This window comes from Miniopterus schreibersii (assembly GCF_964146895.1).
Source record: "Miniopterus schreibersii genome assembly, chromosome: 2".
Classification (NCBI taxonomy): domain Eukaryota; kingdom Metazoa; phylum Chordata; class Mammalia; order Chiroptera; family Miniopteridae; genus Miniopterus; species Miniopterus schreibersii.
This window is the reverse complement of record NC_138102.1, coordinates 178,893,140-179,033,797: the sequence shown is the minus strand read 5'-3', so window position 1 is coordinate 179,033,797 and position 140,658 is coordinate 178,893,140. Positions and strand designations below refer to the sequence as shown.

The 140,658-nt window shown below is 51.7% G+C and overlaps 4 protein-coding genes across 9 annotated transcripts; all 4 read right to left on the bottom strand.

The window, feature by feature from the left end:
- Positions 1-4,599: 4,599 nt before the first annotated feature.
- MCM5 (minichromosome maintenance complex component 5) lies at positions 4,600-22,550 on the bottom strand. Its single transcript, XM_081128543.1, has 17 exons — positions 22,483-22,550; positions 22,032-22,206; positions 20,404-20,530; positions 20,196-20,324; positions 19,278-19,450; positions 17,189-17,344; positions 15,101-15,267; positions 14,434-14,605; positions 13,524-13,635; positions 12,082-12,225; positions 11,674-11,739; positions 11,279-11,455; positions 10,516-10,628; positions 8,865-8,993; positions 7,717-7,859; positions 5,842-5,969; positions 4,600-4,929 (listed from the first exon to the last, which is right to left on the bottom strand). Exons 2-17 carry the CDS (start codon positions 22,196-22,198, stop codon positions 4,828-4,830), a joined length of 2,205 nt encoding a protein of 734 aa, XP_080984669.1. The 5' UTR covers positions 22,199-22,206; positions 22,483-22,550; the 3' UTR covers positions 4,600-4,827.
- Positions 22,551-25,755: 3,205 nt separating this feature from the next.
- On the bottom strand, positions 25,756-32,379 carry HMOX1 (heme oxygenase 1). Of its 2 annotated transcripts, none has more exons than XM_081128939.1 (5): positions 32,236-32,379; positions 30,505-30,625; positions 28,715-29,206; positions 27,357-27,456; positions 25,756-26,290 (listed from the first exon to the last, which is right to left on the bottom strand). In XM_081128939.1, exons 1-5 carry the CDS (start codon positions 32,256-32,258, stop codon positions 26,160-26,162), a joined length of 867 nt encoding a protein of 288 aa, XP_080985065.1. In that variant the 5' UTR covers positions 32,259-32,379; the 3' UTR covers positions 25,756-26,159. The 2 variants fall into 2 exon arrangements, with proteins under 2 accessions (XP_080985065.1, XP_080985064.1); XM_081128938.1 differs by lacking the exon at positions 32,236-32,379 and adding an exon at positions 31,832-31,884.
- Positions 32,380-57,491: 25,112 nt separating this feature from the next.
- Positions 57,492-97,716, bottom strand: TOM1 (target of myb1 membrane trafficking protein). Its single transcript, XM_081128306.1, has 15 exons — positions 97,430-97,716; positions 80,534-80,618; positions 78,472-78,550; positions 77,351-77,500; positions 76,931-77,065; positions 76,663-76,809; positions 73,783-73,899; positions 70,898-71,031; positions 69,039-69,072; positions 68,580-68,676; positions 67,770-67,890; positions 63,876-63,951; positions 59,378-59,437; positions 58,469-58,508; positions 57,492-58,381 (listed from the first exon to the last, which is right to left on the bottom strand). Exons 1-15 carry the CDS (start codon positions 97,479-97,481, stop codon positions 58,227-58,229), a joined length of 1,482 nt encoding a protein of 493 aa, XP_080984432.1. The 5' UTR covers positions 97,482-97,716; the 3' UTR covers positions 57,492-58,226.
- Positions 97,717-103,171: 5,455 nt separating this feature from the next.
- On the bottom strand, positions 103,172-129,537 carry HMGXB4 (HMG-box containing 4). Of its 5 annotated transcripts, none has more exons than XM_081128301.1 (11): positions 129,453-129,527; positions 125,052-125,150; positions 124,266-124,414; positions 123,943-124,018; positions 121,898-122,838; positions 110,736-110,817; positions 109,809-109,873; positions 108,747-108,852; positions 107,882-108,051; positions 103,815-103,937; positions 103,172-103,318 (listed from the first exon to the last, which is right to left on the bottom strand). In XM_081128301.1, exons 2-11 carry the CDS (start codon positions 125,080-125,082, stop codon positions 103,274-103,276), a joined length of 1,788 nt encoding a protein of 595 aa, XP_080984427.1. In that variant the 5' UTR covers positions 125,083-125,150; positions 129,453-129,527; the 3' UTR covers positions 103,172-103,273. The 5 variants fall into 5 exon arrangements, with proteins under 5 accessions (XP_080984427.1, XP_080984428.1, XP_080984430.1 ...); XM_081128302.1 differs by lacking the exon at positions 129,453-129,527 and adding an exon at positions 127,626-127,668; XM_081128304.1 differs by lacking the exon at positions 125,052-125,150 and having other exon boundaries at positions 129,453-129,537.
- Positions 129,538-140,658: the final 11,121 nt, after the last annotated feature.

Sequence of the window (140,658 nt, the reverse complement as noted above, 5' to 3'; positions counted from 1 at the left end):
GGTCCCTGCTCAGGAGGAAGGGAGCTGGAAGAATCGTGTACTAGTCCTGAAAGGTTTCCACAGAGAAGTGCATGTTGCTTGGCTCCTATTTCGTTGGCCAGAGCCTGGAACATGACTAGCTCAAGGGGCAGGGATGTGCACTCTTTAGTGGGCCCGGAAAAGCAGAAAGTGTGCGCGAAGGCAGAAAGTACTGGGTTAACTGGTTCAGTCACGGAGTGTCTGTTCTGAGCTGAGCGCTGGGAATAAATACAAAATTCAGCAGAGCCCTGTCTTCCCAGAGCTCACCTTCTGATGGGAAACAGAGAAACGGAAGAAAACTACACCCAGCGAAACTGGAGTTCCGACGGGAGAGGGGCGCTCGGAGCGGCCTCTGACCTGGCCCGGGAAAGCTGGGAAGGCTTCAGAAAAAGATGTCCACGCTGAGGAAGGCTGGGTGCAGGGGCCTCTGCCCGCCCAGGTAGAGAGCAGGAAGATCTGGCATCTGGCAAAACTTTTGTCTAAACAAAGTCAGTGGTGAATGCCGAGCCTGGAGGATTCTTCAGGCTGAGTCTGGCCTGCTGGGTCTCAGCCAGGGAGTTTCTAGGTTGCCAGGGTAGGGGCCAGGGGCCCTCTGGGAAGCCACTGAGAGAGCCTGAGAATGGCTGCTGCTGTACCTGCTGCTCTGGCGCCCCCTCGTGGACACTGTCCTCCTCACACCCCTGGGAGAACAGGAGGGCCCACTTTTATTTAAAAATCTGATTGAGTTAAAAAAAAAAACACACAAAAAACCATGGCTGTGGACAAGAGGCCAACTGGTTGCTTTGGGGCCCCCAATATACAGCATTTATTGTCAGCAGCTCTGGAGAGGCACCAACTGCTGAGCGGGTGCCTAGTGCCCACACTGAGTGAAGTACTCTACCTGCGTTTTCACCACATCCTCCCAAACCTCGCCCCATCTGCAGGATCATTATCCTCGTAAAATCTAGGGAAACAGAGGGCCAGGGAGGTAACAAACCTAACTCAGGACACAGCCAGAAGTGGCAGCACTAGGATTCAGCCGTGGGACCTCACCCCTCACTCTAAGGATAAGTAATCTTATCTTCCATTTGAGTGCTGGCCCTGCCTCATTCCAGAGTCAGACTTCCAGGCTCCATGCCTAATAGCTGTGTGACATATCAAACAGCCTCTCCGAGCCTGTTTCCGTATCTGTGAAATGGGTAGGGCTTTTGCAAAGTTAATATGGAAAATCCTGCATCCCAGGAACCTCCATCCCAGGTAAACCAGGAGAGTTGGATACCGTAAAAATAGGGGAAAAGGAAACCCACCTTATAGAGTTGTGATCACCCTTGAACCGAATGCATGAAAAGTGCCCACTAGCCCTGCTTTTTTATTTACAAACAGTTAACGCGTGCCCCGAATTTTGAGCTCATTTTGAAATGTTTTCTTATAACTTTAATATTAGCACACACATGGAACAATTACTGCTGTGCCAGGCAGTCCCATGTGCTTTAGAAACACGAACCCATGTCTTCCTCACATCCCTACATGGTATGATCCCCACTGTACAGATGAGGAAATTAAGGCTCAGACAGGTGTAGTAAGGGCCCAAGGTCATGACTAGAAGGTGGCAAAGCTGGGATTTGAACCCTGGCCATCTGGCTCTCGGTCCATGCTCTTATGCTTTATTGCCTCATACTCTGAGAAATGCTTATTTTTTATCTATATATTACCAAAAGTTGTCTTAGAAACCATTGTAATGTACTCTTTGGCTAGACCATGTTTTAAAACAAACATCTGCCTTTGTTCATCTAGACTTGAAGCCTCCATTACATCACCAATTGTCAAATAAATATAAAACTGACACATTCATGTTTAAATATCTATGTGGAAAATCATCATTACAGCATCCAAAAATACACAGATGTCTTCTTTCATGAGCTGATACTTAGAAGGCTGGTCTTTTGCATTTTTTAAATTCAGTATTTTTTGTGGTTGTTTCTTAGAGTGGGCTTTAGGCTGCTACTTGCAAGCACTTCTCTGCAGTAACACATTTCAAGTGTGGACCGTCTTCATTTCCAATAAATAAAACCCAAGCCGATGTCCCCTTCACTACGTTTCCCACAGTTTGCCAGTGGCCCAAATGGACACGTAAACAATATGTGACTGAGGACAATTAAAACCATTTAAGTTTTGGAACTAATGGGTAGAGGGACTAAGTCACACACAAGCTCATTCAATCTCTCCACTCGAGCTCTGCCTCCTGGATTTGGGGCTGGAGATGGGGGTACAGGGTAGCTCCAAATGGGAACAGAAGACAAGACCCGCAGAAGCCCGGGGGTGAGTAGGGGCACTGGGCGCCAGGAGAGGCCCTGAATCATGGAGGGTAGGAACGGTGAGAACTGAGGATGTGGTTGTGAGGTACAGAAGAATCCCGGCCTTCCTATGAACATCTCCTTTGCCAGGCCCAACTGATGCTTGACTTCTGTCACCTCAATTAACCCTCAAAGTCACTCCAGGAGAGAAGGGCTAATGCTATCCCGTTTTTACAGATGAGGAACAGGAGGAAGAAAGATTAAACAACTTGCCAGGAAGAGGAATGTATGTGTCCACAGAACAGCATGTGGCAGGCGAGGGGAGGGATGTCACTAAGGCTCTGGGCCCAACCCCAATGTAACTCCCAGTCTGAGTACTCCCCTCTCCGGACATGAGGTGACTTTTGTGAGAAAGCAGAGAAAACATAGATGCACCCAGCTGGACAGGCAGCAGGGACAATGGCCTAGAGAAGTAGACCTCAGATGGAGAGCTGAAAGGACCCACCAATGACCCAAGAGAGGGGCAGACTGCCCTAGAGACATCCGTGAGATGCCTGCAAGGCCTCGCACTGGCAGGTGTCTCCCCAAAAGCTAGGCTGGTGAGAAGCAGCACTCTGCTCACCTCCCTTCCTGCTCTTCACTCAGTCTTTCTGGAAGCTCAGTGGGTTTCCCCCAATGCCCAAGAATTTTCCAGGCCCCAGGCCTTTCTGCCTGCTGCTCCCTCTGTGGGGATGGAGGGATGGCCTCTGAGCTCCCCCATGGGAATGTTGCAGTACAAGTTCTAAGCACACCTGCCCCTATGAGCCCCACGCCCTGCCCCCACCAGCCCCAACCAAGCTAGTGGCTCCTCCTTTGGTCCCTCCACAATGTCCCTGCCAGTAGTGCCATCTACCCTGGGGGACAGTGACTGTGCCCAGGCAGCCTTCCTCCTGAGCACCACTGCGTGATTAAGTGCATCCCACTTTACAGATGCGGATGATGGGGTGACAACCATCAAAGGCGACCCAGGAGAGCGCACTCCCTGGAGAAAGATCCCTCTCCATCTCCAAGAAATGCAACCCACAGCTGCATGGTTAGAAGCTCACGCCCCGAACAAGGAACAGAGGATCGGGTCTGCAAAAGATGCGGCCCACGCTCACGAGTCTCCACCTGAACAAGATGAAAGAAGAGGAACCAAAAATGCTTGCACACTCTCAGGAGGCTCACCATCCGAACAAGGACAAGACGCTGCTGAGAAAGTTCCCAAAGAAGAAATGGGCTTTGAACACGAGTGAGTCAGAGGAAATGGACTTAGCTCCTCTCATCTCTCCACTTCCCTGAAAGGTGTAGTCATGGAGCTCTCAGCAGCTAGAATTACTGTTCAAAAATACTTGTGATTCAACAATGACCACGCTGGACTGAGGCATCATTTTCCTGTTTTTAGAAAGACCAAAAACTTGACTTTTCAGTTCTTCATAACTGTCTTCATTTCTACTTGGTGGTTAAACATTTTATCTAATAATTTATTAGAATAAAATGTTTAAAATATATTTCTAAGTTCCTGTTTTGCTTGAGGCTTTATATTACTAAATGCATTTTAAATATAAAATATTTTACTTCATTGGTTTTTAATTTTATGATTTTTAGCTTTTTAAAATAAAATCATACTCATATTGGTATCTCAGTATCAGGCAATTAATGAGCACTGTTTGTGTTCTCTAATATTGCTGTTACTAGTGCTTTCTTCCACTCAAACCTCACAACTTAGGGTGATGAATCCCATGACCTCCAGTTTACTGATCATACACTCAGACACAGAAGTCAAAGTGCTTTACCCAAGGCCACACAGCACATGGGGGGCCCCTGGCAGAGAACCCATCCACAGAATTCTAGCACCTCCTTTTACCTCCTTTGAAGGCCCGATGGGTATCCACGTCCCTGAACACTAAATGCCACATCTCACCGCACACTCAGGTCTACCTTCTGAGGCACTTCACCAACAGTAGCTCATTTATCCCAACACAACCAGTGTCATCCCCATTACAGACTAGGAGACCGAGGCATAGAAACATTGGGTGAATCCAGCTAGTCTGACTGCAAAACCGTATCACCTGCCCAACCACAAAGCTGCTCAGAACAGCTGAGGCTGGTCAAGCTTACCTACTTTACAGAGACTTACACACACACTGGACACTGCTGGACTGTCACCAGGGCCAGCAAGAAACTGGTTTTATCATTCCCAAGAGCAACTGAGGACCCGGAACACAAAAGTAAGAGCCTCGCCCAGAAGCCCAAGTGGCAGATGCAGGTCAGAAACCCAGAAGAAGCCTCTGTGTATCTAAATACAAGTCTTTATTATTTCACTGAACTCCAAAAGCACACTTCTGGACCTGTCCAGCTGATGCCCAGAGGCAACAGGGCAGCTCCTTCCTCAGGGGCAGGGGCCCCTCTGTCCAGGGGCAGAGAGGAGCTTGAAGGAAGTTTAAGAAGATGGCCGTGGGGAGGCAGAGGTGACAGCGACATTCTGGTTGTGGGATGTGCAGGAGGTGGCGCAGGCTCACTTGAGGCGGTAGAGGACCTTGCGCTGCATGCGGTGCTGGATCTCGCCCCGCCGCAGCATGAGCTGCAAGACCTTGTGGATGGCGTGCTCTGGGTATTTCTGTGGACACAAGGCTGGATGCAGGAGCCTGCTTCCTGAGGGGACCCCACGACACCCACCAACCTGCCCACTGGGCTCCCATGCATTGCCTGCTCACAGGGAACTTCCCATCACACCCCATCTTGATCAAAGAAGGGCTCACACTTCCTGAGCACCTACCGTGCACCAGGGACTGTTCAAAGTCTTCACAAACATAACTGGCTCCATCACCACAACAGCCCTGTGCAGGTGGTACTATAATCATCCCCTCTTTACAGGGGAGGAAACTGAGGCACAGAGAAGCTCAGTCATTTGCTCAGTCACACAGCAAGTAAATGGTGGATACGGGACTTAAATCGAGTCTATCTAACTCTAAAACCCAAGGTGTTTCTATCTCCCAACCTCTCTAAGCCTTGGTATGCTCACCTACAGAATAGATGTGATACTACCTCCTCTATAAAACTGCTCTAAGGATCAGAATGAGATGCTGTACATGAAAGAGGAGCGGAGACCAGAAATTAGGATTGTTCCTGAGGTTTAAGGTGGTGACACGTTCTCCATAACATCTGAAAAGCCAGCTCCTCTCTATGGGGTCAAGGGCACTGTCCCAGTGAGCTGGGAGGCTCACCCCCCTGGCTCTGCCTGTCCTCACTCCAGGCAATGGAGGGAAGGAGTAGATGGGAAGAGCTTGGGGAAGACTGAGTGCCATTCCACCAGAACCCTAGCCACCTGTCCTCTCCCAATGAAACAAAAAAATGGCCCAGTCCCAAGGGGAGGAATAATGGGAACAGATCTGGGACAAGGAACAGTTGCCCCACAGCTTGTCTGCTGGGCAACAGGACACAGGTATTGGGGAGCAGGAAATGGGCCATGGCAGCTACCCGGAGACCTCTTGCACCCTCCCCATCCCTGCCGGCCCCAGGGAAGGCCCACCTGCTTGGTGAAGTCCTGGATAATGCTGTGCTCCGACACCTGGGAGCCAATGGCAAAGCGGCGCTTGAGCTGCTTCTCGATGCGGCTCAGCATCTCCTGGTCCTCCTGGCTGGTGAAGCCCTCCACTCCTGTGGGCAGAAAGGAGACGGGTGGGTGGGCCAGGGTGCTGGGGAGGCTTGGAGAGATGGAGGCCTCTATCCCAAGGAAGAACGGCTGGAGGCAGACCCAGAAGAGAAAATGAGAAGAAGAGGAATAGAGTGCCAGGGAAGTGAGAGCCCGACTGAGGAAACATCCAAAGAGACCTGAAGTCAAGGGACAAGGCTAACGTGTCAGGAAGGAAGCTCCAGGCAGAGGCAACGGCAGGGGCAAAGGCATGAGGTAGGAACATGCCTGACTGGTTCAAAACCCAGTGCAGGGGCCAGAGTGGTAACCAGGGGCCAGGTCCTGTGGGGCCCTGGAGGCCTTGGCACAGGTTCAGTTTTTATTCTGGTGGGAGAAGCAGCCACTGGAGGCTCTGAGGACAGGCACAGGCTGGCTTTTGAGAGAAAGTTGGTAACACATGGATGCATCCAGCTGGATAAACAGCAGGGACAATGGCCTAGAGAAGTAGACCTTAGATGGAGAGCTGGAGGGGAACCACCAGTGACCCAGGAGAGGGCAGGCTGCCCTGGAGACATCTGTGCAGGGCCCTGGGTGCAGAAGGCTCATGGTTTCCATCTACTGCTGCAGAGACCCTGTTTCAGCTAAGGAGAGGGTGGGGTTACAGTCAGGGAAGCCACTGACAGGGAATTCACAGCTCAGAGTTAAAATGAGTCTGCAAGGCAAACTCCTACAAAAACTGCAATTCCCAACTCAAATTCGCTGCCCCAAATCACACCTGTCCTCTGTGCACTCAGCATCCCAGAAAACCCTCCATTAGCAACTGTCTGGTGTGACAGGAAGCCCCTTAGGGCAGAGACTTAGTCTTCACCAAGGGGGCAGGAGAAGAGACCAGGCATCACCTACCACCCCTCCCACCTTCCCTGGCACCAGCCACACTGGATCTTGAACATGCCAAGCCTGCTCCCTCCTTGGGTTCTTGGCACTCTGTCTTCCCTTTACCAGGAGCACTCGTCCCCTAGGGAGCCACATTTCCTCACTTTACACCACCAGTCCTTGCTCAATGTCACCTCCTCAGAGGCCTCCCCATCCCTCTCCCACACACCTGGCCTGCTGGGACTCTCCCCTTTGCACTTTCATTACCTGAACTTGATCTGTTTGCCACTTTGCTCTCTGTCTTTCCCCACTTGGAATGAGAGCCCCTTGCACAAGGCAGGGACTTAAGAGATCTGCTGGCTCTTAGACTCCTAGCACCAGGAAGTTCCTGGCAAATACTAAACACAATGAAGTATCTGCCGGTGAGAGAATGAATTTACCTGAGAGCCTGGCATGTGATCAGTGCCCCGGAGAGGCCTGCAGAAAGGCCCACCCTTAGCAGGCAGTATGACTTTGGACAGTGTGGCCTAGGCCGGCCTAGGCGCAGAGAGACTTGTGTTCTAGCCAAGCGGCGGCCTTGGGCACCCTGAGAAGACTTGAGAGTCAGTTTTTCATCTAAGACGGGAAGGACGCAGTGGCCAGCCTGGCTTCCAGGGGCCAGCTGTAAGTAAAACGAGGGAAAGAGCTTTACAGGGTGCTGACTATTGTTCTTGACCAATGACAAAACTACCATTTCTAACGAACTGGCTCCAGAGGACTGGGTTCATGGGTCTGGGGAGAAGCTGCTTCTCCCCACCTGAAAGGAAAAATGGCCAGAGGGAGAAAACAGAAAGGAAGCAAATGCAGGAAAGCAACAAACACTTGGGCCTCCAGCATGCTACCCAGCCCACATCTGCTCACCTGACAGGGTGCCCGACAAGGCAGCATCCAGCGTGGACACCTGGAAGAGCCTCAGGGCCTCCTCCACGTCCGCCTCCGTGGCGAAGGGCTGCAGCTTCATCTTGCTGAGGGCCTCAGCAATGCGCACAATGGCCTCCAGCTGCCTGTGTGGGGGCAACGGGACAGCAGGGTGGCCTGAGCCCATCTCCCCTCTCTGCACATCCTGGCACCAAGGCAGTACTTCCCAAGGTAGTATGACGGCAGGGGAGACTGCTGGCTGTCCCACGACCTGTTATGACCGCTCTTCCTTTCCTCCTCAGTAAGGGAACCCCAACTTTTATTCCGGCACATGACACCCCACTAAGACATTTCCCAGCCTCTCTTGCATCTAGGTGTGGCCAATGAGTTGTAAGCCCAAACATTTTGTGGGGATTTTAGAAAGTATCCTTAAAAGGTGGGCCCGTCTTTCCCTTCCTCTCCCATCGCCTGGAATGCAGAGGTGATGGCTGAAGCTCCAGCAGCCATGTTGGACTATGACGTTAAAGGTGAGTCTGAGGGAACCCAGGTTGCTGATGACTCTGAGGAACCATCACAACAATCCCAGACTACCTACCCCTCAGATATTTTCACCTACAAGGAAAATAAATTTCCAATTTACGTAAGCAGCTTTTCTTGAATCTTCCATTACATACAACCAAATCCGCTAACTAATGAGTGCTGAAGGAAGGATTCAAACTAGGTAGGTCCCAGCTCTTAATCACTGTGCTCTACTGTATAAACTCACATGAAAGAAGAGAGTTAGGAACTAAGAAAACTGAGGTCCAGAGAAGGAAAACAATTTCCCTGCAGTCACACAGTGGGCTAGAGGTGAGGACCTAGGTCTCTTGACTCCCAGGCCTGGGCCTTCCCTCACCCTCGGGCTTCCCTGCAAGGCGGGAAGCCAGATGGATTTCAGAAAAGAAGGTTCTAGGTTTTCCTGACCTTAAGGAAACCAAGAAACGCAGATAATCAGGGAGACCACTGTTAACACTCCAAAAGGGGCCCCCTGCCTGCCCAGCAGGCCTTACTGAGGGCCTGTGCTGTGAGGTTAGCGATGGCCCAGAGCCGCTCGCCCAGCATACCCTGCCTGTGAAGTGAGGCCTGTGCACCCAGCCCCGCCCGCTGCTCACCGCACAGTGATGGGGATGCTAGAGCGGCGTTCGCTGTCCCTCTCGTGCTGACGGGCCCCGCTCCGCATGAGGATGTAACGGTTCTTCAGCTTCTCTGCGGCCTCTGCTGAAAGCCGGGGGCCACACTTCCTGCAGAAGGGTAAGGAGGGGCTGCCATGAGACCAGAAAGGAAACTTGGGGCACCCTCCCTGCCCCCAGCCAGCTTAAATCATGTGCTTTCCCCCAGCAGGGGGAAAATCATGTGCTTTCCTCCACCCTCGGGTGCATCATTTGGACGAGATTTAAGTAAAATATGGGCTATGGACAGGTGTCACAGATCAACACTGGGAGAAAATAGGTGCCTTTGTCGGAAAACAGGTAAAGGAAAGCCAGGCCCGTCTGCAGGGGGTGAAGACCGCCCCTCCATACTGCTGGATGACATGTGGCTCTTGTCATGAAGGGGGGGTTGCCTCATCCACAGTACAGAACCATGGGCCCACAGGACGGTAGGCTCTCAGCAGTCCTCGACCCAATTTCTCTACCACCCAACACATCTGAGAAAGTGATACACAATGATGCTCACAAGAGACTTGGCAGTGACTGCTATCCAGGAACAGGGAGCACATCACTCTCTCAGGGGGGAGGGGGGGCGGCACAGGATCTACCCGAGTCCTATCCCCGCCCACCCCCACAGGTCAACTGGCAGTCACTGATTTAGGGGAAGCCTTAGGTCACCTAATCCAACCCTCATCCTGAGGATCAGGAGACCAAGGCCAGAGGCAGGGAGTCAGCTCCCCAAGGTCATGAGGAGCTCGGAACTGTGAAGACCCAGAAATCACTGGGCACTACACCACCCCTCACCCCAGAGGTGGTGAGTTAGGGACCCACCCGACTAGCATTTCACCTCCCATGGAAGGGGCACTCAAAGATTCCTCCACCCTCGGGTATTACTGCCAGCCAATGAAAGACAACCGAGCTGCATATCAAGAACCTTGCCATAGTGGCTAAAAGCATAATCTCTGGAGCAGGTACCTGGGTTCAAATCCTGGTTCCACTACCTCCTACCTGTGACTTTAGACAAGTCACTTCACCTTTCTTTGTCCCAGCTTCCTTATCTACAAAACGGGATAATAATATACCAGTTTCATAGGTTTGCGGGAGGGCTAAATTTCAGTTGTCCATAAAATACTGAGAAGAACACCGGGCAGGGAACAATTACCCTACTACATTTGATTACTGTTACTGACAGTCTATGAGAATAACAAAGTTGCAACTGCCATTTACTGAGAGTTTACTTGGCGCAGGGCTGTGCCAAGCACAAACTCATTGTCTTGTGCAATCCTTATAAACACCAACCTGGAGAGAGCAAGGCTCAGAGGTCAAATGACTTGCCCGAGGTCACAGAGTGGGGTCCGGCACTACCAGAGCCTGTGTCCAAAATGACCACACTGCCTTGCCTTCCTGAATGTCCATCAAGGGGGTGTCTTTGAGACCATCTAAATCCTACACCCTCATTTTGGAGATGGGGAAACTGAGGCAGACAGCCACTGAGTGACCTGTGTAAGGTCAGAAAGGAGTAGAGCAGATTCAGCAGAGCTAAAACTCAAAGAACAGCATCATCTCAGGCATCCTTCATGAGGGGCAGGCCCAGGGACCAGCATCTAGTACTCACGTTCGGCAGTAGGAGATGAACTTCTTCAGCGTGGTCAGGTCAACCTCGCCCTCCACAGCCTGGGTCTGCGTGAGTGCACTCACGTGCAGAGTGATGACGTGTTTGGCCAGCATCTAGCAGGCAGAGGGGACTCTGGGTCAGCCAGCAGGCCCTCTGGAGCCTGTCTCTCAACAGGGGTCGAGCAGACAGGGAGGGAACTTGTAGAGCTATAACCAATGGAAAATGGGAGGCCTCCTCTTTCTCTGGGGCTGTCGGCTGCTAAGACAAAATCCTGGAGCTGCCAGGGCCTCCTCTATCACCAGAGGGAGCAGCTGCCAGAGAACAAGCCTCTCCCAAGGAGGCAGCAGAGCTGTAAAGACAGAAGGAGCCGAGGACACCAAGGCCTAGACCTAACAGGCCTCAAAACTCTGGGCTTGTCCATTCCATAAACTACTAAGTTCCTTTAGAAATTTATACACCAGAACTGGGTGGGGTTCTATCACTTGCGCCCAAATGTCAACTCCCCATCTCACATGCAAGGGACTGAGGCCCAGGGGAAGTGATTTGCCCCCAATTACACAGCCTCTCACTCACAAGAGAGGCAGAACTCTGCACCCTAGTTCAATGGTCTCTGCAACCCCTAAGTGCCACCTCCTTGGCTACCCACTTATGGGCCTTATCTGATGGTCAGGGCTTTAGCCAAGTTTCTTGTTCACCCTCCCCCAGAACCGTGGGCCTCAAGCCAAGCCCAGTGCACCCAGTGCACCCTGTGGCCCTGACTCACCACATCCCTTTCCTCATTGTGCTCGTCCTTGACAATGAAGATCATGTCAAAGCGGGACAAGATGGTGGGCATGAAGTCAATGTTGTCCTCCCCCTTCGTCTCATCCCAGCGGCCGAACACTGAGTTGGCAGCAGCCAGGACGGAGCAGCGGGAGTTGAGGGTAGTGGTGATCCCGGCCTGAGAGGGAAGAGTGAAAAGGAGATGACAGATCAGAGATGAGGACCCCAGACACGGCTCTCAAGCCTGAACACATGGACCTGCGATTCTAGGCCTGCTGCTGCTGCTGCTGGCAGAGACCTGAATAGAAAGGACTCAGCCCAGCACTCAGAGCACCAGGGGCCTGGCCAGGCCACACTGGACCTCGCCGAGTAGGCTTGCCAGGGAGGACCACACACCTTGGCGATAGAGATGGTCTGCTGCTCCATGGCCTCATGGATTGCCACTCGGTCATCTTCTCGCATCTGCACAGAGGAGAGAAGAGTCCATCAGACCAGGTGAGGGGTGGGGGAGCAGTACCAGCAGGAAAGCAACAGCACAACTACTCCCCAGTCCCAGCTTCATGCCAGGCCAATGGCAGGAACTGGGTCACCTCTCATCCCAGTGACAACTGTCCAGATGTGAAAAGATGCTGGGAGAGGTCAAGCTACTTCCCAGTTACCCTGTAGTGACAGGCAGGAGACTGGATATAAGTTTCCAAATCAGAGGTGGTTTCTGCTGTCCAGGCACAGAAGGCCACACCCCCTGCCCTGAGATGACTAGGTGCCACCCACCTTTCGGCCACTACTTCACCCTGTCAGCCTCACCTTGTCAAACTCATCGATACAGACGACCCCGCCATCAGCCAGGACCATGGCTCCGCCCTCCATGATGAAGTTCCGGGACGAAGGGTCCCTAATCACGGAGGCTGTCAGGCCCGCTGCGCTGCTGCCTTTCCCGGATGTATACACCTGGGGAAGGGTCATGGGAGGAGGTGTCAGGGCCCAACACGGCTCCATGCTCTGACCCCACTAAGTCAAGGGGACCAGAGAGCCGTGGTTCACCCAAGGTCACACATCACAGCTGGCTAGAGCACAGAATAGAACTCAAGGAGCCTCCCTCTGGATGAGGACTCCGCCCTGGCCCGTCTGGCCTGGAGGTTCGCCCCCACTGGATAATTCACACCCATTACGCTCCTGAGCCCCGCCACAGCAGTCCTTAGGGGCCCTGCTCACAGAGGAGCACAGTGAGGCCCAGAGGAGAGGACTGTCACTTCCACATAGCCTCACAGCTGGGACAGGCTTCTCACTCCCAGGAAAAAGCTTCCCCTACCCCAAATCCCATGCCATCCCATGTCACATGCTGTCACTGAGCCCTTGAGACGGGCTTAACTGTAAAATACATATAAATTTTAAACTTCGTGCTAAAAAAGGAATGTAAAGTATCTCCTTAGTATTTTTTTAACATTAAGCTACATGTTGAAATATTTTAAATATCCTGGATTAAACAGAGTATTGTTATGATTAATTTCACTTGTTTCTTTCACTTCCTAATGTGCCTACTAGAACATCTAAAATCCCACACGTGGCTCACATTTGTAGTTCACACTCACTTCTACTGGGCAGTCCTGGCACGAGCACTTGTCACACACAATTCCTACCTCTATCTAGAGACCAGACCTCCCACCTATACACTCTGTCACATTGAACCCGGCAGGTATCCTTGCCCCACCCGATCTCCAGACACGTTCCTCACTGCGGAGGCCCTGGCTTACTGGGCGCTTGTGTTCAAATCCCTGTGCTCGCCCTTACTAGCAGGACACTTAGCTATGCTGTGCCCATTTCCTCGACCACAGGACGGGGCAGTCCCTACTGCAGAGCTGAGGTGCGCGCTGGGCAAGTAAATATATGTAAAGCACTACAAGCAGTGCCTGGCCCTTGACTTTAGCCATAACTATTATCAGTGTTATGCTTTAGACGATGGATAAGCTGAGGCTCAGGGAGCTTAGGTGACTTGCTCAAGGTCCATAGCCAATGACTAGCCAGGCTGAAACCCAAACCCCATCCTGCCTCTCAGCCGGCGCTCTGCTGTCCACCCCAAAACTACACCCACCTATTGATTTCCTTCCTCCTCTCCTGCTGTGCCACCTGACCACAACCAAGGGGAGTAAGGAAGAAATTCCAGGTCATCCTGCCCACCAAGAAGAAATTCTGGGTCAGCCTTCCTCCCTGCAGGGGCAGCCAAGGAGAGCAGGTCATCCGGCACTCACCCCAATGGGAGAACATTTCTCCACAAACTTCAGCAGCTGGGACTTGGCCGTCCCCGGGTCCCCCAGCATCAGCAGGTTGATGTCTCCTCGGCGAGTGAGCCCGTCAGGGAGCCTAGGGGAGGATATGCAGGTGGGCAGGGCAAAAACTCACGGAGGGCCAGGCCTCAGAATGGACGCCACGGCAGGCTAGCGGTCAGCCCCCGAACTATCACGAGCCTCAGAGCAAGCGGGGAGGCAGGGGCTCTGGGCTGAGACCACAATCACAACCCCGTGTCCCCTAGCCTCGCTGGTGGTAACTTGCCTCTATGCTTGGTCTCTACGCTTCAATTCCCTCATCTATAAAATAGGCACGATCGTTGCTTTCTCAGTTATGGTGAGGACTGACTGGGTTTCAGACACATAAAAGCACTTAGAAAAAAGCCTAGTGCATGGTAATTCAGTAGATGGTAGTTGCTAGTCATATTATTTTCAGACCTCTATTACTTCATAGTTTCAAAGGACACATGACGCCCTGTGTTAGGTTTTCACCTGTTGTATCCATGTGGAAGCATGGGTTCAGAGAGATAGTATCTCTCACCCAAGGTCACACAGCAAATAAGCAGCACAGCAGAAATTTAATCCCTGGTCTCCAAACTGCAAACCCAGAGCTCTCCCCGCCAGGTCTGTACCCGCCAGGTCTCCCACAATCCACCCCTTAGCCAGGGATGGGGATGGAGTCTCTCTGGAGGGATCATGATTAGTCTCCAGCCAGCCAACAAGGAGCCTGGAAACTGGGGCATGTGCCCAAGTAGCAAGCAGGGCTGAGTCCTGGGAAAACGAAAAGAGCATTCGTGTCCGGACCATCTGGCAGCTGTCATCCCATGAGCCAAGTCACTGTCCCCTCCAAGACTTGGGGAGCCTAGATCCCCACCTTTTCCGGGAACCACCAAAGAGCAGGCAGGCAATGGCCTTCTTCATGTCGGTGCCCCCAAAGATGGAGGGAGCGATGCTCTTGGAGATGACCTCATAGACATTAGGGAGGGCGGCCAGGCGCCGGAACTCCTCCTCTTCCTGCGGGGTCACGGCCCCGGCAAAGCTGCGGCCTGGGTAGGGAAGGGAGGGAGGGTGCATGAGAGCTGTGAGGGAGAACCAGCTCCACCCCACCATTCGGCCTGGTGCCAGCTCAGGGCTTCTCAGAGGGGAGAGTCCCCAGGGTCAGGACAGCACAAGTGTCAGCACAAAGACAGAGGCCCCTGTTCTCCCCCTTTGGTGTGGGCCTGTGTGTTCCAGGGTCCAGTGAGAGAAGGGAAGAGTGGAGGGAGTCAGAGGAGCCAGAGGGCCAGATCGTGGAGGCCTCTGGGGACTCCTGGGAAGTCCTCCATCTTGCGGAGTGGGCTGGGGTGCTTCTCAGCTAAGGAATGACATGGTGTCTTTTGGTTATGACAGCACCACTTACCCTGAGCGCTATGCGGAACAGAGTGTAGGGGCGAGAGCAGGGAGTAAGCCCAACAGTAATTCAGGAGAGACAACGTGGGCTCGGCTCAGGACGCAGCACAATCTTTTGGCAGGGCCAGGCCAGGGCCCCAAAGCCAACTCACCAGAGCCATCCGTGTCCACCTGGATGCCCAGGACACGGATGTAGGAGCTCCGAATGCCCACGCCCACCCTGTCTCGACCCTTGCTGGAGGTCAGGCCAAACTTCTTAATGGAGTAGATGCCCATGATGGTGACTCTGTTCCCAGGGACAACCTTGTCACACAGGTACCTGAGAAGATGGGGAGGAAGGGGAAAAACAGATGAGAGCCTGGTGGAGATAGTGTCCTGACTCTATGTACCTCATCACTCGGTCCACTTTAGCATTTCTACCAGAGGCCTCACAACTCAAGCTGGTTCCAGACCTCTCCACCCCACAGGCCCAGAAAATGGGTCTCTCTCCCCCTCATCACAGCCCATCCTGGGCTTGGATGACAGCTGCTTGGAGGACAATGCTGACGATTCTTGCCCATGGTGAGGGCCCGAGCCTTCCGATGCCTTCACAAGCTCATCTGTTATGCTGCTTGGGGTCAGAGGGGAAGTGCTAGCCCACCCCAAGCCATCAGAAGCCCCATCTCAAAGTATATGATGGTCTAACCACTAGGCTGTACACCTGAAAATAATACAAAATAATATTGAGACTGTTGGTGGGTGTGGAGGAACTGAACAAAAAAAAAGAACTCATGGACACAGTGTGGTGATTGCGGGGCAGGGGGGGAGGTGAGAGCATATGGGGGAATAAATGGTGATAAAAAAAAAAAAATAAAATAATGATATTAAATGTAAACTGTAATTGAAGAAAATCTAAAAAGTAAAATTAAAATTAGAAAATGAAAAGAGAAGCCGCACCTCCATCTCTCTGCTGTACGCCTCATCACAGGGCTCCCCGTAGCCGCTTCAGGGAAGCCTTCCTCATGCCCTCCCAAGCACCCTGCAAGGGCTACTCCCCACTTCTGCCTCGTCATGGCTCCATGAGTTCAACCAAGTCATTTCGCCTCTGGTTCATTTCCTCTTTTGAAAAATAAGACGTTGAAACAAGGAAGTCTCTGAGTCCCTCCAGCCAGTGTGGCATGGAAGAAACACTGGGACATGTATCTGCACACTGCCACTCAGTAGCGGTGTGACTTTAAAGAAGTCACTGCAACTCTCTGAGCCTGAGGGATGATAACCCCTGATCTGACCTACCCCAGGGACTGTGGGATCAGTGAGGCAAGAGATACAGATACAGAAGTGCTTTATACACCAGAAGAGTCACAGCCTAGGAAGGACTGTCATCGTCACTGTTAACGTTCCATGAGAGGATTCTATGACTCCTCTTCCTATGTCCCACTTGAGCTTTGTGGATCAGACCTGCTTGGACAAAATCTATATATAACGAATACTTAGTTTGTAGGAGAAACGGTGCTCAACATTTGACATGCATTTCCCAGTTTAAATCTCCCAGCAGCCTGATGAGAGATTAAGGACTGTCGCACTTGATCCCCATTTTACTGACGAAGAAACTGAGGCTCAGCAAGTTCATGCAACTTGCTCAAGAGTCTGACTTCTACACATTCTACTGCCACTGAAGCAGCTAATGAAACCTGTAGGTCTGCTCCCCAGAAAAGCTTACACGCACAGAACACCTGTGAATGCCAGGGTGTGCAGCCCCGGGTAAGAACCCTAGTCACCATCTCCAAGCCTTATGCCCCTGTTACCGTGAGGGACCAGGCCCCAGCTCGGCACTCTCTTCCTCTTTCCAATCACTCAACAAAATCCAAGGAAGGATCTTAACAGCAAGGCGGGGGCAGCAGCAGGGTGTCAGGCTGAGATGAGGCCCTCCCAGCTGCTAGTTATCTAGCTCTGTCACCTGGAGCCTCCCAGCATTGAGGGCTGGAGAGATTCTCCCAGGAAGAACACAGGCTCAAAGGTCCTCCATGCACTAAGTCAGTTACATGTCCTCAGTCTGCAAAATGGGGACTGACATGCCCCTGCAGGTGATGGGAAGATGAGAGGAAACTACAGGATGTACCAGGCACAGGGCAAGAGTCCCCTAACCAGCCATCCTCTCCCCCTCCCTCACCCACCATGCTGGATAGTCCACACCCAGCACCAGTTTAGGGACACAGCCAGTGACATCTGACCTCGTGGATGCCCACACCCAGCCAGCTCACCTGTCGCAGTAGAGCTGCATGTGCCTGGGCATCTCACCGTGAGGCACTGCATCAGGCAGCTCCTGCAGCTTCAGAGTCTGGAAGTCCACGCACTTACATTTGTCAGGCATGATGAAATACGGGTCCAGTGGGCACCTGGGGCGCCCAGCCTGATCCCTGATGGGGGAAGAAAGCAGAGTCACCAGATCTATCCTGAGAACCCAGAGCCCATCCTAGGAGTCAGCAACAAGGCATGGCCAGCAGCAAATCAAGGGTCTCCACGATAAGGCACAGAAAGGCCCTAAAAGGGTGGCTCTGTGGGGGACCGCATACTGGAGTAGGAGTGAGGAGACCAACTCCAGGCCAGGCTCTTCCATGAACTTGCTGGGAGACAGACAAGTCACACTCCCAGTCCTCTCACAGGGTCTCAGTGTCCCCACAGGCAGAGAGGGGCCAGACTGCCAATGACCTCACTAAACTCCGCTCAAATCCCAGGATCCCTGAGGGTATGGGCACCTGGAGACCATTCTCAGGGTCTAAGCCTCTATATACCCCTATCTAATGAAATCACATAACTACTGTAGCAATATTATAGTAAAACACCTATGTGCAGGGCACTATTCTAGGTGCCAAGGACACAGCAGTGAACAAAAAGTCCCTGCTCTTATGGAGCTCGGGTTCTAGTCAGGGAACACTGAAAACAAACCGGCAAGTAAATACATAACAGAGTGACAGGCAGCACAGGCACTTGAGCAGGCGGGTAGGAGAAAGAAGGACTGAGTATGTGTGCACCAAGAGTAAGACAAAGGACAGGGCGGCACCTCTGTGAGGTGACATCTAAGGGAAAAGATGAAGAAGTGAGGCCATGGGCTGTGGAGGCTGGAGGAAAGGATATGCTGGGCAGAGGAAACAGCAAGTTCAGGGGCCCTGCTACTTATAGTCCAGGAACAGGAGGGACGCAGCAAGGCTGGGACGAGAGAGGAGGGAGGCTGGGCAGAGCTGGAAACAGACCATGAGGGCCATGTGGGACACACTGGGCCTTGACTTTGGTAAGACAGTAATGACTGAATCACCTGCAGTATAAGGGTCACCTGGCTGTTGGCTAGAGAATAGACTGGGGGACGAGGGAGGACACGGGATTCAGGGAGCAGGTTTCTGCAAAGTTCCAGGTAAAGGATGAAAACAACATGGAAGCACGTGCCAAAGGTGGTAGGAACAGTCAGATTCTCTACATACAAACTTCAAGGCAGAGCCAAAAGGACTTCCTGATTGTTTGGATGCAAAATGGAAAGAAACATTATGAGACCAAGGACTTGGGCCTGAATACCTAAAATAGTAGTGTCTCTACGTTGGGGTAGGAAGACAGGGGCTGTGGAATGGCAGATGTGGGGATGGGATGGAATCAGTTCAGTGTGAGACATGGGTCAAGTTCAAATGTGCACTGCCCATTAGACATCCTTGGAGAGGAAGCTCTGGCAGGTGGCTGTACTTGAGACTGAAGGTCAGTGAAATACTCATGCGTGTCCTCTGCACATGGACGATATTTAAAGTCCAAGACCACCTAGGGAGTGAGTGCGGAGAAGAAAGGTGGCTGAGCCCTGTCTGGGGCACTGTAACTTAGGTCCGGAAGCTGAGGGCAACCAGCACAGAGGCCAAGAGCAGCCAGGAAGAGAGGGTAGAGCCTTTAGATCAGGGGTCAGCAAACATTTTCTGTAAGGGCCCAGACAATAAGGGTTTTCAGTTTTGTGGACCAAAAAGTCACACACTCTGCATCTGCAGTACAAATGTGGTCATAGGCTGTGTTCTTGGGGCCTCCGGATCTGGCCCAGCAAGCCATAGTTTGCTTCAGAAGACTCCAGATAGACGGCTCTGAACCTTTCCCTCCCAACCCTGTGTTCCCCACACAGGTTGTCCAGGCATCCTGGTGCAGACAGAACTCACCAATGCAAAGGGATATGGTGTAGAACCCTGAGCCCCGGGGCGTCAGCTCTGTGCCTCCCCCACTGGGCATCCCCTGCCCCGGCCCCTCCCTGCTGCAGTGTCCCCATCCTTCCCATCTCCACTCAGGTCGCCTCCTCACAGCCCTGGAGGCCGTTCAAGGTCCACTCACGTGTTGCACTTCCTGGGCAGGGCATAGCCCTCCAGGCCTGGGCGCATGGCGATGTTGGTGAGGGTGTTGCGGCAGCTGCGGCACTGGATGGAGATGCGGGTGGCCTTGGCGCGGACCCCGGATGCTGAGATGATGATGCCGGGGATCTTTACCAAGTGTGACATCATGTCTGACTGCAACAGAACCATTGGAAAGTGGTTGGCTAAAGGGAGCCAGGTATACCTGAGATTATGCATGAAAATCTGTCTTTTAATGCAGACTGAAATATTTAGAAATAAAAAGCCATGTCTGTAACTTACTTTAAAAATAGTTTAGCCAAAAAAAGTAATAACAATAATGAGAGAGAAAGAAAGCATATTAGGCAAAATGTTAACCACTGTTAAATTTATAGGTGAAGGTATATGGGATTTATTATACTATCCTACTTTTTTGTGTTTACTATTTTATAATAAGAAACCAAAAAACAAGAAAAGTTTCATCATTTTTTTTCCCCATTCCAGTAGTTTTCCTGGGACAGACAGGTAGGTTACAGGTTCATGTTGATGCCCTTCCCCCCAATGCCTGGAGATGGAGAGGGAAGAAACACAGAACGGAGGCCAGCTCCCCTTTGGTAACTGAGGCCAGAGTCACAGTGCCTGCCATGGCCCAGGGGTATACTGGAACTACTGAAACAACCAGAAACCATGTTTTTTTGGAAAATAATGTACAAAGCTGCAGGTATCCTGGCACTCCAGAATTTCAGAGTTGGAAAGGATTGGGGGTTGCTTTGCCCGCACGAGGAGCTCAGTAAACACTTATCCAATGAGTTAATTCGGTCCAGGATCACAGAGCTGGCAACCAGACGCGCCTGCCTCTGAAGCCCCCCTGCACCACGCAGCTGCCACTGCCACCTTCCACCTGGCCTCTAAGCAAACCCACCTTCAGGCTACGAATGCTGGATGGGCTGGCGTCCGACTTGAGCATGACCTGGATGTCCTGGAGCACCTCCTCACCAGCGGGCCGTGGCCGAGTCACCTCATCGGCCACCTCCTTGGCAGCTTCCTCCAGCTGGAGGAGGAAGGGAATGGGCTGTTAGTGCCTGGAGCAGGGCCAGCCCTAGGGGATGCGGGGACAGGGTCCCACTCACCAGCTGCAAATGCTCGGTAGGCTGCTTATACAAGAAGTCGGCCAGGTCTTCATCAAAGCTGGCAAGGTCCTCCATCTCCACCTCGATCCAGTACTCTCCCAGGTTGTAATGCCGTTTGAGTTCATCCCTGGAGTGGGCAGGTAGCAGGGTGAAGGTGGGGAAGGGTGCAGAGGAGAGGAAACCAACACTGGCTGAGGTGAACTGCACCCTGAATGTGCCCTCACCATTGCCGACACTACTCTATCACTTCTCTTCCCAAACACACATCAAATTCTAGGTGGTTCCGGTACTTAACCCTGCAGAGGCTCCCACTGCTGGCAGAGGCATCCTCCAAAGAAAGCTCCATGGAAAGGATGTGTCGACCCTCAGACAGGATTCTGCACACAGGTCAGTCTGGGAGGCTCTCACTGCAAACCCGTTCTTTCATTTCAGGACTCCTTGGAGCCTTTAACTCTCTCAGGAAACTAATAAGGACATACCTCAGAACCTGGAGACAGAAGGCAGCAGACACCATGTCTGTCTTGTCAACCACCAGACTAACTCTTTGTACAGAGCATCCCCTGGGACTATTGTCCCAAAATACACTTGGGGACCACAGACCTACACAGAGCCTGCTCCGCGCCTCATCTCAGGCCTTGTCCCCTTCCCCCTTATGCCTGGGAGCCAGCCTGGCCCGAGATCCCCTTGCACTAACAGGCCACCCCATACCCCTGCTCATGCAACTGCTATGTAGAATGCACAACTCTTCTGTCAGCTCAGGGGTCACCTTGAACTTCAGCTCCTCTGGAAGCCTCCCCTAACTCCTCTTTTACATTCCTTTGAGGAGACTCTCACCTTGTAATTATTTGTTGGTCTCTATGCCTCACTCCCACCTACTTCTTTATTACAAGTACTATGGGTCTTTTCATGTTTGTATCTCAGTGACTAGCACAGTGCCAGGCACAGAGATGGTCAATGTCAGCTGGTGCATGAATAAATAAATGGAGGCAGGAATCACTATGCCCATTTTACCGATAAAGAAACTGAGGACCAGAGAGACTGTTACTTGGAAGTCACTCCAACAGAGCCTGGACCTGCAAACTCATGTTCTCTGCATTGGAAGGGCCTGCGATGACTTGGTACAATATCACAGGTTGTACAACGACCAGGCGCAGGGACCCTGCCCTGCTCCTTCAGTGCTGCATCCCTGCACCTGGAGCAGTGCCTGGCATGCAGCAGGTGCACAATCAATAGAGGTTACACCGCTGGAATGAATGAACAAGTGAAATAAATCCTAACTCCCATCTTCACTAACTGCACCCAGAGTGCTTGAATTCCTGCAGTACTTCTGACCTTACATGGGAAGACAGTAAGAAAACACAGGTAGGGGAACTGGAAAAAGAACCAAAGGGCCCAAGTGGCTCTAGCTGGGGTACTCAAAAGTCAACTTCAGGTATGAAATATGCACAACTAAATCCCATCCGGCGCTGGGAGTCTGAGGAAGCACCGCTGGGACCGAATCCGTAGAATGGGACAGGCTCCTTCACCTCCTGCCAGTCCCCCCAAGGCTCTGAATGGAGACGTGCGCCCAGCCCTCCAGCAGGGAGTCCGCAGGTGCCTCTCCCCTCCGGCCCCGCTCCAGCCCGCACCTGTATTTGAAGGTGAAGCCGGTGCGGTCGGTGCCCACTCGGTACTGCCGCAGGAACTCCTTGAAGCGCCTCTGCAGCTGCGATTTGCGGGCCTTGCCCTCATCGGCCGCGGTGTCCCCCCCGAAGCTGTCGCTGTAGAAAACGCCGGGGTCGTCGAAGCCTGACATGACTGCACCTGGCGCGGGGACGAGGCGATGGAGCCGACTGCGGGCGGCGCGCGGCCTCCCCTCCGCCCCGACGTCGGCGGCCTCCGCGCCGCACGCGGGGCGAGAGTGTCCCGGCTCCCACAGCGGGTGGGGGAACCCTGGCTCCCCCTCCCGGCTCCGGGCCGGACCTCGGTCCTCCCAGGACAAACCCCCGCCCACGCTTACTGCGCCCCCAGAGGCAGACGCCTGCCGACCCCCGTGGGGCGGGCTCCCGGGTCCCCACTCCCCAGTCCCGCCGGCCTCACCTCTCTGCCTGCACCCCACGGACCTGGAGAGACCAGCACCCCCAAGCTCCGCCGCCGAGTTTCGCGGGAAAAACGAGACGCAGCGTTCGGACGCCGCGGCCGCTGCGTCCCCATTGGCTCGCCTGCGCTCCGCGGCCAGCGATTGGGCCGTTCTGAGCCCTCTAGCCCCTCCTCCTGCGCAGGCATCCCAAGAGGATTGGCTTCGGGGCTCATGACGTCAGGTTTCCGGGCCTTTTTCCGGGCTCCATTTTGTGCGTCAGGCAATTTGGCGCGAAATTTCTGAAAGGGGACAGGCGGGGAGGGGCGGGCCGAGCGCAAAGATGGCGGAGAGGCGGGCTTTCGGGCCGGCAGGCGGCGGCGCTGTGCCGAGGGCTCTGCGGTCCACTGCTCTCAAGAGCCTCGTGGGAAAGTGACCCCTTTCAGAGCCACGGGGTGATAGAACCAAGGGTTCGGAAGGGAGCGGTCTCAGTACACACTTGCCTGGTGCGAGCCGCCGCCCCCCAGTGGCTGGGGGGCCCCTGCACCCCTGCTCCCCCGGGTCACGCTCTTCCAAAAGGTGGAGCGTCGTCAGACCTCAGTCACCTCTGGTCTTAATGCATCTGGGACTCGATGCTTCCATAGACCCAAATGGTATCTTTTTCATTTAAGCCTGTAAAGTATCGGGGCGCGCTTAAAACTGGTGAAAATTCCAGATCATAGTCCCAACCTAGCTTGGAAAATAGGAAGATCTGGCAAAAACCGCCGCAGGCCCGGGCGGCGACAAGGGCGGCACAGGCGCCCCCCTTTTCCCCTCCCGTCCCCCGGCACGAACTGGGAAGAACTTTTTACTCTCTTGGCCACGTTCGCGCGAACATTTACGGGGAGTGTTTAAAACGTGTTATTACAGTGTCTAAAAATTACACCGGATGAGTCCGAACCCGGCTTTTCTCACCGATAGCTCACGTGGGAGCGGACACGCACGTCCCACTCCCGGCGAGGCGCTTAGTTCCCGCAACGCGCCGGCGCCGGTTCCCGGCCGCGCTCCGGACTGCAGTCCCCGCGGCTGCCCGCCGGCCCCGCCCACCCCGCCGGCCCCGCCCACCCCGCCGGCCCCGCCCACCCCGCCGGGCCCGCCCACCCCGCCGGCCCCGCCCACCCCGCCGGTCCCGCCCACCCCGCCGGTCCCGCCCACCCCGCGCCCGCCCCGCCCTCCCCGCCCCGACGGCCCAGCCCGGCCGCTGCCCGGAGACCTGGACGCCGGGTTTCGGGGATCCCTACTCTGCGTGTCCCCGGCCAGACGAGAAGTCCTGGGCTCTCGTCTTCTCCAAGGAAAGATTTTGACCGAGACAGCGGAGAAAGCAGCAGTTCATTGGCCGCTGCAGAAATGCGCTTAGGCCGGTGACACGAGGACGCGCTGGGCTGCCCGGCCCACTGGCGGGTCAGCGAGAGGGGGCCTTGGGGACAGGCCCAGGGGTCAGCCCCCCCCAGGAGCTGCCCATTGCTCCCCCTAGTTGCAAGTCTCAGGGGGTGGCTTAGAGGCTCGGGGACACCTGCCTGTGGGGGACGGAGCGGGGAAGGGAGCGGCCCCGGTGTGTTCCCTGGGGGAGAGCCCGGGACCTTCCTTTTCAGGGGCTTCAAAGGCTGGGCGCTCAGGGGAGGCCTTAGGGGCACAGCATTAGAATATTCATGAGCTTTATGCCCACTGACCAAAATGAGATTTTTTTTTCCCCTCTTAATTAGTCCGTCCTTGGGTGTGGTTGGCAAATGGCACTAATTGGATTCCTGCTGTCTGTCTTCCGGAGTGGGGCGATTTAAACTATTTAGCCTCTGGTTGGGGAGGAGAAGTGCAAACCATTTACTCTTCAGTGTCCTTGGTTTGGGGAAAGACAGGATTTACTAGGTGGACACAAACTGCTTGTTTAACTGTCTCAGTTTCCCTATTCTGCTTGTCCTGGAATTTTCCTAGCTTATTGTTCTGTAACATTGGCACGCGAAGTCTCCTAAACAAACAGCGGCTACTGGGCCTGGTTGCACTTTGGAATCTCCTCCCGCAGCTCCTTGTAAACAAGATTCCAGACTCCAGCCCCAGGTTTCCAAAATCAGAACCTCCCAGGGTGTGGCACAGGATTCCCCAGGGGAGATTACGATGCCACCGTTCACAGACTGTGTTTGCACACTGCCGGACCCTCCCATCCGCTGTGGGAGGTAGGTGTAATGTTCTCATTTTGCCAGTAAACCAAAGGAGACTTGAAGTGACTTGTCCAAGGTTCCAGACTTCAGGATGAAGCCAGGACTAGGGACAAAGGACCTCCTGACTCCCAGTCCTCACGTACTAGTCTAAGGAAGCACCTTGTCCCCTGTGCTCCCAAATACACCGTTGGCAAAGGGCCCTCCCTGTCCCACACTGGGAGGCTGCATTTTTAACATTCCAGTGGCTTTTGTGACTTAGGAAAAGACTAGGGCTATGGATGGAGCTGGACAGCCCTGCTTTAAATCCTTCCTAACCCTCAGGGCATGGCAGCACTCCTCACAGATTTGCTGTGAGAATTAAACGAGATGACAAAGGTGAGGGGACTTGAAGTACAAGAATCACTTAGCAAAAGAACACAGAACCCTGACCACCCTTGTTTCCTAATAGGGGCGGATGTACAATGCTGCCTTTTACAAGCATCTCATTTGCTCAAGACAGGCAGGTGAGGTAGGTCTCTCTGTATTCATGTTTCAGGTAACAGAACTGAGCCCTCAAGAGAGGTTAATAACTAATGTTAAGGGCAGAGCTATGAAGCAGAGTAGCAGGGGCTTCAACCCAGGAATCTCCCCCTGGTCCCTAAGACTCACGTTATAGGATTCAAGTTTTATCCCAGAACCTGCTCATTCCAGCCTAACAGGGAGACTCCATCCTTAGTCAAGGTGAGTCTCACCACATAGATTTCACCACAAAGACTCGCCCAACAACTGCTTAAAGCTCACCCCCCAACACTATTCTCAGAAAACATCCAAACCAGCCCACACCTTCATCCCTTCCCCTCACCACTCAAGAAAAAAGAGGAAAAGGTCAGTTCCCCAAGGCTCACAGAACCCAAGGAAAACATGTCAAGTTACTATCAGGCAATGCAGTTTATTATTTCACCGAAAAGTTAGAAACCAAGGCCACAGTGCTGTTAAATACCTCCCCCAGCACCCCCCCCCCCCAAGCCCACCCCAACCCTGCTATAAAAACAGAACACAACAAAATACCACGGGCTGAGCTAGAACAAAAAGTGGTTCCAACAAAAACAAGACAAACACAAGACACAACATCTTGGCACATTTATATGAAAAATGCCATGGCCCCTGGGGAAGCGGTCATGGCACATCAACAAGGAGACCGCGAACCCAGGTGCTTGGAGGTTCAGAATGGTTGCTACTTCTGGCCACATCTTCTTGGCTCTGTTGCAGGAATGGGTGAGGGGAGTGTTGAGTGCCCAGCAGGACTCCACGTCCCACTCTGGAAGTTCAGGTCCTTGGCTGGACGGGCTTTGGGTTGGGAAGGCGCCACAGACTCTTTCTTGCCAGAGAGAGAGAGGGATGGGGGGGAGGGGATGGGGTGGAGCTGACATCCGCCCAAGGGAAGGAAGCCAGCCAAGGGATTTCCCTCTCTAGAAAGAGGGCCCTCCACTGGACAGAGTCCATGGCTCCAGGAGCCAACACATGTGCATTCACATAGCATAAAGCCCCATGGCAACTGTTGCCACCAGAAAACTGAGTGTGAGGACCCATCGGATGAGTGGTGTCTGGGAGGAGACACTGCACTGGGACTTCCCTCTGGGAGTCTCCGGGGGAGTTAAGTCTGAAAGAGAAAGGGGGTCAATGTCAGCAGCAGGTAGACAGAGGTAGAATGTCTGACTTTACAGAAAAACACAGCAGAGAGGAGTCAGCAGTCTCTAATAGTCCTGCTCAAGGCCAAAATTCTGCTAGAACACAAACAGGTGGCCCTCTAGCCACTACTTGAATACCTCCAAAGACAGGGAGCTTACTACTTCTCCAGCTGTCTATTCTTCCCCTTTCAGCCAGCCCACATTGTGAGACCATGCCCTCCAGGGGTGCTCCAGGGGACCACACTTTGAGAACTGGTGCATTAAGGCAAAGTCACCTCATCCCACCAGGCAGCTAATCCCATCAGTACTGGCCATATTCCAACGCTGCCAGGCACCATACCAACAGAGGGGTCCACGTGGTCCTGGCACACGTGGGAAAGCCACAGGGCAGGTATGTTAGAGTGGTACCAAGCAGGCAGTGAGCTTCACCTCCCCACTCGCCCCCATTCCCAAAGCCACATTCCTGCTCATAGGTGCCAGGCTTTGAGGGTCCCCTCTGTGGAGCACTTTGGTCTTTCTGGAAGTTTCCCTGATACTCCTTCAGCACAGCCACAGCCTCAGTACCTTTCTGAGGCACATGAGGGAGGGACTAACACGCAACAAGACCCAGAGGTCACGTCTTCCTGGCATCCCATGGCAGGGTAACAGCTAGAAATGGTCCCAGATTCCCTGTCTCATGTCAGGGGTCTCTGCTCAGGAATTAGTAAAGGGCCCCAAAAGAACCCAAATCAAGGAGGAAGGCTTGGCCCCCGACTTCCGAGGGTCCTCTGGGTGCAAGTCTCCACTTCTGAGCCAATGAACTAGAAGTAACTCAACTGCCCTTGGTTTCAGAGATGGGGAAACTGAGGGAGGGAGAGGTTACACGGCTTGCCCAGAGTCTCCCACTGAAGGCTGACCTCATGCCCTTTGGCCTGCGCAACACTTCTCATTTAAAACATTCAGAAGACAGAGGAGTCAAGAGATACTAAAGCCAGACAGCTGGGCCACGCGCCCCTCCATCGGAGCCCAGAGGAGCTGCTGCTCCCAGGAAGCCCTCACCTTGCGTCCTGCTGCCAGCCCGTCGGCGAAGCCCTGGAGTCTGCGAGGGGCTCTGGTCCTCAGCTTTCCGGGACAGCAGCTCCTGCAACTCCTCAAACAGCTGAAAGACAGAAGACACACACGCCTGTCTCAGTGAAGGATGGCGCTAGCCCAGCTGACGGGGGATCCGCAATCTTGTTATGAAATATTCAGGGCATAACAAAACCCCTAAGAAAAATACTGTCTGCGTACCTTTCCTCCAGCTTAAGAGATGTTACAAGTGCATTGGACTCGCCTGCCTGCTCTTCCCCAAATGCTCCCCAGTAACAGCCCTCCTGGGTTAGGGCTCACTGTCACCATTCATGCCCTTCTGTCCCTCTGCAGAGCACCGTTTCACGAGTGGGACCGAGTCTATGCAGCCGTCTGCGGCCTGCTTTCCTCACCTCTTTGTGAGCAACCCCTGGGAAAGCATGTTCCATGGTATTTGTGAGCCGGGGTTTGCGACAAGGAAGCGCAGATCCTAAGGGTTAAGTGCCCAGACCAAGGCTAACCCAAGGGTCACGGGGCAAGGGCCAGCCCTCCAACGGGGCTCTGGCTCCCAATCCTGTCCTTCTTCGATGCCTCTCTGAGAGACATGGATTTTATTGGAGGATCCACCAACCAGGTTTGGTTTGTTGTTTAGGGGTCTTCAAGGGAGGGGTGCTGCTCAGTGACTAGTGCTGGGAGCAGGGACCAGAAGTCTGTGAGCCAGAAGCCCAGTCCTCATAGCACCCCCAAGCGCGGGGAGAGCACCAGGATTCTACAACATCCAGGTTAGAAGGAACCTCACCCCCCACTCAAACACCCTCCCCCCAGCTCTGCCCAAGAACTCCTCCTTCCAGGCCTTCCTCAAAGCCCACTTGCCCCTGGACTTGAGGCCCTTGGGGAAAGATGTATCCCACCTTCCTGGCTGGGCGGAGAGGCCCCAGAGCAGAGGCCACATCTGTGGCACCTATAACTGCTGCAGGGCCAACGTGACCACACACAAGTGCACACACAGCTTGAGTGTTGTCATAGAGCATTGTCACAGAGTGCTACAACTGTGATGCTATGCCCCGCTATGGGGACTTTATTGGTATAAATTCAACCCTCATGACTCTAAGAGGTAGGTACAATAATATACTCATTTTACAGATGGGGAAACTGAGGTACAGAGAAATTAGGGATTTACCTAAGATCGCCCAGCTACTAAGTGGCAGAACTGGAACCCTGGTTCCAGTGTCCCGTGACCCTCCGCCACCCCCCCACCTTCCCCACTCCCCAATAAAAAAGAAATGTCCCTTGGAGGAGCAGCTGGCCTCCACCGGAGGCGGTGTCTACCCTGGGCTGCCGACCCTCACCTGAATGTTGAGCAGGAACGAGGTCTTGGCCTCTTCGATGACCTTCTGCCTGACCTCAGGGGTCATCTCCAGAGTGTTCATGCGGGAACGGTACAGCTGCTTGAACTTGGTGGCACTGGCAATGTTGGGGAAGGTGAAGAAGGCCAGGCCCTCGCCGGAGCTAGGCAGGTCCAAGGCCTTCTGCGCAATCTTCTTGAGGACCTGACCCCCAGACAGGTCCCCCAGGTAGCGGGTGTAGGCGTGGGCCACCAGCAGCTCAGGCTCCCTGCGCCCCACCTCTTGGAGTTGCTGCACATAGCGCCGGGTGGCCTGGGTGTAGGGGATGACCTCCTGCCAGCGGGGCCCGTACCAGAAGGTCAAGTCCTGCTCCAGGGCAGCCCTGCGGTGCAGCTCTTCAGGGAAATACACCGGGGCATAGACTGGGTTCTCCTTGTTGCGCTCAATCTCTTCCTCCAGGGCCTTGTAGATGTGGAACAGGGAGGCCATCACCAGCTGAAAACACCAGAGCGAGCAGGTCAGGCTGCAGCCTCACTGAAGAACCCCCGTCCAGCCTTCGCTGCTGCCTTCACAGCAGCCCTCATCCCCCCCAGGCTGGGCTCCCACCTCCTGCCAGCCCCTCCAACCCTCCCCACACAGCGGCCAGAGGGCGTCACACGAGAAAAACTTGACTACACTTTCTGAGCTAAAGTCCTTCAACACCACTGGGTAAACACATGGCTAACCTAATCCTCATAAAAACCCACCAGAGTTGCTATCCCCATTTTACAGAAAAGCAAACTAAGGCTCAGAAAGGGTGTGAGATGTTGAGGTTCCGCAACTAGTAAGAAATGAAACTGGAGTCAAGCCCAGGCGTTCCCAGGAAGCCAACATGGCTCTGGAGCAAGGGAATGCCCAAGTGAAAATGCTAACAAGAGACACACAGGTGCCTCTGGCCTTTGAAGTCCCGGTGACTGGCTGCAGGGGCCCATTCTACCTCCTAGAGGCCCACTCTGAACCCACCACCTGGAGCACCTCTCAGGCTGGAAGTGGGGTAGGCCCAGATTGCAAAAGGGAGGGGTGTCAAGAGTGGCAGGATAAAGCTCCCCGCCCCCCCTGTCCAGCCTGCACTAGCCCTCCCTCATGCTGATGTTTTTTTAACACTAGGCACTTGTCTGGTTCTTTGTCAAGTGCTTCCCTTCTATTTGCATGAATTTCACAACCACGCTGGGAAAGAGCAAAGTCAGTGTCTAGCTTAAAGGGAGTGCTTAAGAAAAGCCTGCTGTGAAAATCTCACTTCACAGGCGAAGGAAAGTTGCCTTAGGGAGGCCAGAGGAAGTGTCCACCATCTTACTGTTAAGAAATGATTGAGCCGGGGCTGGAACCCCTACTCCCCCTTGCCCTCAGAGGCAGATCAGAATTAAGTTAGGCGCATAAGCTCTGAAATGAGACCAGCCTTGGCTTGACTACGGCCTTCCCCATTTACTCACTGGCTGTGACCTTGTTAGTTACCTACCCTCTTTGAGCCTTCCCTATCTCATGTTCCTTTTCAGGATTGAGGCACCAGATACCAAGTGTGTAAAGCACACAGCTTGGAATAGTTGCTCAGTTGATGGCACCTACGAATTTGCTGTGTGACCTTGGGTAAGTCACCTCCCCTCTCTGAGCCTCAATGTCATCATCTATAAAATGATTCTCTCAGACATTCCCATCTGCTCCCTCAGCATCCCTGGCCCCAGTCCTCACTGAACCACTTGGGTATGACACCTACACCTGTCACCCTCCACCAGGGCTGGTCCCACCAGGCCACATACCTTAAAGCCTTCTCGAGTCACCTGGCCCTTCTGAAAGTTCCTCATGAACTCAGCATTCTCTGCCTGGGTGTGCACCTCCTTGGTGGCTTCCTTCAGGGCCTCTGACAAATCCTGGGGCATGCTGCAGGAGGAGGGGAGAGAAGGTGAATAAGGGGGCAGCTATGAGCAGGGTTCTTCCAGAGGCTGAACCTCGGAGGGCTCGCAGGCCTGCAAAAGATTTTGGTTTAATTAAGCTTCTCCGCAGAAATAAGTCCAGCTTCCCATCTAATATACAGACCACGTTCCTAACGCCGTAACATGCAGGGCCATTGCCCTGACAGGGTAGCTCAGTTGGTAAGAGCATCATCCGGATAAGCCAAGGTTGTGAGTTCGATGCTTGGTCAGGGCACATACAAGGATCAACCAATGAATGCATCGATAAGTGGAACAACAAATCGATGTTTGATGTTTCTCTCCCCACCCCTTCTTCTCTCTCGAAAATCAATAAAGAAATTGTAAAATTGTAAAATATAGATATATGCAAGCCCATCAGCACTCTTCAGTCATTAAAAGACATTGTACTCTGGTCCCCCAAACCAAGGGGAAAATCCTGGCACCAGTTATTCTAATAAGGCGAGGAGGCAGCACAGCCCAGGAAGCAGCAGAGGGCAGGGTAGGCATTCATACTCAACCTCTAATTGCTCTGATGGGCTTTCAGACCCAAGATTTAATTAATTTTGTTGAGGTTTCAGGTACAAATCTCATGACCCCCTATGACATACTCATTATAAAAGCATTTAGGTTAAAACGCCCGAGGAAAGCTGTGCTAACGAGAGAGTCTCAGAAGAAGGGAAGGCGCCCGACTGGGACGTGGCCAGATAACCAAAGTTCAAATCCCGGCTCTGACACCTGCTGGCTGAGCGACCGTGGGCCTGCTGCTTGTCCTGATCTGTAAAATGGGGACACAGTAGCCACAGGGATGTCTTGACAGCCGGCGAGAGGTGGACTTGGCCACGAGAGGGCTCTGGTGAAAGAACCACACACCCCAGGCTCGGGCGAGGGGAGGGACCCTAGATTAGGAGGGACCCTAGATAACGCAGAGGGCACCTCGAGGCGCCCTCAAAAGTGCACCAAAGCGACACTCCCATGGGTCACCCACGTCCCGAGCCAGGGAGCCAGGCACCTAAGTCACCTTTCCTTCCTCTAAACAGCACGTGGTACCGGCAGGATCGGCACCCAGCCCCTCCTCACTCCCAAGCTCGGGGACGGTGGCTTCGCGGCTGCCCGGCGGGTCGGGAGGCAGGTCCCGCGCCCCGCGCCCCCCGCGCTCCCCGCGCCCCCCGCTTGCCTGCCGGGCTGCGGGCGCTCCATCTGCCCGGCGGGTCGGGAGGCAGGTCCCGCGCCCCCCACGCCCTGCGCCCCGCGCCCCCCGCTTGCCTGCCGGGCTGCGGGCGCTCCATCTGCCCGGCGGGTCGGGAGGCAGGTCCCGCGCCCCCCGCGCCCCCCACGCCCTGCGCCCCGCGCCCCGCGCCCCCCGCTTGCCTGCCGGGCTGCGGGCGCTCCATCTGCCCCGCGGGTCGGGAGGCAGGTCCCGCGCCCCCCGCGCCCCCCACGCCCTGCGCCCCGCGCCCCGCGCCCCCCGCTTGCCTGCCGGGCTGCGGGCGCTCCATCTGCCCCGCGGGTCGGGAGGCAGGTCCCGCGCCCCCCGCGCCCCCCACGCCCTGCGCCCCGCGCCCCGCGCCCCCCGCTTGCCTGCCGGGCTGCGGGCGCTCCATCTGGCGGGCGGAAGGCTCGCTGCGCTGGCTCCGGGAGGCTGCGGCGCCTGGACGCGGGCAGAGGGCGGCGGGCGAGTGACGGTGCCCGGCCGGGTCGCGCGGTCCATTTATCCCCGGGGCGGGTCACGTGGCCGCCGCCCGACAGCTGATCCCAACTTTCTGGCGCGACGTCGCCGCAGCGCCCCGCCCGCGGCCCGGCGGCGGGGGCGGAGGGGAAGCGGTCACATGAGCCTCGGAAAACAAAGCCTTCCCGAACGGGACGTGGAAAGAAAAAAAAAAGCTGTTCTGGAAATCTGGGCAGCTGTGTGTGGTTTGGTCCCTGCCAAACCCCAGCCCCCCAGCCCCAGGGATGGGCCTTGAGGCGCCCCAGGGGGCTGAGGGTTCGGAGAGCTGGGAGGAAGGCTCCTCGGAGGTGGGGCTGGTGGGCAGCAGGAGAGCCTTCAGTGACCGAGGGCGCCTGGCTCCGGCCCAGGCTCGCTGCCCATTGCACCTGGAAGCCGCCCCCCACCCGCGTGGCTGGAGCAGACACCCCTCACCCCCAACCCCAGGGCAGAGGAGGCCTCCGAGCTGGTCTCGCTCTCTCCTCTGCCCCACTGTTGAGCGTGCAGCCTTCCCCCTGCTAACTCAGCTCCCTGACTTCCCCTTCCCTGTCCTGGAGCAACAGGAATGACCCCAGTGGTCTCCTCCTGTGATCAGCTAGGTAAGGGCCCCTCCAAGGATTCCACAACCTAATCCCCAGGACCTGTGAATATGTTACCTTCCCGGGGTGAAAGGGGTTTTGCCGATGTGAGTAAATGAAAGATTTTGCGATGGGGAGATTATCCTGGATTAACCAGGTGAGCCCAATGTAATCATTGTAAATCCTTACAAGAGGGAGGCTGCAGGGTTACAGATACAGAAAGGGATGTGACAAGGGAAGCAGAGGGGGGACAGAGAGAGACTAGAAGACGCTCTGCTGCTGGCTTTGAAGGTGGAGCTAGGGGCCGCCAGCCAAGGACAGCAGGCAGCCTCAGAAGCTAGAGAAGGCGAGGAAGCGGGTTCTCCTTAGAACTCCAGAAGGAATGCAGCCCTGCCAACCTAGGACTTCTGACCTCCGGAGAATAAATTTGTGTTTTTAGCCACATTACTGTCTGTGTCCACGGGCTATACATAGATGCTCTTTAGCTAATCCCTTCACCTTCCTTTATCCAGTCCCCCCACCTGCCTCCCCTCTGACTGCTGTCAGTCCATCCCATGGATCCATGCCTCTGGTTCTATTTTGTTCATTAGATTCCAAGTATTAGTGAAATCATATGGTGTTTGTCTTTCTCTGACTGGCTTATTTTGCTTAGCATAGTCATCTCCAGGGCCACCCGAGCTATTGGAAAGGATAAAAGTTCCTTCTTTTTCACAGCTGCATAGTATTCCATGGTGTAAATGTACCACAGCTTTGTTATCTACTCGTCTACTGACGGGCACTTGGGCTGTTTCCAGATCTTGGCTGTTGTAAATAACGATGCAATGGGCCAGTTTTTTGGGGTTTTTAAATGAGCACTGATGATACAAAGTTGAAGAGGCTAGAAGCCCACCTTGACAGAGCATGTGTGCTCAGGATCCTAATGAAGGATGTCTGGACAGGGGGCACCGAAGACAAAGGTGGGTGGGAAACTGGAAAGAAACACTGAGGTCTATTCTGAGCCAGCATTCTCCCAAGCATAACCTCACCCAAACAGGAGGTGGGAGTTTGTGGCGGGCAGAGTCATGGCCGCCCCAGAGCTATCCATGTGCTAATACCTGGAACCCATGAATATGTTATATTAACATTGAGTAAGTTAATTAGACTTTGCAGATGAATTCAAGGTTACAGATTTTAAAATAGGGAGGACATCCTGGATTTTCTGGGTGGGCCAATCACATGAGTCCTTAAAAGTACAGAACCTTCCTTGGCAGAGGGAGAAGAGACGTGGCAGGAGAAGTCAAAGAGATGGCGAGTGTGAGGACTCCGTGACTGCGGTGTTAAATCAGAGTCAGGTCAGGGTGGCTCTCAGGCTGGGAGATGTGAGAGGAGCACTGTTTTGGGCAGCAGGGAAAAGGCCCCCCAAATCAAGGACAAATCAAGGCCCCCCAGGTGAGACAAATGTGGCGGTAGTGTGGAGGTCAGTGTGGCTGGAGCAGAGAGAGGGAGAAGGCAGGTGGGAGAAGAGAGCAGGGGGAGATGGGACAGAGCCCACAGGTCCTGCAGGCTGTGGCAAGGACCTTCTGTGAGTAGGGGAGACTGCAGGGCTTGGAAGAAAGGAGTGATTGGATATTGCTTCAGTTTTGCTGGGATCAACGGTGAGACTGGACTGAAGAAGGCCAAGGGCGGGCGGCTACCTGCTGCACTGATCCAGGGGAGAGAGGATGGTGGCTGGGACAGGATGGGGTCAGAAGCGGCCTGGGATAGCCATAAGCTAAAGGCAGAGGCATCAAGAATTTCAGGATAGGGTGTGGGGTGGGAGAGAGAACTGCAGTCACGGATAACTCCAAAGTTTTGCGTTCAGCCAACCGGGAAGACAGAATTGGCAGTTTATTGCCCGATGGGGGGAAGGAAGCTCAGCAGCTCAGTGCTGGACAAATCAGTTTTGAGATGTACGGGAGGGGGCTTTGCAAACAATGTGATAAATAGGAGGCTTTTGTCCCTTTTCTAGAAGTTTCACTTCCTCCTGCCCACTTGAAGCTACCCTTTCACCCACAGCCCAGAGGCGGGCGGAGGAAGCAGCTGGTGACTCAGCGGAATCCGCCTCTTTGTCTCCAGAGTCCCCCCTCCCAACCGTGACACAGCAGAAATGCAGCTGCACGTGGGCACGGAGGAAATCTCGACTCAGCACTTCGCAGGCACTGACTGCTGTGTGGAAAACAGAAGTGGCTGGGGCTGCAGGGAGGGGCCGGACCTGTGGCTTCCAAGGCTCTGATAGGGAAAAGCAGAGGCGCGGCCCCACTAAGGCTGGGCGCACGGGGCAGTCTCTTGACTCAGCTGGATGGTCTCCCAAGAGAATAGAGAGACCCCCCCCCCTCCTGAGTATCTTCAAGCAGGGAGCACCCCTAATAAATAAGGTTACACAGGGTTTCCTGACCCCACCCATGCGGCACACAGTGCCTTTGGGCGGACCCACGACAGACGACCACCAGAGTTTGTGTTTGAGTTTTGGAGCCTTTATGAGCTGGCCAGCGGCTACAGTTGCGGCGTCTCACCCATGTAAGAGCCGAACTGCAGCCCCGACCCTCAGTTCTCCCCTCACTTTATGCTCAGTAACCACAAAGGCACTGCAGTAAAGGGGTTTCCAATAATTTGTCAGGCTGTCAGCTTTTGGTACAGGAAACAAGGGGGGACCTTGAGCAACACAAAAGGAACGATTTAAACACAATGTCTTACAATGAGTAATGGGGTTATGCTTGGCCAGAGTGTGACTGGTTTGTTCTTTCTATGGGAGCTTGGGGGGGGGGGGCAGTAATTATTGGGCTAGCTTGTCGGGCCTTGTCCCGTACAGTAGGGATCTTGTTCTACCTTTACTGTTAGTTCCTTAGGTATATTGTTCTGGCCATGGTGGCCAGAACAGGCCCCCAATGTCGAAGTGCAGCCTGGAGAGCCCAAGGCAGACAAACAAATCAGAAAACAGCCTCCCAGACTGAACACTGACTTTCTGGGTGGTAAGTAAGGTTGAAACCCCACGACAAACAGAGAAAATGTTCGCCACACATGTAACAGACAGAAGTGAACATTCCTAATAAAAGAGCTCCCAAAAGAAGTAAGACAAACAGTCACCAGGAAAGATTAACTAACATTTAATACTGGGTGCTGATCATGAGCCTCCTGGGAGGGCTGGGAGCCAATTAAGTGTAGAAGAAGCTGGCTGATGGAACACCTTTCCATTCTTTATCTCCTCTTGCCTGCAATTTTGCAGATAAGGCAACCGAGGTGACTGCACCACACCTCTGGCCAATAGCCTTCAGTAGCTCCCCATTGCTCTTGGGATAAAGTGCAAGCTCTTTAGCCTGGCACATCTTGCCCTCTGCCCTGGGCCCTCACCACCTTACCAGCAGGAGGATGTCACCCCACTCCCTCCTTTACACCATATGTGCCAGTCTCTGAAATACAACTATTGAGGGGTACAGCCCTCTTGGACCTTTGCTCAGGTGGTTCCTCCTGCCTAGAATGCCCTCTCTCGTCCCTTTGCCAGGCTAGTTATCTTTCATTACCCAGCCTAGGAAAGGATTATGGACCTCAATGAAAGAGCTAAACCTATAAAGTTTATTCTATAGAATAAATCATAAAGGAAAAGCTTAGTGATCTTAGATTTGGCAAAGATTTCACAAATACAACATGAAAAGCATAAAATGATGGAGGGGGGAATCAACCAATGGGACTTTACATATTAAAAAAACACCAAAAACAACACCTTTTTTTTGCCCGGCCGGGCATGGCTCAGTGGTTGAGCATCAACCTAGGATCCAGGCGATCAGGGTTCGATTCCTGGTCAGGGCACATGCCCGGGTTGTGGGCTTGATCAATGACTCTCTCAGCATTGATGTTTCTCTCTCTCTCCCTCTCCCTTCCTCTCTGAAATCAATAAAGATATATATAAAAAAAAACCAAACACCTTTTTTTGCTCTTCAAAAGACAGTGTTATGAAAAAAGCGGCAAGCCAGAGACTAGGAGAAAATATTTGCAAACATGTCCAACAAAGGACTTGTCTCTACACTATGTAAAGAACTTGCATAATTCAATAATAAGGTGGCAAATAAATGAATTAAAAAATGGGTAAAAAGTTTTTGAGCAATAATTCACCAGAGAAGACACATATATGGATAACTAAGCTCATGAAGAGATGTTCAAGTTCATAGGTCCTCAGGAAAATGCAAATTAAAACCACAATGAGATACCGCTACACACCTGTTCAAATGGCTAACATTAAAAAGACTCTTGTCCTGGCCTGGCAGCTTAGTTGGTTAGAGCACCGTCCCAGTACACCAGGGTTTCAGGTTCAATCCCGTCAGGGCACATACAGGAATCAACCAATGGATGCACGGATGGAACAATCAATGCTTCTCTCTTCTCCTCCCTCTCTCCCTCTCTCCCCCTTCCTCTCTCTAAAAATCAATAATAATTAGGAAAAAAAGACTGTCTATTCCTACTGTTGAGATAGAGGAACTGGAACCTCACCGCTGGTGAAAACATAAAATGATGCTGTAGGGGGTCAGCACATGCCACCCCCAAATATGCTGCTGACAATTGTGAAACAGCCAATGCCAATGTGGCTCTAGCTTCCCCCTCATTTGCCCAGAAGCAGGCTTAGGTTCTTAATCACCTGCGACAACTCGAGATGCTGATCAGCCCAGAGATGGCACCCAGAGGGTCCACAGAACAAACCTTCCCCAATCAACCCTTCTCTCCCTTCCGTTTCCCGTGTTTCCCCTGCCACAGCCGGCTCCCTTCTTTGTCTCGTCACTTCCCTGCAAACGCATTGTCCTTTGTTAAGGTGCTACATACGCCCCAGTTCTAACCACCCCTTTTAGTTACTCATCACTGAGTTTCTCCCATGTGTATGTGGCTGCCCGCGTTCATAAACTGTTTCTCTCATTAACTTGTCTTTCGTCAGTTTGATTTCTAGGGCCCGGCTGGAGAACCCAGGAGGGCGGAGGGAAAAGGGTTTTTTCCTTCCCCTACAGTACAGCCACTTTGGAAAACCATTTGGTCATTTCTCACGAGGCAAACGCACACCTGCCATACAACCCAGCCACTCCACTCGTGGGTGTTTGTTTACCTACGAGGAATGAAGGCACCTGTCCCCACAAAGACTTGTACTTGAATGGTCACAGTGGCTTGATCTGTAATAGCCCCAAACTGTAAACAAACCACATGTCTGTCAGCAGGTGAATGGATGAGCATGTTGTGGTATAACCTACGCTGGATACTCGGCAATAAAAAGGATTATAAACCAGTGATCCACACATGGATGAATCTCTAAATAATTATGCTGAGTAAAAAAAGCTAGACCCCCCCCCAAAAAAAAGATGCTTACTGTCTACTTACATTAATATAAAATTATATATAAGCTGTACATAGAATTATATAAAATTCTAGAACATCTAATCAGACCAGTGGTTACCTGTAAGGTGGTGGGGGCTGGGGGATTACAAAGGACCCTGAGGACACTTTGGGGAGTGGTGAAAAGTTCCTTATCTTGATTGTGGAGAAGGTTTCACAGGTGTACTTACTCAAACTCATCAAATTACACACTTTAAACAGGTAAAGTTTTTGCATGTCAATTATATCTTTTTTTCATAATTTTAAAAAATTTTATTTTTCCATTCATTGACCTTAGAGAGAGAGAGAAACATCGATCTGCCATTCCACTCCTCCACGCATTCATTGGTTGGCTCCTGCATGCACCCCGGCCAGGGATCGAACCTGCAACCTTGGAGCATCTGGATGACGCTCCAATCAACTGAGTCACACTGGCCAGGGCTCAACTATATGTTAATAAAGCTGTGAAACAGACTCAGCCTAGACTTTCCCGATGTTTGCCCCTTCACATTAGGGGGCCCTCCCCTGAGCTCCCTGTGCCCCAGGTGCTCCCACCTGGAAGATGAGCCCCATGAGGGCAGCAAGGACCAGGTGGGGTTCACCTTCCTGTGCCCAGAGCCTGGCACAAGGCAGCCAGTCCCTACATATTTAATGAACGAGGCTTAGCAGAGTTAAATTCCCCGCCTATGGTCACACAGCTCACCTGGGACTCAAGGTCAGGTGCATCCGCCTCTAAAACACACTTATGTTCCACAACAATCAGCTGTCCAGAGCCCCTGAGCCTGAGGCCAAGAGGGGGTGTAGAAAAAGCAACATCTTTCTCCAGCGCCGTCCAGCCTCCACTAGCGCAGGTCCAGCGACGGCAGACGTATGGCCAGGCCAGGGGGCAGTCCCAGTTTGGAGCTCAGATTGTTAGGGTGGCCTGGCCGACGTGGAGCCCGACTGTGGCCCCAGGACCTGGTTCAGCCAGACCAAGACACTTCAGGTAGTGTGGACTGACCGAAGCAACGAACTCAGCTGTGTGCACATCTGGTATCCATGACTTACCCGTGTGAACTTTAACCCCTCTCAGCTTTTTTTCCCCCTTCTCATCTGATAAAATCAGCTCAAGGGGATGTGTTGAGGATTCAATCAGTTTATATCTGTAAGAAGCTCAGAACAGGGCCTGACAGAGAAGCCTCCGCGAGCCTTGGCTGTCAGGTGTGGTCAGAGCATGGAGCCCGGTTCCCTTTCAGGATTCTGCCAGAGCCTTTTCTTATCTAGGAATTTCTGGATGGTTCTGGGTAGGGTGGGGTCACTAACATCTGGAAAACCTTGCTCTCATCTGGGAGTTTTGAATCTCAGGTACCTCATCTTTATATATTTTTTCTCCTTAAAAAGTAAACTTCTTTGAAATAATTTCCAATGACCAGGGAAGCTGCAAGAATAAAAAGTACAGAGGATTCCTGTACATTGTCACCTAGATCCACCAGTTAGTATTTTGTCATATTTGTTTGATCACTCATTCACTCTCTCCATTAGATATATATATATATATGTAAGTTGCAGACACCGTGTCCCTTTGCCCCCACGTTCTTTAGCAGAGTAGTCCCGCACAGCCGTCAACATCAGGAAATGTGGCCGCCATGCCCATTCCTCATATAAGCCTACATTCGCCGTTCGCCGGTCGCCCACGGGTTCCAGCCCAGATCCTGCCCTGCATTTCCTGCTCTTGCTTCTTTGATCTCGGCAGCCAGTGCTTCACGATCCTGTCGTTTGGGGAAAGTTCAGGCCGGCTGTCTGGCCGTAGTCCCTGCGTTTGAGTAGATCCCCCCCTCTAATTGGGATCCCAATGCCCACCTCACCCTGCTCTACGATTTAATGAAGCCCCCTGGCCCGTGGGAGGCTACTGAGAAGTAATCGTTTCCTAGAACAGGGGCAGGGAGGACGACAGGCTGAGGACCTTCGGGAGAGGGGAGGCGGGAGAGGAAAGAGGGGAGAGGGGAGAGGAAAGAGGGGAGAGGGGAGGGGGGAGAGGAAAGAGGGGAGAGGGGAGAGGGGAGCGGGGAGAGGGGGGAGAGGGCAGGCTTGGCTTTGCGGTCAGACAGTACGTGCCTGGCTCCAGGGAGTCGCCGCCTCCGCTCACCCGGGCTGCCAGGACTTTGTTCCAAGAGCAGCTGAAACCATGACTCAGCGAAAACAGACCTCGGGACCGTGACTCAGCGAAAAGCCAAGGCTGACCGTGACTCAGCAAGAAAGGCGCAGCTTCTCGCTTGCTGGCTGCGAAAAGGATGACCCAGCAGGATCCCGAGCTCCAAGCGGTCCCTGGGATAGGGACCTTCCGCTCCTCTCTACGCCCTGACCCCCGCCTCTTCTCCTCTCTGACCTCCGCGTAGGGCTTGCTGGGAGGCTTACGTGAGCCCAGGAGCGGCAGACACTCACTGAGGAGCTTAACAAATGACCTGGGGCAAGTGACTGCCACTCACAGCCTCACCAGGAGCCTGAACTGCTGTAGCGTCCTGGGAGGGGGTCGGCAGGATTGAATAATGGGACCAAGTGTTTCTCTGCCCAGTTTAAGACACTCTGGGGCCTCAGTTTCCCCATCTTAAAACTGTGGGAGAAAGATAAGCCCCCTTCACTTAGTGACGTCCCATGGACCTAGTCTCATCCTTGACTTCTAAACAAAACTTCTAAATAATCCATTTTTATTCACCACTTGTGAACTACTGCATGGCCACCTACCAACATTTGAGTTTAATAACCCCGCACCTGGAGACAACCATTAATATCCTAGCATACTTTGTAGGATTAAAAAATGATAAATTGTATCATACTCACAAAGCCATATATATACAACATGATTGCATGTAAAGAACAGTAATCACATGAATACAGGTTAAGAAATAAATCTTTCTTTTCAGTTTTTCTCGATGCCAGTTCTATGGCTGCCATTATAATGTCAGTTTTGGAGCTCTTTCTCCTTTTTGCTTAACGCTACTATTTGCCCTTGCAAGTGAGCGCTATTTCAGAGGCCACACAAAAAGCCACTCAGTGGCCCTGGCTGGGTTGCTCAGTGGTTAGAGCATCGGCCTGCCGACTGCAGGGTCCCAGGTTTGATTCCAGCCAAGGGCATGTACCTCGGCTGCAGGCACGATCCCCAGCCCCAGTAGGGCACATGCGGGAGTCAATGAATTGATGTGTCTCTCTCATATTGATGTTTCTTTCTCTCTCTCCCCCTTTCACTCTCTCTGAAAAGCAATGGAAAAAAATATATCCTTGGTTGAGAATTAAAATAAATAAAAAAATACGTTTTAAAAGCAGACCAAGGGCCCGACACACTTTGATTTGGTTGCTGTGCCCGGACTCTGACCCCTCGGGGAGTTTGCCTCAGGAACGCTGGCCATTCTCCAGTCCCAGGAATGGACTGAGCTGTTTGTAACATCGTAGAAGATTAGCTACCTTGTTATTGGACTTTGAGCTCCTGAAGGCCAGACTGCAGACAGCCCCTTTCTCTTTTCCCTGTTACACCCCAGGCTCGCAGCTGCACATGGCCTTCTCCCCTCGCCCACACAGAATCAGCCAGCTGGCTGGGGGCCGTGAGAGCAGAATTTCCAGGGTGACCAACTGCTCTTCCCATACTGCCAGCATTATTGGAATAAATGCTCATATATGATTCAACCCTGTCTCTGCTTAATTTGGCTCAAGTAGTGACAGGCAGCCTTGGACCCGGTTAGTGTCTGGTATCACAGGTAAGCTGACTTCTCCATGACGCAAAGGAGGCTTTGTGCCGAGGGCTCCACAGAAGTGCTTTAATTTAAATTTCTCTTAAAATCAGAAGGGGGGGAAAAAAGAGTGCAATAATAATAAATATAGAATAATGAAGCCAGCCTGGAGTATATTCCTCTTTATACTACTGTAGTCCTCAAATGTAATTCTTTTTTTAAATATGTTTTTATTGATTTCAGAGAGAGGGAGGGAGAAGGAGAGAGATATAGAAGTATCAATGATGAGAGAGAGTCATTGATCTACGGCCTCCTGCAACCAGGGCATGTGCCCTGACTGGGAATTGAGCCATGACCTCCTGGTTCATAGGTCGACACTCAACCACTGAGCCACGCAGGCTGGGTTCAAATGTAATTTTAAGAAGTTTTTTTTTCATGGAGGAAAGGGCCTTCAAAGACAAAGGTGCCTGGGCCCATGGAAGTCAGAATACAGCTCTGCTGGGAGGCTGGGGTCTAGAGCGAGGAAGCGGAGAGGTCAGGGTGAGAGATGGCTGCTGGGTTGTGGACAGAGGTGGCCAATGTTAAATTTTATGGACCCCACCCCCGAACCCTGTCAAAATCTGCCATGAACAGAAGGCTCGGGTGGGGGTCAGTGGGAATGAAGAAATGGGCTCCCAAAGAGACAAAGAGGTTTCCAAAGCAGGATGTGAGAGTGAGGAGTGGCCTCCCCGCAAGGAGAGGTGCCCTAGTGGGTGGGGTGGGGGCTGGGACCTTTGCACTTGAAAATTAAAGGACAGGGTGTTTCCTTCAAGAACTTGGGGTGCCAGGGAGGCACACACTGGCTTATACTTCGTTGTAAACAACAACCAAAGGAACATCTCAGGCAAAAAATGTTTCATGTATTTTTGACGATGGGTTTGGCTAGAAGCCCAAGAGCAGAATTACTGGGTCCAGTGTATACGTATGTTTAAGGCTTCTGGAGTGTTTTATTTAATTATAGGTAAAAGTAATTTATTAATTTTTATAACTTTAAGTACTTCCTAGATTTCTCTAGTAAATGTAACTTTTGTCGTCAGGGCTGGGGGTGGGGGCAGTTTCGTTTGAGTGGCAGGCAGGAAGAAGAAGGAGTCAGTACTGTGTTTGTCTGGAGTGGAGGCCCTGAGGGCTCCAGGGAGAGGCCCAACACGCTGCATCCAGGTAGGGAGGAGCCCTGTCACAGGTTGTGCGACTTGACTTTGACCCTGAGCAGCTGTCTGGGCAGCTGGGTGTATGTGTCATGTGTGCCTGGGGTAGAGTAGGACGCTGGGGGGAGGTGGCACTGTAGGGATAAGAAGGCAGGTGGTGCTGAAGGTGGAGGAACAGCTCTCCCTGGAGTCCTCCCCCTCCTAGCTGGAGCCTCAGCCTCAGGGCTCCATGGGAAGGGGAAACCGATGGACCTCAAGGCCTCTTTGTGCCCCTGTGGAGTTTGAGGTGAAGCTCAAGGTAGCCTTAGGTCTGTTATGGGCAGAAACGTGTCCTCCCCAATTCATATTGAAGCCCTAGCTGCGAGGGCCTCAGAATGTGACTGTATTTGGAGATTGGGCTGTTAGAGAGGTGATGAAGTTAAAATGAGACCCTGAGCCCGGCCAGTGTGGTTCAGTGGGTGAGGGTCGTCCTGTGCACCAAGTGGTCACCAGTTCAATTCTTGGTCAGGACACATGCCCGGTATCTGGTTGTATCCCCAGTAGGGAGCATGCAGGAGGCAGTCAATCCATGTTCCTCTGTCATCAATGTTTCTCTCTCTACCTCTCCCTTCCTCTGTCTCTAAAAAATTAATAGAAACATATTTTTTAAAATGTTTACAATGAGGCCCTGAGGGTGGGCCCTGATCCAATGTCACTGGTGTCCTTATAGGAAGAAGAGTAACCCACAGAGACACGGGGCACGGCGTGGAGGAAAGGCCTGTGAGGATGCGCTGAGAGCTGCCCGCGAGCCACGGGGAGGGGCCCCGCAAGCCCCCAAATCTGCCGACACCGGGGCGGCCAACCTTTAGGACTGTGAGGGAAGAATTTGTAGCGTTTCAGCCACCCAGTCTGTGGCACTTGGTCATGACCCTCCCATAACTAGGACAGGGTCCTCGACTCTTTTTTCCATTGCTTTTCATAGAGTGGAAGGGGGAGAGAGAGGGAGAGAGAGAGAGAAACATCATGTGAGAGAGACACATCATCGATTGGTTGCCTCCCGCACATACCCCGACCAGGGCCAGGGATGGAGCCTGCAACTGAGGTCCGTGCCCTTGGCTGGAATTGAACCTGGGACCCTTCAGTCTGCGGGCTGACGCTCTAACCACTGAGCCAAACCGGCCAGGGCGGGTCTTAGACTAAAACCGCGAGGGGCTCTGAGCTGTCAGGCTCACCCAACTACTCTTTCCTTTCCACTTCCCTCTTTCTCCCTTAAAAATGTCAAACCTACCAAAAAGTGGAAGTGAGCACCGCACAGCTTAGGCCACAAGCTGCTGATAACTTGCTGCTCTTGTCTCTCTCCTTTTCGCGTGTATTCTTTTGCTTCCAGACTCATTTGAGAGCACGTTGCAGGCATCATGGCACCTCACCTGTAGGAGCAAGGACACAGTCCACATTGTCATTATAATACTAAAGAAAGTGAATGCTGACTCTGCATGTCCCTTAATATCAGCCCACTTTCAACTTTCCCCGGCAGTCTCTAAAACAGGTCTTTAGAGGACCCCCCCAACCGCAATTCAGTCAAGGTTGTCATGCCTCGTCAGTGTCCTTTGCGACAAAGACTCTTGAAGAATTGTTTTGAAGACACAGGGCAGTTACATTGAGAATGTCCCATATTCTAGATTTGTCTTTTTTCTCGTGATTAGGTGACTCTGGCTAAACATTTTTGGCAAGAATACTGTGTGGCGAGGTTATATCGCCTCCTACGGGAGATAGGGAAACTGAGTCCCACCCAGCTGGCTGGTGGCAGAGTTTAGATGCATTTCAGTTCCAGACATTTTATTTGCTTTTGTCAGGCCTGTAGGACAGGAAAAGTGCCTTTGTGTCAAATGGGAAGTGGTCACTGACTGAAGGGAAACGGGATCTATTAATATACATGATGCTGTTCCTTCTAAAGCCTGGTCGTTAAGCACATCCCTAGGACCTGGCTTTGAATCCACTGGGAATAAGCCCCGTGACCTGGCCAAGGCTTTAAATGTTTTTGGGCCTCAGCTTTCTTGTCTGAAGAATGGGAATAATAATAGTACATTCCTTCTAGGCTTGTATGAAATGAAATGATCCATGCCAAATATTTAGCATTGTGCCTGGCTTGTTGTAGCTGCACAATAAAAAGTAATTATTACTGTGGGTATGTTTTTATAATTGCGGTTACTGACAAGTAAAAGTGCCCTGGCCCTGCCACCTGTCTCCTTGCCTGCTCCCTGAAGTGAGTGAGCAGAAGAGAGGCAGAGGTCCAGACGAGTGGGACAGACGTGTAGCTTGAACTTGAGCCCTGCACAAGAGAAAAGACATGACCTGAAGCCTGATGTCACAGGGTTCTCCACAGGCACATGACTCAGGGGCACTGGGCTGCACAAGTCCAGGCGCTGTCCTCGCTGTGGACCATGGGACGGCGTTGGAGGAAGTTGCTGCTGCGCTGTGGACCCTGGAGCCCCTCGGAGGGGGCCGTTCTCCTGCCTCCCTGGTAAAGGGTGCGATTGTACTTCCTGACTCCTTGCGGGGAGAGGGAGGCTGTGTGATTAAAGGCCAGTGTCTCACGACTGGAAGGAATTTGTCATATTTCAGGCCTGAGCAGTCCCTGGCTGGTATGACACCCTCCAAACCTCTTTTCCTCTGGCTCGGGGTACGCAGTGCTCCAGGTGGTGGCATTGCCACTTGCCTGGGTCTCTCAGTGCCTCTGCCTGCCAGCCCTCCGTGGAGGTGGGTGTGCACAGGAAACACCCTTTCCCATGGCTGGAAGGCACACCATGGTGACTGCAGTTAACAAGATTGTATTGTATAGTTGAGAGTTGCTAAGAGTAGATCTTAAAAATTCTCATCCTGCCCTGCCAGTGTGGCTCAGTGGTTGAGCGTCGACCTAGGATCCAGGAGACTGCAGTTCGATTCCCAGTGTGGGCACATGCCCGGGTTGCGGGCTCGATCCCCAGCAGGAGGCGTGCAGGAGGCAGCCGATCAATGGCTCTCTCATCACTGATGTTTCTCTCTTTCTCTCCCTCTCCCTTCCTCTCTCTGAAATCAATAAAAACATATTTTAAAAATTCTCACTCCAAGAGAAAGATTTGTAACTATGCGTAGTGATGGATTTAACTGGTTGTGGTGGGAATTTCACAGTACTGAATTGTACATATCCCGAATCTTCATGTTGTACGCCCTAGCTAATATGATGGTATATGTCGATGCATCTCAATAGAAAGCAAACAATGCTGTTGTTGGGAGTCGCTGAGAGGAGGGGCTCGTCCCTCACTGTCCTGACCAGCGGCCCCTAACCATCCCTGCTCTTTCCCAGCCCTCTCCTGGCCGCCTCCCCCTCGGAGTCCTCGCCAGCACTTCACGCTCCTCCCCAAATGCCTTTCCTCCTACACACCTGGCCAGCGAAACACCCAGCTGCTGTTCCCTAAACATTCCTGGGGGACCTCAATTCTGCCCGCCACCCCAAGGGCCCCCATTTCACAGATCAAGAACCAGGGCTCCAGCGCTGGTCAAGATTAGACCCGGGGAGACAGGAATGGTGGCGAGGCGTGGGGACCGCGTCTCAGCTGTCTGTGTGCCCTGGAGGGGGCGGGCCTGTGGCTGGCTCACTGGCTGGCTCCTCAGGTTTCTTGGCCAGCCTCCACCGTCTTCCCCACACAGGTGACCCCACCTTGTTGCCGTCAACAGAGCCACTTCAGGGGTTCTTCGGAGGACTGGAGTGGGTGCTGGGTGGCCCTGCTGAGATGTTAGGTGAGTTACTCATCTTGGTCCCAGGTGAGTTACTTACTGGGAAGGTCGCTCGCCCTCCACGTCTCATCAAACTCCTCTGTGACTGCGGGGATGTTCGATTAGATCACAAATCCCAAACTCAGGGCCTCCAGGGGCTGACAGGCAGGGCGAGTGACTGAAGACACTAAGGGAGGGACTATGGCAGGCGGGCCCACATGCCCCATCTAAAGGGGCAGCTCCAGCCAACTCCTGCCATGTGAGACATTCTCTTTTATTTTTATTTTTAAGAGAAATGAGAAATTTCACATTTTTTCAAGTTTTGGCAATAAACTCAATTTTTAAAAAACGGCTCTGCAAGCTTGCCATGGCCGGTGAGCCTCCAGCGCGGGGCCTCTGGGTTAGCTGGCTCTCCTGTTCCCTTCTCTGCGTCTGGGCCTCTGGTTGCTTGGCGGGTCTGTGGTTCCTGGGGGTTCGGGTGGGACTGATCCATGATGGGATTTCGGAGATGGTCATACTTGCTTCTGTCCTTTAGTATATCCCATGCTGCCCCATGTCCCCCGACATTCCCAGGAGGCCAAAGGCCGCACCCTCACGAACATTCTGCGTGCGGAGAGCTCAGGGGCCGGGGACATCCTGTGCTGCTGTTATCACCCCACCAGCTGAGTTCTTTAGGTGCGGGTCATGGTGGGCCAGTCCCACGGGAGCTTAGCAGCTGAGCCCAGTTTCAAGGAGACCACATTCCTGTGGGTTTCTACCAAAAAATCCAATTGTTGCCCGGCCAGCATGGCTCAGTGGTTGAGCATCGACCCATGAACCACGAGGGCACTGGTTCAATTCCTGGTCAGGGCACATGCCCGGGCTGTGGGCTCCATCCCCACTGGCGTGTGTGCAGGAGGCAGCTGATCAATGGCTCTCTCATTAATGTTTCTGTCTTTCTCTCCCTCTCCCTGCCTCTCTCTGAAATAAATAACAACATATTTAAAACAAACAAACAAATAAACAAAAACACAGCTGTGCAATGAGGTTCCATTATACCTCCCACAGCCCCAGTCTCCTCAGCCCACCGCCCACGGGTGTGGCGAGCTCATTGAGGCCCCTGCCATCACCTTCCAGAAATGTGTGCTAGCCCCGCTCCATCTCTGCAAGGAGGGTGAGTTGGTGAGTGTGCAGTGTCCGGTACTATGACAAACACGGTTGTTGTCTACTCCACAGCCACCCCACCCCACGATAGACCCCCGTTTGTTCATGATAAATGGATTGAGCAAAGGTGGGCCCGGAGCCGGGGCACGCATGAAGACTGGTTGAGGCGCGGGCCCTAAGCCTCTGTGCTCATCCATTCCTCTCCGCCCGGGCAGTCGCGGAGGCGCATCCCAGGCAGATGAGTGACCTGGTCAGGAGATCAGGAGTCACCGGCCTGAGAGGTGAGTCGACTGGGGCTTGGGGTGGGGGTGCAGTTCTAGAGGGAGCAGCTGGTACAAAGGCCTTGGGATCAGGTGTGAAACTTGGGGTGTGAAAGACCCTGTAGGTCTGGAGTGCAGAGGACCCGAGAGTCTGGCAGCCCCCAGACCCCCACAGCCTCGAAGGCCAGGCCAGCAAGTGGGTCTTTAACCTGAGAGCAAGCGAAGGGTTTTAGGAGTGTGTGTGGACCTGTAAGACGTGGCCAGATTCGCCTTTTGAAGTGCATCCTGGTCCTGTGTGAGGAAGACATTGCGGGGAGGGCAGAGTTGATGCTTTATTATTACTTTTATTGTTTATTTATTTGTAATCTTCACCCGAGGACATTTTTTCCATTGCTTTTCAGAGACAGTGGACGGGGGTGGGGGGGGGTGGGATGGGGGGTGGAGAGAGAGAAAGAGAGCGGGAGGAACATCGATGTGAGAGAGACCCATCGATTGGTTGCCTCCCGCATACACCCGGACTGGGCCAGGGATCGAGCCTGCAACCGAGGTGCGTGCCCTTGGCCGGAATCGAATCTGGGCTGGGACCCTTCAGTCCAAGGGCTGACGCTCTAGCCACGGAGCGAAACCGGCCAGGCTCGAGTTGATGGCTAGTCCCCTAAGCTGGTGTCCCGGGAAAGCTCAGAGCCCTCGGGCTGCGGCTGGCCGAGCAGAGGCCCACGGCGGGTTCCACCACCTCCCCTGCGGCTCCGGCCTCTTCCTGAGAGGGCTCTGCGGGCCCTGTGCTGACTCAGACGCCAAACCTCAGCCCTTCCTTCTCCACTTGCACAAACCCTGCCCTGCTTGTGAGCAGAGTGTTTACTGAAGATCTGGGGGTGACCTTAGGCCCCACACCGAAGACGCTTTCCCGGGGCATCAGAGAGGCCTGTTCTTCCAAACCTTCTCAGGCTACACTGCTCCCTCCTCTCCCGCCGTAAAGTTGCTTCTCCAGGAAACCGCTGGCCTGGCCTCGAGCCTCCCCTGACTCCTCTCTGGCCCCTCCTCTCTGGGGTCTCTGAGCCGCCCTCCCCTCTCCAGGTGCCACTGGAACCTAGGATCCATCTCCCTCTTAGCTGCAGAGCAATTCTGCTCTCCCAGCGCCCTCCCCAGGCTTACAGATCCCAAGTTTCTATTCACAAACCTGACTGTGACATCAACACCCTTCATTTTCTCCACCCCCTGCCTGGGCCCAGCCCAGCCCACCAGTGCAGCCTCCGTGACACCTCAGGTGGTTTTGCTCACACTCCTGTCGCTTTGAAGCATGACCAAGTCCAGCCTCAAAGTTCAGCCTCACAGCTGACTTGACTCCTACCTCCTCCCTCCCCTCAGCACTTCAGGGATTCGCTGGAGGGACTTGGACAGGGTGGGGTGGGGGTGGCCTGCGTCTTCACTCTCCTCTTGGCTGTGGTGCGAGCAGGGAGACAGAAAAGACCTTGTCTCTCGTCAGCTGGTGCCACTGTGGTCCCTGCTGTGCGATGGGCCCTCGATGTTCTCTGTGTGGCAGGTACCTGTGCAGGCTCTGGATAGATGGGCGACGGAAGAAAGGATGCTGATTGGCCTATGTGTTGGATGAATGAGTGGCAGGATGGTGGATGGACCAGTGGTGAATGGAGGGGAGGGAAGGGACAGGGAGCGATGGGGGGGGGGGGGCCAGAGCGACCCCGCTCTTCTCAGCCCCAGGGCCTCTGACCACCCCGGCCTGGGGCCTCCAGCTCCACTGCAACATCTGAGAGGGCTCAGTGGTGTCTGCCCTTGATCTTCAGCTGGGGGCGATGGGTGACCCCTGGTGGGAGAGGAACTGGGGAGGGATGAGAAAGGGAAGGGTTAGGGGCTTCTCACCGGAAGTTGGGGTCTAAAAGCCAAGATGCCCAAATGCCAGGGAATGTGGGACAGATGAGATTGAAACAAGTAGCCCATCTGAGAGCCAAGGAGCGCACCCTAAGGCTGGGTTTGCAGAGTTGGGGGGTGGCAGGAAGCAGAGCCCTGATCGCTGGGACCAGTGCAGAAGCCAGGGCTCAGGAATGGTGAGCTTGATGCAGGTGAAGGTGGAGGCTCTGGCCAAGGTGAGCTCAGTTGACCTCAGCTCCTGCCCTTCTGGGTTGGGGTTTGGCCCCAAACAGTGGGTGGGCGCAGCGGGGCTGGACTCACAGGCTGCGCAGTTAGTTCCAAGGGCCAGGCTGCCCAGAGCACTTCTGGCTGGAATGAGAAACTGCCTTGGTGTGCGACACTGGGCACAGTCTCCTTCCGATACACAAAAGGGAAAATATTAATTCCTCAATGCACCACAAGATAGACAAAAAAACAAAACAAACCACTTCCAAACCCACGTACCCAGGGACAACCATGGCACAGGGTCCTTGGTGAGCGGGGGTTTTAACTGGACCAGGTCTCTGAGGTACAGCGTCTGCTGGGGGCGGAGCAAGAGGAGGGTGCCAGGGAGGGGTGTCTGCAGAGGGACCGCCAGCCGCCCTGCATTGCCACCTTCTCCAGGCAGGTTCTGGGGAAGACTTCCAGTTGGGAATCTGCCACAGATTCGCTGTGTGGCTTTGGCCAAGTCTCTGCACCACTCTGGGCCTGAGAAGGGACCCTACCCTGCCGGCCCTTGCCAGCTTCCTGCCTTTGGGTGGCCAGGAAGCTTCTGACTGAACAGTGCCTTCTAGCCCACCAGACTTGGGGCCACACATGCATTTGTCTGTGCACATGTGTACACGTGTGTGTACATACACATGTACGCATACACAGTGTGACTTTTCTGACCCCAAGCAGCCTCAAACATAGCCCCAGCCCTGGAATAAAATGCATTTCACCCCAACCCCCTTAAGGACCCTTTCAGAGTACAGAGTGCTAACCATTACACACACACACACACACACACACACACACTCACACACACACAAGGACCCTTTCTTCCCAGAAAAGAGAACTTGGTGAGGCCGTCCACTTCCCAGCTGTGTGACCTTGGATTAGTCAGCCAACCTTTCTGAGCCTCACTTCTCTCCTCCGTAAAACGGAGGCTCCTTTTCTTTCCCTCTTGGGAGCAGCAGCTCAGCGTGCCAGCCCCTGGTCATCTGAGGGCAGGGAGCACAGACTGTCCCCTTGTCCTCCTCAGGGGGCCACCTGCTTCCCGTTTCTGAGGGGTGGGGCAAGTACAGGGTGTTTCCAGCTGGGTTTCACTTCCCTCCTGAGCCTGCCAGGCTCCCCAGGGACATCCAGGGCCCTATCAAGGAGGCAACCAGGGCCTGGTAATCCACAGCCACCCCCACCCCCTACGTTTACACTGCGCAGGTCACCTTCGCTGCAGGTGTTCCCCTACCTGTGGGTCCTGGAGTAGGAGGAGCCAGGGGCCCCATGTCCCGGCCCTGCTATTGGTATTTCTTGCCTCTCATTTCTTTCTTTTCTGGAGGGAGGACTGTGGAATTTGGAGGCTAAGTGGGCAGAATGGCCGTGTGGGGAAGACGCCTCAGGATCACTTAATTCACTCCCCTCGGTAATGGATGGGAAACAGGCCCAGAGAGAGGAAGGGCTTCCCCCAACCGAACAGCAAGTCAGTGGCTGTGTGGGCCAGAGGCTGGGTCTGCTGACTCCCAGCTCATGCTCTGATGGCCCTCAAGCCCCTGGCCCCACAAAGGGGACCCTGCACTGCCCTCCCTGCGTCCTTGGGGTGGGGCGGGGCTGCTTCCTCCCCAAGCTGGCCAGGCTGGAACAAGGAGCCTCCGGGCACTCTGTACTGGGTAGGTAGGCAGCCCCTCCCTTCCCTTGGCCTCTGTTTCCCTGTCTGTGATAGCACAGTGGTCCTGCCCACATGACCCCGACCCACTGGAGATTTGGGATCCTGGTTGGTGTGGGCTCCTCCCCTCTGTCAGCCAAGCCTGGAGGTGCAGCCTCAGCATGGAGCCAGCCTGGCTGGTGGGGGCAAGAGAGTGCAGGCTGGCCTAGGACAGGCGCAGGGAAAGGACACAGAGTCCTGAGTCAGAGGCAAGGGGACAAGTGAGGCCCAGGGAGCAGCATGGTCCTGCCCCGGGGAGGGCAGAAGTGAACCCTGCCAGCTCCCTGCCTTGGATCTGCTCTAACAAACAACGGGTGGGGACCAGGAGGCTGGCCCCTAGCCCAGGCTCCCATACCTGTGGCCTTTTCTCTGCTCTCTCCCCGCTCTGCTCTGCCCTTGGCCCCAAAGGCTGGTCCTTCTTGGGCTTCAAAGGCCAGGTTGGCCCAAGGATGGCCACCCTCACACCACTACCAGGAGAGGAGGCAGGGGAGTGGGGTGGGCCAGTGGTGGTGCCGCCCTGGGTCTGTGCCCAGAGCAGAGCGGGTGTGCCTGGGGGAATGGCCAGAGGGCACAGAAGTAATTGGTATATCTGTCCATTATGGACTGTGTCCCCTCCCCCTTTCATTGGTTGAAGTCCTAGTGTTCAGGACCTGAAAATCTGCCTGTATTTGGAGACAAGGCTTTTAAAGAGGTGATTAAGGCTAAATGAGGTCATTAGGGGGAGCTGGGTCCTAATCCAATCTGGGGATTAGGACACAGACTCGGAGGACTGCAGTCTGCAAGCCCAGGACAAGCCACCCTGCTGGCACCTGGGCCTCTAGCCCCTGGAACTGGGAGACAGCACCTTCCTGCCGGTTAAGCCCCAGTCTGTGACAACCCCTGGTGGCCGCCGAGGTAATGAACGCACCGAGCAGGGGCTTCGTGGTGCTTTCTGATGCAAAGCCTGGGCAGGGTCGTTTGCAGGGTAAGCGCCAGACCTGTACACGTTTGGCTGCTTCGTGGGGCAGTGGAACTCAGCCGTCACTTCAGAGCTCACTGTGATCAGCTGTGAAATGAAACTTCTTCTTCCACTCCTGTCCTGAGCCACCTGTCGCAAAGCCATTAGGCGGGACCAGGCAGGGCAGGTGCTGCCTGGGGGTGGGGGTGGTGGCAGTGCTCTGAGTGGGGTGCTGGAGCCTCTGCTGGGTGAGCAGGGTCTGGCCGGGGCTCTGGTGGTCCACCCAGGCGTGTGGGGACCCACACAAGGTGCGGAGGGCATCGGCAGGTGGGGCAGTGGTGACAGCGGGAGGTTGGCTCCTGACAGGACCGAGCAGGGAAGTCAGTGAGTGCAGGATCCCGGTTCCTGCCTGCTGGAGGAGCCCCACGTGGAAGGGCGCGCTGGGAGGAATCCGTGGGTCGGGCTGACGTTGGAGCTATTGGAGTGAACTCTGCTTTCCTACAAGTGTAGGGAGAACTGGAAATACATACAGATCCGAATGCTGTGTGTACGGAGAGGGCATGTGTGGGTGGGTGCCCTGTGGAAGGTGCCCACAGCTCAGGGGGCGCTCAGGGGACAGGGCAGGGTAGTGCCCATCCCGAGCTCCCATTTGCTGACCCCCAGCTCATCTCATTGAACCCTCCCCAGAACCCTGTGGGTTGAGAGGTGTAAATAGGGCTGGGTTCCTGTGCAGCCTCCCGGCAGATCTTTCCCACTCAGGCTGCAAGACCCACCTGTCCAAAAAGTGTGTGTGGTGTAGGGTGGCAGAGGGCAGAGTCTGAATGGAGCTTGGGTATGCGGACAAAGGCCCCTGTGCAGTGGCACCGAGGGCAGAGAGGGGAAGTGCGGGAGCTGGCTGGCAGACACACCCCTCCCCAGGTGGGCACTGGGGGAAGAGAACCCACCCGTGTGCCCCTGTAGGACCTGGCCCACGTGGCTCTGCTGCCATCTTGTGGTCGCCCTGCAACATATGCCACCTCCGGAGAGGGGGCTTCCAGAAGTGCCCACTCTGAGTCTGCACAGCATGATCCTGGACACCTAAGCGCACCCTTCTTGCTCCCGTGGCCCCATTAGGGGCAGCAGCCTAGGCCCAGGAGAGGGGCACAAAGGCACTGTCACGGCAGTTGAGGCTGTCCTGAAGGCAGTGAGCACCCGGAGTCGGAGGGGCAGGGCTGGATGGAGGGGTACCGTCCACGACACATGTGGAGCATTTTTTTTTTAAATGTTTTTATTGATTTTAGAGAGAGAGGAAAAGAGGGGGATAGAAACATCGATGAGAGTCCGAAACATGGATCAGCTGCCTCCTGCACGCCCCCTACTGGGCACTGAGCCCACAACCTGGGCATGTGCCCTGACTGGGAATCGAACCAGTGACCTTTTGGTTCATGGGTCGACACTGAGCACACTGGTGGTCTAGAGCATTTTCTTGACAGGTGCTGTGCTTTCAGTTAATTCTTACAAGTCAGAAAACGAAGAGGCACAGAAAGGTTAATTTGCCTAAGGTCACATAGCTCAGAAGTGGCCACGCTAGGATTTGCTATTATATGACAATTGGAGAGGTTGGATGCTGACAATGGGGGTGTCCAGGCCCTGTGTGGGGTTCTGGTGGCTCAGGGAGCCAGGAGGGCATGGAGGCTCTGCCCAGAGGCTTCCCGGCAGCTCTGGTGAGCACTTCCTCACAGGCCCCAGGGGCTGTTTCCTAGGCACTCCTTCTGCACCCTCCGGCTGTGCTCCCCTCAAACTCCCTATGTCCCTGGACACGTGCCACCTTCGGAGGCAGCTGGGCCCAGCAGCAGCTGCTGGTGCCTCATTAATCCTGTTCTGTGGGCCCAGAGCCCAGGCCCTGCCAGCAGCTGGCCCTTTTTCATGCGGGGCCGAGACACTTCCTGCAGCTGTTGAGTGATCAGCCCAGCCAGCCTGCGCCAGGATACCCAGGCTAGCCAGTGCTAACGGCTCCTGCCAGCGCTCCTTTGCCCGCCTTCAGCCCCAGCAGCCTTCTCTCTGGAAGAGGGACCCTTAAGGAGGGGATGCCCAGTGCTGTCCCCTCCAGGGCAAGCCCGGTGGCCTCCCTGGTGGCTTCCTGCTCGATGTACTGGGCCCACCTTACCCCTCCAGCCCTGGGCCCCCAGCAGAGGCCCCTCCCTCACCTCCCAGCTCCCGTCTCTCTGCATGGGTTTCCCTTCCCTTCATTTCAGAGCAGCACTTTCTGAATTTACATATCTTTATTGTCCCCTTCCCTCCCATGTGACCCAACAGGGCTGGCACTTGGCCTCATTCACCTCTGTGTTCTTGGCACCTAGACCCACGCCTGGTGTGCAGTTGGCACTCTGCGGATACCATACACAGGAAAGAATAAATGACCTGGCAACTTTAGCCGTGAACAGGGCCACTAGCCCTGAAGTCATGCTGGTTTCCTGGGGTTGCCAGCCCCGAGTGAGGGAGTGACTGACCCATCATTGCCAGGGAGCTCTCTCTGACCACCAGGAGCTGCTGACTGCAGCCATGCAGGGACCAGCTGATAAAGGTGCATATTATGAAAAAGAGGGTCACAGAACCCAGGTGCGTTAGGGGCCTTCCTCCAACACATGGAGTCAAGCACAAAATTCAGCTTGGGGCTCCAGACACTGGTGGTCCAGTGTGGAGCTGCTGGCAGTCAGCCAGAAGTGGGCTAGGAAGGGGCCTCGATGCGATCTGCTGTCATGAGCGCTGACTGAAGAGGTGGCAGGCCCGGCAAGATAAAGCCAGTGGACATTTAGACCAGAGTCAAAGTCCCCAGCACCTGGCCACCTCCGCGTGATCTAGGCAGTGTAAGACGGGGTGCTGGTGTCCACGTGGACGTAGGGGAAGGGGCCCAGCGACAGCGGAGCATGAACTTTGGCTTCTTCCCAATTTTGAGTAAGAGCAGCCTCTGGGCAGGGCTGGCAAGCTCCACCCCCTCAGCACAGGGCCACCCGCCCAGTAACAGAGCAAGGCCAGATCACGGCCAGGAGACCCTTCCTTGTTAAGACCAGAGCCTTCTGTGGCTGGGCTAACACACAGCTGACGCGGACACAGGCGGTAACCCTCCAGTTTGGGCCAGCTGAGTGAGGTATGGCTGGAGGGCAAGGGCCCAGGTGCTACCATCTCCCCAAAATCGGTCAGACCAGGCCAACTGCTGGCTGCCCAGGGGAGAATGGGAGAGCTGCTCTCCCAACAGAAAAGAAGGTGGCTGAAGTTGGGGATATGGGTGACTTAGATTCAGCCGTTGCCTTCCTCCAGGCCTAGCTCATCTGGAAGCTTTGAAACGGGCTAGACAATGAGCCCCCTCCTTCTGTTTAGGGGAAGGACGAGCCCAGGCTCCCACTGTACCTGCCCCAAGCTGCTTTCTCTGCCCCTACTACCCCTGGAGGGCTGGCTAGTCCAGGTCTCCTGTGTGCCCAGCTCCAGGCCACACCTCAAACTCAGGTCTACCAGACCACTGCTGATGGGGGCTGGGGGTTGCCCAGAGAGGACCCAGGCCACACTCCAGCCTAGCTGCTCTGGACCCCGACATTCTGACTTCTGCTCTTCTCTATGGGTTGACCTTTCAGGCAGGTTAATCGCCCAGCCCCACACCAGTCCCCCTCCCTTCTGCCACTGAGGGCTGGGCCAGGAGGTGCCAACATGCCTCACACAGTGAGTCTCGGAAATTCCAGACCCAAAAAGGTGGTACCCAAGACCCGGGGCCCTCCGGCTGCCAGGGGTGAGATGAGAACCGACGTCCTGTGCCTGACTTGACCTAGCTCCTTCAGCTGTGAGCCAAGACCTCCCATCAGCCTCAGTGTTGTCACCTGACAGTGAGGACCATGCACTGGGGCACAAGGAGTTGCCCGGAACATGACAGACACCTGCACCTACGCTCCGAGTTGGGCAGCTTAAATGATAGTGTCACAGCCTCAGCGTCTGAGATGAGCTGGTAACTGCTTTGCCCAGGGCTGTTGTGATGGCTCCATGAGCCCACATATTGCCTCATCTAGTGCCTCGCACCTGCGCTCAGACAGCATGGTGGTCTCCTCCCTGCAGGAGCACCTCCCCAGGACCAACACCAAGCTCCCAACTCTAACTGATGTGCTGCCGCTGCTGGGCAGGAGCAGGCCCGAGGGGGGCAGCAGTGCGCAGGTGCCCTGAGCACGTAGGACGTCACTCAGAGGGATAGCAATAGGGTCTCCTGGAAGGCAAATCATAGCTGAGCCTGTGTGTGAGGCAAGAGGGGGCTGCACCTGTCTGTACCTGATGCCAGGTATTGCTGGGTGCTCAGTCCTGCTGCTCTGCCTGTACCATCTGCAGGTGCCACCCTTGGCCCGGGTGCCAAAGTTGTCCCTGCCCCTGATGAGACCAAGAAGTCGCTTCCCACTTGGAGACTGAACGCTGCTAGCAGGGTGGTTTTCTACCTTTAATTGGGGACAGAAAAGGCACCTCTCCCAGTACAAGAGGATCAGCCAACAGGTGGGTGGGCCCATGTCCAGCAGGCTGGAAGAAGAAGGGTGGGGGGAGAAGGCAGTGGAGGAGATTGTGGGGCCGCAGGTGCTCCAGGCATGGCCCGAGGTGTCCCCTGCAGTCCGGGGCTGGGGCGCTGGAGCCCTACCATGTGCAGCTTCGTACCTGGACAGTGTGCAGCTGAGCAGAGGGCCACATACCCTGCCCACAACAGCTGGGCAGAGTTTCCAGGCTCCATGAGGCCAGGGCCAGGGAAGGGACCAGAGGCTGCAACAGAAGTTTCTGTTTCCAGCTTCCAGCCAGACTGTGGCTGGCAGTGTGGGCTCTGGAGGGCTCCTCTGGGGGTGGGTCCAGGGATGGGTCACCCAGGGCAGGAGTCACCCGGGGCAACCAAGCAGCAGCCTGTCTTCCAGGCCATCCAGATCTCAGCAAAGTCAGAGTGGTCGGCTGGGGTGGGGAAGGAGGCAGGAGTGGCCAGGGTCCCAACAAAGAACTGACTTGTTCACTCGATTCACCTACTGCCTTCCCACACCCCAAACATGGCCCAGCCTCGAGGAGGAGAGAAGGGGGTAACAAGCCACTCCAAAGCAGCCTTAACACCAAGGGACGGGAAGAGGCCCCAGCCAGGAGGGTGGCAGCAACTGGGCTCGGGCTGCAGGGTGCCAGCCCCGCTCACAAGGCAAACAGCATGTCGTCGTCTTTCTCCTGGGTCTTCTTTCGAGGGGTGCTGCCAGGACGGGGCCCTGGGGGTCCCTCGGCTGAGGGACTGGAGAGGCTGGGCAACCGATCAGCCACTTTGGCCCGTTCTTCCAGGAACTTGTCAAACTCTGGAGAAATGGGAGAGAGAGGCTGGGGGTGGGCTCCCAGGCATGAATAGGGGATGTGGGTGGGTGGGCAGGGCCAGGGCCTCTTACCTTCACTGGTGACGCCCTTGGGCTCCTCCACACTGTTCCCCTGAGAAAGCAGAAGGCAGAGGTTAGCTGGGCAAGGTGAGGTGGAACGGGGCTGGGCGTGGCAGGGCTCTGGTTGCTGAACTAGTGATCCAGGCGCAAGCTGCGGGCCAAGGACTGGAACCTCTTCCTCAGTCACTGGACTTGGGTGTCACAAGGCTTCTCCGAGCCTGGGTGTTCTGCTTGGTGAAAGTCATAGGGCTGTCGGAAAGCTAAGAGGGAAAACTACAGGCGGAGTACTGAGCACAAGGCGTGGTGCCAGTGGGGCCTCAATGAATGCTACTTCCTTTCCTTCCAGTGTCCAGAGGGGTGGACAGACTCACCCCCATGGCAGGAGACAGGCCAGATATGCTCAGGTCGGGAGCTGGGGAGGGGGAAGCCTCTGCCACAGGACAGAACGATGGACCCTCCCCTGACCTCGGGTAGCAACACGGTCTTGGAGGCTTGCAGAGGCAGCCCCTGGGCCTGGAAGTGCCCAGGCACTTTGCTCTTGGCCCCTGCCCACCTCCTCCTAAACACTGCACCCCTCGGCTGCTTATCAGTCTCCTGATATGGGCTGAGTGGCCGAGGTCTCCCTGAGCCTCTGCAGGTGCAGAGCTCAGCGCTGTCATGGCTCCTTGGCTGCCCTCAGTGGCACCCTTGGGGACCTCACAGGCCCTTCTCTAACGGGAAGTGCCTAGGATGTGGCAGGCAGCTGGCAGGAGATACTTCCAGCTGCTGAGGTGTCCCATAGTAATGCTCCCCTTGTCACCCACTCGCTGTTTCCCCACCCCCATGACCAGCCACTTCATGAAAAAACAGGAGCTCCGTGGGCAAGGTGGGCAAGGAGTGGGTCCGAGCCTTTGCTTCTGGGCTGGGCGGGCCCTGACTTACCACGTCAGTGGACAGCCACTGCTCAATGTCCTCCATGAGGCAGGCCTGGGTGATGGGGATCTGGAAGGCAGGGAGGAGAGTGAGGCAGGGAGGGGCCACAAGGCACAAGCCCCATCAGCTAGGTGGCCGGGGCAGTCACACACACCTGAGCCTCTTCACTTATGAAATGGGGTCAGACCTGTCCCGCCCCATTCTGGCATCCCCTCCAAGACAGCTCCTGCCCAGCTGCCTTGGACGCACAATTCTGCCCACGGTGCTGGGCTGTGGCAAGGGGGATGCAGGGCCAGTGGGCTAAACGGGGGCCAAGGAGTGGGCTCCAGGGAGCTGGAACAAGGCCAGGAGAAAATGGACAAGTGTTCAGACACCAAGGATGTGGGTGGGGCTCAGCCTGCAGGGGGAGGGCTTCTGCATAGGCCCAGCGAGGGGCTGCGCACAGGTGCTCAGGGGCATTTGGCAGGAGAAGGCATGGCACCCAGGGAAGGGGCCAGCCATCAGGGTTGGGGTGGGGACACGACAAGGGGCTGTCGGGTTATCTCCCTGCACATCCAGACTCAGTTCACGGTGGAAAGGCCGGAGTGGAGGGAAGTGCAAGATGACCTGAAAAGGCTAGGCTGGGGACTGAGAGGGGCTGAGGCTGTGCACGGGGACATTTCACTTCGGCTCTGCCACAAAGGCTCCGCACAGGGGCTGCAGGCTGGGCTGGGGCATGGGCTTCCTTCTCTGAACGCTTCCTCAGTGGAAGAATCCGACTGGAAGTTCCGGACAGAATCTGGAGTCAGACACTGCAGTGTGGCCCAGCCCCATAAAACAGCATGACTTTGGGCAGGTTACTTCACTTCTCTGAACTTCACTTCGGTCATCTTCACAGTGGGTAACAACAGTACCTAGTGTCCGGTTTGCTGTGAGGACTGAATGAGATGGCTGCAAAGAGCTTAGCACAGGGCCTGGCAGAGCAGATGCTCAAGAAACGCTAGTGGCCAGTTAGCTACTTTGGGAAAGGGGGAGAGTGAGTCTCCGACCAAGACAATTCGATCCCCACGCTCTGTCTCCAGCACCTGAGGCCCCGAGTGGGTAGCAGGAAGCCCAGAAAAGAAGGAGGAGCCGCTTTCCCAGCGGCCCCAGCGGCCCCAGTAGCAGCAGCCTGTGCTCTGGGCTGCCCACACCAGCTCCCTCTTCCAATCAGCTCTCTGCTGGGACTCTGCTCAGAACTAGGTGAGCCCGGTCACCTCCCAGCTGCCAGAGGGGATGCCTGGGCCTTGCTTCTGAGTCAGGAGCCAGAAGTGGGCACCAAGAGGCTGCGAAGCAGGACTGGAGGGAGCAGGACCATATGGACTACTGGGCTCGGCCCAGCAGGCCCTTGGCTGCCCAGGAAATCCTGGTGCCCCTCGCTCTCCTCCGGGTCTAATGGTCTGACTCCCTCTAAAAATAACACACGTGGGAGCCCTGCAAATGACAGCCCCAGCTCTCCAGGTGGCCCTCCTCACCATGCCTTGTCTCACCATCCAGTCACTGAGGCTCTTCTCACTGCCACCTCCCATCTGGTGAGAAAGGGTCATGCTGAGGGAGGTGGGAAGGACAGGCCCAGGGACACTGGTGGCCTGGCAGCCTTCTCCAACAGGGATGCTCCCTGCAGGCGGGGACATCTGCTACCACCTTAGACCTGTGTGTGTGTGTGTGCATGTGCGTGCATGCTCACGCAGGCATGTGGTGGGTGTAGGAGCAGGTAAAAGAGGATAGGAAGCAGCAGAGGGTGCCTCACTGTGGGGTGAACCACACAGCCCTGGGCCCCCAGAACCCTGAATGGGCTGGCAATGCTTCTCCATGCTTTCCACAAAGAACCTGGAGGGTGGGCCTGGGCAATCCCAGGATGGCTGAGTAGGGAGCCACTAGCCAGCTGGCTTTCAGAGGATTCTGATGGGCATCTCAGGCTTAACATTGGCTTACTCAGTCCCCTCATGTTTACTGATGCAAACAAGAGGTTCCTTGTGCCCCAGAGAAGATTGGTGGGCGAGGGAGACAAGAGTCCTGCCTCCCCACCCTGGGCAGACTCCATATGGGGCCTGGCAAACACCTCCACACGTCACAGGGCGTGTGCACAAGGGGCAGACACTGGCTGCCACAGAGCTGGCCCTGGATTCCATTCTGTACCTGGCTGCCTGGAATCACGTTCTGACCGTTCAGTGAAAGTCTTACCACCTGCGAGACTCAAGCACCTTGGAGCAGGGGCTTACTGACATGGTTTTAAGCAAGTCATACTCAGATCTGGTGGAAGTGGCTCAAATCTCTCAAATTATCGGAGATGAACGAGCTATCATTTATCAGTTTTTGTGTGTCTTTTCTCCCCGCGGCTCTGAGGTGGTACAGGAGTAGGAGGCCTGGGTTCTAGTTCTTGGGGTGCCCCCATGTTTGCTGTGTGCCCCTGGGCAGGTGACACCTGTCTCTGGGCTGCAGCTCCCTCATCTGGAACAGGAAGAGTTGGCTGGGATTGCTGCCCGCTGGGCTGTGGAGTCAGTCCCTGCCCATGAGAGGCCAGGTGGCTCGAGAGGAAGTGCTTCTGGCCGGCTTCCAGAGAGCCCGGATTCATTTGGATTCCCAGAGCCAGAATGACGGGCCTTGGAAATGGAGGGCTGAGCAGGGGCGCGTTCTCTGCTCCTTGGAGTTTCACAGGCCCTCTGGGGTCCTTGTTACCAGCACTGGCTTCGGAGTTAGACAGACCAACAGGTGTGTGACCCAGGGCAAGCTACATCCTACTTCTGAACCCTGGTGTTCTCCTAAGTGAAAAACCACACAGCAGTACTAAGATGAAATCCTTCACTCTGGGCCAGGACCATGCGAAGGATGTTACAGCTGTGGTATCACTTAACCTCTCTCTGGGACTGTTTTCTCTTGGGTGAAAAGAATTAACAACAAACCTTAAAGGTCTGTGTGGTGAGTTGGTAAGGGGGATGTAGAAAGCTTGGCACAGGGCCTGGCACAGAGTGCAGGCTCGACGAACTGCTTACAAAGAAAAATGAAGGGAGGCTCTGGGGGTGACAGGTAACAATGCACACAGGGGGCACCTGATTACCCCGCTGGCTCTGCCTCCAGTGCTCCAGGTCTTGCCCTGTCCTGACTTGGGAATGCCTCCTGAGATGCTGGTATGTCTCTGGGAATTAGCCAGGACTCTACCTCCCCCCCACATCCCATGGCCTGGGAGGCTTTCACAGCCTCCTCACTGCTCTCCCAGCTTCCACTCAGTCCTTCTAAAATGGAAGTCAGGTGGATGTCCCCCTCTGCTCAAGACCGTCCACAGCTTCCTCCTCACGCAGAATAAACCCACAGTCCTCCCAGGTGCCCTGAAGATCTTTGGTCCCTGCTGCTGCTCAGGCTTTGTCTCCTACTAGCCAGCCCCACCCCAGCCTCAGAAACCCTGTGTCACCAACCCTCTCCTCTGCTGGTCACGTCACTGCTCCTGCCCCTCCAACCCCCGGGTCCTGCAGTTTCCAACCACCTCCCAAGGAACAACTCTGTCCACTTACTGGGGCAGAATTCTCCGTGTCTGGATGGTGCCCAGAAACACACTCAAAGGTATGAGAAGTGTGCTTGGAGTTGTGGCCAAGGGGTGGGGTCACCCAAAGAGTATGCTCAGTGCTGGCCCTGACTGTCATTCAACACATAGCCAGCAATTAAATGGAACTAAGAGGATGCCCAGCCCAGCCAGCATGGCTCAGCGGTTGAGCAATGACCTATGATCCAGGAGATCCTGGTTTGATTCCTGGTCAGGGCATATGCCCGGGTTGCAGGCTCGCTCCCCAGTAGGGGGCATGCAGGAGACAGCTGATCAATGACTCTCTCATCATTGATGTTTCTCCCTCTCTCCCTCTCCCCTTCTCTGAAATCAATAAAGACATATTTTAAAAAAAAAAAAAAATGCCCGGGGTGGCTCCCTGGGGCTGTAGGGTGGGAAGGCAGGCAGGGAGCTAGGAGCAAATGCAAGGCTGTGAGGGGCATGGCTGGCGCTGCAGCTCTTGTTCTCTGGTCCCTTTCTGCCCACACTTCTGCAAGTAACATGTCTCTAGAGAGGCTCTGAGGTAGAGTTCTGACTGAGCTCTCAGTCTGTGCCAAGCACCTTAAATACACACCCTCACGCATCCGATTATAAACCATGTGGGCACAACAGTAAGCTTCAGCACACAGGAAGAAAGGGAGGGCCAGGAAGGGTAGTCACCTGCCTAAGGACACAGCTGGTGAGGGTGGGGACCCAGGCTGCTAGACTCCAGCGCCATCTCACTCAGGTCTGAGCCTTTGTTCTAACCCTCCTCGCTGTGTGAACTTGGGCAGATGACTTTACCCCTAAGTCTTCTCAGCTGTGAAATGGGAATATGTACTCACACTGGCTACAAAGGGCCAATAGGAGCAGCACAGGAGGAGAGGGTGGAGGGCAGGCCATGCCAGTGCCCGGCACATGGGGGACCCAGGGGGCAAGCACTCCCTGCTTCCTTCTGGGCCCTCTGCTCACCACTCCCGTGCTCTGCTGCCGGGCGTCCAGGGCTCCAGCTAGGCCATCCGTAGCTTGGGGGTCTTCGTATTTTACCCTGAAACACAGGGGCCACCATGGCCATTAGGTGCTGCCCTTGCTGCGCCAGGCGTGCTAGCTGATGTGACGATGGAAGGGGATGGGCAGGGATGAGCTGGACTCACATTCGGTGTAGACCTGGGTTGGGCCTGGGCAGGGCTGGCTCAAGGAAGGGTTTCGACCTGCAGGCCTGCCTGGGGTGGTGGAAAGGACCCCACTTCCTGCCCTGGGAACTGGAACCAGGGGTATGATTGCATGGCAGGCGGCGTGGCTGGGGGAGGGTGGGTGTTGCTGGGTAATGACAGAACAAGATCACCAATGGCTGTCACCAGATTTGGCCCAATTCCAGGGCTGAGGAATAGGGCCAATGACCCCATGCTCATGGAGAATTCCCTATCTCCAGACCCTTTTTGAGCAGCTCCCATTTGATAATTTTACAAGTAGTGGTTCTGTGTAAGGCTGTGTTTGAATGGGGGGGATTCCCCTCTGCCACCAAGAGGTGCCTTCTGGTGCTGGCTCTCCATGAACGCCCCTTCCCCCAGCCCTCCAGTCTGGCAGCAGGTGGAGGGTGTTTCTAACCATCCTCTGGGGATGCCAGCCAGCCGGGCAGTGGCTGGGGGAGGGACAGGGGCTGGCACTACAGCTCCCAGGGAGAGGAGGGCAGGGAAGGAGGTATTTGGTGGGTTTGAGGTGAAGTCTCAGGGGGAGTAAGAGAATAAACCAAGAGAAGGAGGAAAAACCTAGGCTATGGAGGGGGCTTGGGTGTCTCCCCTGACTGCTGCAGAGGGGATGATATCCAGGGGAGGCAGCCCTGATGCTTCAAAAGAACCCCTGTTCTCGCTCTGAACCACCAGCAGAGAGGAGGTGAGACCTCAGCACTGGGTCTGTCCAGCACTGAGGCAAAGAAGTGAGCCTGAGTCCCAGGTGCAAAGGGAAATCCCTACACAGGGAGGGATGAGGGATCTTCCTCCAGGTGTGGGCAGGGTGTGGGACAGGGGAGCACCCACACTCTGCAGAAGTCAGGGCTGTACCAGCCCCAGGCTTTGGGAATTGGAACCCTGTTTCGTTGAACTCCTGCAATGCCCATTCACTCTCCTGGGAATGGGGCAGGCTGGTACTTAAAGGGGCCTCTTGAATAAGCTCCTCAAATTCCCATGTAGCCAATCTGAAGAACACTGCTGTCCACTGCCTCCCACAGGATGGCAGTCAGCCAAAGCAGCGCGGTGACGAGCCAGTGCATCCCCCGGCTGCACAGCTCTCGTTCACAGCAAGGGGGCTGGGGACCATCTGCGGGCCTTGCTGGAGCCAAGGTGAGAGTTGGGGTGGCGGGTGGTGTGCTCACGCCCTTAGTGCCCCTGGCTAAATCTGGGCTTCCAGCGGAGGTGAGGAGTAAGTGATGCCAAAGATTGCGCAATGCATCCTGGCCCAGGGAGGCTGCTCACTCAGGGTGCAGAGGAATCATGCTGCTGTCCCTGTGCCTAAGACAGGCAGGTGCCTCGAGGACAAAGCAGAATAAGGCACGTCTGGCCCTAGGAACACACAGAAACCAAAGCTTCCCTTCTCTCCAAAGAACTGTTGTTCCATCCTAACTACTCCCATCACCTCCCTCTCCCTCTCCCTCTCCCTCTCTCACACACACACACCCCTCGGCCATCCCTAGGGGCCATTCCTGTAGCAGTGGAGGGCCTAGCATACCCGCTGGAGGACAACCTCACGGGCCAGACAGGCTGCAGACCTGGGCCAGGTGTGGTCCCATGGCCAGCGCAGGAGGCGGGGCTGCTCCTCAGATGGTCCCTGGTGAGGCTGCTGGCCAGGGGCTGGACCTGGGGCCACTTAGGGTGACACAGCAGCATGGGGAGCAAGTGGACTGTGTCCCCAGAACAATGATGTGGAAGAAGTGGAGGAAGAGCCTCCCTGCTTCTGGCAAAGCCTGGCTAAGGTGCCGCTGACCTGGCTTGCCCAGATGCCCCACCGCTCTCCTTGGTGCCCCGAGTGGAAGGGCCTGGTCAGGTGAGAGGCTGAACAGAAACAGAAGGGCTGACAAAGTGCTGGCTTCCCAGCAAGCGGAGGCAGAGCCAGCACAGTTTGGAGGGAGGCGTGGGCCAGCTACCAGGTAGAAAGAACAGGCCTGGGAGGATTCAAGAGTCCCAGGGGAAGGGCAAGGTGAGGAGTCCAAAGGCAAGCAGGTGACCAGGGTTAAAGACCCAGCTGGAGCAGAAGGGAGGGAGCCAGGCAGGAGAACAAAGGAAAGAGGAACTCTAAGCTAGGGCACATTCCTGTCCCCTACAGGGCACTTTCTGCTGTGGAGGAAACCAATCCTGGGGCCTGCAGGAGAACCCAGGACCTGAGAAGGTACATGATGCTGTTTTAGACCACCTGCCCTACCCCTGGTGTCTCATGCTCTCTCCTGGCTTTGAGCCTCTGCACATGCTCTCCCCACGACCTGAAATGGCCATCTTGGCCCCCCCACTCTGCTGTCCAGGCTGCAGTACCTGGCGCACCCCTCCAGGACAGCACTTAGCGCTGCATGGCAGTGGTCTGTGTGCACATCTCTTCCTGAGACTGCAGGCCTTGGAGAGGATGCTCTGGTGTGCTTTTCTCTGTCCCTCAGGGCCTCACTCCAGTAACAGCAAACCTCAGCCAGGCTGGCGAGCTGGGCCAGGGGCTCTCTGGCATGGCCACTGTGCTGCCTGCTGGGGCCTACTGGGGCAAACCACCCTCCTGGCTGTTAAGTTCCACTGGACTCATTAGCTTCTGTCTGTGCAGCAGCCTCACAGTACCTCTAACTCCATGGCAACCGTGAGCCACTGGTCCCAGAGCACCTAGGCCTGAGACTATAGATTCTGCCTGAATAATGATGTGGCTCGTGGCTCATGAGCTCTCCTTTTCCCAGAGCTGGGTATGGTCAGTGGGCAGGACTGTGGACAACCCATGGGCCCAGGCAGGCCACACCTGAATTTGCCAGTGTGGAGAGGGTAGCTCTGGGCCTTTTGGAGGCCCATAGGCAGTTTCCAAAGACACCAGAATGACCACTAGGGAGCTAAGGGGTCCACTGGGAAGGTTCCTTAATCCAGAGCTTTCCTCAACTCTCTGTTCTGGCTAGCTCAGCTCTGACTTGGGGTTATAAGCATGGGACTGATGACTAGCCTCAGCACACTGCTTCCCTGACACGCCTAAACGGAATCCATCATGGGAAGCTGAGGCAAGGGGCTGGCCATGTGCCCTGACTGCTGAAAGCGCCTCCCTGGAAATGGACAGTTCCCATGAAAGGACAGGACCCCAGCTCTCGTGCTGAATGGGCAGACCTGAGTGGGGTGATAGGGACTGTGGAATGACAGAAATGACTGGACAAGCCCCTGAGGTATTATCAGGAACCTCCTGCCTGCCCCAGAGGGCTTGGTGCACTGTGTATAGTGCAGTGGGGACCCAAGTCGGGTTGGAGACACTGTTCTCGAACCAGACAGACCTGGGTTCCCAACATAGGAAGCCAATTAGCTGCCTGACCTGAGGCAAGTGACGCAGCCTCACGATGCCTCGGTTTCCTCACTTGATCGGATTATATGATTCTGGCACACGGCTGGTCATCAACCTATAGGTGGTCCTTCCCATCCAGCTCTGCCTGTGGGGTACTCAGTCTGCCACCTGGCCCAAGGCTCTGCATCATGCAGGACTGACTTAGGGGGAAGGAACTCTGCCATCCTGAGGGGGACAAGCAGGGGGCTGTGCGCTTTTTGACAGGGTGTGCCCACCAACAAACAGGTTCAGAGACCTGGAGAGAATCTCTTCTGATACAAAGCGGCCCAAACTGCAGGGGCTCAGGGTGAGCCAGCCACTCACTCTTTCCGTTGGTCAGCCAGCGAGCTGCCCCGTGTCAGTGCAAACATGTCAAACTCATCTTCCAGCCGGCCAGAGGTCTCCAGAGACTGCAGGCCAGCTCTCACACTGCTGGAACCCAGGTCTGCGGGGACAGAAGGGCCATGTTAGATTCCGCCCAGATGTCTGTGTATGCACTGTGGCCAAGCTGCTCCCTGCCCAGCCCAGGGCTGATTCTTGATAAGCAGCACAGAGTGGGGGGACACGGGGCAGGATGTATGAATAGATCTGGCCACCTGCTGGCTGAGGGACCATGGGCACAGTCACCTCCTCACTCGGAATGATTTCCTAGGGTGGGGCATGAAGCAGGCAGTCAGTATTATTAAAACCAATCACAGTGATATGCCAACAATTTGATTGCTAACACGTGCCTAGAGTGCACTCTGGGCCTGGCCCAAGCCTGGTTCATGCCCGAGCTCATTCAGTCCTTATGACTGCCTGTGAGGAAGGGCCCATTCCTGCCCATTACCGAGGAGAAAAGAGGGACACAGGACATTCCAGTGACTGCCCATGCTCACCCAGGTGACTTAGGCCAAGGAGAATTTAGAGTCTAGGGGCAATCTCAGAACAATGGGACTTCTGAGACCTGACAGGGCTCAGCTGTCGTGAAGGGCTGTGAGGAAGAGGCCCATGTGTTTTGTCCTGGATGTTCAACCTTGTGGCAAGATTCAAACTGGGACCCCGTGAAATGGAGTCTAGGCTGACGTTCTGCTGTTGGTGCTCCAGCTCCAACTGGACAGCACCCCCAGAACTGCAGGGGTGCCCCATACTCACTCATTCCTGCCAGCTGGGACGAGAGGCCACCAGTGGCTGCCGGGTCAGGGCCCATGTCAATGAGGTCAGCTGCTGCCGTGTCAGCCTCACTTGGGGCCTGGGGGGAAGGGAGATGCCACCATCATCCCCCATCCGTAGCCTCACTCCCCTCTGCTTGAAGCACTGGTGCCTGCCTGAGGAGCTGTCACCTGGGCCCTGACAGCTATGCTTTAGGAGTTTTTCTTTCTCCCCATGGCCTCTAGCTCTGCTGCTCCCTCTGGGAGGGTGCGAAGACCCTTGGGCATTAGCTGGTGGCAGAGCCTTAAAGGGACAGTAGCATAAAAAGTTAGAAGGGGAACTTTCTAGGAGCCTAGATAAGATGGATGTCCTGTTCAGTATATGAGGGACAGGTGGAGGTGAGCAAAGCCCTTCTCCCTGTAAACAAGGGCATGGTCTAGGCACAGGAAAGAAGCTGCTTACCTTGGTGGTCTGGCCTGTCCGGAACCGCTCAAACCTACAAGACAGAAAGAGCCGAGTTAGGGAGACAGGCTGAGAGAGGCCCCTGAGCACAGCCCACGCAGAGCTCACTGTGGACTCAGCATCAATGCAGTGGGTCAGTCAGGGTGACGACACATCTTGTTTGTCCCAGACAGACCGGGTGATGCCTGATGTCCCCAGGGAATTATTAACAGTGCCTCTTTCACTTGCAAAGGTGTCCTAATTTGTATTATCAATGATCTGGTCACTCCAGTCATGACCAGCATTAGACAAACGGACAGGGATAGACTAGAGGAGAAATGGGAATTCGTGGCAAACGGCAGAGGTAAGGCTGTCGTGTGGAACTTGCTCAGTGATGTACTTATCCAGAATATTGGGGGGGAGGGGCAGTGGAAGCGTATCTGTGTGTGCCAGTGACTCTCCATGGTGGTGCAAAAAAGACACACATCCTTACACTGCACTGACCCACTGGCCCACCCTCAGACAGGCCAGGCATGGGGGAAGGGACATCAAGAAGACCTTGGTCTAGAGTCTGTTCAAGTCCTGGCCCTGTCATGTGTTCACTGTGTGACTGTGGGTAAACATCACTTCTGAACTTCAGTCTCCTTGTCTATTAAAAAGGGGGTGACAGCGGGACCTGCCTACCAGATGTGAGGATCAAGCAGACACTGAGTATGAGTGACCATGAACGGGAAGCACCATCAGGCAAACGCCAGGCCTGATGACAGTGGGTGCAGAGGGGTTTGTCACCCCCAGATTGGGTCCTTGGGCCACCTCACAACCTACACCCCAAAATGGCAGGCAGGGGATCCTTTTATTCCACTGGGCCAACGAGCAGGAGAGGCCAGCAGATGTGGCCTGTAGCAGCCCCACCCACTCTCAACTGACTCAGAATCACTCGGAGTGTGTCTGCTGATGGCCAAGGATATGAAATGAGTGAGGGGAGGAGGTGGGAAAAACCGGCACCCAGGGTGACACCCTGACCAATCCGCGCTTTACAGACATCACTGCGCGGACTCTTTTACCCACGGCGGAGACCACCGTGAGCCTCGTTTTACAGATATGGAGAAGTGTAGGGATTGTCGCTTCTGCAGGCCCACCACTCCTGTTCTTTTGTAGTAGCACCCAAGTGCTTCTCTGGGGAACTGCTCTGCCCCCCATTTCCTGTGGTCCTGGTGGGACTGCCATCAAGCAGTCCCCTCATTCCCCAACTGGTGGGCACAGCAAAGCTGAGCCAGAGTTTCTCTCGGAGATAGAATGATACAAGGTAAGTAAGCATTTGGATCCACTTATTGCTGGTGACGCCCTGGGGACATGGTCTAGGAGTTTCTGCCCCAGAGACCCCTGAGTTGCCCTAGGATCTGCCTGTTGTTCCTGCTCTGTTGGGAGGCCTTCCTGTTTCACTCTTCATTGGATTCTAAAAGCTATGAGTTTAATAGAGGCTATTCATCTAATCAGCTCTTCTTCTGTTTAAGTCAGCTCGAAATGCTTTGTGTAGCTTGCAGTCAAAGAGCCCTAATTAAGTCAAGTAAATGGTCCAAGGCCCCAGAGCCAGGCCTGCCCTGGCTCTCTGCCACCACCACTGCCCTCTCCGGGGGCTGGATGCAGGGACACAAGTGCAGGGCTAACTCTGGCAAGGAGATGAGAGGTGGGTGGAAGGCCGGGCATGTATGCCCATGCTGGAAGAAGACAGCTGAGGATTCACACATTGGGTAGCCGGCCTGGTGTCTGAGAGGGAGATGAGAGAAGGTCAGCCCGAGTGGGGAGACCAGGAGTACAGGGTGGAAGGGGAGGGGTAAGAGTGGGGCAACTGGCCAGATGCCGGGGGAGGGGTGGGCTACCTTTCATGGCGCAGGAACACGTTGTTGAGATTGTCGTTGACTATGAGCAGCTCCTCTGTCAGCTGCTCATTGGCGATGCGGGGGATGAGCTCCAGGACCCGCTGCTGCATGGCTCGGCACGTCCGGTTGAGCTCCTGCCGAGGAAGCAAGGAAGACAATCACGGTCACTGGACCCAGAGCAAGGCCAACTGAATGGATGGGCTCTGGCCTCTGGGGGGACCTTAGAGAAGGAAGTGGTTTCCAGACTGGACTTCAAGCTCCACAGAACGGCTTCAGGGTTCTACAAGCAAGCCTTTGAATTTCACTTCGGACTGTTCCACGCCAACAATCAACCAAATGCTAAATGCTAACATTTAACCGACACGTTAAAGGCTACCATTTAACCAAATGTTAAAGGTGCTGCTGGTAGACCTGGCTCCGTGCAGACTCCAGGAGGAAGTTCCTGCCGCCTTCTTTGCTTAGTTGAAAAACTGAGGCTGCCAGGTGGCTAGCTGAACAAACTGCAACTTCTCTGGGTGTAAGGGGTTTTTTGTAACCAAAACATAAAAAATGAACTAGATGACTCCAACTATTATCCACAAACCCCAATTTTGAATTTTTGCCTCATGATTCTCACTGACTTATTTTTTTAAATACTTTTATTTAGGAATGATTTTAGATTTACAGAAAAGTTGCCAAGGCAGTACAGAGAATTCCCGTATCCCTCCACCCAACTTCTCCTTAGTCTGGCATTTGTCAAAGCTGGTGCAATGCTAGCAGCTAAACCATAGGCTTTATTCAGGTTTCCCCAGTTTTTCCACTATGCCCCTTTTCTGCTCCAGGATCCCACATTGCATTTAGTCACCGTGTCACCGACGGACTTTCCCCCCTCGCCTGAGGATATGCTCTTTACTGATTTCAGAGAGGAAGGGAGAGAGAGGAAGAGAGGGAAGGAGAAAGAGGGAGAAAGAGATGGAGAGACATCACTTTGTTGCCTCCGGTACGCACCCCGAGGGGGATGAAACTGCAACCTGGGCATGTGCCCTGACGGAGAATTGAGCCACCACCTCGCAGTGTACGGGACGATGCTCCAATGAACTGAGCCACACCAGCTCCGTTTTTTAAATTGTTAACCCTCACTCGAGGATATTTTTTCCATTGATTTTTTAGAGAGTAGAAGGGAGTGGGGAAGGAGAGAGAGAGAGAAACATCGATGTGAGAGACACATCAATTGGATGGCTCCTGCACGCACCTCAACTGGGGCTGGGGCTGGAACCTGCAACCAAGGTATGTGCCCTTGACTAGGAACCAAATCTGTGACCCTTTAGTGCTTTAACCACTTAGTCACACCTGCCAGAGCTCACTGACTGACTTTTAATCAGTAAGTGTTATATATTTAAACTCATTTGAAGAGAAAAAAATTGAAAGCCACATATTATAAGTATTTCATTTGTAGGACCGAATGCTTTTTCGTTCAGGTACCCGCCACCAGGCAGACAGATGCCTGGGTCACGGTGTTGATGTCCAGACGATCATCGGGCTCCAGTGCCTGTGGCCACACACCAGCCCTTTTCTCCTGGAGGCATCATTGAAACTAGACGTTGCCCCAGTACTGATTTTGGTTTTCTGGACCCTGTTACCCACCCACTCCTAGGTCAGGCCTTCTTCTCCTGGGACTTCCCTATCTGCCTTTTGCATGACTTCCAACATCCAGTGGGTCTCCCCTCTCTTCCTCCCATGACCAAGCACACTTACGGCTTTGTTTCTACTACCTTGTCTTCTCAAGAGCAGCAGGTTAGAGCCAGGCCCCAGGTTCAAATCCCAGTTCTAATGCTTACCAGCCATGGGATCCTAGGCACATCACACAACCTCTCTGCCTCAGTTTGCTGACCTGAAAAATGGGGATAAGAGTCCCTACCTCATGGGAGAGGGAGAAGATTAAGTAAGTGGATGTGTACCAAACGTCCACATTACAGCCTGGCATGTGGGAAGTGCTTGATGCATGTGGGCTGTCCCTGTGTCACCTAGCCTGCCTGCTCTAGCAATCGCTCTCACCCATGGGGCCCTGGCTTGGGACACACAAAATTAACTGCACTATAGCAACTCTGCTGCTTCCTAACTCACTCAAGCTTCTCTCATAAGCCCTCACGTAGTCCTCATATTCATGTGTTCTTTCAACTCCAAGCCTCCAACTTTCCTCCTGCCCCGTGAAGGTGAGGACCCCTGAGCATGTACACCAGGGGTCAGCTTGGCTAGACACAACACAGCCCTGCCCTCAAGGAGTGTGAGGCCTAGCGGAGGACAGACATAAAATGAGACACCAAGCACTCTATCTTCTCATGGGTTCTGGTGATTCCTGAGCCTTGGGGTCCCCCAGCTTTCTTGGTGCTTCTATGAACTAACCTCTCTGGGGAAGGTGCCTCTCGCCACACCTAGGTCCTTCTGCTCCAGTGCCCCTCCCTCACCAGCTGGAGATGGGGCTGTGGGAGTATCTCATGACACACAGAGCGAAGACCCATAGCTCCTACCTGCCTCAGCTCCTGAGACCAGCCGCTCTCTCACCTCAAAGTCGGCACTGCTCTTTCACGCCTGCCTGGTAAGCATGGAGTCTGAGAGGCAGGCATCTCACCTAGCAGCTCTTTCTCAATACCATACATTGGGAGCTTACTCTGAACCAGGCACACCTTATTTAACTCTCATGTCAAACTTGTACCATGACGGCTATTGCTGGAGCAACCTTACAGATGAGGAAACTGAGGCAGAGGGGCTATTCTGAATTCCAATCTGATGGGAGTCCAAAGCCCTGGTTTTAACATCTCCCATGGTGACCAAGGAGTTCAGAGTAAGCGTGGAAATTGTAGTGTGGATGGGGAAGGAATGTGGGTGGGGGGCAGATGCGCACTCACCTGTAGCAGCTCCAGGTCTGCAGGCTCTGCCTGGGTGGGCACCAGCTCTGTCAGCATCTCCGACATCACCCTCACGTTTCCACTCACCATCTCCAGCTCGCTGCGCAGCTTTGCAATCTGAAACACATCGTTGGCCCCAGTGAGAGAGGCCAGAGGTCTGAAGCCAATGCTGCTCATAGGGACAGAGCCTGGTGCCACCAACCCTGGGTGCCCAGAGGTGCTGACCTTCAGCACCTTCTCTCAGCCCCCAGGCCATAGCCCTGCACTAACAGGCCGGGGTGGGCTTGCCCCAGCCCCACAGGCCCCCCTCACAGAGGCTCTACCGACCGTTACCATCTCCAAACTGAGAAGCCTGGTACAGGGAGAGGCCGAAAGGAAAGAAGCAGAGGATGGATGCACCAGAGCATGGCTGGAAGGCTCCAGATCTCCTGAGCCCCAGGGCAGCTAACGAGGCCCCAAAGGGCAGTTCCCCCAAGGACAGAGGAGAGTCTGCAGGCCTGCTTCCCTCCTGGGGTGATGGGCTTTACCCTCTCTCCTCCCGTAGGGTGATGGGCTTTCTGCCTTGCTCCTGGTCTGTTTGTTGTTCCTGGTCTACTTTGGTGTCCCAGGCTTGTCTGAGGATGAGTCCCAGTGCCACCCTCATGTTGAGTATGAGACTCAGATGTACTTGTTAAAGGGACGTGAGCAGATTTTCAGTGATCAAAGGTCTGAGGTCTTGGCTCGGGGGGGTCATGGTAAATCAAGCCGCAGTCTCTTCACTTGGGTGAGATGGCAGAGAGCTGGTGTCCTACGCTGTGGCTCTGCAGGTGCTGAGTCTCCTTGTGAGCACTGTGCACACTGGAGGGCCGGGGGGATCAGCATGGAAGTTCCAAAATTAATCTGGCTGAAGAACCCTTTGGTCATGGACATCTCATGAGTCTAGTATTGAGCGGCTTACACCGTGGGAAACACTCATACATTCTAAATTGGGAGACCTAGTGGATTTCAGAATCTGCGATCACTATGTAAACTCACGATGCCTGTGACCGCAACTGTCCTTTACCGACCACCAATTAAGTGCCTGTCGTATAACTTATACTAATTAAATTTGACCACCACCTAACGACACTCCTATCCTTGCCCAGGCTTGGCAGACAAGGACATGGAGCACAGTCACAGGTGGTACATACACCACAGTTCACTGACACCTTCCAAACCCAAAAAATGTTTGATACATTTGGCCTCTTTAATGAGCACTCTTGGTATAAGTGAGTGGAAAAACTACTGCTCACAAACCCAGCAGTCCAAGTCAGATGGGACCCAATTACAACAGTGAGTTACATCACGGGGTGTCTAAAGTCTCTACATGTCCCTGGAGACAATAGGGGCTCTGAAATTAAACAGATGACCCAATTTTGTTTAGTGGGACCTTCTACACTAGACGTAATCAGTTTTCTCCACTTCAGGCAAACTGGTTTAAAATCATAACCAGGAGATATATTTTGGATCACAGGAAATGTTACAGTTTTTATGTACCTTTAATTATTTGTCCAGTTAGGAAAACATTTCTACTTTTCTAGTAATATTTATAACTCTGGGAGGTGATTTTTTTTTTTTAAATCCCCACTCAAGGATATTTTTTCCAATGCTTTTCAGAGATACTGGAAGGGAGAGAGAGAGAGAGAGATAGGAACATCGATGTGAGAGAGACACATAGATTGGTTGCCTCTCGCATGTGCCCTGACCAGGGTCGGGATCGAGCCTACAACCAAGGTACATGTCCTTGGCTGGAATCGAACCCGGAACCCTTCAGTCCTTGGGCCGATGCTCTAACCAATGAGCCAAATTGGCTAGGGTTGGAGGTGATTTTATAAGACATTGAAGTACAGAAGTTTCTCCTTGAACAGGTTGGAGTGTGAAAGGCTGTCCGGTGAGTTTGTTTATAAACCGAAGGTGATACTATCCCAGAGACCAGCTGGCACACTGTGGACAGTCAGGTTTCACTTCTGTTCCATCATATACCTGTGTCTTTTGGTAGCTAAGCTCTTACACTTAGCTGACATGACAGGTTTGAAGTTTGTAAAACACCACAAAGGGAGCACCGTGACAGTGTGAGGCCCTGACCCACACTCCACAGCCAGATGACCAAGCACCCAGCTAATGCTGGTCTGGCTGTGTATGTCCCTTGCAGGGTGAGCAGCTTCAGCACCCCACAAGCTGCCCTGACCAACGGAAGGGCCACTTCGCCTCCAGTTTTAGGAGAAAGAAACTGAGGGACAGGCTGACTAAGCCAATGTGACCCCCAGTCTGAGGAGGGTGATCTTTCAAAGCTACTCACAGGGCCCTGGGCAAACCTAGCCAGGAACACCCCCTGGAATCTTGCACCATGCCTCAAAGCTTCTGGGGCTTCTCGAGAAGCAGCAGGATGCAATGCAAGGGGTTTTTAGAATTACTGTTTGTGTGGATGTTTTAAAACTGTTTTTAGCCAGAACCTCTGCTTGAATGAAATCTCATGCGAGCACCTAAGCAAACCACACAGGGAAAGTGGAGCTGCTGTGGGTAAGGGGCCACCTGGGGGCACTTCCTCTCTCTGGAGCTCCATGAAGAACACAGTTTGGAGAATGGCTGGTGTACAGGACAGAGCCTGCCTGGAGCCAAACAGACTTGAGCTTGAATGCCAGCTTTGTCTCTGATGACCTGTGTGGCTCTGGGCAAATGAATTTCTCTCTCTGAGCCTTATCTTCCAAACAGGAAGAATAATATACACCTGTGGGGCTGCTGTGAGGACCCAGTAGAGGCTCCACTACAGTCATTTTCATTCTGACAGGGAGTCTTCCCTGACATGTGAGAGGGCAAGGCCCTCCATCCAGACTCCTGTGGCTCTAACCTGGGCTCATTTACCTGCTCAGGGGTTGGCGTTATGGGTGTGTCGCTGGGGAGTACAGCTGGGGTGGTCAGCGAAGCTGTGTGCTGGCTGGGGTCCCCCCGATGACTGGCGTCAGTGCCCACAGAATTCTGTCCTGATGGTGTCTCCGAGCTGAACACGGTCTAGAGGGCAAACAACTGCATCAGGGAGGCCTGTAGGGGCCCCAGGAAGCAGCTGCAGAAACCCCTTCTGGTGACTACTCACGCCTCCCCCATTTACTGCTCCTCCCATGAGTCTCCTCACCCTCTGGGGCGTGTGGATGGGCGACAGCATGTCTAGGTCGGTCATTGGGAACTCCAGACCCTTCCTCCGCAGGTCCTCGTAGACGGCGACGACACCTGTCAAATCGGGCGAGCTGCGGAATGCGTCAGCCCAGGACTGAGAGGGGACAAGGGGACATGGCTGGTAACCATTGTTCACTGAAGCCCTTTTAAGCTCACCTACCCACTGCCCAGAGAACAGCAATTTCGTCCCTGACCTGATGATCCTTTGACGCCATCACCCTGACAGCCCCCTCCACAGCAAGGCCTATAGTTAAGTCCCCCCACACTTGAAACATCCAATCAGCAGACAGCGAAGGCAGCTGGGTAGCCCCAAACGAGAAACAGATTGGGGCAGCCTTTCTCCCCGGCCCATCCCGCCCACCCATCTGCCTACACTCACCTGGATGAGGTTGAGCACCTTGTCGTGCACGATGGTGGGTGGGTTGTTCTTGGGCAGGATGGTCCTCACCAGCACGCCCTCCACGAAGTCCTGGCTGGCCACCAGCACATGGAAGCGGTGCCCACAGTTCTTGACACAAGTTTCCAAGACCTGGAGGCCGGGAGGTGCCCATGAGCACCTGTCAGAGGAGGGGAGCACCCAGGGCCCCCAGCCTCGTGCTGCTCATGTCCCAGAGGGCAGCCTGAGAGAAAAAGGGGCTTCCTGTGGCGAGACCCAGGCACATGGAGAAGCTGGGATGCTGCTGCTGCTGGGATTGGGATCTGGGCTGGTTTACTGGGGAGTGGGGATGGGGAGGGCAGAGGGCGGTGTGCTGGTTACAGGCCCCTTGCAAAGTGGCCTCAGTGCCCACAGAATCCTGTCCTGATGCTGTTTCTGAGCTAAATACAGTCTGGAGGGGAGGTGGCTCTCCAGGAGGAAACTAAAGAGAACTTTTAATCAAGTAGTGACCCTGCAGCCCAAGGAAAAGGTGGTGAGCTTCCCTCCTCCTCCTTGCTCTCATTTCCGGCAGGAGTTGCCTTTGCTTTTCAGAGTAGCCAGATTCCCCTGGACATTCTGCTGCTGTCGGGGAGGCTGGCACAGAGCTCTGTCCTGCTCTCCAGCCAAGCCCGCCCTGACAGCCAGGATGCCCACTCATGCCTGGCTCGTCCTGTTGTGGGCAAGGATTGTCCTCAGCTACTGGCATTTGTTTTATGTTCATTTTTCAGGCAGGGCATCTAAGTGCCAATCAGCACCCACTGAGCCTGCCAGGCTCTTTGCCCCTGAGAGGTTGGGTTTACCTGCAGGCCCTCTGCCTCTGGCCCAGGCTCTCCATGGCTGCTTCTGGAGGGATGGGGGCCTCAGTGTACCTGCTCACCAGCCAGTAGGCTGGAGAGACCACCTTAGGGGAAAGGTGTGTTTGTCTGCCAGCAGTGTAGACAGGACAGTGCTTTGTCCATGGACCTTTTCTTCCCAGACCTTGGAAGAGGAGCCCCACGGTGGCTGGGAGTCCTGCTGGGCCTGGAGGAGGCCATTCCCAGTGGACCTTGGACCTCCCATGGCCAGACGCCAGACAGGGCACTCACCGTGAGAGCCAGCATCACCTCGTGGAAGTTCTTATTCCCCGTGATTCTCTTCTTTATTGCTCGAAAGGCATCTTTGGGACTGGGCGGGGGACAAAAGGAAGGACGGGCTGAGGCATGGGCCTCCTGATCCCACACAATGGCTGCTTGCCTGAGATCAGGGGCTCTGGGAAACGGGACGGCTCCCGTGAACCACCTTCCCTGGGTCCTGTCCTTGTGTCCTGTGTGTCCAGGTTCTAATCACACCACACTCTACCTGCCCCACCCAAATCCTCTGGGCAGATCTTGAATAGTATGTAGCAGGGATTCTCAACGTGTGGTCCCCGGATCCCCTGCACCAGAACCTTAGAGGGGAGGAGTGAGTGTTTGTTAAAAATGTAGAACCCTGGACTTCTACTCTCAACCCCCCTGAACCAAACTCTGAGGGGATCTGGGTGCTTACCAAGCCCCAGGGGCCTCTTCTGCAGACTGAAGTTTAAACCCTGTAACTGCAGGCAGAGTCCTAATGCCCCATCCTGCCAGTTCCTCTACTGTCCATCCTTTCCCTCAAGTCTTATTAAGTACCCACATGTGCTGGCCCCATGCTGGGTGCTGGGGACACACTGGTGCAGAGGACCACATGGCCCTACTATCAAAGGTCACACGCTCCAGGGAGCCTGGTGTGAGTGGGAAATGAGCTGTTCCTGGGGTAAGAGCAAGTAGGTGTGGAAGGGGTCAGGGAAGTCCTCTCTGAGGAGGCGGCATTTCAGCTGAGTGAGGACTAGATGGGGATCAGAAAGTTCTGGCATGTGTGCCATTGCTGTGGGCCTTCTGTGTGCCTAGAGCTCTGCTAGGAGCCCAAAGTGGATGACAAGGAGGCCACAACCCAATGGAGGAGTGGACAAGAGACTAAAGGTTAGATAATAAGCTCAGTGAGGTGAGAGTCACGTCTGCTGTGCTCACTGCCGGGTCCCCAGTGCTACATCTGCCCAGACGTAGATGCAAGTGTCCCCTCCTAGCTCCTCAGCAAGCCCATGGAGCACCACAGGGGACACTAGGAGGTGCTCAGCAGCTCTCCTGATTGGCCTTGACTGCGTGATACAATTGCCCACAGCCTATATTGGGCTCGAGCTCCTGCCCACTGCCTGCTCCCAGCCCGCCCTCTAACACAAAGCACAGCCTGCTGAGAGGACCCCTTGAGGGACAACTGGACATCCCAGTGAAAAATGGAGAGGGAAACGAGATCCCGCTCCAACTGCTGATGCTGATTTTCCAGAGCACAGGCTGGCCTGGCTGCACTTCCTGCAGACGGTGGTAGTCACGCGCCTCCCCACCCTTCCTGGAGTTTTCCTGAGGACAGTGGATGAAGCATCCCTGCTCTGCTCTGCTCCCTCCAGGGCCTTGGGCTTACAGCTGGAAGGAATGAAGAGTTTTACCTTTGATGAAGTGACTTGCCCAAGGCCCTCAGCTGGTCAGGGATGGTGAGTCAGAGACCAGGAGCCAGGATGCTATGCCTCCCTCACCCTAAGTGGAAGCTTGGCAGGCTCCTTGGCACTGTGCAGGACACCGTGGCCCACGCACTGAAAATGCTCCCCGAATGCTAACTTGGTTCTGCTTCACTTTCACTGCCCTCCCTGGGATCCCTGACCCCCCCTGATGGTTTCACACATGAAGGAAATGAAAGTCTGCTCTTGCTCACTGAGAAAGCTGGGCATCCCTAACACATGTTCCAGTGCACAGAACGCAGGAAGGTACTTGGGGCCGCCTCCTCATTCTGAGTTGCCAAATGGCCTTGTCCTAGGAAGGTGCTGCCTAGGTGACGTCTTAGGAAGACCTGCTCAGCTAGGGTGCTGCTGAGAGGCTATGTGGGCTGGTTGACAGGATCGTGGTTCCAAAATGCCATGTTCCTGCCTGGGGTGGGGCTCAGATGACCTCTGCAGCCCCTTCTGGCACCGATGGTCATAAGCAGGGTCTACCTTTGAGCACAGAAGTGGTGGGACTGGGGTGGGGGGCTCTGGCAGGAGGCAGGGTATGGCAAGGTCAATGCTGCACTGTAGCTGGCTGTCTCACCTGTGCCCCAACTTACCCTTCTTCCGTCTCGTTGATGATGTCGCAGATCTCCATGTTGAGGGCCCAGTCCTCGCTCTGCAGGGAGCCATCTGTAGCTTTCTCTGAGGAAAGGAAACCACAAGTCACAAAGGTGTCCAGGGTCCCAGATGACAAACTCAAATAGTGGGGTGTGGGGGTGTGGTGATGGGGGCAGGGCAGGAAGAGATGGGAGAAGAGAGAGGACAATGGATGCTTTCTGGTACCCAAGAGGGGCCAGGCGCTGTGTAAACTATATTACCTACATTGTCCCATTTTGTCACTTAGTTCTTATTAGAAGCCACACTGGACTGGGAGTTCCACTGTCCTGTGACCACTGTGAAACTGTGGCTCAGAGTACCGAATGGATGAACAGGAACATGAATCCAGCAGGGCTGGCTTCAGAGTGCTTGTTTTTGACATGGCAAGAGAGTGTTTTGTGTGTTTTTTTTATTGATTTTAGAGAGAGAAGAAGGGAGAGGGAGAGAGAGAGAAATATCGATGTGAGCAAAGTATCGGATGACTGCCTCCTGCACGCCCCCCACTGGGGATGGAGCCTAAAACCTGGGCAAGCGCCCTGACGGGGAATCAAATGGGCAACCTTTTGGTGCATGGGACGATGCTCAACCAACTGAGCCACACAGGCAGGGCAATATAGAGTGTTTGCTTTGTTGTTGTAAATAAAGTACTTTTGACTTGGTAATCATTCACATGGTTCAGAACGTCCCAAAGTGGCAAGCAGCGGAGAGTAAATTTGTCTGCCTCCCCTGCCCCCACTTCCCAGAGGACCCACCACAACCAGTTTCCTCTTAAATCTCCCGGAGACATTCTTTACCTATGCAGGAAAATCCAGGCTCTGTTGGCAACAGCTGGCCTGGCCCTGGCCTTCCCCTTTGAGCAAGGTGGTCTGCAGGCTGGGCGGACACTGAGCCACCCTCAGAACTGCCCTGAGCGGTGATGCAAACAAGCCATTGGCAAGGGCACTTGGCACAAAACAGGCCTCAGTAAGCGGGGGTGGAAGTTCTTTTTTTAAAAATCGAGGTGAAAGTCACAATATAAAATTAACCATTTTAAAGTGTACAGTTCATTGGGTGGTGAACACACAACACAATACACAGATGCTATATTATAGAACTGTACACTTGAAACCTATATAATTTTATTAACCAATGTCATTCCTATAAATTCAATAAAAATTAAAAAAAAAATTACAATTATAAAAAAAAAATATACAATTCAGTGGCATTTAGTGCATTCACAATGCTGTGCAACCATCCTCTCAATTCAGCTCAGGTTGTGCTGATTCTCAGGGTAAGATTTCCAGGCCAAGAATTAGCTATGGGCTGCTCAAAGCCTGTCAAGGCCGAGGTCATGGCCATTCACTGAAGATCTGTTTGGTGCATGGTCCAGGCTGGGCGCCTTTACCTCCACTGTCGTGTGAGAGGTGGCAGGTGGATGACGAGTGCTGGAACCGACAATGTGAGGACACTCACACATGTTCTTTAAAAATCGAAGCGCTGCCCGGCTGGTGTGGCTCAGTGGTTAAGCATAGACCTATGATCCAGGAGATCGCAGTTCAATTTCTGGTGAGGGCACAAGCCTCGATTTCGGGCTTGATCCCCAGTCAGGGGCATGCAGGAGGCAGCCAATCAATAATTCTCATCATTGATGTTTGTGCCTCTCTTTCCCCCTCTCCCTTCCTCTCTGAAATAAATAAAAACATATTTAAAAAAATAAAATAAAAAGCGAAGTGCTGCCCCTCCACTCAAACATGTGGCCTGTTTTCCGACCTCTGCCCCCTCTAGATTCCATTCTCACAAAGAGCGGTTTTCACATAAGATCCCCCCTAGTGTGCAAAGACAATCGTGCACACTGCTTTTTCAGGCCACATCCCATCATGCACATTACTCCTGGCTTGTGTGTCAGGCACATACATGCACTTGACCATGTCACATAGGTATGTGACATGACAGGACTTCATTAGCATTTTAAGGTTCGGACAGTGAGACCTTTGGTGTCCTGACACAGGGCACTATGCAAGTCCCCCTCCACCACGGCTGTCTCCCTGGCTCCCAGACCCTGGCTGCAGGTGCGAGTGCTCACATGCCCGTGGGCCTCATGTGCCTGTTGGCAGCACTATCAGCCAGCCATCATCTACCAAGAGTGCTCGGCGGACCGGACACATGGAACATGATGTGAGGCACTGCAAGGGAGGCACTTGTCACCCTGTCCACAGGGACAGACAAGGCTCAGGGAGGCTGAGCAGCACCCTCACAGGCTGTACAGCTACTGATATGTCAGGCCTGCTCCAGGCGCTGGGGATGCAATGGTGGACCAGATGGACATGGTCCCAACCCAATGGCACCCAAAGGGGCCAAGGCTCTGAGCCCAGGCCTGTCAGGACAGAGGGGGGCCGGGCTCCATGTGACTGGGGAGGGCCCTGTTCCAGCCAGAGAGGCAGGCCATCCTATAGGGCAATCCCTGGGCTGGGCCAACACAGTCAGCTCCCCATAACTGTGGCTTCTGTGACCTTGGTTTTGAAACTGGCCTGACTTCATTCCACCATGGGTTTGACCTTGGGTCCTGTGGCTGAATGGATGCCAGGATGGCCCAGGACACATGCCAGGCAGCTGAGGCAACCAGGTAGGGACCCAGTGGCAGGGCGGGTTGCTTTATCTCCTGGATTATGGCTGGGAAAGGGGATAAGAAAGGGCTCCCTTTAAAAAGTTGAAAGATGGACTCATTCACCCTACAATTATGTTCTAAGTGTGGCTTCTTTGTGTCACACTCTCCACCCTTGGAAACTCACACTTCCTTAGCTACATGGGAAGAACCAAAGAGAGCTGGACAAGCACTCTCTGAGCAGAGGGGGATGCCACTCTGGAGGGTTTAGGGGGCAGAGGCTAATCACCATGCAGAACCTGTCCCTCTTCAGAAGCCATGTCTCAGTGACCCCTGGTCACATGGGCCAGAAGGACTAGTCATCCCTGACTCCAGGACTACCTCTAACAGTACATCCAGCTCCTGACTCTCTCCAGCCTCCCCATTCCCTTCTGCCCATTCCTTTCTCCCCCTGCCCCAGCCGGCCACCATCTTCTGCCTCTCCGACCATTGCCTCAGCTCCTCCCATCCATTCTCCCTCCTGCCCAGACTAAACTTTCTGAAGCTTGAAAGTGATTGTGCCCTTCTGTGCCCCAAATCCTTCAAAGGCCCCCTAGCCCTCAGCCAGGCCTCCAGGCCCTTCCACAATAGCAACATTCTAACTTCCCAAGTCATGTGCGGCCCATACCCAGTACTGTCAGCCATTCCCATAAAGTCCTCACAGACACAGAAGGAGCACATTATTGCCTTATTCTGACTAACGAGGAAACGGGGGTGCGGAGCTGTGACAGTGGTAAGGGAGGAGTAGCCACTGATGCCATGGGCCCCATCCCTCGTCAGGAGTCAGGGAGCTCTGCTTTCTCAGAGGGCTCTCAGGATTGTGCAGGCCATTTGCTCCCCCCCCCCCCCCCCCGACCCCTGGCGCCATCAGCAAGCCTCATAGTAGTTCCTCTATCCCATCCCCTTACAACCCCCCAGTGACCCCTGAACATGATAGACACCTCTCTTCCGGGGGAGAGAGCACGGGCTTAGAAGGGATTATGGTCATTTTGGAAAGGCACGTAGGCTGTTGAGGGGGCAGCTGGGACATCTGTAGTCAGGAATGTCATCCCAAGTAATCAAGGTGGGTGCAGAGGGACCTGAAGCACGAGTCTCAGCACAGCTGGCGGATTCTTTAGTTCTTAGTGCAAGCAGTGGGTGGAGCCATTCAGAGGATGGAGTGGTTTTGGGGGGGTGAGGGAGAAAAAGGGGAGTTTCAGTGAGGCTAAACAGGAAGGGGGAGAGGAAGAGGAGAGAGACAGGCTCATCTGAACAATCCCAGAGACGAAAGGTGTGCCTAGATCGCATGGGCCCGGCCCATCCGTCACTTGCCAACTTCCTTCCTTCCTTCAGGTCTGGGAGTGGACTGCAGGATTGGGGAGACTTCCTTCATAAAAATCCCATGGGGTAGGTGTGTCCCTTAAGGGCAGAAATGTAAACCTACAGGAATCCGGGAATGTCTGTTTTGTTTCTCTGCTTAACCACAAAAGTAACTCGCTTGCTATCTTAAGAAGGGTTCTTATAAGAACACTGACAATGGCCACCACTTCCAAGAGAACGCTGACTTCCCGACCTCTGAGCTGTTGGCAGCAACCTTCAGAGGCCCCAGGAGCAATTCTGCTCCTGTCTTGGATCCTGAGGAAGCCAGGCCCTGCAAATCTCCACCTGCCACAGGCCACACTGTTGTCTAGGGCTGGATGGCCTGCAGGTTTAAATCACGTGGCGCCTGTTTGTCTGCTCAGCAGCCTGTCCTCTTCAGGTTGGGCCTGGTGCAGACACCACCTCCCCCAGAGGGCCCCAGAGAGCCTGCCTGGCGCGGTGGCAAGCACAGTCAGGTGAGGCAGTGGCACAGGTTTTGGAGAGCGACAAGTCTGGCCCTGCCCCTTCACTCGGAAACCATGGGCAAGGACCCAAGCCCTCTAAGTGTCCATTTTCTCATTTGTCAAACCAAGATAAGACTGCAGGCTTCACGGACATTGAGACTTTTCAGCCAATGTCAGGGAAAGAGTGGTGACCAGCAACTGCTAAGTACCATAACCATGACTTGGGCTGAGAGCAGGAAAGAGTAGCCACCAAAGGCTTGCCAGCCTCAGGACCCTGGTCCCAGCCTGCTCATCCTGGGGAGAGCCCTGCTCTTTCTGCTGCTCTGGAGGAGGTCATTTCTGCGGGTGCCCAGTGGACCGCGGTCAGTGGCAAGGATACAAGTCATACTGACTTCCTACTCCCCAGGTCAGCCGGTGGGGAGCAGCCTAGAACCTTCTCCCACCTGGTGTTCAAACGGTGCCCAACTTCTGTGGGTTCCAGCTGCTTAACGTATGTCAGAGTTGCCCCCCACACCATCGTCACTGGGATAGCTCTGGGTCAGGGCCTGTCACCTCCCCCAGACCTGGGCCATCACCTCTACACTCTTCAAACATAAATCCAAGCAGTACTTTTTTCTGACTTAAAATTTGTTCAGGGCCTCCCTCCCCCTCACAGCCTGAGGGTCAAAACCTGAACCCTTCAGGGGCTGAGAGGGACATTGGGGCTGACCTCGGCCACAATTAGCTGTGTTCTTCCCACTCCGCAGGTCATGTTCTTTCACGCCTCTGCCTGGAATGTCTTTCTTCCACTCAGTCAGGCATCGGTTCACAGATAACCTGACAACAATAAGGATGACACCCACCAGCAGCACACTCACTGGGCACTCAGTGTGCACCAGGCACTTCATACAACGTCCGTCACCCTCACCACAGCCCTTACACGGAGGATGCATAAACTGAGGGCACAGGGACACCAGTGACTTGCCTTTACTTATGTGCCTCTCAAACACACTCAAAACTTGTCGTTAGGCCCTGGGGGGACATGGTAAGCAAAACAGACCAGGTGCTGCCCTCAGGAGGTTTACAGTCCAGCAGGAGGCCACCACTGACTTTGCAAAAGGCAAAAATGCTGCAACAGAACAGACCAGGTGCCGAGACAGCACAGGGGTGTGAGATGCAGATGTGCCACAAAGAGGAGGAAATGTGTTGGCTGACCCCTGCTCTTCTAAGGCTTTACCCCAGTGTTAGCTCCTCAGCGTTGCTGCCAACTGGGGAGACTATGTCACCTGTCACCCTGCACTGTGATGGTAACATTATGAATGACACAGACAAGACAACCAGCATTCACTGAATTTCAGCCTGTGCAGGATGCTTGGCAGACCTCCTCTTGTGCCATCTCCCCATAGTCCCCGCCCACCATATATGGGGCAGCTGATGCCCAGTCCCGGGAGGCAATGAGAGGCAAAGCCAGGCCTGTGTGGCCCCAAACTCGTGCACTCTCACTCTGTTCTGCCCCTTGAGGATGTCTCTTCTGCCTCGGGTGGGCTCTGAGCTCCTGGGGACATCTCTATCTCACCGGCCCTACTCTCTGGTGGGACAGAGAGTAGAGGTTCATTCAATGTTTGTGGAAGGGTTCACTGAGCCTCCAGGTGGCCTCACTGCTCCAGGTCAATGCTGAGTGCCCTCCCCACCCCACCCTGCAGAGCACTGACTGTTTCACTGATCCTAAGCTCCCCTTTTCCTCTCCTGAACCCCTTGATATCGGGATATTTCTTATAAATAATGACCTATCAGAGCTCAAAATTGGCAGCTTTTTCTTTTTACACTCCATGGTGTCTTAGATTCAGTGAAATATGGTTTGCAAACAGTAAGGGAATGCCTTAAACGCCAATGCTGAAAGCAGACCTAGTCCCACCAGTTCACTGATGCAGGGGCTGGGGACAGAATAGGAGTTAGTTGACCATGGTAAAGAAAACAGTTACATGCTGAATCAGCTCTAGGTGGCTCCCACAGGCCCTCTTCTGAGAGCCTCCTATGACTGGTCCCGGCGAGCACCTGCAGTCATTTCCTCTTTAGACCACATTTATTGAATGCCATCTTTCCACTGTAGAAGTCACCTTACTCATATCACTCAAAGGAACCACAGAGTGACTCTTCGTGAAGACTTCCATCTAGTTGTTACTGTTTTCAGGTATTAAAAAAAACAGTACGATTTTAAAAAGTGTATAATGGTATTGTAGTTATGGCTTGTTTGTTTTAAAATAATCCTATTCCATAACTTTTAGAGACACACTGAAATATTTATGAATGAAGCGATATGACGTTTGGCATTTGCTGTAAGTAATACCTCTCTGTTTACCTCCCCACCTACCATCTGCCTCCATCCCTAGTGTCCCCTTAGCCCATCCACTCTGGCGTCTGCCTTCTGCATGCCTTCTTCCCGCCCATCTGTTCACCCCTCTGCCCTCCCACGATACTCTCTGAGCTGCTATTGTTTGTCCAGTTCTGTGCTAGGTGATGGAGAAACAAAGATGAACAGTCTCTGCCCTTGAGGAGGTCCTAGTGGTCAGGGTAACAGCTGGACAAACATTTTCAGTGCAAAATGGATAAGCGAGATGATGGAAGTCAGTTCAGGGTCCCGTACAGCTGCGAGGAGGAGTGGACACCTGCAGGGGGAGCCGGGAAGGTGTGGTGAGGCAGTGCTGTCCTCAGAGCTGAGCACAAAGCAGAGTCGCCAGGCTGGGACGGTGGAGGAGAGGTGCTCCTCAGAGGAGAGGCACTGCCGGAGTGAATGACTCAATGATGAATCATCATGACAGGAGGGGAAGGGGGAGGGGAGGGGAGGGGAGGGGAGAAGGGCTAGAGGGGCAGTCTCAGGGCCTGGGGAGAAGTGACCTGAGCTTGGCTGCAGGTCCCAGGAGGGAGCGAGGCAGCCAGGGGAGAAGTGAGTGGCTGCCGAGGCAGAGGGAAATATGCCTATGGTTTGGGACAGAACCACCTCATGCAGGAAAGAGGGACTCAGGCACGGAACCACACCACGCCCCACAGGGGCAGCTGCCTTCCGGGCACACCCAACAGCAGTCCCTTCCTTCTCACATGGCTGGAGCAGTGATCCCATTCCCTTTACAGTGCCTGGTCCAGAAGTGGGCAAGTGACCCGTTTATGGTCCCTAGGGAGTCAGGGGACATCTGCTGGGCAGCAGTGCGGGAGGTCCCTTCTGGGACACGGACACAGCCCAGGGTGGGGAAAGCCTTTTCTCCCCTTCTCTATGCTTTCTTTCACGTGGCTAGATGAGGGCATGGTGCCTGGAACTTGAGCCTGGCAGGTGACAAGCTCAGAACCAAAAAACAACCTGCTAAGGACAGAGAAGGAGCTGGGTGTTTAAAGACATCACAGAGCTGTCACACTAACCCTGAAACCACCGGCCTTCAGACTTCTTGCTAGGTAAGCAAAGTGCATGGTGGCGGGCTTGGCCTGTGGCTGCTGGGTCCCCTGACAGTCCTCGCGGTGCACTGAGCTCTGCTGCCCTGGCTTCCCATGGAACCAGAGCTGCCCTGGGCTTCACAGGTGCTTCATCAGTGAGATGTTGGGTGGAGACCTGGCCCAGCCCTTCTGCCCACTTCCTCTTCTCACCAGCCCTGGCCTTCTGCCCATCCACCCTACTCTTTCAGGCTTCCGTGCTCCTTCCAGGAATGTGTTCCTCCCCACCTCCCCACCTCAACTCAAGCTCCTAAGCCCAGCCCAAGGTCAGGTCTCCCTGTGGAGCCTGCCCAGACCCCCCAGAGGGCCTGAGCCTTCACTCATTGGGCCAGCAGCATTTAGCACAGACCACAACTATAAGCTCTGTTTAGTGGAGCTGTTAAAATAACTCTACAGCTCAGCTGGCATGGCTCAGCGGTTGAGCATCGACCTATAATCCAGGAGATGGTGGTTTAATTCCTGGTCAGGGCACATGCCCAGGTTGCAGGCTTGATCTCCAGTGGGGGGCGTGCAGGAAGCAGCCGATCAATGACTCTCATCATTGATGTTTCTCTCTCTCTCTCTCTCCCTCTCCCTTCCTCTCTCTGAAATCTTAATAAAGATATATTTAAAAAAACAAAAACAAAACTCTACAGTACTGATTTCTTTGTCTCTCCCATTAGGCTGTGAGCTCAAGGGTAGAAATTGTAGCTCATGAATCGCCAAATTCTCTCCACTAGACCGGACTGAGTGTGTGACAAACCTGCAGTAAATGTTTGCTGAATGACTGATTGAAGGATGAGGTCATATTCATCAGGACAAGAAACGTTTATAATACTTTAATTTAAATGAAATGGCCCCATCCTTTGGCCCCCATTGATTCCTTAGTAGTGGATGTGTAGAAACCCCAATCTTTCTTCAAACTGGCCATCCTGTGAATATTTTCAGAAAGTACCATGCCCCTCCTTATCTGTCTCCCATGCTAATATCCTTGGTTCCCGTGAAAACTCTACCCTGGACGTGTTCTCTAGAACCTTCATCATTCTGACCATCTCGTGGGGACGTAGGCCAGCTGGCCCCATCCATCTGGAAGTGCAGTGTGGGAACTTGCTTACCTTCTCCTGCTGGAATGGTATTTGTACTAAGGCACCTGGAACTACATTAGATATTTATTAACTCCACTGCACGGAGCTGACTCCAAGAGTCTGTTGTGAATACTTTCCACTGGCCCATAGTATTTAGCTTTTCTAGTCTCTCCTACAGCTAGAAGTGGCCCTGTGACCCAGTTCTGGCCCCTGAGACATAAGTGGAGTTCTCTTGGGCAGCTCCTAGGGAAGATTTTGCTCTGCTGACAACAGAGGCAGCTGGCGCCTTCACCTGTGCTTCTTGCTCCTGGAGGACAAGCACCGGGATGAAAAAAATGTGCAAAAGGTGGGGGGTGGGGGAGAAATACAGAAAGAATCATCATGAACAGATCCATTTTAGATGGACCCAGACATTTTCACTCAAAGGAAATCCAGCAGGTCCCCTTCAATTCTACAGGGAAGCAATGAGGTAGAAAAGTTAGGAGTGTGGGGTCTGGCCACAGACAAATCTTAGTTCAAGTCCTTACCTGAGCACTCACCAGGAGTGTGACCGAGAGTTAATTCTCTGGGCCTCACTTCCTCCCATGCGGAATGGGACTACCTAAAGCACTCACCTGCAGGGTTGTGTGAGAGTGAATGAAAGAATGCACTTTAAGTGCTTGGTATACTATCTAGCACAAGGAAGCACCCAAACAAACATTATCGACTATAAATCCTCCTAGCACCCGGCCAGCAAACTGTCTTGAAGTTAACTCTTCAAATGAACAGTCCGTTCCAGACCTAGCCTGGAGAGCTGCACCAGTTTCCTAAGTTGCTGAGCAGTCTTTCTTCAAAACCCTGGCTGCCTCTCCCCTGCCATTCTGTAACCACAGACCACAAGAGGAACCCTAAAATACTCTACAGAAGGCAGCCCACAATGTTAAAGCTGATATAACAGCTATAGCACCCAACTGAAGAATATTTCAGTTAGGTAAAGGAGGGTTTTTTAAAAAAGATTTTTAAAAAAATGGATTTTTGGAGAGATAGGAAGGGAAAACGAGAAAGAAACGACGACTCGAGAGCGCAACATCTGTTAGCTGCCCCCTGCACACCCCCACTGGCGATCCAGCCTGCAACCCGGTCATGCGCTCTGACCTGGAATGGAACACGCAACCCTTCGGGACACTGGATGATGCCAACCAACTGAGCCAAACCAGCCAGCGCAGGTGAAGGAGGGTTTTAAAAACCTACCCAGGTAAGAGGGAGAAAGGCCATGAAAGTAGAGGCTTGAAGTGGCCGGTCAAGGTGTATATGACATTCTTTTAAAAAAATTTTTTATATGACATTCTTTTTTCCTCCCCCAACCTGTGAGTGTGAGAGATATTACTGATCTCTCTCTCTCTCGATTTATTTTAGGGATTGGCTCATGTGATCATAGAGGTTTGGCGTGTTCAAAATCTACAGGTAGGCAGCAGGCTGGAGACCCAGGGGACAGATGCAGCTCAGGTCCAAAGGTTGTCTGCTGACAGAATTCCCTCTTTGGAGGAGGCCAGTCTTTCTTCTATTAAGGCTTTCAACTGACTAGCTGAAGCCTACCCACACTATAGAGGGTAATTTGCTTTACTCAGTATTAATCTCATCTATAATACCTTCACAGAAACATCTAGAAATAAAGTTTGACCAAATATCTGGGTCCCATGGGCGCAGCCAAGTGGACACATAAAGTGAACCACCCAGGGGTTTATACTAATCAGTGCAAACAAGTTCCAATCCAACAGGGGACAACTCTGTCCAACCTTCAATTCTCCCAGTCTCAGGGTCTCAGCCTCATGTGGTCTGGCTGGCTCCTCTGTCCCCTCCTTCTCCAGGTTCCTTCCTTCCCTGCTCTACCTTCCCCACCAGGAGCAATGCCCAGCATCTGCCATCGGGGCCTGCATAGCAGCTTGGCTCTCCATGGCACTTTTCAATGCTCCATCAACTGCCATGTTTCCCAGGTCCATCAAGGCATAAGTCCCCTGGAGGTTTTGTCACTTGCCTGGGGGACACAGCTGGGAGGGGGTGGACCTGGCATTTGAACCCAGATTTTCTGATGTAGAAGTCCAAGTTCTGACCCTATCGGACTGCTCGCATCCAAAATGTGCTCCCCAGGACCGTGTTAGATGGGCTCATGGGGAAATTTAATGACATTTTTAAAGTTACATATTTAATTGAATGTAGAGTAGGAAAAAAAACATGAACTAGCTCATCAAAGTAATGATTTCATGGAAATAATTACACAGGATGAGGCCAAATTTAAAAAGGAGAGCCAACAAAAGGAAAACACTATGAAAATAAAACCAAAGGTGGCACAAGGCAGATACAAGCCATAAGGTGGTGCCTGAAGGACAGAAGCCTGGAGACCGCTAGCTTAGATCGACACCCCCTGGGAAAGGAGGTAAAGAGTTAACTGGTCCTGAATCCCCCTGCTTCTCATGGGTGATGGCCCCAAGCTAATTAGAAGACACTGAGGCTTTTTGTATTTTTTCTAAAACCAAAAGAGCGGAAATCCGGAACTTTACTCTTATTTCTTTGGGCTCAGTGAGGGAACAAAACCTATTCATTGGCTCCATCCACAGGGGCAGTCAAAGGCTCTAATTCCCAAGTGAGAATCGGTTCTCCCCCACACCCTGAAACCTGACCTGTGAATGTGGCTGCCACCCAGCCGGTGACTGCTCATTCCCAGTGACGCCAAGACCAACACAGAGGCTGCACGAGACTCAGGGCCCTGGGTTGGCACTCAGGCTCTGCCACTAACTCTGACCGTGCCCCAGCAATGACGATCCACCAGTGAAAAATCACAATGGCTAACAATTACGGACACTTACTGTCTGGCAGGCATCGTGCCAAATGCTTCACAGCGTGACAACACGACAACCCCTACGGACAGGTGCTATTATTACCCTTAGTCCGCAGACAGGAACTGAAGCACAGAGAGGTTCGGAAGTAACTTGCCCCAGGGAGCAAAGCCAGTGCAGGATGAAACAGGACTCAGGTCACCTGGTCCGACTCAAGAGCTCATCCGGGACACCTTACTCTGTGTAGTATGTGGCCAGCAGACACAAAGCCCTTTCCCGACACCATTCCCCATGATTCTCAAGAGAGACTTGGGCTTTAACCTGGCTCTAGCACTTAGAGATCAAGGAACCAGAGCTTTAAGGTGGGGCACCTGTGGGAAGTGGTAGAGATTCTGACTCAGGGGGAGCAGGACTAGAGTGCCCTCTATCATCCCTGATGTGGGCACTCTGGGACCCCACTTTGAAGACACTGCCCTCCATCATTCTGCCTCTGGCCAGAAGTCACAACAATAAACCCATGTGTCAAATCCAGTGTTTTTTTGTAGGGCCCACAAGGCTAAGAATGGTTTTTACACCTTTAAATGGTTCAAAAAAATCCAAAAAGAATAATTTTTCATGACGTGAAAATTACATGAAATTAAAATTTCAGTGTCCATAAGTAAGGTTTGACTGGAGCATAGTCATGCTCATTCACTGACATACGTGGCTGCTTCTGCCTCTGTGATAAAATGGCAGAGTTGACTAGTTGCAACAGGGGCCATATGGCCCACAAAACCAGAAGTATTTACTATCTGGCCCTTTACAGAAAAGTTGGCAGGCAGATACTGGTCTAGTCCATCCCGCCAGCCAATGCAGGAATCCTCTTTACAGCCTCCCTCCCCTCTGACCTCTGCTTTCACACCTCCAGTGGTGGGGAGCTCACTACCAAACAAGGAAGCCATTTCCAGCTCTGAAAGGTGTCAGGGACACTTATCTGTGCTGGCACTGAATTCCTTCCGCTGTCACATCACACTCTACCCTCTGAGCCTTGTGGAATCAGTTCTATCATCCCTCCAAAATCGCCATCAGTTTCTCTCTGGCCTCTAGCATCAATCCTTCCCTGTCCTAGCCTGTCCCCAGTTGTTCCTCACCGGTCCTCTGGGAAGTACACGGAGAAGGTTGGTACTGCTCCAGATAAGGGCATGGTGATGCAGAGGGAGTGTGACAGCAGCAGAGCTGGAGCTGGGCCCCAGGTTCCTGCCTCCCAGCCTGGTGGCCCCTCAGCAACATTGCTTGGATGTTCAGTTTGGTTTCCAGCTCATCACTCCCAAAGTGGCGCCCCAGAAGGCCCGAAGTGTTCTCTCCCCAGCGGACACCTGTGGTCTCTTGTCCATGATTCCTTCCTGTGGCTCGACTTTTGTGGCTCCAAGGGCAGCTCTCCCTGCCTTCTCCCCATCTCTCCTCCACCCCAGGGCTCAGCCTTAGGCTCTGACATCTTCTCCTGTCACATCCAGCTACCCCCACCATGACTACTGGGGGATGGTCCCCAGGGCTGCCCATATTTACAGTCTGCTGGTTTGCAGCTTTCTTTCATGAGTCAGTTGGGTCTCTGGCTCAAAGAGCTAGGGGTAAGCTGACAGCCAGAAATGGACAATGAATTGGTGGGTTGCCTTCTGACGTCTGTCTATAAAACATGGCCAGTGAGATGTGTCCTCAGATAATACCCTGAAAGGTAAATCCTTGGAAGAAAACAACTGTGTCAACACTTCCCAGTACTAGTTTTCTGGGATGCTTGCAGCCACAGTCTGCTGTCCCTGGGAAGATATGATCTCCTAGTCACAGGTAAGGGTGTGTGGCCTGGAAATGTACCAGACGCATGTGCGTCATAGCCAGAAAAGTCAGTCTGTGGGCAGAACAGTAATTGTGGTTCTTGGCGAGTGGGACTAAGCATCAGTCGGCCAGAGGCAGTGTGGTGAGGGTGCAAGAGAGGAGTGGGGCTCTGCGCTGGAGAAACCTGCGTCTGGACTCTGACACTGAAGCTGTGAGATCTTGGGCAGTGATACCATCCCTCAGACTTACTCTTGGTGAAAAGGGAAAAGAGAGCCATTATCTCATAGGGTCGCTGTGAAGAGTCATACCTAGGAGACTAGCATGGCACTTGGCACGCGATATTTGCCCACAAACTGTTACCTTCCTTTTCTCCTTTCTTCCCGCCTACTAGGGGCCAGGCAACACACTGGGTCCGGATAAATAAGTGCAGGCCCTGCTCTCAAGAAGTCGAGTCTAGCTGGGGAGACACACGCACAACTACTAACATAATGGGACAGTGCCCTATTAGTGTGATGATGGAAATAATACAAATGATGATGGTGACAGCAAGAACTACTGTTTCATACACACTGGCAATGTGCCAGGCACTCTCCAGGGAGTATCTCACTTCATTCTCACAATCACCCTGAGAGGTAGATGCTGGCATAACTATTCCACCAAGGCGGCAGCGGAAGCTCACAGCCCAAAGGCAGGCAGTGAGGGAGCCTGAGGAGCTGGGGTGACTAGAGAGCACAGAAGCAATAGCTGGACCTGAAGGGGTCAGAGAAGACTTCAGGGATGGGGTGATGACGCTGGGGCTTTGAAGGGTGCACACAGGAGCAGGCTGAGGGAGCAGCACCGGCACTCTGTGAATGGCACCCCTAATGAACACCATTAGAACCCACTGTGCTAATGGACGCCGCTGATTCTATGGGGCTCTACTCTCAATAGGGATGGAGTCAGCAGGCTTGAGAAGTGATTGTTACTTCTGCAGTTTACAGAAATACAAGCAGCTAAAACTAGGTCATCAATAACCACAGCCATTGGTGGTATTCCTGCCTCTTTATCTAAAAGAAAAAATAAGGAATACAGAGGGCATTAACTCAAATGGCAGATATTCATTTAATTTTACTTTTACAGCCTCTTCTGCTTTGGTTCAAATCTTGATGGCTCTGGGGAATTCATTTCAGCTTTCCTATCGTCACTGGGGTCCTAGGCGAGTCACACTTTCCAGCTTTCCCTGTCTGGGCCTCAGACTCCCGTGTAAAATGAAGGCAATGGGCTGAAGAGAGGTTTTCAATATGTGGTTTCCAATCCAGTGGCATCAGCATCCCCTGGGAACTTGCTACAAATAACAATTCTAGGGCTCCACCCCAGACCTGTAGAGTAGGAAATTCTGGGGGTGGGGCCCCGCCTGAGGTGTTTTCATAAGACCTCCAAGGGCTTTAGACAAGAACCCTGGGTTAAGTCTCAGGATAAGGACCCGGCAGCAAAACCTGGATTGTGCTCTAAGGTATTATGATTTAGTAGCTTTCTTTGGACAGAGTATTTCTTGCCCAAGGCAGGCAACCTTTCAGGGTAGGAAGAGAAGCTGTTTTCTTTGACCATGTAAGGCCCAGAGTCAGGTGAGCTTTTCCGCTTTTCTAGAAAGCCTCAGGAATATGTGGCTGACTTGGACAGCTGTTTTTTTTGTGTAAGTCTCAAACTTGGCATGTGATGAAAGCAGTGGTATCTGGAGCTGGTGAAATAAAGATGAAAGGAGAGCTGCCTTCTCCTTTCAGCTCCAAAACAATGACTCACTGGGGTGTGTGTGCTGTGCGTGAAAGGGGGTGGTGGTGGAGGTGATGGTTCTGAGAGCAGGTCCCCCTCTCTGGTCCAGGAGCTCCCTGGTGTGCAGATCCTCAACTGCCACGGCCCTCTTGGAGAGATTTGATTACAAAACTGCCCAAGAGCCACTAACAGTCACAGCGGCGATTACAACACAGAGCCGGTCGACAAACTGAAGTTAGGTTTGGCTTCCAAGACACTAAGAATGGAAAGAATGTCTTGTCTAAAAGGCGGAATTGTCCCCGTCCGTCTGGACTTCAGGCTAAAAACCATAAAGAAGACAAGGAGAGGATTTCAAGGAACTGCCTGCGGTTTCCTCATCAAAGAGGCACAGCCAAGGCTGCTTCTGGATAAGGGGTAGCTGTTTGGGCCCTGGCCTGCGGGCCCACCCACTGTCCCAGAGACCTACTGTCCAGACATTCCTAGGCAGCCCCGAGCCTCACCAGGTGGCACCTCAGTAACATCATAATAAATATTACCTCTCTTTTATATCGCATTGGCAGTGTGCCAGGCCCTGTTCTAAGTATTTTGCATTTATTAACGAGTTCAGTCTTCACGACAACCCCACGGAGATAGGGGCCATTTTCACCCTCTAACTACAGGCGAGGAAACCTAGGCACAGAGCGGCAACGTCACAGAACCGGGAGGTCTCTGGTCAACAGGGAGTTAAGAGAGTCAGGAGGCCTGGCTCTGAGGAAGCCCGCGCCTCGGCCGGAGTGCTCGGCTGTCCATCTCCTGAGGAAGGAGGGAGGCGCGATCAGGTGGTTTCGAAGGTCACTTCCAGCTCGGAGCGTCGGCGACCCTACGCTTCGGGCTGATGCCCGGGGGCGAGGGCCGCCAAGGCGGGTGCGTCCCGAGACCTCGGTCTCCAAGGTTGGCCGCCTCGTCCAGCGGGTTCCCAGTGCCTCGTTCGGCCGGGGCCCAGGCGGAGGTGGCGGGGCTGCCAGCCGCCCCCACCCCCCTCCCCACAAGTCGCCGCCCGGACGCCAAGCCCTAGTCTCCGGTCCTGGGAGAATGGACTTCTAGCCCTTCTCGGGTATCTGTGTCTGGAGAACACGGCGAGCCAGGAAAGAGAGGGCAAGAGCCCAGGCGACGCGAGCCGGGACGGGGAGGAGACCACGAAAACGTCCAGGGACCCAACGACTGCGGAACCACGTAGTCCCTTTAACCCTCCAAACTTTCTCCCCGGATTCGCGACCCCAGCTGCCGCCCATTGGCTGAGCCGTGAGCCGGCCCGCCCCCTCTCTTTACCTATTGGCTGCCGTAGGGATCCATCACAAGCCGAGCTTCCCTAATGGGCCGCGGTTTTTGTCAATCAAGATGGGCGGGAGACTGGGCGGGGCCAGACCCGGGAGAAACGCGCTAGCCTCGTTCCCCTCCCTGCCTCCCTCGGGTGAGCGGCTGGGGACGTCGGGCGCCCCGAGTGGGCTAAAGCCGGGCGCGGAGCCCTGCGACAGGGCTGGGCGAGACTCCGGGGACTCACCGATGCGCTGTCCCACCGGAGAGCTGAACGGGTTCCCCAGGAGAAAGTCCATCGCCACGGCTGCCGCTGCCACCAACCCGTGATATCAGCTGACAGCAACCGCCGGCGCCGCCGACCCGTCACGTGACGCGCCGGATGGTCCGCGAGCAGGCGCCGGCGGGGCGGAGCGGAGGGAGTCTGGAACTTGACCACAGGCCCCACCCCTGACGAGAGGGTCGGCACTCGGCGCGCGAGGGCAGTGACCTCACTGAGGCTGACTTGCCGTCGACGGACGTCACGCACGACGTAGGGCGGTAGGGGGCCGGCGGGCGTGGGGCTCTCTAAGCCACGCCCTCAAGGTCTATTTAAGGGTTTAGGGGCGTGGCCCGACGCTCCCGTCACTCACCTGGAAAACCGGGTCTGGGACCAGAGAAGCGATTTGGGTCAGGTTACCGAGCAGGCTCGGGCTACAGCTCCTTTTAAATGTCAGCCCTTGGCACCTCCCTGTGACTGCATACCCACCGCGGGCAGACGGCCTCTTGGCCTGTTGTCTCGCTGCCCTGATGGGCTCCTCTGCCTGAGGTCGAGGGCTCCCAGCTGCGAGTTCGAGTCCTGCTTGCAGCGCTTACCTCCGAGGGGAGAGAAGAGCCCCGAGTTCGCGCTCCCCTGACAGGGCCAGTTCAAGGAATCCAGCTCGGGACGTGCTGGCGCTCAGGCGGCAGAGGGCACGCAGGTGTCGCGCATGGTGCCGGGGACCCATCTCTGCCATTGAGTAAATTACTGTGTGTTTCAAACAGCTTCCCATTTTCTCTAGATGCTGGACTTCGTTCAAAGGCTCTCACCTTTTCTTTTTTTAGGCCACAGGCTCCTTTGAGAATTTGAAGCCACGAGCCTTTCGGAAGAGAAAAGGCAAGAGATACAGTATAACTTCGGGGAGTTTCTGGGTCCCTGAACTACAGCTGTTGACCCCCAGTTAAGAATTAAGGCTTTCAAAGGCCTTTCCCAGCTTTGTAATTCTATCTTTTTCAACCTTCCTGTCTGGGCCGTGTTTCAGATGTGTCACCTACATCAGATACCTGATCCGTGGGTTATTTTTTCTTCTTCTAAAGACTCCAAAAGATACAATAACCAGTGCTTTGGTAGTTTGGGGCTTTAGTATTTATTGATCAAGTTGCGATTCTTAAATCTGAAAGGCTAGTAAATTGACTTTGCACAAATTTAGGATGATAGAAAACCTAATATGAACTTATCACTTCTGTGTGTCAACCTGTTTTAAGGGCTGACATCTTTACAATATAAAAACTTTACAGAAGTCATGACTGCTGTGCTTTGAAGTGTTTTAATAGTGCACTGAGACTTAATAAATGCCCTGCCCCTACTAGTCTAGATGCTCCATGAGGGCTGTGATACTATGTCTATTTTGCTCACCACTGTTCACCAACACAACTAACATGAAAATGTAAATCAATCTACCTTTCAATAATGGTTTTTAGAATATAAGGGGAGGATGTACATTAGGTGAACCTCATGTCACGTACCATCCATATTTTTCTCCATTTAAGAATATTGCTTGGGCTCAGCTGGCATGGCTCAGTGGTTGAGCGTCGACCTAGGATCCAAGAGATCCGGGTTCGATTCTGGGTCAGGGCACATGCCTGGGCTTCGGGCTCAACCCCCAGTAGGGGGCGTGCAGGAGGCAGCCGATCAATGACTCTCATCATTGATGTTTCTATCTCTCCCTCTCCCTTCCTCTCTCTGAAATCAATAAAGATATATTAAAAAAGAAAAAAAAAAGAATATTGCTTGGTTGTATGGAGTATATTTAGCAAGAACTTCCTTTGGATTCTTCCAATCGTTTGTATGGGATTTACCAGAAGTTCTTGCCTTCCTGCATCACTCTGGTTTAAAGTGATTATGGGCATAAGATCTTGGCTTTGCTGCCAAGAATAAAACAGCCATAAGGTTTATCCTTCATAGTAAAGCAGAAACAACCACATATCCCCCAAACAGGGAATGGAATTATATTAACTCCATGTAAACAGGATACTACATAGCCTTTTAAAAAATATATATTTTTATTGATTTCAGAGAAAGGGAGAGGGAGAGATAGAAACACCATTGATGAGAGGCATTGATCTGTCTCCTGTGCGCCCCCTACTGGGGATTGAGCCAAACCCGGGGCGTGTGCCTTGACCAGGAATCGAACTGTGATCTGGTTCATAGGTCAATGTTCAACCACTGAGCCACACTGGCTGGACTACATAGCTTTTCAATTAGAAATGGAAGTGTGTGGATTTTGTCAACACAATAGATAGGAACATGTGGCAAATATTAAGTGCTGTACAAAACTGATTAAAACTATGTTTTATATGTGTTTGCTAACAAAAACAAACTCAATTAGTAAAAAGTCTGTTTTTTTCTTTTTAAGTGTTTTAGCACTAGTAATATCAAATCCCTTTCTGAAGGTGAAAATGTTTAGGTCCCTTAAGATTGACATATTGCATGAACGTATTGCAATCTACTATATACTTTAAGTACTGCTAGACAAAAATCAAGATACTTTGCCCGCCTGGGCGTGGCTCAGGGGTTGAGCGTTGACCTAGGATCCAGGAGATCGCGGTTTGATTCCTCGTCAGGGCACATGCCCAGGTTGCGGGCTAGATCCTCAGTTGGGGGAGTGCAGGAGGCAGCCAATCAATGTCGACTCTCCCATCACTGATGTTTCTCTCTCTCCCCTTCTCCCTCTCTCTGAAATCAATAAAGATATATTAAAAAAAAATTAAGATACTTTGCCTCCAAAGTTTAAAGACAATAGTATGACAAGAAAAGTGAGGCCTGTATCATAAAATCCAGCTAGGACAAAAGGACACTTGAACAATGAAAAGGTCTCAAGAGGTTTTCCTACAATCACATTTGCTCAATACTGCAGATAATAGTGTAGAAGGATTCTGATGAATTACATACACAATTTAACTTTGAAAGTGGCTTTGGGATTGGCTGTACCAGCATGCTTATTCTGGCTTTGCCACTTACTAACTGTATAACCTTAGGAAAAGTACATTTCTGCTTCTGCCTCCTCATTTGTAAAGGGGAATAGTAATATAAGGCTTTTGGGATGATTAAGTGAGACAAAATATGCAAATTACTTTAATAGTCATTCAGCAATGTGGCAGTGTCTTTCTTGCTGCCTCTCAATAAAAAGCCTTTCAAACATAGTATTTCACTCTTTATGACTACTAACACCTTGTGTTGACACTGACATTTTTACACCTTGAAAGGTCAAATCTCCATATATTAAATGTTGACAATATTACTAAACATTCATGTCAGCCTGGTTGGCTGCTGGCTTAGAGACAGAGAAGTGACATTAACACTATTTTACAGATGGGACTTTGGATACCTATAAAGATTAAGTGACTGATCCAGTATCACTAAGTCAGGGCAGTACTGAAACAGCGTGAAATATATTTACACATGATTCAGATGTGAACCTTACACAAGGCTCACATTTTCTTGAGTTAGGGGTACACAGTAATGTACATACAATTTTATTTGTCAATGAACAGAGTTACACTTATCAGAATCACTCGGTTTGTAATTTGCAAGAGAACCTGAGAGACTACACTGTAGAATTTAACAGAAACAGAGCAAGATGTACGATAGGAAATTGGCTAAGATCAGAAGTTTGACCTCTACTACAGATGGATTTTTAAAAAAAATAAAATTATGGTAGGATATAGTGTGAAAAACAGGTTTTATAGTTTCAGAGCAACTGTCGTTGGCAGCAGGGAAATGATAGCTGAGACTGGACTATAAATATTAAAAATGTGATTTTTAATAATATAAGTACAAAATTTTATTTCTTTATACAACGGCAATGGAATTTGGATCAAACCGCTATAGGATTTATTTTAAAAACAAAATAAAACAATGATATAAAAACTGCAAGAAGGTCTGAATCCAAAGTTTTTCCTCTAATAGTACCAAATTCCACAAGGTACAGGTTATTATACAAATGTGTACAAATTTTAAATACAAATACAATAGGATTGGATTTTAAAGGAAAACAAACAAAAAGCAGGTCCTCATCAGGATTTCATTAATGTATACAAATGACAATGGTAGGACTGCCTTCTTTCGGTACTAAGCCACGTCTTCAAGGCCCCTCCTTTATACCCTGTCAATAGGAAACTTCCCTGGGTACAGATGAGGCACGGTACCGGTTCTAACACACGAAATCAAAACAGGATTTCTGTTCTTGATTTTGGTTCCCAAACATTCCTGTTTCCTTCTGTTTCCCCAATTAAATCTCAAAACTGCTCTGAGCTGAGAAAGGCATTCAGCAGCCAGGATACCTTAAGAAACACAGCCAGCGGCCACACTGGCGGGGAGAAGGGAAGGCGTTAAACAGGATGCAGGCCGCCTGCACCATCCTCAGACCTCTACTTTGATGCCGCAGAGCTCCGTCTAGCCCGGGGCAGAAAGCAGTTACCTCAGAGCTGGTGTTTGGCAGGGAATCTCACACATTTAAGAACAACCCTGAAGTGCTCAACTGTCTTCTTTGGAACTAGGAAGCAAAAGTATGGTTCTTTGGAAATAAGGGCAGCTGGGAATGGAAACAGTCCTTTTTATTTAACTTTCTTGACATTATTGAATTATAAAGAACTAGAATCCTGACATAATGATTCCTTTTTGAGGCACAATACCTCAAATGCAGGTGATTTGGAGTTTTCAGAGGAGATCAGAGGAAGGAAGGGAGGAAGAAATAACATCTGTATCTTCCACATGCTCTTGCTGGTGGAGGCTTTTGTTATTAAATTATATATACAGAAATTTACAGGATAAATTAAAATCTAAGAGACTTTAAAGAGTTAAATACACATAATTAAAACACGTTCACACGCGCACATAAATAAGAGAATTAACTACTTTTTTTGCAATTCACTTATGTGTGGAATGCAGAACACAGTATTTGCCCACCAGGGGAGCCAATAAGATGAACCCAAGAATCCCGCTGGGCAAAGTTCATCTTCCACAGCCACCAAGCAATTAAGCAGAACCTGTGAGGACTTGCTGGCTAAGCGAATGCTGCCATTGGAAGATACCAGCTCTTCGTTCTGCAGGCCAAAGATTCTGGGTCAGCTCACAATGTATGCAGTTCAACCGGTGGCATTGACAGCTTTACCCTCTTCAAGGTGTTTTATGCTGCCAGGGCTCACAGAACTCCTTGGCCCCTACTGAGGCTGCCAATGATTACAATAAATTTTGAGACATGGACACCTGTATAGCAGGAACTGGAATGAACCCCCTATTAGGTTCACCTAAGCCATTGCAATAACTCAGATGGGAATGATTTTATCACCTCCCACCTAAGACACTTTACGTTGAAAGGCTTTTGCGCTTTCAGTCAACTGGCATCTTCCTATAATCTTTCCTGTTACATTTCGGACTGTAAGACAGGTAAGGCAAATGGTCAGTGATGGGTCTGGAGGTACAACTGAGCTTGGGAAAAAAATCACATTTTAGCTGTCCATAAAGAGATGCACTTGGCACCCAGAACAAGCCCCCAGCCCCCAAGTTACATTGATTTTTAAGGCAGATTTATCCACCACAGGAGAAAAAGAATCCCAAGCCCATATTCATGCCAAGGTTTCCTCTTGGCTAAACCTTTGCCATTTCATAAAATTATTAAAAGCGAAGTTACAGTCCTATGTATATATTGTACATTATATATATATATATTTATGTATATGTATATAAAAATTTAAAACCTACACCCAGTGGCCAGTGAAGGAGTCTGGAACGGTCATATATACACAAACCAGCAATGGGGTAGGACAAGGTTGCGTCCCAGGATCTCTGCTGTCACAGTCCAGGCATGATGTAAGCAATGTTGTCTAGTGTGTTTGACTGCAAAACAAGGGGAAAAGGTTCAGCTGCAGAGTATGAAACCTTAGCTCCCTGACACACATTTCTTCCTTCGGGGGGAGAGGAGAAGGAAAAACCAGAGTCTGATAAAATGGGTACAGCTAAGAGGCATCGTATTGTCTGTTACACTTGGGGTTTTTCTGCCGGCCTCTCCCACTCATCCCAGGGAAAAAGAGGCAGGACGCCTGCACTTTCTGAGCGTGCAGAAGAACAAAGGCAGGCACAGGCATTGAGGCACCCCAAGGGCCACGACGCTTCCCTCCATAGGACTGTTTCAGGGGACGGCATGTTTCAGCTGCACGGAAAGCATGGCATGCATTCAACGTGTTACACAGTATCACGTTCCTGGGCCCACACGCGCAGGGAGCCTACACGCTAGATGTCAGGCGGCCTTAGGAGCCTGTGCCTGACAGCTCTGTAAGACAGGGCGCCTCTGGCTCCCAATGGCTCTGGCTCCAAGGCTACAAGGAAAACTCACCAAGACCTGCTTGGGACAGCCATTCAGTTCAGGCAGCTGTGTGGTCAGACATGCCAAGGGGCCGAGCGCGCAGATGATGGAATCCAGAAGCACTGACAAGCTGCCGGACACAGCCACCATGCCCTGAAAGGGAGAGCAGCAAGGGGCGTCGGTTTAACTGGAATCACACTCCTGGAGGGCCCTCCCTACTGCGGCGGACGTCACCCCACTCTTTAAGTCTTGGCAGTTCTCGGGAACTAAGCAGGAAAGGAAGGCATCTGCTTTGATAACCGTAAGTTGTTTAAGAAGAAAACTTTTGCAACACAGTCCCAGGTTTCTTTGATACAGTCCTTGCCCATCTATGCGACCTTGGGTTAGTCATGAACAGTAAAAAAAATGCCTACACTTAGGAATAGTAAAAAGTGCCTCACCCACTCTGGAGAGCTGCTGGGAAGATTTGTGGAGATCAGGTATGCTAAAGTATTTTTCTTACGAAGGCCACAAGTACAGCTCAGATGCAACAGCTGTGAGAATTCTATAGCCCTGCACATTAACATCAATATAAACATGCACATACTTCTCCATGTATGTGGCTTTTGATAGCTGATAATATTACTTCTCTGGGTTGATCTGTTCACTCTCAAAAAGAACATGTTTCCTTTCAAATTTTAATCTTATACAATTCATACTGTCTATATTTCTGTGACTCAAAGAGATGAGGAATGAGATTGCCAGCTGCAAATGCCACTGCCCGGCTCTTGTACAGTCTGCTTCAGCGAGAAGTGCTGTGAGGCTACATCCCCCTGGAGGCCGCAGAGCAGGGTCCTTCAGAGACTGAGCTCTGGGTCAGGCCTGCTGGGGCCCGCAGCTGGCTAGTCCACTCGCTGTTTCTGTACCGGGCAAGTTGCTTCCTAGGCTGCCTGTAAAATAGACCACTAACAGCATCTGTAGCAGAGGGGATTAGGTGAGACAACAGATAGAAAGTACTTGGCATGGTGCCTGGTACATGGTATGTGCTCAAAGTATCAGTAACTATTACCAACACCTTTATCTCCAAAACTGCATTTCTGGCTGCCTTTGAGGTCTCTCATTTTGGATATTTCTCAATCTCAACGTGCTATAATGAGAAATAACATGCCCCTCCCTCCTAGCACCCCTCCCTACTGAAGTCACCACCATTCATCCAGCTGCCTAGTGTCAAGGCCTCACCACCACTGACTCTCCCTTCCCCTCACCCTCCTTGTCCAATGTCTCCTCTCTCCCACTTCCACAGGTCTGTTTTCTTTTTCTTCTGTAAAATCAGAGGAACAAAAATTCTGCCTCACAAAGCTGCAGTGTGAATTAGATGAAAGAATCCCTATAGAACACTCTGAACCAAAGCTGGCTGAGTAATTGTTTAAAAATATTAGCAAATTAGTAATATTATCCCATTTACTTCTGCCTTACAGGTAATTATAGCTAATATTTTATGTCTGACCCTCCTACTGGCTTATAAGCAACTTGAGGGCAGGAACCATGTCCTATTCCTTTTTTTAGCCTCCTAATAACTACAGGTGCTGCCCACACAGTAAGCTCTCAAAAAACACTCATTGGATTAATCCAAACCTTTGTCATATCTAAACTAGACTATTGTTACAGCTTCTCCCCAGTTCTGGTCTCTTTTCCCTCACAATCTAAACAGAAGCTACTCTCAGAGAAAACCAAATGAAAGCTCTGATCACACCCCTCCCTACTCAGAAACTCCCCGCAGCTCCTGAACAGCAAGGGACAGACACCTCAGACTGCCCTGTCATTTGGGCCGTAGCCGTACTGTTCAGTCTTCCTCACCTTATGCATTGGATATTCCAGTTTCCATCATCTTAGCAGTAAAACCCCTTTTCAAATAAAACCTTATGTGGACTCAAACATATAAAAGAGCTAAAAGAACTGGTTAAAGTGGGAGTGGGGTTCTTACTGGGACTCCTTTGACCTGTTACAGGTGAACATTAGTTATTTTGACAGACATCCATTTTGATGGATATTAGGGAAAAAAAGAGTATCACACTCATTGAGGATATCAGTGTGAAAGCATGAACAGATTTACTTAAGTAAAATATAGAGTAAATAGTAGTATAAGTGGTGCATGAAAATGGCAATATTGTGAGGATCTACGCAAATGTTAGTCTTGGAAAAAGTGGAGTAGAGGGCAAAATGGGAAAGACTGCTAATGGTATGGGTTTCTTTTGAGGATAATGATGCTCTGGAGTTAGACAGTAGAAATGGGTCCACACTTCTGTGAATATACTAAAATGCACTGAATTCTACATTTTAATTTTTATTGATTTTAGAGAGAGAGGAAGGGAGAGGGATAGAACATCAATTGGCTGCCTCCTGCACTCCCCCTACTGGGGATCAAGCCTGTAACCCAGGCATGTGCCCCGACCAGGAATCAACTGAAGCACACTGGCCAGGCTAAATTCTACATTAAAAAAAAGTGAACTTTATGGTATGTGAATTATATCTCAATAAGACTTACATAAGAAAAAGCAGACTAGAGATTCTGCAAAATTTCCCTGTTTGGTCACTACGCATATATAACTCAGTAATTGCTCACAAAAGCTGGCTTCTTATAATCTGCTAATTATGTATCTATTCTCTCTTTCCAACTAAACTAAGTTTCCTCATGATAGGAAATAACAAGCAAGCTATTCAGATTTTCCACTCCCCTAAGGTTCTGGAATAATGCCTTGCACTCAATAAATACTTGTTAAACAAAATGGAAATATGAGAAAAAATATGGAATATGGATAGCGCATAAAACTAATAATTTTTTCTTTTTTAATCCTTACCCAAGGATATTTTTTACATTGCTATTCAGAGAGGGTGGGGGGGGGTGGAGAGAGAGACATCGAAGTGAGAGAGACACATCTATTGGTTGTCTCCTGCACGGGCCCTGGCCAGGGCCAGGGACCGAGCCTGCAACGGAGGTATGTGCCCTTGGCAGGAACTGAACCCAGGACACTTCAGTCCAAGCGCCAACGCTCCAACCACTGAGCCAAACCAGCTAGGGCAAGCAAATTATTTTAAATTCCAACTTTTTAGGAAACATAACAATGTCTAAATACGAAAACTAACCAAAGATTTCAGAATATTTTAATCTGGAAATATCTATGTCCATTCAAGCATCAGCCTGCATGAAAGGACGCTAGTTGTTTTGACATATCTAGACCAGAAGATTGTTGTAACTTCTAAACTGTCAGAACTGCCACATTTTTGATACTAGTCGAAGAACTTGGAAACAACTTCATCTCTTGTGGACATTGGCATTTTATTTGTTGAACAATATTTCAGCTTCCACACAGAAGCAAGTGAATGGTTTTATATTCCTCCACTGATTTTTCAGCTTAAAATGGCTTTAGTAGCTGAGACTGATTTCTCGGCTGAAAGGTCCCATTAGAACCCAGTGGAAACTGAAATATATGCTACTGAGTTAGCCAAGGGGGCAACACGATTAGAAACTGAAGACGGAATAGAGAGGGAGCGGACAGCTGTGTAGGTCACATGACTGCCGCTGACAAGGACAGGCCTGAGGGCACTGCTGCATAGCCCACGCCCAGGAGAGTAACGAACAGCCTGGCAGCCCTGATTTCCCAGTTTGCTACCTATTTTCAAAAGAGTAGAGGCACTCTTAATCCTCTGTCAGTCTGACCTGTCTGGTGAAGCCCTTGCTGGAAACGTGCAGAAAAACTCGAACTATCTTAGAAGCACAAGTGATCAAAACTTTCATGGGATTTACACTCAGTTTTTCCATGGCATTTAAAAATAGTAAGTTACGCGGTTATATGTTAATTATATCTTAATAAAGCTGGGAAAAAAGTTACAGGTATTCTATTTTCTTTCTGTGCTGCTGTTTCAATAGGATGGTATTAGTGTAAACTTCTATTCCAAATCTCTAGATGCTTCTATTACCATATGTCGCCTTCATCACTGCATCCTAAACACTGGCATAATCTAACATAAAGCAGCTCCTCAATGCATATATGTGGAATGAGAGAATGGCTTCAGATTACACCAGACACTGGAGTCACGCTGCTGACACCTGGGCTCACCTCTGTTTCCTGCAGGCGGTGCCCGATGAGGCTCAGGGACTCTCCCAACAGCTGTAGATGAGCGGCAACATCAATGGGCTCTGTCTCAGGGGCTTTGGCCGGTGAGGCTGGTAACAGCATGGTGGTGGGCGGAGACTTCTTTTGGGGTGACAGTACTCCTGTAGAGGAAGCTGACAACAGAGATGAACTAGAGGGGCCAAGCTTTCTACGGCCTTGAACACCATAAAAATGTCCCTCTTCATCTTCCATTTATGAGCTATGCCAGGCATTAGCAAAACTATGGGCTGTGGGCCAAATCTGGCCCGTGACCTGTTTTTGTACGGCCTATGAGGAAAGAATAACTCTACATTTTTAAATGGTTGTAGAAAAAACAAAGAATATGTGACAGAAAAAGCACATGGGCCTGCAAGGCCTGAAATATTTACTCTCTGGCCCTTTACTGAAAAAGTCTGCTGACTTCTGATTTACATTTCTAAATGCCTTTTTCAACTTATAATGCTCAGTAATAATACCTGGGTATCAAGCCTGCTTCTTTTTTTAAATTTATTTAATATATCTTTATTGATTTGAGAAAGGGGAAAGGAGAGGGAGAGAGAGAGAATAATAAAGGGCCAGAGAGAGAATCACTGATTGGCTGCCTCCTGCACGCCCTACTGGGGATCGAGCCCGCAACCAGGGCATGTGCCCTGACCGGGAATCGAAGCCCGATCGCCTGGATCCTAGGTCAATGCTCAACTGCTGAACCACACATGGCTGGGCTCAAGGTCTGCTTCTAATGCAGGCTGCTCGCCCAATTTCCCAGTTAGGCAGCAACATTTACAGTGCTCTAGGGGAGAGCAAAGCAGGAGAGGGGTGTGGCCACTACCTTTTACTTTCACGGAGCCTTCTGAGCTGGATGCTTTTCTTTTCACAGTTGTAGCTTCTGCTTTGTTCTGTTTGTGTTGCAGATACTGAGCTTTTTGCTTCCAAATCTGCAATCAGATCAGGACAAAACAAAATCAGTTAAAAAGGAAAAAGAAGGAAAAGGAAAAGCAGTCCTGAAAGAGCAGAATGAAGAGAAGGAAGGGAACCGTGCTGGGGGCAGACCGAGGGTTATGCTAACTTCCAAGCTGAGGGTCACTGAGCAGCCTTCAGACAGTGGTGGTGTCCTACCTCAGCAGAGGACTATAAACACTCCTCAGTGCTGATGGCCAGATCTCAGCATCGAGTTTAGGTCTAAGATCAAAATGGAAAATCAGGGAGGAAACACCTGGCTTGGTATAATGCCCATGTGGTTTAAATATTTCTTCTGACCTTCTGGTTGGCAACATCAATAGCAGGATAACATTGACATGAAAAACAGAAACTAAAGATAAACTACCTGCGTGAAAAATACTTTAGTTGTTTCACGCAGATGAGCTGTGCTTTAAAGCAGGAGAGTAATTCCAATTCCTAGACCACCCTCCTATGATCCAACTGGAAAGTGACTGTGACTCAGACCTGACTAGTTACCACCGTCTCAGCTTCACAGTAGGGGTTTTATTGGGTAGTGGCTGATGGGGATGATGGCCTGGGGCCTGTCTACCTAGTAAGTGGGATTTTGTTATCTGCAGCAACCATTAAGCGGAAGGCTTTCCTCACTTCTCAGACCATGGCTGACTAGTAGGTGTTTGTAGTAAAGGGACTTTTTCCTTTAACACGTTAATCACTGCCCAAGTTAGGCCACCTTTTGGCTCAAATGTAAGGCTGCTGCTGCAAAAAACTTGAAGACGCGAGAAAAGACAGCCTCCTTGCAGCTACATTCTTACCGAGCGTAAGCCAACCAGCGCTCATGCCTCCAGCACCGTCCCCACGGGTGCGTGGGGTTCTCACTGTCGGCGCTCTCTGGCGGTGTGGGGACCACGCTGTGGAAGGCACAGGTGGTGGGGCTGGAGGAAAGCGCACTTACCAGCTTGTCCTTTTCTGGCAACTGCTTCCACACCTCAGCCAGTCTTCTACTGAGTTCCCCAAAATCTGGCGTAAAAGAGTAAGATACTCAATAAAATAAAGGTTTAATGATCAACAAAACAGAAGACTGATGAGGGCAGAACTGGAAAAAGGTTCTGAAAATCAGATTTAAATAGCCCAAGATTGTTTCAGAAAAGCCAAACCAAACTCCACCAGTTTTCCCGGCTCCTTTCTGTAGGGACGGAGTTGTGAGACAGGCTGGAATCCGCACGCCTCCACTCCCTAGGGGTCTATTCCTTAATCCCACCACACAGGGACTATCAATTTAGGTTAAAGAAAGTATGTGGCGTAGGGTTTGAAAAAGATGTTAGATTTCTACTGAATGTCTGAGCGCTCACTACCAAAGAAGAATTTCCCCCAGCCGCCGAGGAGCGGGCCCAGAGGCGCACGCTGCCCCGTGCAGGCTCGGCAGGGCACCCTCATCCCTTCCGCACATCGCGCCCCCGACACCGCGGCGACACGTTCAGAAGCTGGTGTACCCCTCAGGCAGACGAGCTTCACAGAGGGAGAGCGCCTCGTCCAAGGTCCGTGGTGTAGGGTTCTTCTCACCTCACTAATTTCTAACATACAGACAACCGTGAGCAACGCGTCATCTACACCCGCACGTCCAAGGGCAGGTTAAGGAAAAGGTCACCCGCAGAACCTTGGAAATGAGCAACTGCACGTTTATGTGCTGAGCTGCATAACGTTTAATTTTACTCAGTTTTCCACTTTATTGATTTAAGAGCTAGAAATAGAAAGCTTATCCCTTTCCCAGCTGGGTGAGCTAAGACAGCATCTAAAGGCATTCGCAGAACTGAGGGAACGAGTGAGACCCGGGTCCCTTTCGCACGCGGGAAGTACACGCCAACGGGGGGAGTGCGCTCACCTATGCCCGGGTGGTCAGCCACGATGCTCACGCGGTACTCCTTGCAGAACACCTGGTAGGCCGACATGTTCTTCTTTTTTGGCTGGTGCACATAGGAACAGAAGAGGGTGAGATGCATTAGACCACAAGTTGAGTAACCCTGACTCGACGGTCACAAAACAGGACAGACACACACTTGTTCATCAAGGAAAGCTTTCCCAAGCCGGGTGACTAATTTAATTCACGTTACTTCCCACTCAGGGGTGACTACCAGTTTCACTTTTCAAAGGTGAAAAACATACGCCAACTCCTCTGTAGATCCTTCCGACCGCTGCAGCCGGGCCACGATCACTCAAAGCCCCTTCTCCCTGCAGACGACCCCATGCTCGGCATTCTTTCAGAACTAGGTGCTAAGAAAATTCTTTACCTCTCCTGGGATGTCGCTTTTCTCATTTTTGAAACCACCACCATGTAACTTCCCTTTAAACGTTGAAAGCCAAGAGCCAAATCTATGTTCTTTCCGTTCCTCTGTGTTTGACCGATCATCTTATCATTTCCCCGAGCCTGCTTTTACTGTCACGTGTAGTTTACCAGTATGTTCTCATTCTTAGGGTCCAAGGCAAGGTAAATAAATAAACGAAGACAATTCTTTGGTCAACCTAAGACGAACCTCTTTCACTCCCACAAACTGCTTTCTGCTACTGGACCCATGTCTGTTCTTCACTGTATTATGACACTTCCAAAAGCAAAGCATGATTTTTGAGAAAAAGCCAGTTCAACAAGGGACATTTAAAACAAAAGATTATATTACATATTACTATGCATTCCATTTTATAATTACCCAAAGACCGAGGGAAAAAAGCTAAGTTTTCCTACCTGAACAGATACATTAGATAGCACCTGTCCAAACCTTTCATTCAAGGGCGAGAAAAAGGAAACTCAGAAAACAGTGACTTCCTTGGGTCCTACAAGGAAGCTAAGTGGTAACACCAGGATGACAACAACCGAGGCAGCCTGGGCTACGCATTATGGGCCAAAGAAGGAAAACACGTGGCTTCCTTACAGAAGAAGTTACTATTTAAAAAGAAAATACTATCCCTTTATAATCTTTATCCAGTAAAGTGAGATGTGTTCAGGACGCTTTCCTTCAAAACCTCATCTGTAAGCATCAAGATATGCTGACCAGTCCTCTATCTTCTCCCAAGACTCCTTTCTGGTCTTGCAGTTATGATGACACGAATGTTTGGCGCTTTAAAAGTTACTGGGAACTTCTGCTTGCCTTAAGTGTCAGATTTTATAACCAAAACCAAACTAATAAACCACACAGACCTGTCTCTTGACTTCAGAGTTGCATATTGTTTTAAACCCGAGTACACACTTGGCTCACCTTAGTTCTTAATGCTGTTTTCATAAAATAACTACCCTCCAAGGCTGTTGAAGACTGATGACAATAAGAAAGCTTGTGTGATGGCTCTGACTTTAATTCCAAAAGGAATTCTGATCTTTGATGGGTGACAAATGGGAGGGGGGGTTGGAGGATGGGTGAAAAAGGGGAAGGGATTAAGAAGTACAAATTACTAGTTATAAAAACAGTCATGGATGTAAAATACTGCATACGGAGTATAGTCAATAATATTGTAGTAACTATGTATGGTGTCAGGTGGGTCCTAGACTTAGCAGGGGGATCAGCTCGTAAGTTATATAAATTTCACTATGTTGTACACCTAAAACTAATATAATATTATATGCCAACTATAACTGAAAGATTAAAACAACAACAAAAGAAATTCTGAAACCATTTTGAGAAATGGAAACATTCCTGATAACTTCCAAAGTGAGTGCTCTGAATGAGACAGCACTTCTTTGGATACAAAAATTGCGGCATGTTTGTTACAAATTCAGCTTCAAAAATTGTAAACTAATCTTTTAAAACAGCTTATTCATAGGCCTGACATTTACTGGGGTACGTGGTAAAAGAGTAACTTGTGAAAGTCTCTACATAGTCACATCTTTCTCAGCTGTAGAATCAATTTCACTACAAAATATTGAAAGTATGTGCTTGAGAGAGTTCATAGCTCATTTGGTCATGTTATTAAACTTGGAAGGAGTTTTAACAATGCTTTCTCAAACATGATATACTCCTGTAAAAGGTTTAATGCTCCCTATTCCACAGGCTATCTACAGCTGTAACATATAATTAAAACTTTACAAAATTAGCCACAACTCCTGGCCAATCTATTAGATCCAAACCCACTTACTGAAGGGTTCCTCTATTAACTCTTATAAAGGACTTCACTCAATTACACAGAAAATAAACTAGCATTTACTGAGTACCTGTACTGGGTATAGTGAGCAGCTACGAAGATGAGCTCACATTCTAAGGCAGTTAAGCAGCACAAAACCATGGAAAACACGTGAAGTTTAGAGTTTAAAGGCCCACCGTCTGTTCCCAGCTTTACCTTATACCAATTATTTGATCCTGAATAGAACATATGAGAAGCGGCTGTTCTGATACGTGATATTAAAGGTATTTCAATGACAAAGAGGGAAAAAGAAAGATTTCAAAGGTAACACAAACAAGTAACCTACCAAAGCGCTCTGCCATTCATTTATTAATACATATTCATTAGAGTGCCCACCTCCTGCCAGACACTGGGAATATAGCCAAGAATCGGACACAGGCAGATCAACATGTCACGAAAATAAAACGTGATGATATCACAGGGAAAGTACCGGGTGCCACAGGAACACGTAACAGGAGCACCTGGCCTAACCAGGGAGTCGCCTCTGGAGGAAGTGACACTCAATCCAGACCCGGAGGGGGGCAGAGTTAGCCAGACGAAGAACGCTCAGGTGTGTCCTCGGCAGAGGGCACGGCACGTGGGAACACTCATCACGCAGAGGAGAGGCAGTGTCAGAGCTGCAGGCAGAGCCGTCCGTCCCGGGTCGATGCCTTGTGACCTACGCATTAGAGTATGGACTCGGACCAAAAGCAGCGATTCCAGGATTCAAGTGTCTGAGGCAGGAAGCGACCCGGCCAAGCTGCACGTCAGGACCGTGGAGACTGGAGAAGGGCAAGAGTGAAGGTGGGGCGACCACTCGGGGGGCTGCTGCGGTGGTGCCACGGACGGGTGGTGTAGCCGACAGCCAAGACAGCGAGGCTGGAGTAAAGCAAGCGCATTGGAAAGGAGGGGGAAGCGCGGGCCTGATCAGAGCCGGTGCGGCGCAACGGGGAGCCGGGGCTCTGGGGCCAGCACATGGAGGTTCCCGTCCTCATCACACGCTTCACTTGTTACACAAGCTACCTCCTTTCCCTGAGCCTGAGCTTCCCTACAGGTCAGACTTAGGTAACACCATTTTCACTCAAAGGTGGGAATTAATCAAACAGGGTTGGGCATTCAGTAGGCACTCAGTGGTATTATTTATGTGACAGGCAGAAATCCAAGACGGCTCCCAAGATTTCTGCCCCCGGTTTACAAGCCCTGTCCAATGCCCTCCCCTTGAGTGTGGGTGAGACGGGTGAGGGTGATGGGGTACTGACTGCCTCGATTATTTTACGGTACAAGGCAAAAGAAAATTCTGCAGATGGAATTAAGGTCCCCAGTGAGTTAAGTGTGAGTCAGGCATACAGGAGACTGTCCAATGTGGGCTTGATCTTAGTAGGTGAGCCCTTAAAGAAACAAGATGCAACAGCAGACATTCCTCTGCTGGCCTTGAACTTGAAGAAAACAAGCTGCCGTGAATTCTACAACCGCAAGAAACTGAATGTTGCCACCAACCTGAAGGAGCTGCCACCAACCTGGGAGAGAACCTCTGGCCTCAGGTGAGAACCTGGAGGAGGGCCGTGGGCTCAGTCTTGTGAGAGCCTGAGCAGAGAGCCCCGCTGAGCCCTGTCTGGACTTCGGATCTACAGAATTATGAGATAACAAATAAATGCTGTTTTAAACTGCCAAGTTTGCAGTAATTTGTTAGGCTACAGTAGAACACTACTACGAGTTCTTCTCTGTTCCATCTTTTTCAAAATAGAACTTGTGGCACCCAAAGAGCCAAAACAAACTTTTTTCACATAGAAATGCGGTGGAGGAAGATAGAGTGAAATGACTTGACCTAAACCAGACAAAGAAAACAGCAGGGCCTTACTTCAAACATTTCATTTAAACAGTAAAGGTCCTATCCTCGCTCTTCTGTTGGTAAAGACAGTCCTGTTTAGAGAGGTAGAGTTCTGGGTGCAATTTAAAGCACAAATGCTTTAAGCATTGGAACAAGACAGTGGAGCGGCATTACACAAAGTTCACCTCGGCTCTGTATTTAGCTGAGAGAGAGAATATGTGGGCACACTCACTACGAATTGATTAGTCCGGGTGGTTCCACTCCAAGAACCTATTTCTTGGAGTGTGACAGAGGATAAACCTGCTTCCCCAGATAGTTCCTGTATGTCGCTCTCAGGGTGAAGGACTCACTGCTCATCAAGTGTGATTCTGTTTGTAACTAACATTAAAAATAATAAAATTATGGCTCCTGAAAATACGCCAGTGACTTCATCTGGTGTGGAAGACAGGAAAATCTAGCTGCACTGGGCTGACATTCTGTTGGACTCAGGACTTGTTGGCCTTCATTGTGGAGCCTTCCCAGGGCATTTTCACGGGGAACCGTGACTAACAGTTTTCACCTTATGTGCTGACCTTAGAACCTAACCATTGCGCAAGATGCAACTTCAGTATATGCACCTGAAGTTTCAAATTCACACTGAATGGTTAAAATTTTTCCAGGGCACAGAAATTTTTCTGAATTAGTTAGAAATACACAAACAATGGATGATCTCTACACATACAAAACATTTCCATGTGATTCTAAATGCAAAACCAGTATTTCTACTCTAGACTTTCTCATGCAAGTGAAAGTATTGCAAGTGAACCACAGTGGTTACATCTGGGACAGCATGGACTCCCCTTTTATTTAATAAAAATGTTTAATATTTTGAAAACTTGGATACATTAGTATTAACTGTAGCAAATGACTTGCAACAAGTCCACTAAGTGTGACTCACAAAGTTGTAATTTTACAGCCAGAACATCCTTTTAGGTGTTTGATGACATCTGTCATAGTATCAAGATCTTTCAAAGAGCAACTTCTTAATGCTCTTTATAAAGCAGTCCTGCTTACTTAACTCTTTGGGGGTCTTACAACTCTCTGAGAATCTGATAAAAATCCCTTTCCAAGCCCACCCATGACTCTAGTTTTAAAGGATAATCTATCTGGGGGTTAAGCGAAAACATAACTTAGGAATCTTAAAAATAAAACTTGGCATTCCTCTGCTGATGACAGGATCCGATCTCTTCATTAATATTAATACTGTGCAGGAGACACTATTATAAAAGCTTACTTGTAGAAATTAATTTAAGCCTTATAACAATCCTATTAGGTAGTGCCATCATTACTGCCATTTTAAAGGTGAGGAAACTGAGATCCACAGTCACATTTCCAGGGTGTGGCAGGGCCAGCACCTGAACTCAGACAGTCTGGCTTTGGAGCCCATACTCATAACCATGACAACCTCTGATGCTCTTGTGAACAAACTGGACTGAGACCCCTAAATCTGATCTGGCTAAAGGAGAGGGCGACAAAGTAAGGTTTTCAAACCAAAGCTTTAATTTTAACCATTCTGAAAGGAAATCTTTCTAAAATATACTCTATACTTCTGCTCTCTCTCATAACACACCGCTGAATGTAATTTACATACTTTCTGTACAGTGGAAAGAGAATAGATCCTGTCATCAGTAAAACATGGGTTCAAATTCCAGCTCCACCACTAAACAGGTGTGTGTCCTTGAGCAGGTAATTTCACTTCTTTGAGCTTGTTCTGTGAAATGGAGAGAATGCCTACACCTCTTTGGGTTCTTGTGAAAATTCACTGACATACCTTAGATAAAAAGCTTAGTGTAGTGCTGAGAACACTGTAGAGTAAAAGCTCTATAAATATAGCTATTATTATTGTAATTTACTAATTCTTACTTAGGCCTGTCCTCTTTCTTAGCTCCTCTTCGGCCTCAAGATTTTGTTCAGATGACACCTCCAGGTTCTGCCTCTGCTGAGGCTCATCACACTGAACACTTTGCAGCCTCCCTTCTGCCACCCAAGGCTGACACCATGCTATTCATCTTGCCCACAGCCCCTGGCAAGTGCCTGGCGTGACTAACGCACGCGCAGAATAAACGCGTCCCGAAGGGTAAGAAAGACAGAGTTGTGCGCGTGGAAAGGCCAGTGTGCATTCATTTGTATTACCTCATCGTTTTCACACCCTCGTGGGTGAAGTAGCTGAGCACTAGTTTGCTATTCCAGAAAGAACAGGCTCAGAGGTCACGTGACGCGTCTCTGGCCAATGTTCCTTCCCCCAGCGCCCCTGAAGCACTCCCAGGAGCGGCAGGAAACTCGCTTTATAACATCTGCTTTTGCTCCTTAGAGACTCCGTTTTCTCTGGTTCTTAACTGTTTTTCAAATAGGTGAGATAAGTGCACAGTTTGCTTTCTAAAGGTGGGTGTTATATTAAAAAGCAAAGCAAAAAAACCCCACCAAACCATAAAAGCGTAGTTTCCTTGCTTAGTCTAATATGAAATGAGTGGTTGAAAAAAAGTTTTTTTAAAAAGATGTTTTCATTTTATGCTTTTGAAGAATTCAGGATGAAAGCAACAGTAATTGCAACAGCTATTCAATGAGCCGTGCCTTGTGCTAAGTGTGTTACATGTATCACCTAATTTAGTCCCATAACCTCATTTGAAGTGAGGAAGCAATCTCAAGAGAACAAAGCTAGTAAGTGGCAGAACAAGAATCTAAGTCTGCTGAATTCAAGTCCAAGCTTTCATTATATTTCATTCTACTCTGCCTCTTTAATTTAAAAACATCTATATGTATTAGGACTAATCTCAGACAGCAGCACACTATATTGGTTTCCTCTGACCTAGAACCTTTTAGCCTTGTCAAAGATGTATTATTGGCACTGGGTGGCCATCTTTTAAAGCTTTAGAAATGCATGTGGTAGAGTGGAAAGAGTACAGGCTTGGGGTTAAAGAAATTAACCTCTATGCTAAAATTCTGGCTCCATGTCTTTTCTTTTCAGCTTCCTCCTCTGCCAAATGGAGCTAATGGTACCTATCAGTCAGGACTGCTATGCATGTAAAATGCCTAGGAGAGCCCGGCACACAGCAGGCACTCAATAGATGGTAGTTAATAGTTTATACCACTTATTGCTGTTGTTCAACTTCAGCCTTATCATAGGGAGAATGTATATGATACCATCACAAGTCCAGGTACAGCTCAGAATTTAGCTTATTAGCAGATTGGAAACAATGCCTGGCTGTGCCGGGCACTAGGCTACCTGGAGAGCCTTAGTTTCCTTACAGGAAATGTGAACATTCTGGAAACAGATGACTGACGGGAATGCCTCTGAAATGTCAACTTCAGAGATATTATTTTGAGTGGTAGTGGATAGGCTTTTGTTGATTTAGTAAAACCAAAATTAAGGCATCTTTGAAATGTTACCGTGTCCTGCTCCTCCTATGTATACAAAAACATCCACTCCAATGGGATGAACTTTAAGGGGAATCATCAAGATATTACCATGTGATGAATCTTGCAGAAAATAACCCTGCTCACATTTGCAGTGAGCTCTTTTATTCATTAGTTACAATCAGTGAACAATGTTTTATGGTTTCATCAGCCATTTGCATTTCTTGAATAAATGGAAAACAGTACAAATAAGCAAACAGATCAATATAAATGGCACCAGAGGAAGTCATCTATTAAAGAACAGCATGGATAAATAACATAAGGAATGCTCAAGGCTGCCCAGCGAGTGTAGCTGAATATGTCAGTAAATAGTGAATGTAAAATCACTTTTCTGTACTTAATAAGAGAAATGCATTCAGGAAAGTAAGATTATGCTTTTTGACTTTTCTGCTATTAGCTTTGTAGAAAAGTCATGTTTAGAGGGAAGCTTTTCTTGTTTTTGACACCAAAAATGTGTGCCCGCTTAATCTTAAAATGTGATTGTTTTAGAATTTTTCTTACTTGGTATATATGAAATTTTCCCTCTAATTAAAAATTGCTGTGCTCAAAAAAAAAAAAGATATTACCATGTGATTTCTCTGTTCCTCCTTAAAAAGCAGGATTCAACAATAAACAAGCAAGCAAACAAAACCACTTCCCAAACAAACACAACACTGAAAATATTACCTTTCACAGAGAGATAGTCTGATTTCCCTTCTTTGTACCGGTCAAAGTTCTGCACCGACGGTCCCAGCCCTGCTGCCTCTGCTTCTCACCATTCCTTGAACTCCGCCAGTCTGGCTTGTTCTCCCCCACTGCACTCAACTCGTCCTCTTGGCATGAGACCATCTATTGTCGAGACACTGCCCCCCTCTGGGCTCAATTCCCTTTCACCCACTCACATATTTCACTTACTGCACAGACACCCAACTTCTGACCCGGGTTTCAACTGTTCTGCTGAACTCTAGGTCTCGCATTTCCATTGCTCTCTGGAAGTTCTAGTGAGATGATTACAACTAACATTTATGAAATGTTCACTAATGTGCTGAGCACTGTGCAGAGCCAAAGATTCCAAACTTTGTGGGTTCATGGTGCCTATGTGGGTTTTCACGTGGAACCTGCTTTTGATCAGAGCAATCACAAAAACCCAGCTTTGAAAACACAGGGCTTTACTAAAAGGAATGCACACAATCAGATGCTGAAACTGCGAATTACCTTGAGCTAGTCATTCATAATGTATCTGACAGATGTCAAGTACTGCTGCTTCTTTTGAAAGTTTAACATATTTAAAGTAATGGTACCCTTTGAGTTTGCTGTGGCGCCCAGAGGGCCTTCCCACACTGGAGCCCTAAATGCATTTACAGGTATTACCTCATTCAATCCTAAGGGCCCTACTGGGTAGGTCTATTACCACCTCCAGCTTACAGACGGAGAAGCTGCGCAACCTGCAAACAGCACAGAGCTGGTCAGTGGCAGAGGCAGGATTTGAACCCAAGTGGTCTGGCTCCACAGCTCACTACCTTAACCACTTAGGCTGGACCTCTTGATGCTTGTACCTTAAACTCTAAACCTAACTTGTCTTCTTCTCCAGAACCGGCCACTCTTCTTGTATCCTATTTTTATGGCAGTCCCGGTCACAGAAGCTGAGGTAGAAAGGGTACACAGAGGCCTTCAGCATTTCTACCAGTTGGCTCTCCAGCCTCTGCTCACTGTAGCTGAGGGAACACAATTCCTGAAACATTCTATCTCTAGGTGGACTTTTAGGAACTTCTTTTTTTTCTGAAACAAAGCCCAGGAAAGGATATTTGTTTAAAGCTTCATAGGAAATTTAAAAAGCACAGTATGTTACCATAAATATTTGTTGGATGAATGACTACACTCAAATTATGACCAATACTTACACAATCAAATACTGATGCATAATACGGCTTTCGCCCTAAACTATAACTCTGTTTTCACTAGCAACTGCTAGCCACATGGGGGAATTATAAATAAGTCCCTAGCCTTGAGGAGGTTATAATTTTATTTTTCAAGGTACCCAGGTTCAAAACCTTAAGGGACATCTTTGTGCTCACTTTTGTTTCTGGCTTCCCAGCTCCAAGCCCAGCTGCCACATCATGTCAGTTTCTCCTTCAGAGTCTCTCCTGAACTTGTCTCTTCAGCTTGTTTCTATCAGGCTTTTATGACTGACCCTGGACTAGAATAAGCTTCTGGGCTGTCTGTCTCCTCAGTCTAAACCACCTGGTGCAGGTCCATCATTTTATTCTTAAATGATCATTTACAGCACATCTAAGCCCTGCTCATAACCCCAAAGTGCCTGCTACCAAATCCTTTATTTTGGAATTTAAAATTTCTACAATTTGCTCCCGACCTGCTTTTACAATGTTTTCATCGGTATATTCACTCATTTAACATATATCACAAAATGCTTACCAAGGACATAGAGGAACTGGAGACACTGTTAAGGTGGCTAAAACAGCCCCTAAGGAGTTAAAACGCCTGTAAGAGGCTTATAGCCTTTAATAGGGGGAATGGAATATGTACAAAGATAACTCCAATGAGGAAGACAGTTAAGTGCAATGAGAGAGAGACAGCAAGGTGTTATGAGAGTTCAGAAGTTAATTCTGGTCCTGGCTGGGTAGCTCAGTTGGTTAGAGCATCGTCTCAACACGCCAAGGCTGTCGGCTCAATCTCCGGGCAGGGCACATGGAAGAAGCACCCAATGAATGCATAAATAAGTGGAACAACAAACTGATGTTTCTCTCTCAAATCAGTAAATAAATTTTAAAAAAGAAGTTAATTCTCATGGAGAGTCAGGAGGTCTGAGAAGAGGCAGCATTTGATTAAGTCTTGAAGGGAAGGCACAGTTTCAACATGCGAGAAGGGGAAGGGCACTGAAAAAGATGAGCGGAGCAATGGGGTAAGAATGTATGGAGAGAGTTCAGTCCCCACGCAGTGTATGCAAGCACGGAGTTTGGAGTTTGGGCTGACTGGTAGGAAATGGGGAAGGCAGGAGGAGATAAGGGAGGAGATGCAGGTTTGGGGTGTGAGGTGCCCACGGCACCAGGTGGAAAGAGTCATCGGGCAGCTAGAAGGGCAGCCACCTGCTCAACACCTCGCCGCCTCCCGGCGCCCGTCCGCCGGCATCCATGTCCTTCCAGCTTTCTCGGCCGCCCTGCCTCTGCTGCACAGCGGGCAACACCTCTACCAGGAAGCCCACGAACAATGAGACTGCTACTTTGTACCAGACCGGCCGGGCACTGGTACTATTTTATACTTTGTGTCATTCCAAGGGATTTACCTTGCTACATTCCCAATGGCTCTCCCAGCTGCTTAATTCCAAGTCCACTTACTGTTATCAAAGGATAACTGCCTCTCTCTCCCCTGCTCTCCTTTAAACCCTCCCCCAAGGATATGCTTTTTTCAAATTGATTTTAGAGCACCAGGCAGGGAGAGGGGGAGAGGCGGAGAGAAACACTGATCAGCCGCCGACCTGGGATCCAGCCACAACCTGGGTGCGTGCCCTGGCTGGAATGGAACCAGCGGCCCCTCGGTGCAGCGGGCGACGCGCCACCCAGCTGTGCCGCGCCGGCCAGGCCACGCCTTCTCCGGGCCCCACCACACCCGGAAACACGGTTTACCTTTTCTCCTCTTTCTCTCTCTTTCTCCTTCTCCTCTCTTTTCTTTTTTTTCTCACTATGGCCGTCTGTGTGGAGGCTGGGCGGCAGAGCCGCTGCTCCAGGGTAGGGGCTGCTGGGCGGAGGGCCGGGTGTCGCCGGGGCGTCCCCCGCTGGGGCGGGTCCTGAACTCCTACGGGACTTGGAGTGGCGCCTCTCCCTGTGCCTCTCCTTGTCCTTCTTCTTCTTGCTCTTCTTGGACTTCTTCTTCTTCTTGACCTCCCGGTAAGAGTCATCTATCACCAACTCGCCAGCCTCCAGCTCCCCTGCGGAGGACGAGTCTGATTCCACCAGGATGGGTTCGAGCCCCGACAGATCCAGGTTAGCACTGTGGGCCTCTGGGAGCTGGGGGGCATCTGGCCCACAGCCTTCAGGGCCAGGGGACGAATGCGGGTCTGAGGACGACCTGTGCTTCTTCCGGGCTGTTTTCAGAAAGCTCTGTAGCTCGTGTCCTAGGAGTAAAGCACCTTGCTCATCCCGAGCCGACTTCTTAGAGGACTTTTTTGCAGCCGCTTGCTGAGAGGGGTACTGAAAAGACTCCTCATCAACCGAGCTGCTTCCCTTCTCCTTTGGTGAGAGAATAAGTTTCATCTTTAAGCCATCAGGCTCCCGAAGGGTCAGCGTCTCAGTGTTCACATAGAGCGGTTTCATTTTTTTGGATTTGTGGGAACCGCCATCCTCCAGGGACAGTTCGCCACTGCTTCCACTCACTTTTTTCCTGTGGTGGTCCTTTTTACTCTCTGAATGGCCTGAAGAACCAGAGGACTTTTCCCCCATCTTTTTGGGGGGCTTGGAGCTTGCTGCCAATGGAGAAGTGATAGCTTTCAGTAGGTCCATAGCTGTATCAGCAGCTTGCGGGCTGGACCTTTTCTTTTTCTTCTGTGACGATTCCAAAGACGAAATATCTAGAAATAATCAAGAGAAGCAGTGTTCATGTGACAAAGCAACTTCCAACAAGTTGCCCTTCTTGCCCCAAACACCCAACTAATATGAGGAAGAAGCTAACAGGAGTGACTTAAGGGGACGCCCTTCAACTGACTGCTAACATTCAGAGAGGATGCCCATGTGCTTCTTGGCCTGGCAGACTCTGCCTCTGACCCTGGAGACAGTTCTCGCCACTACAGCTGTTTTTCTTCACTGAGTCTTCATAAGCAACCAGAGAGCATACCCAGAAGAATGGACTATAGCTGTGGGATTACAAGTACAGTTGACCCTTGAACAATATGGGTGTGAACTGCATGGATCCACTTATAGCAGATTTTTTTTTTCCAATAAATACTATAAATGTATTTTCTCTTGCTTATGATTTTCTTAATAACACTGTCTTTTCCCTAGCTTACTTTATTGTAAGAATAAAGTATATAATACATATAACATACAAAATATGTGTTGGCTGTTTATGTTATTGGTAAGGCTTCTGGTCAGTAACAGGCTATTAGTAGTTAAGTTTTTGGGAAGTCAGAGTTATATGTGGATTTTTAAATGTGCAGGGCTCGGTGCCCCAAACACCCATGTTGTTCAAGGGTCAACTAGAGATACAATTGAGATTCACTGCAGACAGAGTATTGCTTGTTTCTGTTCAGGACAAACCCATTCTAGTGAAGAGTTAGTTGTGTCAGCTATGTGCATAGTACAGCTAAGAAAAGCCGCTGTGACTGGATGTGCACTGGACTGAGAATTAACCCATAGGTGTAGGCCAGAGGGCCTGGGACTACATATGGCGAAGGGATGCTAGATAACACTGGGCACGAGTAAGTGGATGATTGGGGAGAGAAGGAACCTGGTACCTGGTGTATCACAAATGAAGACTGTTCTTCTATGCTGATTCCTCCAAAATACCAGCCCTCCACCTCTTTCCTCCTTCACACTGGTTTATCGGCACTCAGAACAAGAACCACTGTCCTGTTAAATAGGCCACTGAGTCAGCAACATCTGGATCCCTTTCCCCTACCCCGACTCCAAGAACCAGCGATGAGCTTATCCCACCTGCGGCCCTTTCCCACCCTTACCTCCATAGTAGTAATCATCGGAGTGCTTCCTCTTCTTCTTGTGCGTGTCCGTCCCCAAGAAGTAAAGTTCGCTGTCCTGGGATTAAAGAGGAAGAAGAATTGACCAATGAGTAAGATGAGGAGGAACAGCGGCTTGGGACCAATCTTGTTTTTTGATGATTTCTGATTTTGGAAAACAAAGTAAAACAGGAAATGATGAAATAGACAAGAATGATATTTATTTTTCTTTTTAAAAGCTTTTAAAAGAAGCTTCTTTCTTCGAATATTAGGAAATATGATATGTGGTCGTTTAAAAGTTCCCTAATCAAATGCTTAGAATTTACCTTTAGCTTCTTCTTGGAAGAATTCCTGACCTGAGCGGCAATTTCTTCCTCTTCCCTCAGAAAGTCTTTGTAAGAACGTTTCTTTTCTCGTTGGCTTCGGCCGGCCGCTAGTCCTATGTCCTCAAAGCTGTGATCACCATCAAAGCAATCTGAGAAGCACAGGTTCATGTGGAAAAGGAAATGAAATGAGAAAGTCAAGTAACAACAAAATCCCCACACCTGTAACCCAACAGCCCCTCCATTTCCAAAGTAAAATGCTGTTTCAGCAAGTCCACTGGAACACAAGGCTAGGTCCACGGGCACCAGAATACTTCCTGATGACTTGCCTGCAAACACAAGAATCAAACCTGAAGAAGCAACGCTTCTATGCTACACAAAGGCCCCATGTGCATCCGCGGACATGGTTCTCAGTTGTGATTTGGCAGGTGGGCAGACTTGCAGAGGTAAGGCTGACAAGAGTAAGGAGTCACGTGCTGTGCTGCTCTGTGGGAGTCCAATGTGAGATTCCTATCCCCAGGCTCCTGCACACTGGAGCTGGCAAGGACCACGAGTGCTGCAGGGGATCGCCCCAATAGACTACTGCATTTCAGACTCTTGTGTTGGAACCCTGTCTTGGTGCTCGTTTCCATGGGCCCAGTCTGGGGATGACGTGGAGACTTAACAGTGCTCTGGGTCACCACTTGGGAGTCCAGGCTGTGATGGCCAGTCCTGGTCTCTATGTCCATGGGCTGCAAGGATTGAAGAGGACACCCCCTTTGAAATGCTTCTTGGATTAAGGGGTCATACCTTCTTTCTTCACGGCGTCATCATAAGCCATGGCGGTCCTGCAGGGCCTTTGAGAAAGTGTCACTGTGTCCAGGCTCCTTCTCGTCTACAGGACCAGGTCTGAGAAACAAAGAAGGAAAACCTTCCTGTAATGCGAAATCACTGTGGAGATGCAACCTTCCAGACGGAAATGCGCAGTGATCCAAGGGCAGACTGGAAGGGCAGCAAGAAATAAAGGAGTGTCTTGTCACCTCCTCATTCTGTTCGTAAATATATTGGGGTTGAAACTGCAGGAAGTGCACTTGGCTTAATTTGATTCATGAATTAAAGTTGTTGTTCGGGGAAGTATATAAAATACCTCCCACATAAAAATTACTTCAAAATTAATGAGACTTTCTGAAATGCCAACAGGACTGACAACACTGAGACAGAGTAAAACCGACATAAAGTCAGAGGGATAGGTTCAACCATGGTTACAGACGCAGATGAAGCAGGATGCACAGGAAGAGGTTACACACCTTCGAGACCACAAAGTCCTACCGTCTGGACGGGGAGCAGGCTGAACTCTATCGCATAATAATGACATTAGAGGGATACTAAAGATCTCTGAAGCATCTTTTTTGCATGCATTTTGTTGGGTTATATGAATTTGCTCAAATCACAGAAGTGTAAAAGTGGGTACACTTCTTAAATAGTTGGCCTTCTGACAGCTTTCGACGCTATCAAGCCCTTTAAAGGTCAGGTGAAAATGAGGAAAATGATCATTTGTCCACTGGTGAGGAAATATTTATGATTATTAAGATTTTCACTAATTTGAAGAATTACTGTAATATACATGCTCTATGTACTGTCTTGAATTTGTTAATTTTTTTTTCACATTCAAGTTTACATGTCCGTTTTGAGTTTGAAGATGATAAGCCGTGAGCCACACGCTAAGGTTCTTCAAATACTTTTAAGGACAGGCAATGTCACAATTCCTGCAGGAAGTCTTTGCAGGAAATTAAAAAATTATATACTAAATACATTGAAAATGTTCTCATCCAGTTAGAGAACTGCTTAAAAGCTTAAAAGTTGATATGATTGGTCATTTGTTTAAATTTCATTACTATAATGGAATTTAGAAATGCTGAAGGACACTTGAATGAGACATTGCCAATCCCTTCATGTAGGTATGGCTCATTCTGAAATATGTAACTTTTGTAAAATAAAAGATGAATTTAATTAGCAAAGAAAACTTTCATAAGAGTTACATTTAAAATAAATGAAAGACTTTATCGCACAAGTCAGATAAAATACAATGCACAGATATGCCTAATCTGAAAGTAGAAAGAAAAAAAAGTATTACCCAGAATGACTGACAAGAAAGATTAAGAAACATAAAAAAAAAAGCATTTCTTTACTTCTCTAAGAAGTAGAATGAAGAATGGACTTGGTCAAGGTAAGAGAAGCTGGAGGGAAGAAAAGAAATAAAATGAACTTAATTATTTTAAAGACAAACGAAAAACTGCTTGTTCAAAGGTCTTTTCAAAGGAAATGAAGGGGATATAAAGTCAGGTCTCATGTACAAATATAAGGAGGCAAGATACATAATGTAGCCAGTTTTTCATGTTTAACATTAAGCATTAAATGTTCTCGAATAGACATTACTGTCCTCCCTTTTCCACCCAAGTGGTACTAACTCTAAAAGGGATGAGGGGAGGGGAGATGTCATAGGGAATCATATCCATTCATTTGAAAATAGCTATTACCTCATTGGCACTAAAATACTGAGTTTATTAGAAAAATATATAGATTCCATTAGTTTTCATAGGCCGATAATGCCAAGAGATACTCCAACCTGAGTCTTCAAGTTAAATGTTTCCCCTGCCAAACGAATTTTGGCAAAGAATGTGTGAGAAATGGGGGAAAAAAATCTTAACTGTTCTACATCATTAATATGGCCACCATCTGTTGTCGTCAACAAAATGCACCTCTATATGAAGCAGAGGCAGGTCCTGAACCTTATAACCAGGTCTTCCCTGGTAACATCAAAACTAACGTGAAACAGAGTTGAGCAACTGTCGAAATAGGAGTAAGTACCTCTAAAGACCTTATGAGAGCGAAAACAATGGCCACTTACTGGACTTTGGAAGAGTGCTCATGGTCTCATAAGTCTGCCTGGAAAAACCACCAGTGAATTTAAGAACTTGTGAAAGGGAACATGAAATTAAGAGCTGATCCTCAAAGGCACAATATGTATTAGAATTAGGCCTGCTACTATTTAAATTTCCATAAAAAACAATGAACAGCACTTTATAAATTATAGGATCAAATAATCTGCAAAAAATAAAAATAAAAAAAATGAACGAGGCCTGAAGGCAAGTCCAATTCACTAAGAGATTGGGACAGCCAGGAGCTTAAAAAACTAAACACGATGGGCTATGTCACCCAGCCAGGGAACTGATGGACCCTGAATTTCCACGTACTTTAAAATCAGGGTATTATTGCAGCCTACGGGTTAGTTTTGGTCGCTGACGCTACAGAAGAAAGAAGAAACCAGATGAAGAAGTCTCAAGCAACAGTGTGGAAGAAAGGCAGAGCCAGGGCGACACACACAGATATACACGGTCAGATCCCTCCGAGCCTCCTTCCGGGTCTTGAATGTTATCCATGGTGAGTTCAGGGTTAGGCAGCAGATCGTGAGGATTAATGAAAACTGACATTAATTGTTGGCAAACGTAAAACAGATGTTAAAACCCATTCTCCCGACTTCTACAGTTTGGGAGTTTATAAAATTAAATGTTGTCGACTTCAAGAGGCAGGCATAAGTTTACAACTCTCGTTCCTCTCGGTGTGCTAAGAAGCGACAGCTCAAGTGAAAGTTCATTATTTATTGTTGTTTATGGAAGTAAGAAATATGCCATCATAAAAAACGTGTCCTTAGGAAGCGTGCAAACTGTTAAACGGCCCTTCTGGGACTTTGCAGGACATAAAAACGGGAGGCAGCGCCGCTCTTCTTCGCGCAGGTGAGCACTCGCCGCGCTGGGGCGCAGCCTTCCGGATGGCCAAGGCAATGAGGGCGACACCAGGGTCCTCCGTAGTTCTTTGTCGTTTTGAAACTCCAAACTATAAATACTGGGGGTGGTAGTTTCAGAAGGTGATCCCCCCCCCCAGGAAATCTGAGCAGCAGTCACCACCAAGCCTCTTCCAAGCCTCTTGGTCCCGGAACGTGGGTGAATATTCAGAGTCGGGCCCTGAGACCGGGCGGCGGCCTAAGTCCCGAAATCCAGGTCCATCCAGGTCCCGTGCGGGAGGAGCGCGGGTCCCGGGCTGCGTTCCCTTCCTCGCGGACCAGTGCGGGGCGAGGACGCCCGTCCGGCTGCTGCCGCCTCCGAGCGTTTTGTCGCGACTTCTAGGGGACGAGCAGGCGACGTCTTCCCCTTTTGGTGGAGGTTCCCTCCAGTCTCTGCGCGGAGCGACTCGCGATCCCGGCCGCTCCCGTCCCGAGGACCCACCCGTGCAGCACTCACGGCCCCGCCAGCTCCGGGCGCGCGGCCCCCGCCCCGCGCTCGCCGCCGGCCGGCCCCCCGCGGTCGGCAGCCTCCGCTCCGCGATGGGTTGTGTGTATTGATGCTGCTGTTGCGGGAACACAACCGGCCGCGGGGCGCCCATCAGCGGGGGGCGGGCGGGCCCTCCGCTCTCCTGCCGGCGCCGAGGGACGCGCACCCCCAGGTAAGCGCTGTGGGGGGCGCGGGCCCCCGGGAGACGGGCGCCCCGGGAGCGCGGCTTCAAACCGCGCGCAGCGAGCACGCGCGACTCCCGGTTATTTATACCGAGCGCTCCCGGGACCACCACCTTCGGGGTCCCCACGGCAAACCCATGGGGTGCTCGCGGCGGTTCTGCAGCAACAGCTAGTTGAACAAAGCTCTGCGGGGAGGAAGAAAGCGCCCTGCAGCCTCGCCCGCCGCCGAGGGCCCAGCCCTCCCGCCGCCCCGGCCCCGGGGCCCTCTCGCCCTGACAGCCCCGGGGACCCCGCATCCCGGGTCCCCGGCCGCGCGGCGTCCCCGACGCGGGCTCCCGCGTCCCCGGCGCCCTCCCCGCGCCCCCGAGGGCGGAGACGGCCGGGCAGGGGGAGGGGCGGCCCGGCCCGCGGGCCCCCGGGGCGGCCGCACGCCCCCTCCCGGCCCCGCAGCTTTCCCGCCTTCCCCGTTTGAACAGCTCCCGCCCGCCCTCCGGCTTCGGCCCGCTCCAGCCCCTTCCCGGGGGCGGACTGCGGCCGCTACTCCAGTCCCCGGCTCGGCCCCCGGGCTAGGCCGCGACGGGCCCCGGACGCTCCCGGAGCGGTGTCGCGGGCCCCGGGCGGCGGGGGGCGGCGGGGCGGGGCCGCTGCCGCCTCGGGGTGGGGGCCCGGCCCGGCCTCGTGGGGGCTCCGCTCGCCGCTACCTTCACTCGGCTCGCCCGGATCCCGCCTCCGCGCCGCCGACCGCCGCCATCTTGGAGCCGGAGAGAAGCGCGAGCGGCCAGGGAGCCTCAGTCGAGCCCAGAGCGCAGACTCCGGCGCGCGAGGGGAACCCGCGGGCCGAGCGCCGAGCTCATCGACGGGGCGCGGCGGCCCGCGGAGCCGGGACCAGCGCGCGGCGAGCGTCTGCTGCAGCCGCGCCGCGTGCTGCTCGCGCGGTTTGCTCCCGCTTCGCAGCCGAGAAACAGGCTCCGGGAGGTTGAGCGACTCCCCACCGGGTACACAGGTGCTTGAGAGGGAGGCAGGATCTTACCCCAAGCCTCCATGCAGCGCTTTTTCCGAAGGACTGCTATTTCCTTCAAGGTGTTTGGAAGCAGTAATGCCCCTCTTTGCAAAATCTAGGCCCATGCACGTTAGCAGCAGCGGAATGAGCCTCGACATTTGGGTGTTTGACGTGTTTGGGGTGGGGTGGAAGGATGCATCTTAAACAGTCTTTAGAGAAATGCAGAGAGGTCACACACAGGAGACAGGTTGGGTTTCTGATTTCCCCTGGAGAATTCGGACCAGTGGGTAGAAGCTAGAGTGTGCAGATCTTGGTTCAATGTGGAAAGGTTAGGTAGGTGGCGCCGGGGCAGGCTAAATAGGCATCTCAGATGGTGGGTAAAGAAAAGTGGAGTTTATTTAAGGAAAGGGGGATGGGGTGCGGGGGATATCCAAAGGGAAGGGCTATGCAGCACTGAGTCAAAGGGTATTGGGTCCGTGATGGCAGCAAAAATATACTGGGGACAGTGAGACAAGGGAAAGCCTACAAGAAGCAACAGCAGCACCTAGGCTGGGGTGCTCTGGCTCGCTGAGAAGTCACAGAGAAGGCCTTGGAGACAGGTTCAGGGGGTAACCCCCGGAGGAGTTGCCCCTGCCCATTGCTCCCCTTGTTACAAGTCTGGGTCCTCTCAGAGGGAAGAAAGGGTATGGAAATAGCGCAGGCAGGCTCCCCAGGTGGGGCGTGCAAGCTGAATCCTTTGTCCTGAGTGTATTTTTCTTTTTCTTTGGGGGGGGGATCATAAGGGAGGTCTCAGGGGAGGGTCTCAATAGAATATTCATCAGCTTTCCAGGTGTGCTCGTTCAGGGTCCTGGTCTCCACTGATTGGTGGGTGCCAGGGCAGGGGGTCATCAGTCAGTGTATCTGGTCCTGAGGCAGCCATGGCACCACTTGTCTTGGTTTTGCCACTTTTCTGGGCCTGGAGCTGAAATACAACTGAGGCCTAGATGTTATCTTTAGGGAGGAAACGCTCAGGGGGTCTAAACCGCATGACCAGAGATATGCTGGGGGAGGACAGGTTACCCTGGCGACAAGGCTCTTGTTTTCACAGTTTTGCTCCTTGCTAGGAATCCAGGACTTCCTGCCCCAGTGAGTCGCTATACCTGGGTTTCTGTATGTAGCCCATCTAGCAAATATGAAGATGAATTTATTTTTCTAGAGCAGTTTTGTATTTGGCTACTTGTCAGATAGTGAGCTCCCTGTCACCAGAGGAATCCAAGCAGTAACCCTCTGTTCCTGCTTTTGAGGAGCTTAGGGGTGTGTGTGTGTTTTGTGGGAAATGTAAAACAAGTCCATAAAAACCATGATACAAATGGAAAAGAAACATGTTCCACAGTAGATGACATCTCTCACTGGGTTATCACAATAGCTTTCTAACTGATTCGGGTCCTCTAGGGCCCCCTCTCCACTTCCAAGTGCATCCCCCAGAGCTTTCAGAACAAAGCACAGCCAGGACGAGGTTATGCCCCAGCTAATGAACTTTTAACAGCTCCATGCTGGCTGTACCGTGAAGGGCAAACCCTTTACTGTGGAAAGGCAAGAATTCTTACTCTGCCTCAGATTCCTCTCCAGCCTCAACTCTTCACATCCCTGATACGGTGACCTTCTCACTGTCCCCTAAGCTTGCAGTGCCCCGTCACGCAAACATGCCATTGTGCACACATTTCCTTGTCAGCAGTGGTCCCCACATTCCCTCACTTCTGCTAACTCTGCACCCAGAGAGCTCCTATTTATTCTTCAAGATGTAGCTCGCATGCCCCCTCTCCAAGTCACCCTCTGGGGTTCCCACACAGTGGAGAACATGCTTCAGTTACTGACTCCCCACGTTGCATTGCAACAGCTCCTTTACATACCTCACTTCCCTATTTCTCAAGGACAGGATCTAAGTTGCCTTTGTCCCTCAAGGCACATGGTAGGTATCCAATGACTCCTTTTGATTAGATGTTGTTGAGTGAAGACGGGACAGATCATTTTTCTTGGGACTCAGGAGACAGATGGAAACTGTTTGGGAGAGCTATAGATGGTGTATGGGTTTGGTTTGCTCGGCCCATCTCACATCTCCTGTGCAGACACAACTGCCCAGATTCAGAAGTGGGCACATAACTCCAGCCGTGGTCATCATGATACTTCTGTCTGAGTTTTCTTGGGGCTGTTTTAAAATTTCAGATGGAAGCAAGAGGTCCTTCGTGTCTCTCATCCAAGCTGTGTGCATATGAACCTGGAGCAGCCCATAGTCATGCCTCCCTCGTGGGGAGGAGCTTGTCTGAGAAAATAGGAAAGACACTGAGAGGGGCCCAAAGATGCTCAGTGCCTGGATCAAGCCGTCCCCTGACCCTTCTGTGCTTTATCGCATGAGCCAAGAATCTCCCCTGCCTCTTGTGGGTAATCTGGCTGGGTGCTCCTCTGCTGTTTGGAGCCCAGAGGAGCTCCCTGGTCCCCAGGCTTCAGAAAAGAGGAAGCCTAGGAGATGGCCCTTGCCCAGGGGTGGGGTGAAGAGGGACAGGACTGGAGAGCATTCCTGGTGGGAGAACCCAGGTGACAGGAGGCTCAGGGCTGCATCACATCCTCTGAATGACACACAGTGGCGCCTCCGGCCTGGGGGTCAGGGCCTGGGAGTGGTGGGGGAGGTTAGGCCACATGGAGAGTTTGTACTTGGTCTGGAAGGGCTGGGGCCAGCCCTCGCCTTTTTCTGACCTGCCTGCCTCTCTCTCCTGCTGGACGTTCAGAGCCTATGGTGGTGACTCTAGTTCTCCCCCCACAGGAAAATACTTTTAAATTGTAATATATTTCAAAATACAAACATCTATATCCCCACCTCCCACACTGAACTAATGTTAACATTATTCTACTTCTAATGGCTTCGGCTTTTGAATTTAGTTTTTATTTTTTAGGAAAGAAAACATGAACACAGTTGAAGCCCCCTCCCTGTTCCCGGCATCCATGGTTCATCTTCCTCTCTCTTGTCTCAGAGGAAATGAAATTGGTGTGTCCTTTCTGTCCCAGTTTTGATCACATGTATTCATGACAGGCAGTGTAGCCTAAGGGCATTAAAGTTTAACTCTGTTTCTTTCTAACTGTGTGACCTTGAGCAAATTACTAGACATCTCTGGGCCCTAGTGCCTCTCTTCTCAGAGTGGAAATGAGGTAATAAAAGCACTTACCCAGCAGTGCCTGGCCCCTGGAAGTGCTGTCTGTGTTGGCTATTGCTCTCCCCGAGAATGTAGGGTGCTATGTGGTATGGCACTGCACTGGCAGTGTTACCCAAGGCTAGGTAAGTGCTGTGGGACCATGTGTGTCCTTTGCTAGCAACTTGTGTGTCTCACTTAATAGTACACGTTTGGGAGTCTTTGGAATAATAGGGACCAGAGTTGTCCTGCTGCCTGAAACTATTTAAAAAAATCTAGACAACATCTATGAAACAAGGGTTTGGAGACACTGGACACCAGGTAGCGCAGGACAGTGCCCTCTGAGATGCGGGAGAACAGCAAGGTGTGCCCTCTGGTTGTCTGCTCACTGCCTGGAGCTTCAGCAGCCGTGTAGGTGAGGGTAAGCCAGGTGGGACCAGGGGTCTCCTTGAGGCGAGGGGCTGGAGCTGGGGATCTGGAAGTGAGGGTGGCCGGGACGCTCCGGCCCTCCACGGAGAGCCCCCCTTCAGTGCTCAGCCATGTGCAAAGAAACTAGCTCAGCCTGGGAAGAACTGCAGAGAGTTAGCGGGCACAAGCTCTGTAGCTCCTGCAGCGCTGAGATGGTTCGGGTCCCGTCAGCCGGAGGGGGAACCCTGTGATCCATGGGATGTTTGCTAGAGCGCATCGGCCCTAGAGTAAAGGTTGCTCTGTCCCACCTACACAGCTTCAACACAAACCCTGGAAGATCGAACTGTTTCCAGGTAGCTTAATTGTGTCCAAGTGCAAGACTGTCTATAGGAATACAAAGTATCCAGTGCCCAGGCGGTAACACTCACCACATGGGCATGCGCTAAAGTGCCATGCCCTGGCCTCGTCCCAGACACCAGAAGGTGGCTGGTGGGACTCCTGGTCGGGGCACATACACAGGTGACGGGGTCAGTACCAGCTGGGTGCATGTGGGATGCAATCTATCGATATTTCTCTCTCACATAGATGTCTCCCCCCCCCCTTCTCTCTCTAGGATCAATCAAAAAAAAAAAAAAGAAAAAATTACCAGGCACGTAAAGAAGCAAGAAAATATGACCCATAATGAGGAGAAAAATTAATCAATATAAACAGACACAGAAAAGACAGATGATAGAATTAGCAGGCAGGGACGTTAAAACCAGCAGTTACATTCCACGTGGTCAGGAAGGCGGAGGAAAGATTAAGCCTGTTCGGCAGAGACGTGAAAGATAAAAGAAACTCAAGAAGTCATCGGGTTCTGGGAAGATGGAGGAGATAAGCGTCCCTATGCCTCTTGCTGAGTACAACTAAACACTCTTGACATTCTATGTAAAAGAAATGTAAGGAGACATTGAAAATTGGGGCAAAGGAGGGACCTTGGAACCCCAAGAATGTGCCTTCCCCTCCTCTTGCATCATACACAAAAATCAGCTAAAAATTTATTAAAGGCTTAACTGTAAGACTTGAGACAATAAAACTAGAAGAAAACATAGGGGAAAGTTCCTTGACATTGGCCTTGGAAAGGCTTTTTTTTTGGGGGGGGGGATATGACACCAAAAGCTCAGGCAACAAAAGCAAAAATGAACAAGTGGGACTACATCAAACTCAGACCTTCAGCACAGCAAAGGAAATGAAAAGGCCACTGACTGAGTTGGAGAAAATACCTGGGAACCACATGCCTAATAAGGGGTTAATATCCAAAATACATAAAGAACTCGTACAACTCAGTAGCACAAGCACAAATAACCTGATTAAAAAATGGGCAAAGGACGTTTTTCAATAGACATTTTCCCAAAGAACGTACACGGATGATCACCGGGTACAAGAAAAGGCGTTCAGCCTCCCTGATCATCAGGAAAATGCAAACCCCAAACCACGGTGAGGTATCACCTCAGAACAGCCATCGTCAAAAAGTCAGCAGGGAGCCAATGTTGGCGAGGGTGAGAGAAGGGAGCCCCTGCGCACTGTGGCGGGAATGCAGACCGGTGCAGCCCCGGAGAACAGTATGGAGGTTCCTCAAAAGGTTAAAAATAAAACAACCATATGACCCAGCAACCAACCTCTGGGCATATATCTAAAGAAAAAAATCAGTATCTTGAGATATCTGCCTCCGCTTATTCATTGCAGCGTAATTCACAAGTCAAGACATGGAAGCCACCTAAGTGTCTGTTGACAGGTGAATGGATAAAGAAAAAAAGACATATTACAATGGAATATCGTTCAATCGTATAAAGGAAGGAAATGAACCCGGAGGACATTATGCTAAGTGAAAGAAACCAGACACGGAAAGCAACTTGCATGGTGTCATATGTGGAATCTAAAAAAGCTGGGGAGTGAGGGAAAGGGAAGATATTGATATTGATATTGATCTTCCCTTTACCTATGGGTACCTATGGGAAGCGATAAATATGTATATTTGATCATTTCACAATATGTGTAAGTATATATGTCTATATTTCAAAACATGTTGAACACCTTAAATACATACAATTTTTAATTTGTCAAATATAAAACGAGACCAAACCAAGAGTATAAACCTACAGATGTGTATAGAGTTGTCCTTCCCTTATTTGTTAGGTGTCTGCAGGGTGAAATCCAAAGTCTAGAGTTTAGTTTATAGTAATTTACTAATGTTGGTTTCTTAGATTTGACAAACAACAGTAATGTGAGATGATAAACATTAGAGGAAACTCAAACTGTGTGAGGGGTAATGAGAACTTTCTTTACTATCTTTGTAAGTCTAAAGTTATTCCAAATGCTTTATTTTAAAAAGCCCGTTCTTGGAGGAGATCAATAAAAATAAGTCTCTAGTTGATCAGGAAGAAAAAAGGCATAAAACACCAACATCAGAAACAAGCTGTGAAACACACCATTGTGTCTTTGCTATGTACATCCAGGTAATTTATTTTCACAGCTGTATATTATTCTATTGTGGCAATGTACCTAATTTTACTTATTCATTTTTATCACTATGGGCATTTAAATTGTATCCATTAAAAAGTTACTATAAGCAGTAGCTTATAGGAATCGCGTTGAAGTTCCCTGTGCAACGGTGTGAGACTTTCTTTGAGAAGACTCCCAGGAGAGGAAATACTGTATCTGAGGGCGTATCTTTGTTTACATTGATCAGATATTGCCAAGTTGCTTTTCAAAGCGGTTGAGTGGACTTCTGTATTTTTTGTACCCTTGGCTTCCTGAGTTCTGTTGCGTGTCTGATTTGGGGACTTCCGTCTCCCTCCCTCCTCTCCTTCCCTCCTGTCTAGGAGACGAATAATTAAGGTTGATCCTAGGTGATAGAAACAGTGCCACCTCTTTCACCCAGACCTCCCAAAATAACTTAATAACCTCTTGCTTTTACTCTTTCCAAATATCCTCAAAGCTGCGATCTCCTGGGAAAGCCCATTGTAAGGGAAATCAGTGTGGTGGACGCATTTGGCCATTTTCCGAGCCACCCAGCAAACTGAAGGGCCTGCCCACGGGCACCAGTCATTCGCTTGGTAGTTTGAGATTATCCCACACATTATATTCTCCTTTTGGTACCTCCCTGGTCTCACCCTATTGATTTTTCAGATGACAAGAGTAACATTCAGGAAGGTTAAGTGTTATGCCCAAGGTCACACAGTGAAGTGATGGCGCTAGACATTTTTGGTATTTTTACCAAAGACGCATAACCTGAATCTAACGATGAGAAAACGTCTGACAAATCCCCAGTGAAGGCCGTTCTACAGCACGACTGGCCTGTACCCTTAAAAATCGTCAGTGCCAGTGGTTGTCTGGGAAATCTCTGTACCTCCCTCCCAATTTCGTTGTCAGCCAAAGACTGCTCTTTAAAACGTCTTTTAAAATGTCATGAGTGTGGGTGGACATGGTGAGTGTGCATGCATGCACGTGCATGCAAATACACACACACACACACACACACACACACACACACACACGCTGGAGAACTGCTGGCAGATTTCCAAAAAGACACAACTGAATACAGTGCGTGGTCCCGGGTTTTCTTTATATAGATGACATTATAGGGACAATTGGTGAGCTCTAAGGTCCATGCAGTAGGATATGTATGTAGGATAATTGCCTGATTTTGATAACTGGCCTCGTTTTTAGGAAATACGCCCTGAAGTTTTGGGCAAAGGACATCACGCCTGCAGCTTACCCCACATGGCCCAGAAGACGCCGCGCACTCCCCTCGGGAGAGGAAAGGGCCGAGGGGGAAGCACAGGAGGTGCGTGTGCACATGTGGGGAATTCGGGCGAAGGGCACCTCCCTGAGGAGTCTTTGCCCTATTCTTTACACCCTTTTCTAATTCTGAAATTATGTCAACATATAGACAAAAGGAAAAACACACACAAAAAAAGCTCGCTTAGCTCCACCGGTCTCGCACCTGTGTAGGGATGGTCTCCAGTCACTCATTCACCCTGACTTTTTAAAAAGCCGGCGATGGCCCATGAGACAGGGAAATGCTGGGGGGGGGGGGAGGGTGCTCTGCAGGCGACTGAACTCCCTTCTCACTCTTCGGGGGTCTGCTGAGCGGCCCATGAGGTACATTCACACACCCTCTACCCTGCACAGTGTACTTGGGGCCTTGAGTGCATAGTGATTTCTTCCGAAAGTTGTTTCACACAGAAAAACGTCAACAGCAGCACATTTGCCTTGAAAGTAACTTACATATGGAAAGGCCCTTTGTGTAAAGCGCTTCCCTGTGAGTCCCTGTGAGTCACCACAGGAAATCCTTAGAACTGGCCTCTGAAGTAGATGCTTTTAAGATACATCTTACTTACAGAAAAGGAAACAGGCTCAGAAGGGTAGTTCCTTGCCTCAAATCAAACCACGAATAACTACATCTAGACGCAGATCCCTGGGCCTCTAATCACGATTATACAGCTCTGGGGTTGGGAGGGTGGGCCACAGGCTGGTGAGGACTTTCCTGGAAGCTGATGGCCCAACGGACCTGCCTGGCTTTAGGATGGGCAGGCGGTGGGTGTCGGATTCTGGGCTCTTGGAGGCTTTCCTCCTTGTGTCCAGCAGAGGCTGCTGCCGGCCCAGCTTAGAAGAACTTTCTCCCGTTGAGTGTGGTCAGAGGAGGTGTTGCTGTAAAAGCCAAAAAAGTTTCAGCTTCAAGGTCTCTTTCATCCCTGAGGCTCCTTCCAGCTAGATATTTACTCTAGCTCCTGTCCCTGTCCTCTGTCCCTTCTACTCTGCCACCTGTCACCTGATTTCTTATTTCTCTCTTTCGGGGCCCCCTCCAGCCCATGCCTGCATGCGGCCAGGGCTTCCTTGGTTCTGCTCACACCCTTGGGGGAGGTCTGGGGTCCTCGCCCGAGTCAATGTCCCGGGAACCAAGGATACCCTGGGCGAATACAGTGGTCGGGGGAGCGGGGAGGGCCAGCCAACCTCAGCTCCGGCTCCGGCACCGGGAAGGACTCTGCTCCCTCCCCGCTGGTCCTCCTCCGCTGCCTCCACTGGTCCTCCCACTCTGCCCCGGTTTCCAGGGCCAGCCAGGGGAGAGTTGAAGGCTCAGTTAACAGCCCTCTGGTCACTTCTTGGACACCGTTTCTGAATTTCCTTTCGTTGCTCCGACAGTCTTGCCGTAGGGAACCAGGTATTTATGCGCCAACGCTCGCCAGTCGTGGGCTAGGGCTGCTGCTGGGGTGTGAGTCTCTGCTCCCCGGCCAGCTCTCCTGGTGAGGGGCCCATAGGAAGCTCTGGGGCAAAGAGACGCAGAGGCTGCCCTAGAAGTCAGCCAGGGAGCATTTAGGGGGGCGGCCACCCCAGCACCTGCATCATTCAGGTCAGCCAGGATTGAGCGCCACAAAACTCTGCTACGGGGGCTTAAAAAGGCAAAGAATGTACTTATCATGTGCAAGTAGTAGTCTGGGGCAGGGAGGTCAGGACTGGGACAGAAGCCCAAGGATGTCATCAGGGGCCCTGGCTCCTCCTACTTTTCTGTTCCACCATCCTCAGTGTTGGCCTTGGTTCCCCCGTCACAAGATAGCTGCTGCTTCTCCAAGCATCACATCCACATTCCAGGCCATCACTCCTCATTGAGAGCCTTTGTCTTTTTACTTGGGAAGGGAACCCCTCTCTAGGGTCTTTCGTCTGCATCTTACTGGCGAAAACCATGTCATGTGACTCCCCCTGGCTTCAGGGGATCTAAGTAAGCGAGTATTTCACTTTCCAGACTCTACAGTAGAAAAGGCAGGGGGAGGGGGTGCAAATGGCTTTGGGTAGCCAATCCCGGTTCTGCTATGTCATCTCCTCGGGTAGTAAGCAAATTGGGAAAGGGGGACAGAGAAGGGAAAGAAGCCTAGTAAATGTGCGACTTTGGGTGAAGCCTCAGCATCAGTCTGATTCCATGGGAAGCTCTGGGGTTTATATTAGACTCCAGAGCTCGTCCCCACTCTGAGCAAGCTCTATAGTCTTTGGCTAAGAGCGGCTTCCTCCCTCCCTGGGTCTGCAAAGCTGCAAAGCCACTCCAGTAGTGCAAGCCTGGCTCCCAAAGAGAGTTTGCAGGTGCAACCTTTAGAAGCAAAGCACCTGGAAGCTGGGAGGTGGGCACACAGGACAGATAAGAGCCAAGTGAGGGAGCAAGGGTGGGGGGCACCAGCAGCGTCCCCAGTACCCTTCCTACCGGGCTGCTTTTTAGTTCCCAAGCTGGTTTTCCCAGGAATCAGCCCCTTGCCCATCCTCACAGCTTTACTCTTCCTAGGGATCCACCTCTAAGGCTCCCTTCCAGGACACTGGGCCCGGCTGCAGCCGGAGGAAGAGCACACAGCACGTGTCTCTCTGCCTGAGGCCACCACCGTCGCCCCCCGTTCTCCCACCATCCATCACAACTCATCACCATTCGCATAAACTTGGACACACACTTTGTGTATTTCCATAATGCTGTCAGCTGCCCGCATAGCAGCGAGAATATATCCCCCCATTTTAGAGAGCTGGTAACTCAATTTATAGCAATTTATTCCACAAAAGCAGACAGTAACTCAACTGGTGAGAGGCAGAAAAAAAAAAAAAAATCCTACCAAGCCACCACCGCCTCTCTGCTCTGGAAATCAGAATGGTAATGCATGGACTAGATTACTGCAAGTAATAGGCTTGGTCGGCGGATGTGTGAGCTGAATTAAATGCCTTTTCAGTAAATCTCAGCATGAGTGATCTGTTCACTCGGATGGGCGTGTACGGAGACAGAGGGAGGCTGTGTGGACAGACGGCACACGCTGTAACTTTCGTCTTCCCACCCTGAGATTCTTTGCTAATAACCACAGTCGGAGGGACTGCAGGTTTCCCGGTCACTGTGACAGGTGGCTGCCAGTGTGAGGTGGAGGCACCCATTCATCCGTTCGTCCATTCATTCCCCAAGCCTCCGTGAGGCCCGAGGTGCACCAGGCGCTGAGCTCGGCCTTGAAAGCACGGAGGTGCCGAGACGGATCAACAGATCAGACAAGGTCCCGGCCCCCCAGAGCTCCGAGTCTGGTGGGGGGAGACCAAACAACTTCGGGGGTGGCAAGGTCGCAGGCTCCGGGGTCAGGCCGCCGGGGTTGGAATTGGGGCCCTGCCACCTACTTGGGCAAGATGCTTAACCTCAGTTTCCTTATCTGTGAAATGGGGATAGCAGTGCCTCCGGGAGGGTTGAATGACAAACGCAAGGCAGACTGCCTGATGTTCTTGGCTGCTGTCGTGATTACTGGCTGCTGGGCAGGCCAGCGCGAGGAGGGCCGACGCTTTGATGGAGGG

Bases quoted from the DNA above. Each gene is read 5' to 3' on its own strand.
- MCM5 (XM_081128543.1), bottom strand. From the start codon at position 22,198: ATGTCAGGCTTCGACGACCCCGGCGTTTTCTACAGCGACAGCTTCGGG. The intron at 19,451-20,195 runs GTGGGTTTGCTT...GTTCTGTTGCAG, and splicing joins CCAGCATTCGTAGCCTGAAG to TCAGACATGATGTCACACTT. The intron at 8,994-10,515 runs GTGAGTACTAGA...ACCCTTCTGCAG, and splicing joins TTCATCTCCTACTGCCGAAC to GAAGTGTGGCCCCCGGCTTT.
- HMOX1 (XM_081128939.1), bottom strand. From the start codon at position 32,258: ATGGAGCGCCCGCAGCCCGGCAG. The intron at 29,207-30,504 runs GTATGTGGCCTG...TGGTGTTTTCAG, and splicing joins TGACTCGAGAAGGCTTTAAG to CTGGTGATGGCCTCCCTGTT. The intron at 26,291-27,356 runs GTGAGGGCTTCC...TTTCTCTTTCAG, and splicing joins GGCTGGCAGCAGGACGCAAG to ACTTAACTCCCCCGGAGACT.
- TOM1 (XM_081128306.1), bottom strand. From the start codon at position 97,481: ATGGACTTTCTCCTGGGGAACCCGTTCAGCTCTCCGGTGGGACAGCGC. The intron at 78,551-80,533 runs GTAAGTTGGGGC...TCCCCCGCCCAG, and splicing joins ATCAACGAGACGGAAGAAGG to TCCCAAAGATGCCTTTCGAG. The intron at 67,891-68,579 runs GTGAGTATGGGG...CTGTCCCCGCAG, and splicing joins GTCCCAGCTGGCAGGAATGA to ACCTGGGTTCCAGCAGTGTG.
- HMGXB4 (XM_081128301.1), bottom strand. From the start codon at position 125,082: ATGGCTTATGATGACGCCGTGAAGAAAGAAG. The intron at 109,874-110,735 runs GTGAGCGCACTC...CTTTTACGCCAG, and splicing joins GGCTGACCACCCGGGCATAG to ATTTTGGGGAACTCAGTAGA. The intron at 108,052-108,746 runs GTAGTGGCCACA...CTCTGTTGTCAG, and splicing joins AGGCTCCGTGAAAGTAAAAG to CTTCCTCTACAGGAGTACTG.